Source organism: Dermacentor silvarum, chromosome 6 (genome assembly GCF_013339745.2).
Source record: "Dermacentor silvarum isolate Dsil-2018 chromosome 6, BIME_Dsil_1.4, whole genome shotgun sequence".
In the NCBI taxonomy this organism is placed as follows: domain Eukaryota; kingdom Metazoa; phylum Arthropoda; class Arachnida; order Ixodida; family Ixodidae; genus Dermacentor; species Dermacentor silvarum.
This window is the reverse complement of record NC_051159.1, coordinates 182,563,170-182,677,975: the sequence shown is the minus strand read 5'-3', so window position 1 is coordinate 182,677,975 and position 114,806 is coordinate 182,563,170. Positions and strand designations below refer to the sequence as shown.

The 114,806-nt window shown below is 47.0% G+C and overlaps 1 protein-coding gene across 1 annotated transcript; it reads left to right on the top strand.

Annotated features, from left to right (window-relative positions):
- The first annotated feature begins 20,006 nt into the window (after nt 1-20,006).
- On the top strand, nt 20,007-83,722 carry LOC119456506 (uncharacterized). The gene is made up of 2 exons (XM_037718335.2): nt 20,007-20,819; nt 82,327-83,722. The coding sequence occupies exons 1-2, from the start codon at nt 20,391-20,393 to the stop codon at nt 82,660-82,662; spliced, it is 765 nt and encodes a 254-aa protein (XP_037574263.1). The 5' UTR covers nt 20,007-20,390; the 3' UTR covers nt 82,663-83,722.
- Nucleotides 83,723-114,806: the final 31,084 nt, after the last annotated feature.

The following is a 114,806-nucleotide window of genomic DNA, read 5'->3' as shown; positions in this document are numbered from 1 at the left end:
TTTTTTGTCTATAAATATTGGATCAACGAGCCTCGAACAGTGCAACTAATTGAGTGGAGCCTTGGATTACGCAATTGGTACGTAACATCAGCACCGACACGCGAACAGTGCAGATAAAAACTCGTAGGTCAGATTCGGTTCTGTGATTAATTTCTACGAGTTTGTTGACACGCTACGTTGCTAATCTGGCGACGCTGTTTTTTAGGTTGGCTTCGGGTGCTGATAGTACGTACTTTTGCGTGATTTTCCGTTATTCACACGCGCTGCGAGTGTGTAAATACTACGAGGTGTCCCTCACGGGAAGGCATGGCCTTCGGATGTCGTCCCAATTTTCTGGTTCTGGAAACAACTCGCGATATACGAAAACGCCACAGTTTTATCGCCGTATGCATTTACGGACGGACCAATTTAAAGAATATGCAACTACGGACAAATGCTGTGGTCAATAGGTCACGCTATACGCGCGACGATTTAGTTGCGGTCGGTTGGTTAGGGCTTTCATGCGCATTTTCCCCAATGAATTATCTCATTTAAAGGTTCTGTTACTTCCGCTGCGAGACGCAAAGCGAACGTGCAAACTGGATATCGTAATGAATGTTCTACAATAGCATATTTCACGCTTTGACTGGGAATAAGCAGTATTGACAATTTATTTTCGAAGCAATATTTAAACAGTTTTTTTTTCTCATTTTTCTGATGCATCATTTTTCTCCTGAATAAAAAAATACCAATAAACCTGCAGTGTGTTGCAGACTTTGTATCCTTACTGCATCTGTATTAACCCTCACATTAAAAGGTAATTGCACATTTCGCTTACTTCAGTGCATCGAATTACTTTTGTTTATGCTGGTTGTAACATATTGCAGTACTCTAAGAAACTACATAGCCATAAACATCCTTGCCTTTTCTTGCTTCTCTGTCTCTACTTCCTGTAAAACACATGCAATAATGCGAAAAGCAGGCGAACACCTTGTTTTTATAAGCAGTAGATAACTCATTAAACAAAAGCAGATCAAAATTGTGCAGTGAAGTCAGCCGGTTGCATTCCTTCGTATGAAGATAGTATCTTTTCAAGTGTGGGTGGGTCTTGCATGTCCACAGCTCATAAAGTGTGCAGACTCATCACGAGGCGTAGGTATAGCCCATCAAGATGGAGGCAATGTTGCTAATGAGTCTGCACTTACATGTATTACTGCATAAACTCGTATAACCATATCCCATCATTACTCAATCGAGCTTGCTCAGTCATATTCACCAAAATTCTACTTATCCGAGCTTGCTCTGACTCATATTCACCGAAATTGTACTTGGCCGAGCTTGATCTGACTAATATTCACAAAGATTCTACTCAGGCAAGCTTGCACCGAGTCATATTCACCAAATATCTACTTAGCCAAGCTTGCTCCGACTTATTTTCATCAAAATTCTACTCATGTGAGCTTGCACTGAGTCATATTCACCAAAAATCTACTTGCCGAGCTTGCTTTGACTCATATTCACTAAAATTATACTTGGATCAGCTTTGCCCGACTACCACATGACAATATTCACTAAAAGTTTACTCAACTGAGCTTGCTCTTACTCGTATTCACGAAAATTCTACTCAGTCAGGCTGAAACGAACTCAGACTCACGGTTAGTTCGAAGTCTTAGTGAGCCGACGTTTGAGTGAGTTCACCGTGCTATGTATACATTACATTATGTGACCTGTGCGGTGAATAAGCAAACATTGTCTATGAGTGCGTGTTGCATCGGGTGAAATAAGGACAACTGTAAACACTGCAGTTAGTTTTCTAGAGTTCAACTGACCGTTGCGTGAAAGCTTCGCCTCATGTCGATTCAAGCAAGTGCATTGGATCTGCATCATATTTTTTGCCAATCCTGCTGTCTGTCCTAACCATTACTGGGTGGCCACATTTTGTACATTTCAACACAAAGTTTAATAAATGACTGTAGTGCAATATATTAAAAAAAAGATGCTTGCATCACTCCACGTATAACAATCAGAACATGACACAAACACATGCACATAAGATGCACACAAATGATAAATACATACACAGATGGAATCAGCTAGCCACCACCTATTGAAAAAAAAAGAAAAAGCCCAGGGGGGGGGGGGGGGGGGGGACTACGTATAACCATTCCCCTTGCCAGGTACATGGGCTATAGGAGAAACACGCGTGCAACCTAGCAGTTACCTCGAGGTAGCAGCTATGGATGCTTTTGCATTTGCAGCTGGCCACTCAACCACTCAAGTGTGTTCAGTGTGCACTTGTACTTATTGTCTGTATCACCTTTTTATTGTCTGTATCTCAAAAATTTAATGTGGCTCCTCAAAATTTTGAGAATGTTTGGATTCTGAGGCTTGCAAAGGTAAATATTTTTATTCCATTTTCGTTCAAGGTGAAGGCTCATACAAAAGATTAGAGATATTGCCAGTGCCCCTCACTTTCTCTCAGAACATAAGTGGTCTGTTATTGAGATTCTAGCAGCTTTTCAACAGCAAGAAAGAGAATCAGCTTCCCCTGTTTTCAGCATTGGGTTAATGCAGGCAATTCAGGGAGGCATAAAGTTTTGCTAATACAATAGGTTCGGGAATACCAGATTAGACTGTACCTTGAAACTTTCCTTGCACTTTCTTATTTTGGTGAAATAACCAAGTTTTAAATGGCTCCAGTTAGCATACTCTAACATTGGTCTAATATAGGTTAAGTACATGACTAGCTTAACAGACTGGGATGCTGGCTTTCATTTCCAGGAGAGGAATCATAGCACCTGCTCCAGTTGCATATGTTTTTGGTTATCAGGGGTATTCAGCCTCACTTTAAGGATAACGTGCTGAAGCAGGTAGAAGCACACGCATGCCATTAGCGGATAGTTTCGATAGCTTCTTACCTTACACTTGTCACCATGAATACAAAATTTAAGCGTTCGATTTTGTTATTAAACAAACAAACGTACTCCTAACAAGGTATTTTAATGTTAGCCGTGTGGCTACGCGGCTGCGCTACGTACTGCAGCATATTAACTTAAGCTTCTTGATACAGATTCACAGCACACTAACAGCGCAAGAAACAGGACGAGAAAATAGACGACGCCCATGTCTGCTAGAATGATACGATACTACGTACACAAGTGACTGCAGCTCCTAAAAAAAATGTGGTGTCGGCTTTTACGCCTTTCGAAATATTCAGAGAGCACTTGTATGAATAATTACAGCACAGGCGCCGAGACGGACGAGCCGGGCTGGCGCTAAGATAAACGTTCACAACACAAATTCCATTGCACGTTCAGTAATTACACACAGATCATTTGCGGCTTTGTTCAGGGGCAGACGTGAGCTTTTGGGTTGGTGCTTGCTGCTAAGTTTGGTGCAAGAATATTGCTAGGAGCAGGAACCACTAATGCGCAATCACGAGCAATACACACACATCCATTTTTCAGAAGCTGACGTTAATCACGGGTAGCGCGAGGGTCTCTGCGTTGACATGACGACTCCGCCGAATACCGAATACTGCATATGCGATGACAACAGCTATAAGGGCTTGTTGATAGGTCCTCTTGTAATTTGTTTAACCGCAGGTAGAACGACACAGGCATAAAACACACACAGAGACAGCACACAACGCTGAACGACCATCTGCGAACAGCTGTTCACGTCCGCCATTTCTCCTCGTATTGAACTTCACAAACCGCTGTTGCGCACTCCAAAACAAACTAAACTTTGAAGCGCTTTTAAATTACAAAACGCACGTATTATTTGGTCCTAATAAAGAGAGGTAAATTATATTATAACGCGCACGTCTTTTTCATTACATTAAACGAATTTATGCGGCGTGTGCGACAAAATCTGGCAGCAAGAAACCCTGGGCCTCGCATAATCGCATTGTTGACATCGCACACCATGTGAAATGGCCGTTGCGAATTTCGCATCTGCGAAAATCGCAGCTGCGAAAATCGCAGTGCAAAATCGCACCATGTGAAACAGCCTTTACACGTTTGAGAATGTATGCATAAGGGTGAGTGGCTGTTATAACAAGCCCAGAAAATAAACTTAAAGCGTCGGCGTTCACGCTCAAAGTGCGCCCTATACGCCGAAGTATCTCGGACATTCACTTCTCTTTCTACGTATTCCTGGCACGCTATGTAGCCATACTCATATAGGAAACGCGTTCTAATGAGCAAGGAGAGTAAACGACCTCTTCAACTAGTGGATACACTGGGCGCGTTAAGTTAAGGCGCTCGAGCGCGCTCTAGCCAGCAGAGCGCGCTCTTTTAAACTTAACGGCTAAAAAGCGACTTCCGGTGCGTGATTACGGAGCGCGCTCTACGCGCTCCACCCTGGAGACGGTGCGCGAGAGCGCGCGCCTGTTACGACTTCCGGGAAAATGACGTATTTCCGACTCTTTCCACTTATGCAAGTCCGTGCTCCTTGCCCACTCGTTCCTGCCGCCGCTGCGCAGCCGGGCGTCTGCTCTGGCATGATCGGGAACTTCGCGTGTTGGCAAGGTTTGAGCTTATCACGAACCAAAAATGACGGCCCGATCATTACTTGCCAGACGCTCAGGTACGTAACCGAACAGTCGCAGTTTGGCGCCTTCTCGTCACTACGTTCATGTGTATGACTTCCTCAGGTCCTCATGGTATCATGGAAGATGTTGTGGCACTGCTCTTTGAATTGTGTGTCCGTGTATCTGGGCGCAAGGTTGATCACATAATCCTGGATGCCTCGGATCATAAGGCTTTCTGTCCTCTTGCGATCGGCAATGAGTCATCAGTCAGCATACCGCGGAGCAGAAATAAATCCTCGGATAGGGTACCTCTGAGAACAGCACGAACAGCTTGCATCGCATACATAAGCCGCTGCTGCTGCGTCCCTCGATCGCCGCGCGTCAAGTTCTCCTAGCTCCTCATCGTCTATCAAAAACTGCAGGAGGGTGTTTATCGGCTGCGCCATCTTCAAATAGCGCGCGCAATGCGATAGCGGTCGCGGAAGCAACATAACATTCGCCAGACGGCGCGTTCGTGCGCCCGAAATCAAGCAGTCGGCGAAAATCGCCGTTAAGTTAAGCTCCAAAGGCGTCGCACTCGAGCGCACTTCGAGCGTGCTCCTTTGGAGTTCGGAGCGCGCTAACTTAACGCTCCCACTGACTGTGCTATTGCCGATTGCAGAGCTGCACTACGTGACAGCCGAGGCCAGGAAGGGCGATGCGAACGCGACCACCTGTCCTGCGAACCACAGCGACGGCGACAAACCGCTGCAGCCGAACCCTGTGGCGAAGACTGTGCGCGTCGAAGGGAACGCTCTGACGACAGCGACCCCGAGAAGGCGCAACCCGGGAGACGAGCGCCTCCCGGATCCTCGCTTCTGAGGATCGCCGGACCACATCGGAAACGCGGTCTCGTCACAGACTTCCGCTGCCGCACCTTGCGATATCTGAACGCGCTAAGGTTTTTTCAATTTCACCATTTAAATTTGAGATGCTTGAGCGAACAAAAAAAGAAAGGGGAGGAGGTGGGCAAGAAACAAAGGCGACCCCAGAATAGAAGATGACACGAGATTCCGTAGATACCTGGAACACATGGTTTAGAGCTCATAAATCTTACGTGAATGTTTACGGTGCCGCGATCGTGTCTTTAACGATACACTTACAAGCCAAGCAAGAAAGAAGAGGAAGCGTCGGCAGCAGTCGCTCCACATACGATGTGTGTGTGTGTTTATTTATGTAGTTTTATTTTTATAAATTTAGGTATTCGAATGTGCCGCATCATCTACGCGCAAATGGTCTTGCTGAGCATAGTAGCACTCCACGTGCGTTACAAATCCGCACGTTTACCATACACGTTGTCGGCCCATGCGTTCGAGGCGCATGCGCGTACTATGACGTCATATGTGCAGTGATAATGTTGAACAACATAAACGTGTGGGTGATATCTGAAGTTTGACGGCTTGGTATGTCTGCTCAGATAAACGACCGTTTTGATGTTCGGCCGATTGATTTTCATTTGCGGAATAAAGCAAATGAATGCTTTGACGAAGTGGTCTCGGCCGCAAGACGACAAATAACCTGCACCGTAATATTCTCAGTAGAAAAGCATGAAAGCCCGGGGAATTGTTTAAAATATCTAATGTGCTAGCTTGTCATGCTACATGCATACAGTTGTGAAATGAATTCGACATTGGTATTATTTTGGCTAGACAGTAATGGTGTTCAACATTCGGAAGACGACAAAATTACTTTCAAGGGAACTAAAATCTTGCATATATCCTCCGAAAAGAAAGTATGGTACATCCCATCAGAGCCCCCGGAAAGCATCAGTCTTGGAAGGCTATTTCATTAACCTGGGAAAGGGGGGGGGGGGCGACATTGACGCAGCAAAAGAGCTATCGTTGTCTACCTTTGTCCCGTTGTTCCCGCTGTCTTTTTTGGCGAACGGCACTTGCAATAAATTGGCCGATCGATCGTGCTTGTCTGTTACGTTTTGCTTCAGGCATGGCGCAGTGCGAGATATTTCTGACTATAGGTATAATCGGCAACGAGCTAATGAGCAGAAAGTTTCAAGCTGAACATTTTATCCACGGTTTCACGGTCGATTTACGCTAGCGAACAAATATGTACTCCTTCAGTATTAAATGTTCCTACCATATATCGAAGTGTCGAGACAGCGAAATTAAGAGTATCGTGAAATCCGTTTTCAGAATGCCCGTCTGGAGCAAAGAGCATGTGGGATGTACGCCTAATGATCCTGTTTGGCTATAGCGAACGTTTACATCGAATATAACGTAAGTTCCCGACAAATCGAGTGCTGCGTCGTCCGCGGTTTTCGAGTTCTTTCACGTGGAGTTTTCCCATAGCAGGAGGACCGGAACGCTCTTGTCCAGATTACCTGGAAATCACAAAGCGTGTGCAGGAGTCCGGGGTTTTCAACAGCAGCTCGCGCAGTTGAGTTAATCACTGGGATGATGATGATTTCCATATTCTATCGCACGTGCCCACAACGGGAGAACGACCAAAAAGCGGGCGGTGCATTTCGAATAACACAAGAACAAATGAATCAATAAAAGACAACAAAAGAGTTAAATAAAGGAAGCAAAAGAAAAATCGCGAAGGATTACTTGAAGGTGAATGAAACAAAAGTGGGAATTTGCATGAGAATTTCCCAAACAGAAGAATACCAAATTAGCGTAGAAATCTTGTTTTGTTGCAAATGAAATTGCACGTTGCGAGGCAAACGTCTCTGTGGCTGTGCTTCTTTTTCTTCGTCTGAACGAACTCCCTCGACCGAGCACGTTAAGCTGGCACTGCCTGCAACAAATCACTAACCTCTAAAAGAAGTCGAAATTTGGTTCATAAATGGTGTTGTAAACAAAATCCCTGCTATGGGTTGCGACATAGTTAATTTCAACAGCATTTTTGGCTACCTCCCATCACTGTTCGTGACGAGTAAGGGGAAGCCTAAAATTCCTTCCCCTTCTTCCCTTCACACTGCCTTTAATGATCCCATAGCTAGTCACGGTCAATTTCAATTCGTTGATGTCCCTACGCGTTGATACGATTGAGCATCTTCTACTCTGGACCTTTTCTTTTCTAGTTAATCTTCTTTGCGCAGTCCATTAGTCATTGCCAGTTATATGAGGATGTGCTTGCTTGCATTACGCGTCCCAGTCCATAGCATACCACAATTAAGTCACGAAAGGTTGATTTTTTCGAAAGTGGTGCTTATGCTGAAAGCAAGCAGAAACTAAAGAAATGTTTTGAAACATTTTTACGCACAAGCACTTCACGTTCCGTCAGTGAAGTATGTCTTCTATTTAAACGTAAACTTTTGTTCGTTCATTTAGTGATTTGCGCATACTGCCTAAAATAATTTCACGTAAGACAAGAAATAAATTAACCAATCATGCTAAAAAAAACGCATTCCCTATAAATCCTATATCCAATAACATCATATGGAATGTGGGAAAAATGGTTTTTTGTATGCGACCCTATATGTTTCATATCGGATTACTTATATGGGAGTTATGAAGCATATGGATTTCTCAATAGGGATATATGGTTTACAAAAGAAAATACTCTTATAAATGAGAAAAAGCGTGTTATTATTGCTGTATATTACAGCGAAACTTTGTTTGCGAGCTCTCCCGGACTTTCCTGACCGCGACAGCTTTCCTGCTGCTGTCTTGCCGAATAGCTCGTGTTAAAAAAAAAGAAAAAAAAATCCACTTACATTTCGCCCTGAGAAAGTGAACATTCAGCGAAGCTGGTGCGGACGTTATACAAGCACCACAACCCCAACTGATGTTAGACGACGTTGCACCACCGCCACAAGTGATGTACAAACGTCATGCGCGCACGCACGTGTGCGGAACTCTTGCCACGACACATAAAAAATAGTAGTAGATTTTTTTCGCGAAAAACTAGTACAAATCAGTATGTTTGTATTTCAATTTTTGCACTCCTGATCAAGCACCAGCTCGTACAGGCCAGCCCAGCGCACACGAGAGCGCTCTTGGGTTTGGACGTGGAGAAAGCCTTTGACCGCATATATCATAAGGTCATACTTGACGTTCTCTCTGAGATGGGGCTAGGCAAGAATATTTTTTAACATGGTTAATTACTTTCTCGGAAATAGGTCTGCACACCTCATGTTGGGGGAGCTTAAGTCAGAGGCAAAGAACTTGGGGAATAGGGGAACCCCGCAAGGGGCAGTACTCTCGCCCATGCTATTCAATTTAGCAATGTCTAGGGTTGCAAGAAATTTGGAGAAAATTGAGGATATACACCAGAGTTAGTTCGAGTAGTAAAAACATAAATACCCCAGAAAGTGGATGGGAAAACGGCGCCACGGTAGCTCAATGGTAAGAGCATCAGACGCGTAATGCGAAGACGTGGGATCGTTCCCCACCTGCGGCAAGTTGTTTTTAACAGCGAAGCTGTTGTAGCTAACCGTAAAAAGTGACGCCTGCTGTCGCAAAACCTCGCCGTACTATCAGGCCCCGGAAACTCCGCTGGTTTTTTGTCCACGCGAATTGCAGCGCCATCCATGAGATGGATGCGGAACCAAAATCGCTTTTCCTTTTTTTTTCTTGTCAACCCTCTCTCAACTTTGTCATTCTTCTCTCGCCTTCAACTATCGGCGGCGCGGCCCGCGCTCGTCGTCGGCCGTGCTGATTTTTTTCATGCATTATACGGTCAGTTTTTCGCCTTCCGTGCTAGCAGTGTGGTCCGTGTGGTAACCTACCGTTGTACGTTTGTCGGCTTTTTTTCCGCCATGTCTCGCAGCTGTCGCTGTTCGTGTGTGGTTCCGTGGTGTACGAACACATCAAGACGAAGTGAGCCATGCGACGTGAAATTCTACCGTATCCCTAAAGAAAACAGGTGAGCACCGTGCTGTTTACTTCCCGGTTTTTATTTGTGATAGTAATTGTGCGCAGTCGTACATGGCTGTCCGATGGTGAGGCAGCAGTTGGCTGATTTAAATTAAATTATGGGGTTTTACGTGCCAAAACCACGATCTGATTATGAGGCACGCCGTAGTGGGGGACTCCGGAAATTTGGACCACCTGGGGTTCTTTAACGTGCACCTAAATCTAAGTACACGGGCGTTTTCGCATTTCGCCCCCATCGAAATGCGGCCGCCGTGGCCGGGATTCGAGCCCGCGACCTCGTGCTCAGCAGCCCAACACCATAAGTTGACTGATTTGAAAACACCACAACGATGCAGTAAATCTTCATGCCAACAAGCAGCGAACATAAAGCTCCTGATAAATATAGTACCACCTGTGCGTATCGCAAGGAACACGTGTGTAGGTGTGCGCTTTGCACTTATTTCTATCTAATTGCTCGCGATCGTTTAAAAATGCGTTTCTGGGAATTAAGGTTGACATATCACAACTAGTACTCTGCCGTGATGGGAAATGAGTTCTGTTTTGTATGTTCCAACTGCGATGTTATAATTTATGATCTTCACTGTTCTTCAGGATGGAAGCGTTTTTAACCTACGCAGGAAGGATGGACCTAATGGGTTTGCCCAGAGACAAGGTCAACAACCGCAGAATATGCTCGGGGCACTTCACGGAGGTGGATTTTATGGACCGAGCGAAAAGCAGCCCGTGAGAAGCTATTCTGCGCATTGGCCATTAGATCAATTACAATAAATGTTTTTTACATGTGCGTACATGGAACACCATCCGCGTTTTGTTGCATTCTATAGTGTGTTGCACTGTCCTTTCCAATTCTGGTTTTCGCAAACGAACACAATAAAGTGAGTCCAAATAACTGTTGTGTTGTAAGTGCAATTATTTTTGAAATATAATTTGGGCGCATGCTTGCTTCATACGAATAATGAACGGCACTGCGTGCATGAAAAAATGTCACAGTTTCGCCCTAAGGGCGAAGCAATGAATGCGATAGCAACACAGCAATGTCGTACGAAGTAAGGTGAGCGGCTTTGGTAGCAATATGAATTGTAGTAAACATGAGCTGATTAAGTAAGCAGGTGTGCTGCGGCGTAAGTAGACCGACGTGAAGAGAGACTCGATGACCACGAGAAGGCGCCTGTGAAACGGTGGTGTTGATGAGAAGCGCTTCCCGTGGGCAGCGCGTGCGAAGGGACACACCTGTAGCGCTGCACTGCCGATCCGGGCAGCATTGCATGTGTAGCGTGCGTTGGAAAATGTGGCGCGACTATTACTAACTGATTGAACAAGCGTGGTGTGAGCGCGCACAAACAAACATGAATAGATCACACTGAATGACTGCAGACAACGACTGTCAAAACGCTGGCAGCAAGCGCATATATACGCCGCAGCAGCGGGCGAAGGTACGTGCGGTCTATCGCTTCAACGGAAACTGAGCGGCGAATGCACGGCGCATAAAGGTCAGAGCCGTGTGGAGATAAGAGACGGTGCGGTCGAACGAACGACGAGCGCGGTTGGTGGCAGCGTAGAAGTGCGCCACTCCCCCCCCCCCCCCCTCCACTCCTTCCGGCGCTGGCTTCCCGCTTCCTTGCTTGCGCGTGGGAGAGATAAGAGACTGTGCGGACGAGCGACGAGCGCGGTTGTTGGCAGAGAAATGCCCCCCCCCCCCCCCCCCCCCTGCTCCCTCCGGCGCTGGCTTTCCGCTTCCTTGCTTGCGCGTGGGAGATTGAGTGCGTTCGCTCTCCGTGATAGCGCGCGTCCCCGCACGCTGCCTCTGGGGCATACGGCGCGCGGCGAAGATTTTATCTATACGGAACCTCACGGCGACGGCGACGCCGACGGCAGAAATCCGGTTGAAGTGTCCATATAATTGCTATCGCAATAAAAAAGAGCATTGCGCGTTGCATGAGGGGAGGGTGAGGCGAGGCTTGCGAGGAGGAATATGAAAGTCAAGAGGGAAAGGAGAAAAGAGTGGAACAACGTTATCATAAAAAAGGAAGAAAAAAAAGTGCTATAGCGGAAGGGGGAGGGTAAAAAAATCGGGCCGCTTTTCTTTATTTTTTTATTTTTTCGCCACCGTAGTACCGTCATCCATCCGCTAGGGCCTAACTGAAGTGTGCCTTGGCGCTAGCGTCGACTGAGCGTCTGCTATAAATGAACCAATGGGAGGTATAGGAAGATTCACCCCCCTGGTACTATGACGTGACTGCGTTGCCTAGCAACCACCTCGTGGAACGGCGTGTGCCTCGCCTCCTCTCCGTGCCGTGCCGTGCACATGTTGCCTTGACATGGGACGTTAAGGAGAGGGAAGGAGAGCGAGATAGAGAGAGAAAGAAATTGTAGCAGCACCAACGAGGCCACGCGCAGAGCTGCTGCCGACGCCGCCCGCGTTGCCTAGCCGCGCATGCGCCGAAGCAGTAGCAATGACGTCACCTCGCGTGGCCTAGTAACCGCCGGTGCAGGCAGTGCAAGCGCGCTCGCTTCGCCCGACACATCCTGCCTGCCTGCGTTTGTGGCATGCCAGGAACGCTGTCGCTCGTAGGCGCCGACGCGTCCAGCGCTAGTCACGCGAAATGTCGCGAAAGGGAAGGTACCTCCGAAAATGTTCTTTCGAGAATACCTTCCCTACATGCGTAGTCAAGTTAAACCAACTTAAGACCTAGCAGCAACTAAGTTAATACCTACCAGTAGCAGCCAGTAAGACTTGACGATTCACACTTTCGCTGTGCCTAAGCTTTGCATGACCGATTGCAAACGTGCCTTTTTTCATCCACTTTAATTTCCATTAGTTCATCATTTCATTCAATTAGTGAGTACAAGTAATTCCCCCTATGTTGTCCTTGGTGTCTATGTTTGTTGGCTTCCTATGATATGATGACTAAAATCGAGCCCCTCAGATCCCTTTCTCCTCGTTCATATATATATAGTTCAAAAAATAGATCAAAAGATAGTTCAATAAATAGAAGCACGTAGGAAAAAACATAAGACTTTACTGTGACGTTTCGGCCGGGGTCCGGCCTTCATCAAGAGTCATATAATATATATAGTCATCAAGAGTCATATAATATATATATATATATATATATATATATATATATATTAAATGACACGTGAAATTGTTTATGATTCTCGGGTGACCGCTTTTCACTGGCTCACAAATGATAAACGTTATCACTCGGCGCAGAACGTGCTTGCTTGTATCGGAAGTTTCGCGAATGTTATCGATGGCTCTGTCCGTGGTCTGTTGTCACCGAACCTCGTGTAATCTGACTGTATGCGCGACGCGAACTGTGTAGTAATTTTCTGGAAGGCACGCGGGCACCAGCGTTTACGTTGGAGGCTTCGTCGAGTCATGCATAAAAGCCGACGCGCACATCAGGTTCCGACCATGACCGACTGTGCTCGCCGCTATCGTTGTGCTTTGATTGTAGCCTGTTTTTCTGGGCACAGGTTCGCCCGATTAAGAGTTAAATTTGCAACTCACTGTTCTGACACTGTATCGTTCTTCACCGTCTATAACGTGACAATATATATATATATATATATATATATATATATATATATATATCCATTACACATCAACACACTCTTCTAAGCTCCCAGATACCCTGTCTACCTATAACACGTGACCGGCTTCCCACACTTCACGCACATGCACCTTTTTCCACTGTGACACTTCTAATGCTAGGTAAGTAAAAAAAAAATTGAACAGCGTGCCCGATGGTAGGATCAAACCTGAGTCCCCGTATATAGCAGTCTCTGACCATTAAGTTGCAATCAAAGGTGTACGAGGAACTTGCGAAGGTCAACTATAGCTCTGAGATGATCGCGCGTGTGTCGCATTACCTGGCAAAGGTGCGCGAAAGCACATGCGTGTGCGCCAGTTTACGCAAAAAATAAATTGGCCGCATATCTGCTTGCTTCGCAGCAAATGACGTCGAAAGACGATAGTATTCTGCCGCCCCTGATGCGTAACAGCCTCTCTTCTCCCCCTCCCACCCCTCACGCTCTTCCCCTCCCCTCTCACTCCTCGTTCGCCCTGCTATCGTGCCATCTGTTGGGACCTTTTATGACTGTTGGCTTAAAGCCGGCTACAGAGCCGCGGCTTCAGTCGGCTTGTATTTAACGCGTAGCGTCTCTTCGATACCATTTCTAACGCGTTGATTTTTTTTTCATTTGCAGCGTTGCATTTCATTTCATGAAACGCTGCAAATCAGCGCTACATTTCAGCGTTTCATGCAGTGAGGATCGGCGGCGAATAAATATCTCAGCAACCTTCGGTTTCCAGATGACATTGTCATATTCAGCAACAATGGAGACGAATTACAACAAATGATTGAGGACTTTAATCGAGAAAGTGTAAGAATTGGTTTGAAGATGAATATGCAGAAGACAAAAATAATGTTAAATAGCAAGGGAACAAGAATTTAGGATCGCCAGTGAGCCTCTAGAGTCTGTAAAGGAGTACCTTTATCTATGTCAATTACTCACCGGGGATCCTGATCACGAGAAATAAATTTACAGAAGAATAAAATTGGGTTGGAGTGCATACGGCAGGCATTGCCAAATCCTGACTGGGAGCTTACCACTGTCGTTGAAAAGAAAAATGTACAATCATTGCATTCTACCGGTGCTAACATATTGGGGCAGAAACTTGGAGGTTAACAAAGAAGCTCGAGAACAAGTTAAGGACCGCACAAAGAGCGATGGAACGAAAAATCTTAGGAGTAACGTTAAGAGACAGGAAGAGAGCGGTGTGGATCAGAGAACAACCGGGGATAGACGATACTCTACTTGACATTAAGTGGAACAAATGGAGCTGGGCAGGCCATGTAATGCGTAAGATGGATAACCGGTGGATCATTAGAGTTACAGAATGGATACCAAGAGAAGGGAAGCGCAGTCGAGGACGGCAGAAAACCAGGTGGGATGATGAAGTTAGGAAATTCGCAGGCGCAAGTTGGAATACGCTAGCGCAAGACAGGGGTAATTGGAGATCGCAGGGAGAGGCCTTCGTCCTGCAGTGGACATAAATATAGGCTGATGATGATGACGATGATGATGATGATTTTTCATTTCTTTATGTCTCTCTCTTTCTCTATCTGTGTTTCTATTTCTTTCGCTCTCTCTTTCTTTAAATGTCTCTCTCTCTCGCTCTCATTTTCTCTTTTTCTCGCCCGTAGCAAGTTCTGTTACAATCGTTGGTACAACGCAATCATATGGTTCCCATAAATGCATATTCTACAAGCGTGGGTGTATAGCCTCGTAAAACAAGGGGGAAAAAAGTGGGTGTATAGCCTAGTTGTTATGACGCTCGCCTTCAGATTGTGGGTACCCGGGCTCGAATCCCGCCTCGCCAAGAAAGTTTATTTTATTTATTCATTCCATCGCTCTCTGTCTGTCTATCTATATTTCTCTCTCTGCACCTCCTCTCCTCATGCTTGGTTTTGGCTGCGCGGTTGAATCGAGTGACAGACAAAATTTTTCGCTTTTAGGTAGCCCAAGATAGACGGTCGTCTTTAAAAAAATGTCACATTTCCGCCCTAAGGGCGAAGCAATGAATGCGATAGCAACACAGCAATGTCATACGAAGTAAGGTGAGCGGCTTTGGTGGCAATATGAATTGTAGTAAACATGATCTGATTAAGTAAGCAGGTGTGCTGCGGCGTAAGTAGACCGACATGAAGAGAGACTCGATGACCACGAGAAGGCGCGTGTGAAACGGTGGTGTTGATGAGAAGCGCTTCCCGTGGGCAGCGCGTGCGAAGGGATACACCTGTAGCGCTGCACTGCCGACCCGGGCAGCATTGCATGTGTAGCGTGCGTTGGAAAATGTGGCCCGACTATTACTAACTGATTGAACGAGCGTGGTGTGAGCGCGCACAAACAAACATGAATAGATCACACTGAATGACTGCAGACAACGACTGTCCAAACGCTGGCAGCAAGCGCATACGCTGCAGCAGCGGGCGAAGGTACAGTCAACCACAAAAGTTTGCGGACCACGAGAGCGCGTGGCCAAGAGCCTCTTCGCGACACTTCCGCTACGTCACCAGCGATCGACAGCAGCGCTACGTTGAAGACGCATCCCTCCTTAAATCTATGGCCTGTCTATTTTCGCACTGTGCGCAAATATTTTCTACCTATCTCTTTCAACGTGACGCGCTCTTTGTTAGCCAGGGCTACTTGCTTATATTTTGAGAGCAGAATATCAGTACAAGTAATCAGACAGCGTATTCTTCGGCTGTTATCAGTTCTATTTTCGCGTAGCCACGCTGTTTTTTTTGTTTTTTTTTTCGTGAGTGCGTGAGTGAGCGGTGAGGCAGCCATGGGACACAGATGCTTAGTCAGTAGGCAGAATTTTTCCGTTCCTCCCCCATCGCTAAGTGACAGTAGCGGCCGGGATTTGATCGCCTGCGCCCAGGTTTTGCTGCGCAAAGCCCGAACCACCGCGCTGCTATAGTGGTTACATTTAGAAAAATAAGAAATAATCGGGTGCGATGACTCTTTTTATAACCCTTTGCGACACGGCGTCCTCGTTTGGGGACTCGAACTTCGGAGGCGCGTCCCACGCCACGTGTTTCTTCAAATGACCTAAAACTCAGTGTGCACATTCGTGTCCGCTTCCTGATGGGACAACTAGCGGTCAGTTAACTTCATTGTCCTGCGTATTGCTGCAGATGATCACTTTGCTGGAGACACTACCATGTTAGACAATCGTTCGACGTGCCGCGTTCCAAGACCAACGTCAAGAGTATTTTTTTTTCTCCGGTCGACACGAATACAACCGAAAAAGCAAGTGTGCATGCGTTTCGGGCCTAATAGTTGATTCTTTTTATGCAAGCATTGAAGCTGACGGATTTCAGAATTAGATAATGAGTTATACGCTAATTAATTTTTTTTACTGAAACTCGCACAAAACAGCACATTGCTTCGTCTTCTTTCTTGGAATGTAATAGTGAGCGTCTTGAAATGATGCCATGCGCCTTTGACGCATTTGCAGACAGTGCATCATAATTCGTGTCTGAAGGGGATGAATTTATTCACAAGACATTTACAGAAGTGTCATGAAACATAGGTCTCTCAATGATCTAGTAGGAAGTGAAATGTCCGCCGTTTTCTAGCACCTTATTGATGCGTGTGGGCATCGACTCGTACCAAGATTCAGTAATCTCCGGTCGACCGCGCAGGCTTTCCCATTCTTGTGCGATCGCTTGCCACAGCGTATCGGCCGTGCGGCCGCGGTTGGCTCGTGTGGACAGCCGTTTCTTCAACATGCCCCAGACATTTTCTATGGGATTCAAGTCGGCGCCACATGGAGGCCACTCAAGCTGGCAAACAGCATGTTCTTCTAGCAATGACTGGACGATACGTGCTTTATGGATCGGGCTGCGGTCGTGTTGAAAAAAATAGCAGCCGCCGCTGAAGGGACCGTCCAGCGCATACGGAACGAGGTGTCTAGTGATGACGTCGCAGTACCGTGACGCAGTGAAGGGCCCTTCCAGACGCACAAGGGGACCAAGGCCATCTTTGATGATTGCTCCCCACACGCTCACGGAACACCGTCCACTGGATAGAACACTCTGTGTGTAATTAGGCAGATATCTGCAAGAAATAGCATACAATTGGGTTCCAGCGGCGCGTCTAAAAATGTTGGGATTCCTCTTGCGTATGAACTTTATAATGCTGTTATAGAGTTGCAATAGAAAACGTGCAAACATCATTAGATAGTACTGAAAGACCCACTGGCAGCTTTTAATTAGCTTCAGAGTAAGTAGTACTATGAAACAATCGTTAATGTTTTCAACATAATACCACTACAGAAAAATCTCGTAATGTCCAAAAGCTCATTTTACGTGAAACATGTTGTGATGCAGAATTAGCTTCGTGAATTAACTGCCAATACACTGTAAACACACCTGCAGTTTAGTGGACGCCAAACCCGCTTCCGTTGGTCCCAGCGCGTGGAAAAAGTTGACTCGTCGCTAAAGATGACATCGCCCCATTTCTCTGTTGTCCAATCTTTCATTGCTGTAGCGAACATGAGTCGTTCTTGTAGCTGGCTGTCTGAGAGGCAGGGCTTCTGTGCTGCTACGAAAGACTGCAGGCCAAGCTCACTCAGCCTTCTTCTTACAGTCTCAGACGATACCGTGAGCGAGAGCGCTTCTCGGATATCCTCTGCACTTTGAAAAGGATCAGCCACGATGGCGGCCGTAATCAGGCGGTCCTCTTCCTCAGTCGTGGCCCTTGGACGCCCACTGCGCTCCATATCTGTGAATCTGTCATCGTCGCGGAAAGCTTGAATAATCCTATTCACGGCAGTCCGGCTCCTGTTGGTTCGGCGGCAGATTTCGCGCTGAGGTATTCCCTCTATAAATAAACGCACAATGTGCCTTCTTTCGTCAAGTGGAACACGCAGCGGCATCTTTCCAAATAGGCAATCACCACGTGGCCTGAAGCAAGTCTACTACGTTTTCAGCGACTGATGCGAAGATGCGCCTATGTGTGAAAGAAAATTTTCTATGCATCCGCTTTTTCTTTATTTTTGATGACAGTGAAACACCTCCCTACCCTTTCTCTCAAGACGCAGAAGCAGCAACACTCATTGGACCAAGATGCTGCCAACCAAAGTGCGCCAGTAAACGTCGCGTAAAAAAATCGTCGCAGCGCTTCGTGAAACTTATCTACCCACTGGCACACCAGTCGACAAAGGTTGCAGTGATTGCTCCGATACTGCTATCAAGCCAGATATGTGGCGGTCTTTTCGCAGACAGCGCTCTGCGTCAACACAACGAACTAACAATGTCATGCACGGGAATAAAAAATTAACAGGCAGGCGAGTACCAAGAGGGCTCATATCCGGGAGAGCGCCCCTGTCGCCGCTAGGTGGCGTACCACTAGGTGGCGCGGATAGGCAGTCTGGCACGCGCTCGTGTGGTCCGCAAACTTTTGTGGTTGACTGTACGTGCGGTCTATCGCTTCAGCGGAAACTGAGCGGCGAATGCACGGCGCATAAAGGTCAGAGCCGTGTGGAGATAAGCGACGGTGCGAGCGAGCGACGAGCGCGGTTGTTGGCAGAGTAGAAGTGCGCCCACCCCCCCTCCCTCCCGCTTCCTCCGGCGCTGGCTTCCCGCTTCCTTGCTTGCGCGTGGGAGATTGAGTGCGTTCGCTCTCCATGATAGCGCGCGTCCCCGCACGCTTCCGCTCGGGCATACGGCGCGCGGCGAAGATTTTATCTATAGGGAACCTCACGGCGACGGCGACGCCGACGGCAGAAATCCGGTTGAAGTGTCCATATAATTGCTATCGCAATAAAAGCAGGGATGAAATGGGCAAATGTATAGCTTTGATTAATAGCTTCACGACAGGTTCGCTTCACGTAGATTCCAAGATGGTTGTTGGATGTGCGTAATTCTGGTGCTTACTTAGTGCTCATATTACTACTGGTACTCAATTACATGCAAACAGCCAGGTAATATTGCCAGGAAAATGTAGCTCATTTCCTTTTGAACAATATAGTAAACAAAATTTCTAAAGAGCCTTCAATGGTAGCTACCGCACCAGACTGAAGAACCTGACACATTCAAAAGCTCCAATCATCATTTGCATATAAATGTACCTCAATTTGCGTTTCGATAATCTTTCTACACATTATAAGGTATGATGACGAAAACATCTTTATTAATTAACAGGGAAGCGGCAAAGGGGGAGGGACCCCTAGTCCAGGGCACCTATGGCATTTTGTGTTTCGCGGGCTTTATTTCAGGCTTGGAATATACTTTCATGTAGCATGCATAGAGCAACAGAAAACTGGATCGGGGATCTTTCAGGATAGTCCACAATTTTCTCATTGAGGCTTTTGTTCTGTATATAATGTTTGAGAAGTTTATTAATTAATTTCTAATTATGTAAGCAGGTGACACACAAAAATTGCCTGAATGGCTCCGAGCGATGGCAAACAACGCTACCTTGGTTCTGTCCAGCTACGTGACACTTGCATATTTTAAGTGTTCGCAGAAGTTACGTGGTATGGTATGCTTTCACTTACTGCACGCAGGCAGTCTTTTGGCGTGTCGAAGGCTCCTTCGACCACCTGGCCCTGCCACCACATTGCGTTCGGCAAGTACTTTATCTACAGAATGGACTCGGTAGACATTACGTCTAATATGGACGGGTTTAAGCTTGCTAAATGAAATTTCACTTCTGCGTCTAGAGAGTGAAGAGTTGATGCGAAAACGGGGCCATTACACAAAGAGAAATGTTACATAGAAGTGGAGTGCCACCCTTTCCAGGAGCATGCAGCCGGCGCACTTGAAAGGACGACGAGCCTCCATTAGCTGGTCTTCAAGAGAGCGCATATAGGAGCCCCGTGACACGGCGGGGGGCGAACGCTAAGCGGTCCACTTTTCACGAGCGCTGGCGAACGACCGATGCAACCTTGAACAATGCCGGTTCCGCGTCGTCAGCTCCGCAGCAGCTATACTGACCGGCGGCCTACACCGACGGCGCTGCCGCTGCTCTCGACGCCGTCACGCGTCGGCGCAGCGACCGCTGGCTGCGTCACGCCCGAGGGCGAGAGGGTACCACCCCCCGACAGCGAGGAGCAAGCGCGTCGACGCGAGCACCACACGGACCGACGGGCTTCTCAGCTGGCTAGCGAGCGGGAAGCGAGCGGGTCCGCTAGGAGCGTCGCCGTCTTTCCTCGGGGCATTCGGTTGAAGGCGAGCACCAAACGGGAGCACACACTGCGAGCAAGTTGGCCGACGCGGCTCCCTCGAGCAGCACGCCGCCGCGAGAAGCTGGCCAACTTTCTCTGACGCGAAGCGGGGCCACTGCGCGTTTGTGGTTCCGAGGGCTGCCGGTTCGCTGGGCCCAGGATGGGAAGACAGCGTGGATTTCGCTCGCGAGACATATCTGCTAACTGAAGCGCTGCGCAACACATCGAGCGTGCAGTGCACATCGGCGACATGTCTTCGTTGCCGTCCTCGTGTCAACACCACCAGCGGAGCCGTCAATTGCGTACTGAAAGGCCGCTGGGCATCGCCGGTCCGCGGCGCGCGCCCAAGCGTCCAGACGAGCCCGGATGGCGACGCGTGGCTCGACGTCGCGAGCACTCGGAGCCCGTGATGACTTCGCGCCTTCAAGGGAACACTACGCTGGTGAGACGCTGCCGTGACTTCTATGCGCAGCGGCTTCGACAGTCCGAGCTGCTGAGGAATAAGTGGGCAGCTGGTGCAGCGGTTGTGCCGCAGTCTCCTCCCGGAAGCGCATCCCAAGCGGCAGCAGCGGCGCCTTCCGCGGACGACGACGCGACGGCTTCGTCGGACGGTGAAGCCACGTCCACTTGGCGTCGGTCCAGGTTCGACCTGGCTATGGATTCGCTGCGCAAGGAAATCGTGAGTTGGCAATTAAAGCGGAATTTCCGCGTCTTTAGTGCATCCCGCGTTGTGTTCCCGGGTCCTTTTTCGGGTTGCGTAGTTTTTCACGTGAACCAATGGATTGTCGTTCTCAAAAGGAGCGAAACCACTCAGGATCGTGTGTGTTGTTTAGTACTGGCTGTGTCATGTTGCGCTCGTGAAATTTCTGGCGCCAGAAAGGCCTCGATGACGAGGACTATATAGCTCGTCTCCCTCCCCAGTGCCTTCGAACAGTGCAGATGCACTGCAGGCTGCCAGGCATCTCAGGTGATCAGCCCGGCGGCTTTTTTTTTTTTTTTCCCAGAATAATGCCTGCGCATTCGTCATGACACCCATTACCGCTAAGGCCGTTCCTCTATTCCCGCTTTCTCTTAACTGTAAGTTGAAATAGTAGTGCCTATGTACATAGTTTTATTTTCAATACCTTTACTACGCATACAAAGTCAAGGATAAATAGCGTCACCGTATTTTTTTTATTTATTTATATTAACCTCAGGGACAGAGGCATTATAGAGGGGAGTGGTACAAAAGCAAATGTGGTACATCGGAAGTAAACAAAATGCAATGATTAATATGAAAAAAAAAACACAATTCTAGAATACAAGAGGTTTCTTTCATTACAGTGTTAGCTGCTGTGTCGCAACAAATAAATTCCTGGTTATACTATGTTAGCTAAAGTTTCACGAAAAAGTGATATTTACAATTTCAGCGGGAAGGTGTTTCCAATCTATACATGTTCGAGGGAAAAAAGACTGGGAAAATGCTTTGTGTTACGTAGATAGGTCCCGACTTTATGACAATGACCAACACGGTGTGATACAGAATTGCGTGTGCAGCGTACGATGATGATAAAGCCTATGAAAGAGTGCTAGATGTGCCATTCGACGTCGAACAGACAAGGGAAGACTAAGATTAGGTTTCATGGAAGAAATGCTCGCAGTTCTATTATAATTACAAAAGATAAATCGAACTGAGTTATTTTGGACAAGTTCTAAGCGCGTTTTCAGGTTATCCTGGCAGGGATCCCATACAGAAGTAGCATATGCTAATTTAGGACGTATTAGAGTTTTACAGAGTAGATGTTTTAGGTTAGATGGTGAGCTAGAGAAGTTACGGCGCAAGTAGCCTAACATGCGGTTAGCGTTGTTAATAATGTATTCGGTGTGAATTGCCCATGACAGATTTGTAGTTATATGGACACCTAAGTATTTGTAAGAGTTGACTGTTTCTAAAGGAACGTTGTTTAATTGGTAAGTGGCTTGTTGGTGAGAAACACGAGAAACACGTAGCACTTTACATTTGTTAGTATTTAGTTCCATTAACCACGAGTCACACCATTTGGATATTGCATTAAGATCGAGTTGCAACTTGTTAACGTTTGTTTCATTGGTTATTTCGTGAACAATAACACAATCGTCAGCGAACAAGTGTACTTTAGAGGATAGCGTAGCAGGAAGGTCGTTAATATAAATAAGAAAAAGGAGAGGGCCCAGAACTGAACTTTGGGGCACCCCAGAATGTACATCACTGAAAGAAGAATTAAAACCATGAGCTGTAACAAACTGAGTGTGATTTGTTAGAAAAAAATTTATCCACTTGAGAAGGTTAGGATGTAGATTTAGTTCATTTAATTTGTACAAGAGAAGTATGTGGCATACCTTGTCAGACGCTTTAGAGAAATCTAAGAAAATACAATTGTCAAAAGAAGAACGATCCAAAATTTGATGTAGCTCGTGACTGAATGAGACCAGTTGTGTTTCACATGAAAATGTTTTGCGAAAACCGTGTTGAGCTGGGGTGAAGAATGAATTATACTCGAGGAAATTAACAAGGTTAGGAAAAAATGGTATGTTCAAGTAGTTTACAACACGTACTAGTCAACGAAATGGGACGGTAATTATTTGGTGAATGTTTGTTACCTGACTTATGTAGAGGAACCACTTTCCCGACCGTCCATTCTTTAGGTAGTGTTGACGTATCTAGGGACTGCTGAAAAAGCTTTGTAAGGATAAGGGAAGTAACAACATTAGCACTTTTAAGAATTTTGTCTTAATTGAATCATAGCCGGGAAAAGAATTAATAACGAGAGAATTTATCAGTTTTAGGACACCAGACGCTTCAACAATAATTGGAGGCATTTGTATATAGTCATATTCACATGTGGCCGGCAGAACACTTTTACACTCGGTGGAAAAGTTTTTGACAAAGGTTTCGTTTAAGAGACCAGCACACACACTGGTCACATGGAAGACGGGAACCTGAAGAGTCATCCAAGGCGATGTGGTCACTAGATGGTGGATTGATAGTTCTCCAAAATTTTTTAACGTTATTTGTTAGCATTGATGGAAGAGTGGTAGACAAAAAATTATGCTTAGCAACCTTCAATGCAGTTACGTAAGCATCAAATGCTAATTTATAAATAGCCCACCTCGATTCGGTGGGTGAGCGTTTAGCCAAGCGAAAAAAACGTTTCTTACGATTGGCAAGCCGCCGGATATGCGGACCATACCAGGGGGCTTGTGGATTTACAACAATTTTGCCTGTCGGTATGTGTTTGTTGGCTAATTCGTTTACTTTAGACACGAAAAAGTCCCAGTTAGTTTGAACTGAACGGTTTTCAAAATAAGGGAGCAAGTCGTCTAGAAATGAGGTTAATTCTCTGTTAATTGCGTCAAAGTCGGCGTTTTTATAATCGTGTATAATCTTCCGTTGTTTAGTGGTTTTGGGAATTGATGAGTTGAAGGTGAAATGAATAAGATAATGATCGCTTATGCCAGGTAAATGTGTGATTGAAGATATATGGTCGGGAGGGACGGATGGATCGCGTATGATCGGTAACGAGTTGCGAAAGCGAGAAAACAGCGCATGCGTCTAAAAATTCCTTAGCTTATTGGGAAAAAGGCGATAGAGAGGGTTGGTCAGTGTTCCACATGATGTTTTGAAAGTTGAAGTCGCCGAGGACTAATATGGGCGATGAAGGAAATTGATTGCGTACATGGCAAATAGTGTCATGGAATTCATTTCCAAATAAAGATGATGTAGAAGGTGGGCGGTAGAACACACATATTATTATGGTTTGATGACCAAGGGTAATGGAAGCCCAGACGGTTTCCAAGACCCCAATGACGCTGATGGCAGATGAAGGTATGTCGTTTGATATTGCCAGGAGAACACCGCCTCCTCTGTGGGCAACGCGATCGCGACGATATACAGTGTAGTTCTGCGCACAGTGAAAAAGTTCAACGTCACTGACATGAGGTGGCAACAATTTTCGGTTAAGGCAACGATTTGGGCGTCGCACGAGTCTATTGCGGATTAAAAGGGGGCGTATTTATTCAGAATGCTGCAAACGTTGGTAAACAGGACTGAGGACGTGATGATGGTAGACAGCCACTACCCCCCGTGTTTTCCTACGATGATACACGTGTCGAATGGGGTGAATGATTGCCATTGTTGAGTGTTTTGTCGCGCTGTGCCACAAATTCGTGAACGGAGGCAAGTAGCGTTTAAGAAATAGCACTTTTCGTTTAGATGCAGCTTATTATGACAAAGCTTGAAAGGTTCAGAAGAAGCCTGGCTTTTACCAAAATCAAAAGCCTCTTTTCAGCGATGCATGTGGCAGGCGAAGTCTTCGCTTATAGTGATGCCTTTTTGTTTAAACACGTTGCGCATCGAAAGAAGCCTTTCTTTGGTTTTAAAGCAGCTGAACTTTATAATTATCGGCCGACATTTATTCGATGGAACGCGACCAATTCGATGTGCTCGCTCGATTAGGTCGGAAGAAAAGCTTTCAAGAACCGAGGTAAAAGTTGCTACTATTTTCTGTTCACTTTGTTGCCAAGTTTGGTGTCCGGTAGACCATAAATGATTAAATTGTCACGACGTGACCGATCTTCTTGTTCATTCAGTCGAGATTATAACAGTTCATTTCTAGTGGTGAGTTCTTCAAGTGATTTTTGCATTGTTACGAGTTGTTCCTCGTACCGGTCTAGTGTTTTTGTTCTTTGTTCAAGCACTTCTATAGTCTTTTGTTCATTCCACTAATCTTAGTATCCAAGATTTTCTGTCCGTTCTTAACCGCTTTAATATCTGCAGCAAATTCAGCTTGGAACCTGCTACATTGAAGTCAGCGATTATGCACATGTTTAATAAAGTCACAGAGAACCTTCATTTGTTCAGCGGGTTCATTAGGGAGGGAATCGATTTCTAGAAGGGATTCAGAACGAGTCCGAGTGCCAGGGTTAGTCTCAATGTCACCGGAACATAATAGTAGAAAAGTAATAGAGAAGCATTCACATAACGTCTCGCGCAACACCCGTGGGCACGGGAACGGTAGCAGACAAAGCGAATTAGATCGCTTAGCGTATAACGATAGTTGTGCACTAACTTGCATCACCAAGGGGAAATGATTAAGAGTCATGCCGGTAGCACTGTTCTCGTGCCCACTGAAGTTGACCGACGCAAGTGGCGTATTTATGTGACCGGCTTGTACTGCAGACGTTGACAATTGGCTGAACTCGGGTGAACGAGCCCGCCAGGTGAGGTTGCCTCCACGATAGGAACGCTCTTGACGATGTCGGGTATCAGCATGTGCACAGATGACGGTTGTGAAGAAGATAGTGGCGTAGCATGGTAATCAGTTGGCAGCCAGATGAAAAGCACGGCGATGAAGGCCTGCATCACCAAGGGGAAGCGATTAAGAGCCATGCCGGTATGTCAATTCCGCTGTCCTTTTACATGACTCTCCAGATTTGGCCAAGCTGTGCTGTCGCTCCGCAAGTATATTTATTGTAAGTACTATAGGTCGTTAAGATGGCATTCTGTACACCTTGCCCTTTTTGTATTATATAACTTCACGATCCTGTATTCAGCAGTTCTTCGCACGAACCTATCGCCATCGTGATGTACGGGCTTATAGTGAAGACGCCTTTGGCGTTTCAGGTGCATGTCGATTGCCAGTATATTCTTTCATATTGCATTCGGTGTTGGCGGTCCTATGTAAACGTACCAGTAAGGTTGGCCTTTCAGTTGTGTCCTTGTAAGTTCTATGACAGAAAAAAAAAAGATTATATAAGGACTGAACAATGATCATGTAATCTTGCTTTTTCAGTAACTGCGTCTGTGCGAACTAATCTCCCATTCTGTATTCCATAGCTGTAGCAGGACAATAAGATTATGTTGCATGCATGCAGTCGTGAACGTGAAACTGTCAAAGTGTCACGAGAGCTGTTTTTGCGGCGCAACAGTGTGTGTGTGTGTGATTTTCGTGTTTTATATCCGCATCGATGCCTATACCTAATGTACATTGGAGTCTGATGTTTTGTTTCGTGAACCATGTACATACAATATTCGAATGCTGTGCCACAAACGCTCACCGGCTTCGCGATTATAGCCGTAATCGACAGGCCGGTTGCTATTCCACCTCATTCAGCTCTCATTATACGGCGCTCCTCGGTTAACTAAAACATAGTGCGCCGACGTGGCGCCGGACTCCCGCCGCCGTGCCGAGACGAAAATATATCTGCATTTTATCAGTCACGCAGGAAACACCAACACGGAGGGCACTGTCATTGATGACATCATAAGCAAGGCGTGCCGATGTGTTCAACTAGTCTGGCGGCTGAGCAAAGCAACCTCGGGCGCCCAAACAGGGAGCGCCTCGTGGACACGTCACAGCTGATTTTACTAATTATATAGCCGGCATGCCACCTTATGTCCCAGAACTATACACAGGCACTACAACAGACACTGTAGGAGGCAGAACTTGCACCAACGTTTGTCTTGTTATATTTAGATATCGTTGCCCCGATCACAATGGATTACTTTTAACTTGCCCGCTTCACCATCCGTCCATCTTGCCCTTTTTTTTTTTATTGGACACGTATTAACTAATTTTGAAACCCAAATATAGCAAGAATTATTTTAAGACGTATGAGATCAGTTTTAAACATCGTTATTTCCATGAAGGATTTTGATTTTTAGGCTTCACCTTGGCGTGCACAATTTCTTGCACACGCGGGGCCCGAAGGGAGTGGTCACACCCACATCGCGACACGACGACATAACGGGCGCGAATAACGGTGCGCAACAAAGCGACCGTTTGGCATTGAAAGACCGAACGAATTGCCAGAGAAATGTCGAATCGACAGGGTTTTAGATTACGTATGCATTTTAGAGCACGTATACATGCACTGCGGAGTGAACTTTCATCAGGTCGTACTTTAAAAGTCACAATTCACATATAAATCCGAGCGGAGGTGTCCTGGTGATGTTGCGTGTCAGTAAGTGCGCGCTGTTCTGGTTAAGTCCCTGCAACGTCGCCGTTCGGAGAAACAGGTCTACGTTTGCGGTCTTGGTACACACGCAGCGAAAGCTTCCGTTCGGCGTTCTTGCTGATAACGTGTTTTGTCGGTACCGTTTCTTGAGCGCACGTTTTCCCAACTGTGCGCAAATCTACCCCGGAGCACAAATTCCTGGTTTATTATAAACAGCAGAAAACTTCACTAATGACTCACAACAATACGCATTCCTGATTCGACCGACTGGCACGGACTGAGCGTATGTTACGCTTTGTTTCTTTTGTCTGTTTGTTGGTTGCTTTCTTATTGTTATTTCTATACTTATGTTTCTTGTCACGTTCCGTGTCCCTAAGCGATCGCGGAGTGTTGGCTGCGACGCTCGTCACGGGGTCATTCTGGAAAGGCTGCGTGGGCGGCCAGGCAAGGCCGCTTAGGGCGATTGACGCCTTGGTGCGTTGGCGTAACGTACCTTGCCTCTTTTTTAGCTTTCTCTCCCTCTATCTATGTTTTTTTTTTTTTTCGGAACTGAGCTCTTCCTAGTGTAGTTGCCCCTCGCGAACTTCCCATAGTGGAGTTTTGTAGTGGTAGTGGAGTATGGGTATGTGATGCAATATTGGTTATGGAATTATTTTAGGGTGAATTTGGTAAATGAATGAATTGACCTAATGGCTGAAAGTAAGGCTCCGACAGCGGCGAGTCTCGTCTATATATACATACGGTTAAGCAAATTCACAAAATTAACATCGACAAAGAATAAACTTAATGTAACAGACGAAATGAACTTATGAACGATGTAGTGAAATTTGCCATTGTGGGCATTTGTAGACCTGGTTCACGAAGAAATGATAATGCTACCTTAAACCAAATCTCACGTCGTCTGCTTGAAAGATATTGATAAAAATATTATGCAGCGTGCCGTTAAAGGCACAGCTAGCGTCGCAGAAGCTTTGCTCCAGGGTACAGTTTAAAAAATATATATATAATGTTTAGGAGATGTTGGCGCCCTTAATTGACGCCGGCCACGACGGCTCGTTGCGCCTGTTGCGCTTGTGAATGTTTGTAGCTTTATTTTCTTTTTATTCAAGATCCTCGCATGCGCCGAGGTGGAGTATTGCGTGAGGAGGTCTAATAAATGCTAAACATTGAAAAAGAGAGCGAGCCAGCTCGTTACATAAAATTTGGCAGCATGAAATCAAGTGTTACACAATAGTTAGCCGTAGAAGTCACAATTGCTGCTTATACATCGTTAGACTGAAGAATAACAACTGTGGAAATGCACATGCAATTCTTACAATTACGTGTCACGCACGAAAAAAATATAAATGAAGACATACTCCTTTGTATGCAGATATCAGTCAAACAATACATGGACATTCGTGAAAGTGACTGGTTACTTAATTCCTAAAAGTCCCTGGATCAACACTCTATTGTAGATAGCAAAAGTAATCAATAACAAAATGATTATTGACCTAATTACTCAAATATGTAGGTAATATGAGTAATGCAAACCAACAGCACGCTTAGTTTTAATTAGACAATCAATCAAGGGATGCATTAATTAAAGCATGTATATTTCAATGCAACGTTGCCTAACCTTATCAATAACAACCCTAATCGCTTTTGGAACTTTTTTCGCGCACGCCCCGCAGCGGCACCAGATCGCCCACGCGAGGAAAAATTGGCACTTGCTGATAAATTTAACCAACGCTTTCACTCAGTCTTTGCTAAAGATAACGGCACACTCCCATATTGCACACTTACCACTATTGACTTATTAACAATAAACGACTGCGGAATATTTAAGCAGTTGCTTAAACTAGACGTGAAGAAAGCAAACGGTCCCGATAACATTCCCAATGAGTTCTTGAAAAGATATTCTCAATGTAACAGTAAATATCTTGGCCTTATTTACCGCAAGTCACTTTCGACGTCAGACCTACCTGAAGATCGAAAAATTGCTAAAATTGTACCGATTCATAAGTAAGACGATACTAGCCTACCATATAACTACAGACCAATTCCACTTACCAGCACATCATGTAAAATTTTGGAAAAATTATTCTCAAACACTTAACCGCATATTTAGAAGAACGTTTTCTAGTGGATGTTCAACACGGTTTTAGAAGAGGTTTATCGACAGTCACTCAGCTAACAGAGCTGGTACACGATCTTGCTTTAAGTATTAATAATCATAATCAAACTTACCTATCTTTACAGTAAAGCGTTTGATTGTGTGTGCCGTAGTAAACTAACTGCCAAAATTACACCTGTGATTGCCAATGTACCCATTACTGCATGGATAAAAAACTTCTTATCTCACCGATCACAATTTGTCGTCATCGAAAACATCCCATCTGCTCCGAGCCCTGTGGGACCCTGAAAACATCAGGGGTTCAAAAGGGCTAAGTAATAGGTCCGCTTTTACTTTTGATTTTTATCAATGGCACTACAAATAACATTGATTGTAAAATTAAATTCTTTGCAGACGACTGCATAATATACAGAGAAATACGTAATCACGAGGATCAAGTTGTACTCAATAACACACTAGCAAAAATAACCGAATGGTGTGATAACTGGCAAATGACCATTAATACAAACAAAACAGTTTGTATGACAGTAACGAGAAAAAAGCACCCATCGCTTCCCCCCTACACACTTAACGGCAGCCTTGTAACTAGAGTTCAACAGCATAAGTATCTTGGTTTAACGATAATGTCCGACCTTACCTGGACATCGTATATTAACAACATTACTTCTTGGGCATTACGAAAACTCTTTTTTCTCGAAAGGTGCCTGCGGCTGGCACCATTTCACGTCAAACGTCAAACTTTTAACTTACAGTACATTTGTGAGACCTGTCCTTGAGAGTATGCTAATGTCGTATATGGGGTTCCCGTACGCTAAAACATATATCTAAACTGGAAAGCATCCAGACAAAGACAATTAGGCTTGTCCACAGAAAATACCGGCGCAGTGATTCACCTACTCTTCACATAACACATTCAGGACTTGCAACTTAGGCTGTTCGAGCAAAACGACCTCGTCTAAAATTTCTGCATCAAATACTACACAACCGACTAAAAATAGATGCTTCTGCATACGTTACGTTTTCTAAATCCCGCATACTTCATCATAATCATCCGTATACACTAAACGAGTTCCTTTGTAATAACGATAATTTTCAGTTTTCCTTTTTCCCCCGTATTGTTCGCGAGCGGAATAACCTAGATGCATCTATAACTAACACAGTAGCGCAGTCTGATTTTGTTAAGTTATTGGAAGATGACATGAGTAGTTATGAAAAAATAGTTCTTAATAACACATAATCGTCAAAACTCCCATTTTTCTGAACTATAGCTAAACATTTACTTCCTTTGTTTCTTTCTTCCTTTTTGTGACATTATAATGATCTATGTAACCTGAAGTGTACTATTTATGTGGCTTGCTCTTTTTATTAATAGTATTATTGTTGTGAAATTGCGCATTGAACCTCTTTGATGTATTGCCATTTACATGTTTGGATGTCTTTACCCTTCGTTATATAAAACATGCGTTGTATGTGTAATCATATGCCCACCTGCTATGGTCTCGATGTGAGACTGCCAGTATTGTATATAAATAAATAAATAAATAAATAAATAAATAAATAAATAAATAAATAAATAAATAAATAAATAAATAAATAAATAAATAAATAAATAAATAAATAAATAAATAAATAAATAAATAAATAAATAAATAAATAAATAAATAAATAAATAAATAAATAAATTACGCTAGTGACCATGTCTTATCATGCTCGTTACCCACAAGCCCAATTGTCTGCCTTGGCAAAGTTCGACGCACACGCTAGCGGCGCACAACCAGCACAACTGGCAACAGCTGGAATGAGCGACGGGAAACCTTATGGGACGGATGTTGGCGGCGGCGCTGCTGTCGCATGGGCTGGCATCCAAGTGCCTTTCCGCCTCACGGCAATGCATGGTGCGTGCCGCCCCTGAACATCTAGTACACTGTATAGCAAGGGAGATCAGCCAGTGATCAGCAAGATCTTGCAGATATCGTCGCTTTGCGCCGTTAGAAGGCGCTGACGAGCCGTCCAGTCTAGAGCACTGCACGGGCCGATTTTTGCGGCCCGGGCCCGGCCCGGGCCCGTTTTTACATTGGGCGGCCCGCCCGAGCCCGATCAAAACTTTTATGGCGAGACCCGGGCCCGGCCCGGGCCCGGAAATAATCTACGTTACCCGCCCGGCCCGGCCCGCCACCACTTTACCTTAAGCCCGAGCCCGGCCCGAGCCCGACTCGAAACCGGCCCGAACCCGGCCCAAGACCGAAAAATACATGTTTTTCAGAGTTGAGAAGCCCGAGAATAACTCGCAGAAAGCCCGAGCCCGGCCCGGGCCCGGGTCAAAAAGCACACGCCGTGCCCGAGCCCGGCCCGAGCCCGTGAAAAAACGTCTCTACCCGGCCCGGCCCGGCCCACGGGCCGGGCCCGGGCTTTCGGGTAAGCCCGAGCCCGTGCAGTGCTCTAGTCCAGTCCACGCGGTGCTGTTAAGGAATCGGTCGACTGTACGTTTTCCCGTTAACCACCCAACTGCTAACCTCCTACCTTCCCGAACTTTGGTGCTTTGTGTTGCATTCATGCCATCAACTTAGACCAACTCGCCCATATCGCTATCCTAATTCAGGGATCGAAAACTTCGTAAAAGCTTCAAGCATTGCGTATTGAAGTGCGCGGGATGCGCGGGAAGAAAAAGGCCGTGCAAAATTTATGTAGTTGATATAGTAACAAAAGTGGGCTGCGTACGTTGCGTAATTTTCAGTATTTATTTGAAAAACGCTTATGTCCGTTGTACAAGTGCAAACACACAATGAAAGCTCGCGCCGACATCATATTAATTTATTTATGCACACTTCAGGCGTCTGCCCTGCCCAAGAGAGAGAGAGCTGCATGACAGTATTTTCAAAGACATCGACAGAGCTGCACTCAACCGTAGCACTGGTTTAACAATTACTATCATCAGCAGATGCCGCCGAGAAAAGAAATTTGGAAACAGCTGTGTTCTTGCAAAAAACATATTACTGTGGAGTGATTAATTCTAGATGGCCTGTTAGGTGGTCCGACAGCATGTTGACTGTGCTGTGTAAACCAGTTCTGCCGCACCAACCTGTGCTCAGAAAAGTATAGCGACCACTATGGCCTAACTACAGGCAAGTTGTTCTTGACACACTCTGGTTAATGCGATTGCGGCGCTGTTCTGGCGAACTTTGTCGAATTCCGCCATGCATGCTTCTGTCTTTCGTACTTTTTTTTTTTCATTAATCGAGAAAGGCCGCGATAGTATGTACCAGTGTTCAAGCTGACTAAAAATAAATAAAATTTAATTGAAGTGAAATGTAATAAAATGTTATTTAATAATAAATAAAATAAAATCCAGGCGCGTTACGTTCTCGGACACCAGCGTACTTGAGAGGAAATTTCTGCGAGAAATATGGAGACCGGTGCGAAGGTAGCACATTGGCTGCTTTGACTAATGGCACTCTCGGCGGAGGATGACGTCATGTAAGGACGTGAACAGGATTTTAGGACTCTGCTGCGCTGCTATGGAGTTCCTAGGGTTATTCGTCTCCTCTTATTTTGTAGCTTATCGGCGGGATTCGGAATAGCCAGTGACATTCGCTGCACGTCGCAACAGAGCGGGCGGCCGTCATCTCTTTCCAAGAAAATCGAGGTCGACTTCCGCGAATGGACTGTTTCGGTGGGAGAGGTACAATCTGCTGTTCTGCGAAACGTGCGCTGCCTGGCGATGACTCGGCAGTATTTCCACAAATGCATTGCAAAAAATTTCAGGCCGCTTTTTCTTTTCACTGAAGTTTTAGGAACTAGGTAAGCCCTTAAAAAAATCGATAACTGGTAGGCGTGTAACTGGTAGGCTGATCCCGTGACATGCATGCCCTTCGTTGTCCCTGCGCTCTCTCTGCACTGCATACAGCCCTATGAAAGCATGTGCAGCTAAAGTACAACGCTCGCGCTGCGTCACTCAAGAAGTCTTTTACGCGAGGAAAATGCTTAGAGCAGATTACAAACAGATGAAAGACAATAACAAAACCTAAACAGATGCGCAAGTCTTGCTTCACGGATGTGCGCTCACACGAAGTTTTTGAGAGTAGAATTGTGGCATAAATAAGGGGGTTAGTGTGAGGAGTGCAGTGCAGAGGAAATCGATTTAGTGGCATGCGTTACGTTATTCGCATTGACATGAAAACAACGGCCGGATCCGCGTAGCAGTGTACACAGAAGCGGTTGGTATTAACAAGGCGCAAGGAGTATAATTTATTTGGACACGGCCGCACGCTCGTTTAGTGTTCACAGCCTTCGTGTACACCTCTTTCACAGAGACTCATTTAATTATGGGGTGTTACGCGCCAAAACCACGATCTGATTATGAGGCGCGTCACAGTTGCGTACTCCGGGTCAATTTTGAACACCTGTGGTTCTTTAACTCTGTGGTTCTTTAACGTGCGCCTAAATCAAAGTACACGAGCGCTTTCGCATTTCGTCCCCATTCATAGAGACTCATTCGCTTCAGTAAAAACAATGTGCCCCGAACCCAGCGCCCGCGATCTGTACGCTACCCACGCTGGCATTACTGAATGATACGAGGCACCTAGTGTTCCATACTAGCATTTACTTCGAGTTCACCTGTGCATTGTGCGCTCCGGCAGAGAGGGCAGTCCCTTCCGGCAAGGTCGCCCAAGGTGGACCGCTACGGCCACGCACAATGGTGGTGAGGAATGCGGCCGCCGCTAGAGACGAGTCCTCCCACTTCGCCACACGACGCGACAGCCGCGCCGCACCGCAGGCCGGCTGGACCAGTGACGCTTGAATCTCTCTGGCTTCTCCTTCGTTCCGCCAATGCCATTTTTGTTTTTTGTTTTTTGATGGCCTGTTCGGGGCCGTAATTGTCATAACAATCAAGTTGACAGAAGAAACTCCAGGTGCAGTTGCGGCACTGGTAATACGTTAATTTGCCAGAGTGGCACGCTTCATTTTTCTTTTTGTTTATCTTGGCAATGACAATATTGTGACGCTGAGCTTGACACAAGGAAGGACGTGCGGAAAGTGGCTCGCAACTTCTAAATATACTTAACAAAGCCCTATACTTAGCCTGGAGAACACTTCTTTTTCTTCGTATATGAAAATGCAACACGATGAATTTTGAAATTACAACCGAACGGTTAAAAAGTGTTAGTTGACTTCTGGCAGTTCTGGCACATGCTACACACGTGCTCAGTATATACTCTGCGGTGGATGACAGCTCGTTGAGCAAGGAGAGTTTACAAATGTCATTCAGGTGGCAGTATGGCCCTTAGATACGCTGATACGTTTCCTGGGCGCGCGGCACTAAGCGAGCGGCAGTGCCGCCGTAAGATGTTCTTGCCTTCTCGTGTACTCAGAATGAAGCAGCGTCAATGACACTTCTGCTACTCACGATCTAACTTGATCCAACGAGACGTTGATTGCTAAGCAGGATGGTGCGTGCGTGCGTCTGCGTCTTCGCGCACTTCACTTTCCTCCTCGAAGAGAGAGAGAGTAAACATCTTTATCGAGAGATTATTTTAGGAGTTGTCCTCGAAAAGGCAGGACATGTGTCGAGTGAGCTCCTGGATAACATTTTGCAATGTGTGGAAAGCGGTTTAAATTGTGGATCCGGGACATCAAGGAGATGCGACGTAATGCTGCCGAATTTTTCTCGCATTTATCGCTAAATTGCCACTGAATGGTTTATGTTGTTTAGAAAAAAAAAAAAAAAAGAGGATGCAGCTCATGTGTTCGTGACGACGTGATGTGCGCAAGCTTCCAAACGCGGCTCGCCTAACGTGTACCACTTGCTCACGGCAGATGCATATCGCTCTTATATGCTGGGCAAGAATAATTGCTGACGCAGCCAGATCGACCTCGACGTGGAGAGCAGCGAGTCACGCGATGCAATGCGTCTAGATAAGCCGGCGGTTGGGGACAGCTGCTGGACGTGGGACGGGAACTGAAGAAGGCTGTGCGGGGGCGCAGCAACCGTCCTTCCATGCGGCGCTGACCGCCCGCCTGTGCTAATATCGAGAAACAAAAAAGAACAAAAATGCTGCATTGATTTCCACAGACACGTATGAGACGGAAGAGCACCATGCATTTTTATATTAACGTTGCCTTCGTATAGTTCCCTGCCAGTAACCAGAACCAACGACCAAAAACACAGCTCAAGGATAAGGGGTTCAAAGGTCTGCACCGGACATGAAAATCTTTACAAAAGAAATAAGTGGTCGATCATTGTACTAGTGGGTATAGAGAGAGGGTGTTAGAATACACATGCACACGGATTTACTCATTTTTCCTGCTTAGGCTTCGGAACTTAATATTCGCAATTTGAATTTCGATTGAGCGCGTCTTGCAAAAACGGAAGTTTGTCGAACGACGCCAGGAATATGAGGCGTGGCCAACAACGACGAGCGCCTGGCAACTCCTCAGGCATCGAACTTAGCTGCGCTGAATAACGCGGCTTTATTCACAATGTCGCATGGAGGACTACATGTCTCATAATTTTTTTCCCACATTGCACAGACATATCTTGCAGTACAGTTTTTTTTTTTTCTCTCTCGTCGACGTTAAACTCGTTTTTCCTCCACCAATGTCAGTCAGGCGCCAATGTTCGATTGCTATTGCCTGTATTCTTTACAGATTTATTTTCCTTCGATGTCACCCCGTCCCGTTGCTTCGGCCGTGCCGCCATGCGACCAGTTTCGCGAGAAGAATGAGGAAACAAAAATGAATGTGAAAGGAGAAAGTCTCACTGCGCGCAGCATTCATTCGCGGCGATGCCAACTGAGAAAAGCGCAGCTCGATTGCAGAGCAACGCGAGCTCCTGCCTGGCCTGTTGCGCAACTGGGACGAGTCTGGGCGCGCGAGCTTCGTTGTCTTCTTCTTTTCATTTTCTTTCGCCAAACGAGCTGTTGGAGGCCGCAAGACGACGACATGCTCGGCCGTGCGATCCGGTTATTGGCGGCGCTTGCGTCTCCTCCTTGTTCAGCCGGTGCCGTCAGGGCCGCTGCGAACAGGAGCATTGTGGGCGCATAACTGCAGCTATAGCCACTGGGATTCACACGCATGCACGTTACGCCTCACTTATAATTATTTTACTTCTGTCGCGCAGGAAGTGAACTGAGCACATTAGACACTCGACACATTAGATGCTGGGGTTACCTTTATGACTTAGCCGTTGCCGGTTATTTCGATGCTTTCATAGCCGAAATCGCTAAGCCTCTTTTGACAAGCCTTGAGTGCACGGAATCCTTTCTCACTACTGCTTTCTCGCCTTTTGTTTGATACATCCAACACGCGTGTTCAAATTCATGCAGATCTCAATATCTAAAAATTTTACATACGACTCACAAGGCAGTTCATAGGTCAAGTCTAACCCGGTGAACACATCCTTGAACTAGTGCAAAACTGCTGTCACATTAACACACTTCGCTTTTCCATAAGGTGAACAAATAAAAAAAACTGTCGACGTAAGTAGAGCAAGCATGCACATCATTCAACAGTCCCAGTAATACTCGGTCGCCCTTCGCCATGACAATGTTACCTTGTTAGGGCTAAGCAAGAACCAATGCATATTGTGTCTCGTTGGGCGTACGCTTAATTTCCATATTCGACAAACTGATCAATATAATAATGAAGTATATCCGAAAAACCATGCAGACTATAGTAACACATTGTCTCTCGAACTTTCTTTGACCAAATATCTCAATGCACTCTTCTACAGCTTGGATAGCATCTTTTGGTGGGGTACTGTAGAACATATCCTTAACAAGAGGCGAGAAAGCAATCATGAGGTACGATTCGCGCACTCAAAGTTTGTTAAAAGAGGCCTGTCGATTTCGTGCCTAACGCAAGATATTGCTATGCGAACGAAGGATCAAGCACTGGAGAGTATTTTCAACGTATATTTACAAAGCACAACTGCAGCGCTGGCCAGTTCAGCCGACAGCCCGAGAGCAAAAAACAGTTCGTCTTCTTCTTCGGGGCGCCCGCGCGCATCGTCCACAAGAAACACGCAATATGCATGTATCAATATAAAGAAATCTTGTTTCCATGAGGCTGTGCGAAGTCTAAACGTTCAGGGGGAAATACTGAAGAATAGCCAGTTCCTCGGTAGTCTGACAGCGTCAATAGCGGAGAAACTGTTAAGGACAATGAATGGCAAGAGAAATGCAGACGATAATGATTGAAGTAATGACAGAGCAAGACCTATAGCGCTGCCGTACATTCATCAAGTTTCGCACAAGATAAAACTTACATAGTCAACAAGCAAAAAAAAAAAAAAAAAAAAAAAAAAAAAAAAAAAAAGTCGATGTAGTGTTCTTTGCCCCAGATGTGTAGAATATTAAATGGCTGCAACGGACATAATCGTAAAAATAAGAATTTCAGTATGTAAACCACGTCCGTGGATTGTTAAAAATAATTAGCTTACAATATCACGTATACAATTCAAATCATGAATCCTCAAAGAGGTGCGACGTAATACTAACGCATTTCTCTCGCGCATTCACCACTAAATCGCCACTGATTTTCTTTCGTTCTTTCTTTCTTTTTTTGTTATCACAAGCCCGTTTCCTTCGGTACTTCGTCTTAAGATGCTCCCGCCTTGAGGTTTACACCGAACAGTGTTCGAAGCACACCTGTACTCCCCGTGTTTACCTACCTTATCGCGACCGCGCTACTTTCAAGCTTTCTAAATCTCTTGTTATAATTTTTTACATGTTCACAAATCAAGCGCAAATATAAGTTGACGGTATTCGCGCAAAATGAGCGAAATTTCATGACACCAGAAACTTGTTTTGTTGTAACAAATTTATGTACGGCAGTCGTCCTGTCTTCATATCTCTGTTAACCCGGCGCCAATGTAAAGTGAAAGGCAAGGTCTGTCGTATAAATGTAATATTTTGGTGTGGCGATAGGGTGTCAGCCTTAAGTAAATATTTTCTCGCATTTTGGGACATATTCATCGTCATTACACCCTTGTACGCGTGCATTCTTATGTTGCTCTGTCGAGAGAGCGCGGAACAGGGCTGCCTCCGAAAATATGCCTTTGAAACTTAAGGAGTGAGCGAACTTTCACCGCGTCGCGATGTTGCGGTATACCTTTAATTCGGACTAAAACTCGATAAACTAGCCATACATGTAGCATAACGATCACAAATCACGCCAACGAAAGGTAGAAATGTATACCAGTCACAGGTTAAGGACGCCGTCATTGTGCCCGGTGGTTTTTCGCATAACTTCCCGAGTGAAGAAGCGCCCTATGCAAAACGTTGGCAGGCGCATCGCATTAACCCACAATTTCCACACGCAGCACATACACACGGGGCGCTGCAACTACACAGCCTGCCGTAGAGGGCGGCAAACGTGCAATGGCGCGCGAATCTGCTTTTGCGTTCTGGGCACGCGCACTCGCGTGACCCACAATTTGCTCGCTTGCCTGCAAGAATGCTGTTGTCCGTGCGCGCTTTACATCGCCGTACGCGTTGTCTGGTTGCTGCTTTTCCTTGCTCCCAGAGGATCCTCGCGTTCTCCCTCTTTCTTGTCTTTTCGCTTTTTCTTTTCTTTCTTGGACTTCTTACTGCCTGCCTCGGTGCGAAGGCACCCATCGGGGCCGCTTCTTCCTCTGTCACCTTCTCCACGCGAGTTCGCCAAACCGCAAGCGTCCGGTCGGAAGTTACGGCCCTGCCGAACGCGATGGGGTCTGTTCGCAGCTCACATTGCAAAGGTTGAAGCCCTCGCAACATTTCTTTAGACAACTTTTTGCTCGCCGAAAGACGTCTGTGAGGGCTGCGCGGACGCGAGTGCCTCACTTCTTTCGCACAGCGCCGCACCCCTTAAATTCAACCCGATTCGAAGCGCGGCACTCTACTGTGTTACAGCCAGCAAGAAAAGCTAGGCCGCGAAAACACGCGCCGCCTGTCAACACGTGCTACAGAAATGCTGTGCGCAGACACTCGTGGCAAATGCCGCTTGAGCGCGCTGACTGGCGCCTCTGCTGGTGGAAGCATCGGCGAACGCTTTGTGCTCGCTTTATTTGTGCCATGCATTCGTAAAAAGTCACAGGCCTGCGTGGCACACGCAGCACAGTCACAGCGTAAGCTGGTTGAGCGGCGCAAAAGTAGCTCCAATTTCGGCACTACGCACAACAAGGTGTTCGCAGCAAAGTGTCTTCGCCTCGAGTTTGACGAGAACGATCTGAACTGTCCGCCCGCTGACGGCGAGCTGCGGTTGTAATGCTCTCTGCACAGCAGTCTGCTGAGCCCGATGATTCCTGGTTGTAGCCGCGCACGTAGCTCTAAGATTCGCTTCTTCAGTAGCGGTTCGTACCTTGCGAGGAGACGCCATAACGTGTACCGAAGAGGTACCCAGAATACGTGGCGCACATCTAACATCGGGATAGCGTTGATTGCGCGCCTCGTCTGAATCGCATCGCGTCTGAATCGCATCTCGTCGCACGCGGCGGTTGCAGGCATGCACGTTAACTAGATGGCGTCGCCATACTGGCGGAGGCTTTGGTCGTCTGCGCCTACGCGCCTGCCTAGGCGCGCCGGCGCAGAGGCACAGGGCGCGTATAAAGGGAATGTTTCTTCTGCTAGATAGCAAGCGCTTGCGTGCCTCAGTGGTAAAGTATCCGACTCTCACCCAGCGGGCCTGGGTTCGATCCCGGTGGAGATCGGGTACTTTTTTTCGCATTTCCCGCGATAGCGGCTACGGAGCGGCGGCAGCGGCATCATCGCGACCAGAAACGGCTATTGGAATGAGCCCATAACAGCTTACGCTGTAAAACTCGGTGCTTGTTTGTGCGCTCGGTTTGTATTTGCAACTTTGAGATCTGCGTTTGAGTAAACAGTGTGCACAACGACGCATCGTTGCGTTAACGTGACTTGTGTCGGTATTCAATGGAGCATGGCACATAAGAAAGGACATGAAAAGTAAAGAAGAATCGCAGCACGCGGGAATGCTTTGAGGTATATACTGTATGTTCTACACCCGTGCTTCCGTGTGCTAAAGCCAGTGCTGTTTGCACGTAATGCTGCTCACAATCTCTCACCCTAGTTTAGAGTGCGCGCGCGCGAGAGAGAGAGGTAAACCTTAATGAAAGGTGGAGAGGTCAGCCTGAGTAGTGTGGCTCAGAGTAGTAGCCTGCTACTACACGTGTAGGAAGGGGTTTGCGGGAACGACAGGGTAGGAAGATGAAGGTGGTGTAAATAAGGGGATGATGAGAGCTGCTGCACAGTCTGCTGCTCCTGTGCAACACGCACAAAGTGAATCCAACCCCGTACTATCAGTGACAAACTGAGCTACCATGCTGTATACCTATTTTACAAGCGAACAGAATCAGTCTTGTAGCCGGTTGAAGTTCGTGACTTGGTCATCACATTTTGGGAAGTACAACAAACAAAAATTCCGCTGAAAGTTGATTAACCTTCGATACATGAGTGTAGCCGCAAGCCTGTGGCGTGTCGTGTTGGCATCTCTACAAACTGACCTTCCTTAATGATCACCAATGGGGTTCCGCCGTGAAGTGTTTGTCGCAGTTCCGTCCCCATTTAAAAAGACAGAGGGTCGTATAGCTTTTGGTTGCGTTAAGGTCGAATATATACTATGCTACCAGACACGATACCAATGGCGTCGCTTCGTTAGCACAGGCACGGACAATCTTACACGCTACCTCGCTCAGTTCGACTGGATGATTTGGGACTCCCTCAACCGTCAAGGCGTCGTTACAAGCTGGTGGTGGTGACATGGTGTGTAGGAACATTAGCGAGCATTCTGTTCCTCGCATTTTTCCCCCACAGCATTGCTCAGTGTAGCAGACCTTCTTCTGGAATTTCGCAGTGACCACTTGCCCGAGTGCGCGAAACGAAACCGCACGAAACACGGCCTGCAAAAGACCGAACGAGTCGGCCGCTGTCGCGTGCGGCACGCGCTCCTCGCACGCGGTGACACGCGGGTCGAGGTCGTCGACAAAGCGGACGAAGGGTGCAAAGGGGCCGTCCGAATGCACTTTCTCGCACAAAACGCGTGCACTCTTGTGAAAGGTGGCAGAGTGCGCTGAGTTGGCTGTAGGCGCGCGCAAGAAAATAGTGCCGTTTTTCTGCGGCGCCTCGGCTGCCGGCTATGGTTGCACGAAGGCTTGTTGGTACGTCACACCGAAGTGCGTCATACTAAAAGCCTTACGCGTATAGCGCAACCGACACAGGACAAAAGAGCGACACAGACGCACACAGCCTCTGTTGCTGTAACTTTCGTAACCGAGAGGCCGCGGCGAAAAGAAAAGCGCGAGTGGCGACAGTTGGTCCGCTGGCGGCCTATAGGCTCAGCTTCACAGATAATCTGCAGCGCTCCCGCTACCTGTAATTTTTAATTTTTTTTTTGCTGTGTCATCTCATTAGCTTTACGTCAGACGACGCTGCAAGGGAGAACAGTATCTTTAAATACTTGCTTGTCCGTGAATGTGTCTCAATATTTGGCCAACTAGCACGAGGACCATGTATAGGAACCGACGCATAAAAAAAAGAAAATTGAGGGTTTTAAGTGCCAAAACCACGATCTGATTATGAGGCACGCCATAGTGCGGGACTCAGCAATAATTTGGGCCTGCAACAGAAAAAAAACTGTCATAGGCCCACATATACCCCTGACACCGCTTGCTTACAACACGCTACTCCATTTGCGGTTTGCATGGCTGTTCAGAGATCTCATGATTGCAGATAAAGCACCACGTACGGTATGGAAACTAGCAGCCTTTGTATCATGCTGCTGTACACACACGCACACGCACACACGCACACACACACGCACGCACACGCGCACACACACGCGCGCACGCACACACACACACACACACGCACACACACGCACGCACGCGCGGAAACAAAAGACTGGCACCGTAGGTTCGAAGAGCGCTCGGTATGTTGCGGTTGCAGCGAATGAATAAAAAAAAAATGTCACAGTTTCGCCCTAAGGGTGAAGCAATGAATGCGATAGCAACACAGCAATGTGACACGAAGTAAGGTGAGCGGCTTTGGTAGCAATATGAATTGTAGTAAACATGAGCTGATTAAGTAAGCAGGTGTGCTGCGGCGTAAGTAGACCGACATGAAGAGAAACTCGATGACCACGAGAAGGCGCGTGTGAAACGGTGGTGTTGATGAGAAGCGCTTCCCGTGGGCAGCGCGTGCGAAGGGACACACCTGTAGCGCTGCACTGCCGATCCGGGCAGCATTGCATGTGTAGCGTGCGTTGGAAAATGTGGCCCGACTATTACTAACTGAATGAACAAGCGTGGTGTGAGCGCGCACAAACAAACATAAATAGATCACACTGAATGACCGCAGACAACGACTATCAAAACGCTGGCAGCAAGCGCATATACGTCGCAGCGGGCGAAGGTACGTGCGGTCTATCGCTTCAACGGAAACTGAGCGGCGAATGCACAGCGCATAGAAAAGGTCAGAGCCGTGTGGAGATAAGAGACAGTGCGGCCGGCGAGCGACGAGCGCGGTTGTTGGCAGAGTAGAAGTGCGCCCCCCCCCCCCCCCCCCCCGCTCCCTCCGGCGCTGCCGTCCCGCTTCCTTGCTTGCGCGTGGGAGATTGAGTGGGAAGTTCCCCTTGCGCCCGGTTGCAAGATAGGCCTTTGGTGCCGGAGCGCAGCGTCGCCCCGCCTCCCTCCCTCCTTCCCTCCCTCCTATACCCCCACGCGCGACGGTCGCGTTTGCTTTCCGCCGTGCGTTCGCTCTCCGTGATAGCGCGCGTCCCCCGCACGCTACCGCTCGGGCATACGGCGCGCGGCGATGATGTTATCTATACGGAACCTCACGGCGACGGCGACGGCGACGCCGACGGCAGAAATCCAGTTTAAGTGTCCATATAATTGCTATCGCAATAAAAGTGAGTGCACAAACGCGTGGAGGATGCCAGAACATGCACTCGTCCCGGGGATTCTCGCTGCAAGCTCAGTCTTCGGATTGCTTGACTCCGGCTTCCATAAGATGGCGGGGCACGTCGCGCGGATTGTCCTCCCACCGTGGGACGCTGGTACGCGCGTCGCGACGCGCAGCGAGTCGAATCGGTCCCGTCATTGTCGCCCGGCCGGAAGCGAGTGCGTGCGGTCACGGCTTCGCGGTTGCGGCAACAACACGCGGAAGTTGTGCCACGCTGCAGGGGCGAAACCCGTCGTCGCAGGAAGGAGGAGGTTGACAACCGTTCTTTGGCGTTCACCGGTTGCTCTCGGATCACCTGACCCTGTACACCGTATGGGGGCCGGCTCGAGAATCACGCTGCACTCCGTTATTATTCCGCACCGTGGCGAATGACGTCGCTATTGTGGGGTTGTGCATAAGAGGCTTCGGCAGAACGCAAAAAAAGAGTGCGCAAGCATGAATGCGAGGCGAATGTCACAGGCGCCCGCATTTGCGATTGATACGCATGTTGAAACGCGTCCACGTTAATGTTCCTTCTTCTACGTTGACAACTCTCGAAATAACGAGTGGCAATTATTAGGACTTGAACACGTAATAACTACAGTCTGCAAATGTGGACGTCCATGAAAAGCGGCTATCTGTGACTGGTGTTAAACGACACCAGCCGGCCAACATGTGTTTAAAGCAGACGGCACTTCTCCATGCTATATGTATTGTAATGTGCGCGGTGCGCGCACATTACAATACCATCACAGGCTACCTAGAGCCTGTGAACCTACTCTTGTTTTCTTGTGTCGTTTACTTGCTCAATACTCGTACATTCCATTATACAAGAACATTACTATAGCAATGCGCTAGAATGAAGGTTATTATTATTATTATTATTATTATTATTATTATTATTATTATTATTATTATTATTATTATTATTATTATTATTATTATTATTATTATTATTATTAACTGATTCTAATTCACCAGAGAAGGTGTATAGTATCTTCTGCGACCAAATAAAAAAGTTCCAAAATATTTCTAAACACGTCGTAATAAAGAAACGTAGAAATGATTATAAGTGGTTGACCGCAGACATAATGCATGCCATTTCTTACAGAGACATGCTTTGGAAATGGTGTAAACATGCCTCAAAAAATAAAAACCTACGCCTCGAGTACAAAGCCGCAAGAAATAGGGTAGTTGCTTTGATAAGATACACGAAGCGTCAGTACTTTTTCGAAAAATTTCACCAGTCATCAAAGAATGCCAGAAAAACATGGTCACTGGTAAATTATCTTCGTGGCAAGAACGCCGCTAACATCAGCCCAATTTCTTCCTTTCCAGGCAAATCGGTCGAGGTCGCAGATAAATTCAAGTATTTGTTCGCACTGGCTTCCGAGAACGCATCTTCAGGTCAGGCCATCCAATACACTCTTTCAGCTTCCGCATTTCTACCTAGAATTTCAGAAAGTGAACTCCATGAAATAATTTTCAGCTTTAAGCGCAGTAAGCCTCCTGGTATCGACGGTTTATCAGCGAATCTGCTACAAAGGAACTTTACAGCCTTATCCAACATTCTGCTCTTCATGTTAAACAATTTTCTTGACACCGCGCTTATCCCGCAAGAGCTTAAGACCGCAATTGTTAAACCGCTTTTTAAAGGAGGGCAAAGGGATTACATGAAAAACTATCGACCTATTTCTATACTACCTATACTTTCTCATATCATTGAAAAATTTCTCTTGAAATCCATGTCATCTTTTGTTGAAAAATTTTCCATTTTGTCGACTCGACAGTTTGGTTTTGTTACCGGTCGTGGTACGGTAGCCCTCTTAGAGGAATTTTCTGATGAACTGTATTCGGCTTTCGATCAAAATTTGTTTAGCGTTGCTTTATTTTTGGACATATCTAAAGCTTTCGATACAGTTCATCACGGGATTCTATTACAAAAACTATATTCCAGCGGTTTTAGGGGTCCATTTTACGACGTCCTCAAAAACTATCTTGCAGAACGGTCACAAGTAGTCGTCGTAGACGAAATGATAAATGCAAGTGGTAAGCTTCCACTTAAGGCCGGAGTTCCTCAAGATTCTATCCTATCACCTTTACTTTTCAATATATTCATCAATGATTTATCTCAGGTTGTTTCAAACTGTTTGGTGTTTCAATACGCTGACGACACTACGTTGCTCTCAAAACATTTTTCATACGACATGGCTATCTCAAATCTTCAGAACAATGTGGTCAAGACAATGACTTGGTTCGCTGATAACTGTTTAAAGGTTAGCGCCTCAAAAACCCAACTCGTTTGCTTTAGGTCCCCTTTAAAATTAACTGTAATAGACGCACCAATTTTCCTGCATAGTCACAACTGTCAACCCTGTCGATGCGTGCCAGTCAACTACGTGAACTCTGTAAAATACCTCGGAGTATTTTTCGACAGTGATATGGCGTGGCATAGTCAACTATCACATATTTGCGATAAGCTTAGAAGCGCTGCGTGGTTATTTTTTCACATTAAATCTATTGTCCCGTTTCAAGTAAAAAAAAAAAAAAAAACTATTGCGCATGCCTTGGTCTACAGCACTCTTCGATATGGGATTACCGTTTTTGCGTTTTGTCCCACCCGATGGCAAAATCGTGTTGATTCTTTGTTAAAAAATATACAAAAAAACATAGCCTACAACACTCCGTCAATCGCAAATCCTAACACCTTCTCAGCGCTTGGCCTGCCATGCTTCTGGACTCTGTTTGTGCAAACTGTGGTGCTACGGCATTTTTGGTTCAGTGATTTTAAAGTATGTTACACAGCCCCCCGAAGCCTTCGTAGTAGTGTTCGCTTCGTAGTTCCTCGTTCCTCAACGAGATATGGTGAAGCTAGACGTTGTGTTTACGTGCCGAAAATTCTGAACGATTTGCCGAATGAGGCTTTCTCCATAACATCAAAAAAGGCATTGAAAAACATGATTTGTTCACTGTAACACGGTTGCTGTAGCATTTGTAATTTATACTGTTCATCATTTCTAAAAAATGTACCTTTTGTCATCTTGGTGTCGATTGTTGATTCTTGATTTGCTCCTTGTTCGTGTTAAGCTTCCTATGTTAGTCCTCCTGCATTATCTTGTGAATATTGCACGCTCGTCCGCTGATGTTGCCGGGCCAAGTCCCTCAAGCCACTGGTGGCTTTGACAGGCCCGTTTCTTGTACTCTGTATTCCTTTGTGCAATAAAAATTATTATTATTATTATTATTATTATTATTATTATTATTATTATTATTATTATTATTATTATTATTATTATTATTATTATTATTATTATTATTATTATTATTATTATTATTATTGGTGATTTTAATACACCAGCTATTGATTGGAACACACTTCGATATTCTCATTACAATCATTACACAGAGAAGAAATGCAGCCTGTTGTTGGACTTACTGTCCTTCTGTTCCCTTCAGCAGCATAACTTGATCGCCAATTCCTATGGCAACGTCTTAGATCTTTGCATCTCGAATGCTCAAGTTTTATATGTCTCTCGTTCCGAAATTGTCCTTGTGCGTACCGATAAGTTTCATCCGCCACTAAAGATAACTGCCTCCGTGTCAGCAGTGAGGCAGAGCTCCTCCAGTGGCGTGAATGAATCCCCACGCTTTGCTTTCAAGTGTGGTGATTATCTTTGCTTATATAATTCCTTGTCCACCACCGACTGGTCACTGGTTACAGGCAAAAGCAATGTTAATGACCAAGTAGATCAGTTTACGGAGCTTGTTCCGAGCAGTATGCGCAAATACATTCCCCAGTACAGGCCTTAAACGCTCTAGGTATCGCCACTGGTTTTCGTCTGAACTCATAATTGCCCTAAAGCATAAAGATCGCGCACACCGAAAATCTAGAATTCCGTTGCCTAATGAGTGCAGAGAAGAATTCCGCTTTTTTCGGGTTCTCTGTAAACGTCTCTATAAGCGGGATCAAGACTCATATATGGCATTCTTGGAAAAGAGCGCCTCCGACCGGCCGGCGGAATTTTGGAAGTATATCCGTAAGGGCGCTCCAATAAACGTGGAGAGGGTTTTCGCTTACTTGACTCTAGAGGGGCAGAAGTCCAAGCAGTCGCGGATTGTTTTGCAGTCCATTTCTCTTCCTTATATAAAGGTGCAGGTTTGAACGCTGGTGTCAGTCAGCAGCACACGACGGTTCCTACATCTAGTGCGGTGTTGTTTGATGAAAAGCTTGTCCACGAATGCCTTAAGCGCTTGAAGCCTTCCCTATCCTGTGGCCCTGATGGCATCCACTCCGCAATTCTAAAAGCTTACGGCAGTATATTTGCTCCAGTATTGACATCTATATTTAATAACTCTTTGACTACTACCACTTTCCCTCACATGTGGAAAACTATGTTTTTCCTGTATTTAAGTCTGGATGTAAATCAGATGTGTCGAATTATCGCCCAATTTCTCTTCTCTGTGCTACGTCCAATATTTTTGAGCTTGCTCTTCACAACATATTGTCTTTTACTGTGAAGAACTCGCTCATTCCGAATCAGCATGGGTTTCTCACCGGCCGCTCCACTATCACAAATCTTGCAAGTTTCATGACACAGATCTCCACGCCGGTACTTCAAAGGGGGCAAGTTGACACCATTTACTGTGATCTCAGCAAGGCTTTTGATGTAGTCAGCCACTCGCTGCTTCTGATCAAGCTTGCGCACTTTGATGTGGACTTGTCAGTTGTGAATCTCTTGCGCAGTTATCTTCTTGATAGAACGTGTTATGTTAACGTCAATGGCCGAACGTCTTCTTCTTACATGGCAACTAGCGGCGTCCCTCAAGGGTCAGTATTAGGACCACTCCTTTCTTAATTTTTCTTAATGAAGTTCTTTCTATTATTCGGAACTCTTCTTTCCTTCTATATGCCGATGACATCAAGATTTTAAAGAAAATTCACACTGTTGATGACTGCCGCGCCCTGCAGTCTGACCTGCTTTCCTTTTCTAAATGGTGCAAGGATAATAACCTCACCTTGAATGCTGCTAAGACCAAAGTCATGACTTTCACACGCAAAGCAGCAAGTATTTCTTTTTCTTATTCTGTATATTCTGTGCCGTTGTGTAAGGTCTGCGAGATCAATAATCTTGGTGTACTTCTTGATGCAACCTTACACTTTTCGGCTCACACTAAACGTGTTGCAATGCGGGGTATGCGCTCTCTTGGTTCTGTATGCAGACTATCGAGGGAATTCAAGTCTCCTACACCGTTCCGCAAATTGTACACAACCTTCTGTCTTCCTCAACTCGAATATGCGTCGGTCGTCTGGAATGGCTCTTCTAGGTACAACAGTAACATTATAGGCCGTGTCCAGAAAACGTTTCTAAGCATATATAATCACCGCTTTGCGAACCTGGACATTGCACCCTGTACTAGCACTGTTGGATTGTTGTCATTGCCCTCACTTCGCGACCGACGTAATCGCGCTGACCTTCTGTTTCTCTTCAAACTCCTTCACGGTAACCTCACGTGTCCCGAACTACTCAGCTGTGTCATGTTTCGTATCCCACGCAAGATCACCAGAGAACATAGACCTTTCCATGTTCCTGCCTGTCATCACGAACAACTGTCCACAGGATACAGAGTCTTTATAACGCTTACTTTCGTGATCTTGACATCTTTCATAACTCCTTGTCATCGTTCTTTTCGAGCTTTGCCTTGTGTTATAATTTCATGCATTGTTCAAGTGCCTTTCTCCTCCTTTTTCTTTTGTATTACTTTGCGTTTTGTTGTCCGTACTCTCTTCTTTCGCAATTTTTATTTTTATTCATTCATTTTTTAATGATTCTCCCCTACAGTGTTTTGTTTTTTGGTTTGTAATGTATGCGTGTGCCAGCACTCAGACCTTAGTGTTGTTCCTGGGCACGTTAAATAAACATGATTGATTGATTGCTTATTATTATTATTATTATTATTATTATTATTATTATTATTATTATTATTATTATTATTATTATTATTATTATTATTATTATTATTATTATTATTATTATTATTATTATTATTAGTTTCATTGTCATTGCCCTTACTTCGCTGCCCGCGTAATCGCGCTGCCCTTCTGTTTGTTTTAAAACTCATTCACGTTATCCTCACCTGCCCCGAACTCCTCAGTTGTATCATGTTTCCCATTCCGCGCAAGATCACCATAGAACACATACCTTTCCATGTTCCTGCCTTTCATGACCAACAGGCAACCGTCCACAGAATACAGTCTTTATCACGGTTATCTTCACCATAACGATATTTTTCATAACTCGCTGTCATTGTTCTTTTCCGAGATTTGCGTTGTTTCATAGTTTCATACATTGTTCAACTGCCTTTTTCCTCCTTTTTCTTTTGTATTTACCTCGAGTTTTGTTGTATGTAGAACACTCTTCTTGTAATAATTATCTTTATTCATTGTTTGTTTTATCGTGTTATGTCTTGTTCTCACTTAACGTGTATGTTTTTTTCTCTTTCTCGTTGTTTTTAACTTATATTCTCCTGGGGATTTTTTTGCCCTTTTTGGTTTTGTGTGCGTGCCCTCATGACTCCTACAATCTACCCATGACCCTCAGTCCCCAGCGGCTGCGGAGCACCTGACCAAGGCAGCGGTCAGACCTGCGACGCGGCAGAGGGTGCTAAGGAATCTCTAGGTCCGGACAGGCCGCCACTGGAAACTGAACCTGGCAACGTTCAACACTCGCACCCTATCGAGCGAGGCTAGTTTAGCAGGGCTATTTGAGGAATTATCAGGTAGTGTCTGGGATATTATTGACCTTAGTGAGGTTAGAACTGGCGAGGCTTTTGCAGTACTGACTAACGGCCACGTCCTCTGCTGCAGAGGTCTTCCAGATAAGAGATAATTCGGGGTAGGATTTCTAGTCCATAAGGACACAGCGGGAAACATTGATGAATTCTACAGCATTATTGAGAGGGTAGCAGTCGTCGTAATAAAGCTTAATAGGAGGTATAGAATGAAGGTAGTACAAGCCTACGCCCCAACCTCCAGTCACGATCATGAAAAAAATACAACAGTTTTATTAAGATGTTGAATTAGCAATGAGAAAGGTGCAAACTCAGTATACTGTAGTCATGGGCGACTTCAATGCAAAATTGTGAAAAAAGCAGGCTGGTGAGCAAGCAATTGGCAACTACGGCATCGATTCTAGGAACACTATAGAGAAGAGGTGTTGGTAGAATTCGCGGAAAGGAATAGGCTCCGAATAATGAATACCTTCTTCAGGAAGCGCAGCAACAGGAAGTGGACCTGGAAAAGCCCTAATGGAGAGACAAGAAATGAAATAGCTTTCATACTCTCGACCGATCCCAGCATAGTGCAGGATGTAGAAGTGTTAGGTAAGGCAAAGTGCAGTGACCATAGGTTAGTGAGGTCTAGGATTTCTCTCAATTTGAAGAGAGAGAGAATAAAATTAGTCAAGAAGAAACAGGCCAACCTAGACGCAGTAAGGGTAAATGTAGACCAATTCAGGCTGGTGCTCGCAAACAAATATGCAGCTCTAGAAAAGGAAGATAACGACAACATAGAGGTAATGAATGAAACCGTAACTAGGCTGATCGCAGAAGCAGCAATTGAAGTGGGAGGTAAGGCACCAAGCAACCAGTAGGTAAGCTCTCCCAAGAAACAAAGGACCTAATAAAGAAACGGCAAAAAATGAAAGTGTCAAACTCGAGAGATCAGATAGAATTCGCTGAACTGTCGAAACTGATCAACAAGAAGAAAGTCAGAGATATCCGAAATTATAACGTGGGAAAAATTGGGGAAGCCGTAAAATATGGACGCAGCATGAAATCAGTGAGAAGAAAACTTGGCATAGGACTAGGCAAAATGCATGCACTGAAAGATAAGCAGGGTAATATCATCAGCAATATCGATGACATAGTAAAAGTAGCGGAAGAATTTTATACTGACCTGTACAGTGCCCAGGGCAGCCAAGCTACTTTCGAAGTAGTGATGAACAGGATACAGAGGCTCCTATAACTACCGATGAAGTTAGAAGGGCTTCGAAAGACATGACCATGGGAAAAGCTGCCGGAGAAGATGCAATAACAGTCGATTTAATCAAAGATGGAGGAGATATCATGCTTGAAAAGCTTGCGGCCCTTCATACGCAATGCCTCACGACTTCAAATGTACCAGAGAGCTGGAAGAACGCCAACATTATACTCGTCCATAAGAAGGGAGACGTTAAAGAATTCAAGAATTATAGACCCATTAGCTTGCTTTCAGTATTGTATAAAATATTCACCATGATAATTTCCAATAGAATCAGGGCAACACTTGACTTCAGCCAACCAAGAGAACAGGCTGGCTTCAGGAAGGGATATTCTACGATGGATCATATCCATGTCATCAATCAGGTAATAGAGAAATCTGCAGAGTACAATCAACCTCTCTATATGGCTTTCATAGACTATGAAAAAGCATTTTATTCAGTAGAGATACCAGCAGTCATAGAGGCACTGCGAAATCAAGGAGTACAGGAGGCATACGTGAATATCTTGGCAAATATCTACAAGGATTGCACAGCAACCTTGGTTCTCCACAAGAAAAGTTGAAAGATACCTATCAAGAAAGCGGTCAGGCAAGGACACACAATCTCTGCAATGCTATTCACTGCATGCTTAGAAGAAGTATTGAAGCTCTTAGACTGGGAAGGCTTAGGAGTGAGGATCAACGGCGAATATCTCAACAACCTTCGGTTTGCGGATGACATTGTCCTATTCAGCAACAATGGGGACGAATTACAGCTAATGATTGAGGACCTTCACCGAGAAAGTGCAAGAGTGGGGTTGAAGATTAACATGTAGAAGACAGATAATGTTAAATAGCCTGGCAAGAGAACAAGAATTAAGGATCGCCAGTCAGCCTCTAGAGTCTGTAAAGGAGTACGTTTATCTAGATCAATTACTCACAGGCGACCCTGATCACGAGAAAGAAATTTACAGAAGAATAAAATTAGGTTAGAGTGCATACGGCAGGCATTGCCAAATCCTGACTGGGAGCTTACCACTGTTGTTGAAAAGAAAAGTGTACAATCATTGCATTCTACCGGTACTAACATATGGGGCAGAAACTTGGAGGTTAACAAAGAAGCTCGATAACAACTGAAAGACCGCACAAAGAGCGATGGAACGAAAAATGCTAGGCCTAACGTTAAGAGACGGGAAGAGAGCGGTGTGGATCAGAGAACAAACGGGGATAACCGATATTCTAGTTGACATTAAACGGAAAAAATTGAGCTGGGCAGGCCATGTAATGCGTAGGATGGATAACCGGTGGACCATGAGTTACAGAATGGATACCAAGAGAAGGGAAGCGCAGTCGAGGACGGCAGAAAACTAGGTGGGGTGATGAAGTTGGGAAATTCGCAGGCGCAAGCTGGAATCAGCTAGCGCAAGACAGGGGTAATTGGAGGTCGCAGGGAGAGGCCTTCGTCCTGCAGTGGACATAAAAATAGGCTGCCGCTGCTGCCGCTGCCGCCGCCGCCGCCGACGATGACGGCGACGATGACGACGATGACGATGATGATGATATCCGCATTTGAAAACGCAACCAGCTTGCTATATTTAACGTGCGGGCGAAGGGGACGTCCGGGTAAAGTATTGTAATCAGCCACGCCCAACGATTGGCGTGCCTTACGGCTTGAAACCGGCGGCAACTATTTTATCTCCGTCCAGAGAAAGCCTACATAGCGTTGCAGTCTCAGTATATTATCACCATCAAAAATCTAATCAAACTTCGTACAGGTATAACTGTCGAATTTCATTGTGTAGTCACAACTTATCGTAGATATATTCTCCTCCTAATGGGAGAATGTCGTGATTCCTCAACTTTATGGATGAGTTCTTCTCTTGGATTACAGTTAATAAATATAATCTCATCCTGGGTGGCGATCTCAACGCATATTTCTTGTCCTCTTCTTCCAGCTAAAGCAACTTCAACAAATACTAGATTGTTATGGTTTTATAGAAACGTCGTTTCGGAGCCAACAAGACTACAAAAAACATCAAAATTAATTGACGTGTTCGTGACCAATGTTACATCGGAATCATTGCACCTGGTGTACTTTCCGTCCAGTTAAGCGATCACCTCCCGATCTTCGTTCTGGTAAATTGTTTAGCCGTTCGAAAGCGCCAAGCGCCTCTTTTGAAACATATCAATGTATTAACAGCGCAACACTTGAACATTTTCGATGCAAGCTTATCAAACTGGACTGGACTCACATTCTCGAAATTACGGATCCAGAACAAGCGTATGACTATTTTCCTTCCCGTACAAGGTTCTTCGAAGGCCTCGCAGAGCACGTAAGCCGCGGATCGACGGAGGATGTTTAAAAATGATAGACAAAAAGAATAATCTATATAATCGTTTTGTCCTCACTAAATATTTAGATACACTTTTAGCTTTCAATAACTATAAAAATAAGGTAACTGCTTTTTTGCGGCAGAAAAATAAAGATTATATGCACAAACTATTTAACAACACCAGTGTGAAGCGCAGCGACCTAGTTTGGAAAAACATTGATGATGTTCTAAACTGTAAACCTCGAAATGGCCAATGAGCAAACGGAAATCATTGTAAATAATAAGAGATTTACAGGGGAAGAACTCGCAAATTGTTTTGACGACTGCTTTGTTTCATTGGTTTAAAGTGTTCATGACCCTACGTCTACAAAGAATGTGCGGTCACGAACGCACAACAGCGCATTTTTGCTCCCAACTGATGCTCATGAAATCCGCACTTGTTTTTTGGCGCTAAAGAATTCTAAATCAAATGACTTGCACGGACTTCAAACTCGGCCACTTAAGCATGCTATTAATGAAATTAGTCCTATACTGCAGCATATTTTCAACTTATGTTTTACAAAGAGCTTTTCCCCCAAAGGTATACTTATTCCCAGTGTTACAGTTAGTCATAAAGGTTACAGTTAGTCATCGGCCAATTTCCATTCTTCCGTTTTTTTTTTTTTCAAATGCTTCGGAAAACTCATTTATAAAAGAGTTTCAAGTTTTTGCGACAAGTACAGTCTGATTAGCAAAAGTCAACATGGCCTTAGGAAACACTTTTCAACAGAGACAGCTCTCCTAACTCAAAAAGAAATAATATTAGATGCCTTTGAGCGGAAGGACCTTGCCCTCGGTATTTTTGCCGATTTTTCAAAAGCATTTGACCGCGTAAATCATCAGACATTGCTCGCGAAACTTGATATAGTTATGGCTTCCGTGGGACGTTTCTATCAATAATTAGATCAAAACCTTCAATATCGTTTTCAGAAAGTCGTAATAAATAACAATGCATCAGATATTATGCCAATACTCGCAGGTGTACCACAGTGTAGCATTTTGGGACCATTATTGTTTACTCTCTATATAAATGATATTTGTATTGATAGCAATCCCGCCTTTATAATGTATGCAGATGACGTCACTTTATTATTTTGTGCTCCAACGGTTTTCCAACTTGTAACGCAGGCTACGAACTACTTGGGATTGCTTTATGAATGGTCTGTAAGAAATTCCTTATTGATAAACTTTGAGAAAATAAAAACTGTTCTTTTCAGATCGTGTAACAAACTTCCCTGTGATCACAGTCTCGATCTCAGAGCTGGTAGTTTTGTTGTTCACGCAGTGCCATATCTGAAAAATATTGGGGTTATATTTGAAGAAACATTATCCTGGAATCTTCAAGTAGAGCTGGTTACACAAAAACTCTAAAAAATTGCTGGTGTACTCTCGAGGCTGCGATATATATGCTACTATATATTAAAAAATATTTTGTGTGATGCTTTGTTCACATCCTTGTTAAGTTACTGTTTTTTGATGTGGGGAACCACAACGGGTTCCAACATTAAACAACTCCATGTAATTCAGAAGCCTGCTGTGCGTAACATTATAAATATGTCATTCGGAACGCACACTGCGGAGGCTTTTGGAGCACTTGGCATAACTCCACTGCCGAATCTATATGAACACTGATTATTTATTTATTTATTTATTTATTTATTTATTTATTTATTTATTTATTTATTTATTTATTTAGTTAGTTAGTTAGTTAGTTAGTTAGTTAGTTAGTTAGTTAGTTAGTTAGTTAGTTAGTTAGTTAGTTAGTTAGTTAAAATAATTTACAGGCCCATTTAAGGGCATGGGGTAAGGGGGGACACAGTAAGTGTTTCAACAGGAGTAAACAATATAAATATTAATACAGGCAGTACAGGCAGGAGGCACAGATCGTATGCCAAAGCAGGCAATGCATTTCTTCCAACTTTGGCAAGTCTACGGCAGCAACAATACACTCATGACACACGGACTGCCACAAACTGGTATTTACCGAAACGTGGCACAGAATATGGCCGACAGAAACTATTAGCCATCCTGCGCAAAAGACAGGAGGACGCAGACACATACTTTACTGACGCGGGCTTATACCCCCGAGGTGAGACAAGCGACTCCTACCTATGTGGCTGTCGCGACAAACTGGGGGAGACCGATCGTAGCAGCGTCCGTACGCACGACTTCAAGCGCCACGGCGGAATCCGCGGCCATAGCCGTAGCCATCCGAGACGCTGAGGCCAAGAGCCAGTCGGCTTATATACTCAGACTCGCACGACGCCTGCCGGCTCTTCCTTTGGGGAGTTCTACCGGCCGGGGTCCTTCGCATACTAGGACCAAGCCTCCAAATGGACCACGGGATAACCTGGTGTCCCGCGCACACTGGAGTGGAAGGCAACGATCGGGCGGATCGTCTGGCTCGAGGTATAACAGGCCGAGCCGCGATACATACCGCTCAAACGGACGCCTCTCCGACACCCGGCAGCACACCGAGAGACATACTTGAGGCACAACGACTAGGAAGACGAACCAAAGCTCCAACTCACCCCAAGCTCAACAGCTGACAGGCGAGGGACTGGCGCCGAATACAGACAAACACCTACCCACACATAAATAGACTCCACAAAATGTTTCCCGACAAAACATCTTGCGCGAATACACGCTAAGTGCCTCGAGCGGCCAGTCGTGCGACAATTCTGCGTGTATTCGCGGGCTCCTTTCTCACTCGGAAAAGCACATTTATGTAGCACGTATTGAGCAACAGAAAGCTGTATCGGGAATTTTTCATGTTGCTCTACAACTTTCTCATTGACACTTTGATAATTAGGACAGTACTTCTCGAGTTATTTAATTACAATTAATTAATTAAATCTCAGTAACGGAAAAATTACTGGCGGCTACTCCAATGTACTGGAAACAATACGCTCTAGGTTTTCTTCGCGTAACGCCGTTCCTCTTTTTTTAAATAGTGCTGCGTGATAGCTGGGACGCCCTATATCGTTCTGCGAAGAGTATTCTCTATTTATTTTTTTCCAACGTTTCTTACTAGGGATATTTTTACGACCACAACTACTCGGTGTGATAAAAGCAGTGCTATCGTTGTAGCACACTCATTTCCGTCTGTTTGCGGACGTCTTCTTTTGAATTGACTCGAAGTTTCACGACAGCATTAAGTATTTAGAAAGGTATGATTTGGCAGGAGTCATTCAGTTACTAATGGTCCAGCTATGGAGGGAATCGGGCGACATTTGGTGGTTGGACACACCTGAAATTTCTTGACGAACGGCTGTCTAGCAGTGCTTTGAGAGACGAGAAATTCGTTAATAGAAACCTTGACAATTTCTTTTTGTAATCAATCATTTTCTGCCAAGTAACTAAAAACAGCTGTGAAGCAATATCTACTAGTCTTAAACTGCAATGAATGTTATAGCTATTATTGTTTCTCTAGCTTACTTGCTTTATTGATTGATTGATTGATTGATTGACTGATTGATTGATTGATTGATTGACAGACTGACTTCTGCTAATATATTGTTTCTCTTTAGTGTTCATTTAATGCTTGCTTAGATAAAGGCGAAGAATGAGATCCGTTTGCTGACAATGTAGTAGAAATGATATCCTTATCTACAATTCCAGGGAGGCGATGGATAACCATATTTAATTATTTTTAGGGTTGCGAGGGAAACCGCTGGAGCGCGGGAGACTAGTAGTGGACATGCACGTATACTAGCCCCTTGAACGTGTGATTTACGCTTAACCTGTATGTGCATTCGTTTCTTTCTTTCTTTCTTTCTTTCTTTCTTTCTTTCTTTCTTTCTTTCTTTCTTTCTTTCTTTCTTTCTTTCTTTCTTTCTTTTACATAGAAAATAAATGAAAGAGGTAGAGGGAAAAGTCGCACAGACGCGGCTTGAGTGACGCAACGCTCAAGCCTACGCATAAACCTTGCTCTTCGGCCGTCGACTTGGCCTTGAGTCGGAGGTGGCCCTAACGTAGTGCTAGCGAATAACATTTGTGAGGAGCAGTTGACAAGCGTGTTTGATGCGGCACTGTTTGCAGAGGCGCATGTTTCCATGCATCGTACCAGCGCCGGTAGTCAGAGATGGTGAGAGGTCATACCTGGTGCTTTGCCCGGGATAAAATCAGGGTGACTATGAGGTGCGTGAAGACGCTTCGAAAGCAGCGCGAAAAAGTCGCAAGGGTGTGGCATTTCGCGGCTTGCACATGGGCTGTTGCTTTTTCTCAGCGCTCTGAATGGCGTGCCGCTCGGTGCCGCGTCTTCCAGCTATACCCAGACGTATACCCAGACGTCAACTGAACGTAACAATACATGCCCAGCGCGCGTCCGCCGGCTGCTTTCTCGCCGCGCCGTTCTATTTACTTTTCTCACGCTTGGCCTTGAGAAAGATGTCAGATCAGTGGCCGAGAAACGACTCCTGCCGCAGTCTCACACTGCTAATGACGCATTACTAATGCAGCGCGCACTGCAAACGCCCGGAAGGGCGGGAATGAGGGTCGCGAGCTGACCCCAAACGCTGTGCCGATTGTGGGTATATGTGAGCGGGCTTCTCTTTCGAGGCCGCGGCGGACCCTAATGCGTGCACTTCGCGTCCGGGCTCATCTAGCTCTTTGTTGTTCTGCAGACACCTGGTAGCTGGCGGGCGCATTGGCGAAAGAACGGTGGCGGCGAGCGGAGTCGCAGAATGTGGAGTCGACGCGAGACCTTGGCAAATCGCGGGATCGCAAGCAGTGTAGCTTCGAGGTCCTCAGGTCGCCCTGATTCGTTCGCACGCGCCGTTAACGTTTGTGCCGGTGAGAAATGCCGGGTAGAATGTCATCAGTGCCGTCATCGACGACATCATTGCCCTCGCGTTAGTCACGCAAAGGAAGCAGTGCGTGTCTGTGAGGTCTCGGAAAAGCGTCAGCGAAAGGCCTGACGGAGGTTGGTAACAGAAGTGATCATGGTTTAGTGAGGGCAGGGAAAAACGGCTTTCATAGCACTGTACATGATCTTTAAACATCGTTGTTACAGATAATTATTATTTGTGTAGTATTCATTATTGTTTAAAGTGAACAAGATAAATGAATTAATATTGCGATAGCAATTATATGACACTCCAAGCGGATTTCTGCCGTCGGCGTCGACGGCGTCGCCGTCGCCGTGAGGTTCCGTATTGAGTCCAACGGTGATGAAATCGTCGCCGCGCGCCGTATCCTGTGTGTGTGCGGGTGAAAGCGCGCGAGGGACGTGCGCTTTCACGGGAAGCGAACGCACGGCGGAGATCAAACTAGACTTCTTCCGTCGCGCGAAAGGCTGTGGGGGGACGGGAATGAGGGAGGGAGGGAGGGAGGGGAGGCAACATTTAGCTGCTGCACCAAATGTGTATTATTGCGATAGCAATTATATGGACACTTCAACCGGATTTCTGCCGTCGCCGTCGCCGTCGCCGTGAGGTTCCGTATAGATAAAATCTTCGCCGCGCGCCGTATGCCCCAGCGGAAGCGTGCGGGGACGCGCGCTATCACGGAGAGCGAACGCACTCAATCTCCCACGCGCAAGCAAGGAAGCGGTAAGCCAGCGCCGGAGGGAGCGGGGGGGGGGGGGGGGGGGGGGCGCACTTCTACGCTGCCAACAACCGCGATCGTCGCTCGCTCGCACCGTCTCTTATCTCCACACGGCTCTGACCTTTATGCGCTCAGTTTCCGTTGAAGCGATAGACCGCACGTACGTTCGCCGCTGCGGCGTATCCGCTTGCTGCCAGAGTTTTGACGGTCGTTGTCTGCAGTCATTCAGTGTGAGCTATTCATGTTTGTTTGTGCGCGCTCACACCACGCTTGTTCATTCAGTTAGTAATAGTCGGGCCACATTTTCCAACGCACGCTACACATGCAATGCTGCCCGGATCGGCAGTGCAGCGCTACAGATGTGTCCCTTCGCACGCGCTGCCCACGGGAAGCGCTTCTCATCAACACCACCGTTTCACACGCGCCTTCTCGTGGTCATCGAGTCTCTCGTCATGTCGGTCTACTTACGCCGCAGCACACCTCCTTACTTAATCAGCTCATGTTTACTACAATTCATATTGCTACCAAAGCTATGCTACCAAAGCCGCTCACCTTACTTCGTATGACATTGCTGTGTTGCTATCGCATTCATTGCTTCGCCCTTAGGGCGAAACTGTGAGATTTTTTATATAATAACGTTGCGAGGCGAGAAGGTGTTAAGGACTTCCGACGCTGCTCGACGAGTGTCCCGTTCTGATCGCGTCGAAAACCTCCGAGCCGCCCCCATAGGCACCGGCAACAGTCACCAACGCAGAGCGCGTTCGGTGCGAACACGGGCAAAACGCCGACGGCGTCGACAACAGTTCTGCGCGTTGTTGGTGCTGATGCATGTCCAAGTTTATACAGCTGATAAAACTACTATCCTTACTCCGTATAGCTCTCTACTAATTTGCTATCGCAATTGATGCTTCGCCTTTCGGGTGAAACTGCGACATTTTTGTTATTAATTGTTATTCATTTATAGAATAGCTCTGTGGCGCTTGATGGCGGCGAAAGGCGCATGTACTTGGAACGTACATGCGCCTCATCAAGCGAAATTGAGAAGCTTACTGTAATAGAATGGTGATGTTATTGCGATTCTTCCGAATGAACAGGCTGAACGAAACACACGCATTTTGATTGGACATATGCTCCGGCATTGCAATCTACAAGCTTAGGGGGTGGGTGAATATTTTTTGCTGTGATAATTTTCTTTTGCGGAGCCTTGCGGCCTGGGCGGGCGCGCGTGGCCGCCCGGGCCGCCCGGAATAGAACCCCACCCCCCGTTCCGTACCCCCCCTCCGGAGCGTTGCGTGCGACGGAAGAGCTTCCTTCCCGCTTCCCTCCCTTGCGTGCGTGATATTGAGCCGCGATCGCCGGCTCACCCTCGCACGCTTACACTCGCACATAGAGCACAGGACGGGCAGCGATGATTTTATTGCCCTCGGACTTTATACGGAACCTGCGACGGCGACGACGACGCCGATGGCAGAAATGCTCGTGGAGTGTTCATATAATTGTTATCGCAGTAAAACTAAACGACATCCAGCAAAAGATGAACGCGTGATGGAATGCGTTAACACCATGGCATAGACCCGCCCTGTTGGCGTATTTGCTAAGGCGTTGCACTGCTAAGCCTGAGGGGGGCACGGGACTGAATACCGGCCACGGCGACCACATTTCTATGGGGGATAAATGCAAAAAACGACCGTGTACCGTGCATTTGGTGCATGTTAAAGAACACCCCGGGGTTCTTTAACATTGTCAGTTAAAATGGAACAGTCAAGTCCGGTATTGTGAGGACCGGGTCTGATGATATTGCTAATACCAAATCTCTGTGCGCCTTCTCACATTCTTCAGTCCAAATTAAATCTGTGTTTTTACGGAGTAGGTTGTTCAACAGTTCAGCTCGTGCTGCAAAATCCTTTATGTAATTTCTAAAATCTCCTGCGTGGCCAAGAAAAACTCTGACCTCGTGTACATACATTGTCTGGCTTCTTCATCTGTCGTACACATTCCACGGACACCTCTTTCGTGCTCTTTGTGAATCCGTCCAAAATGCGACCGAGAAATGTTGTGCAAGGAGATGGTAAAGCGCCACATCTTTGATGGAGAGAGTATTCAGCGTGTGATGTTTCATCCTTTGAGTAGACTATGATGTCGTTTACATACACATTACAGAATAATCCGATAAATGGCCTATTTATCATCTTTTGGACGCAAGTATTGTAGTTCCTTCGTTGAAAGTGACGCGACACATCTGTCTTCTAGTCTGCTAACGTGAAAAACTTGTTTTTCTTCTTCTTTCTGGGGTTTTACGTACCGAAACCAGTTCTTATTATGAGGCACGCCGTAGTGGAGGACTATGGAATAATTTAGACCACCTGGGGTTCTTTAACGTGCACTACAATGCAAGCACACGGGCGTTTTTGCATTTCGCCTCTATCGAAATGCGGCCGCCGCGGCCGGGATTCAATCCCGTGACCTCGTGCTCAGCAGCTCAACGCCCTAGCTGACTGAGCTGAGCCACCGCGGCGGGTGAAAAATTGTTACTTGTCTTGTTTGGGCTTTATTCGGCTTTACGTGCCAAAACCACGATCTTATTATGAGGCACGCCATAGTGGGGGACTCCGGAATAATTCGGACCACCTGGGGTTCTTTAACGTGCACATAAATCTAAGTACACGGGTGTTTTCGCATTTCGCCCCCATCGAAATGCGGCCGCCGTGGGCCGCTTCTACGTGCTGCACTTCAAGCTGTAAATCGTTGCACAGTGCTACATTTGTAGATCTCTTTAGACTCCCAACGTTCAAAATTTGCAAGCGCCTGGATAAAACATTCAGCCGCAGAAAACAGCACTGATTCCTTTGTGATCTGCGTACAGGTCAGCCCAGTCTATTTTTTGCGACTAAGTTCTGTTTTTTTGGATGTATGAAGTTGTAAACAGATGCCAAGTTTCCCGCTCGCAGACGGTGGCGGCACCGGATGTGCATGTAAAGTATTTCCGCTCACTTCGAAAGGCAATACCGGTGATATCGAAAGTCTATGTGAGCTTCACCGAAATTTCTATCGTGTCAAAACTCGCCAACGCTTTGGTCATGTGCACCAGGCGGCGTGACTGAGAATTGAGCAGTCCCCCCTCCCCCCAAATATTCTATAATATTTTTTTTTCGTTCGCACTCGTGATCTGTACCTTAAGATGGGAAATTTATGTAGAACCCTGTTAGCTTAAATCACCGAGGGTAAAAGGACAGTCCTGGGTGTACCTAACGTTCAGTCCCTGCTATACAGACTTAACGACACTAGCACGCTTAGGTAGCTAATATGGGGATTACTGTTCACTGCAAGCAATAATTCAAGAAAGATGCGTCCCCGTGCAAAACGAGGAAGATCAGCTGAACAAAAAAAAGGACCCCTGCCCGCAAAATATATATATATATATATATATATATAAGAAACAAAAGAACACTACAATGGTGTCTGTAAATCACACTAGCAAATCGTAGAATGCCGTAGAAAATAATTTTGAATGTTCCTTAATTAGCTATCAGTTGATCTGATGTGTCGTTGCATCGGTCAGATATTAATTAAGCACGAACCATCATTGACCAGGCGAAACGCCGTCTAAACTTGCGATGCACGTTGGGGATTGCAAATTTTGATTGATTATAGATTGTGAAAATAACTAAATAAACAGGAGAACCATGCTAGTGGCATCGTAACTGTAGCACTCTAACTGTTATTAGCCGACGGCTGGCACCTGAACAATTCCAGCAGGTGAGGGGAGTGGACATTGAGAGAGGGAAATAAAGACAAAAAAAAAAATAAAAAAGAAACAATATAGCGAAGAGTGGGGATTTTCAACATTTGGGGCATTCACAAGTTTTAAGCGCCGACCGGCGTAATGTGCGACCGCGGCCACGCGCAGCGCATGGTTACACGCTGCGCCGTCGAAAAGTGGACGCTGTTACGATTGACGTGTGACACCCCGTGCAAAAAGGATTATCGGAAGACCATGCCTAATCGAAACGGAGGATGTATCCATAATTTGCTATGGTTGTTTCGAGAGGTCCTTGATCTGGCGGGCGCCCCGCAGTGATTACTGGCCCCTTTGTGTGCGTGCGCCCAAGAGGCGAGGAAGTCCGGCTTCCACGAACTGTGCAACTCAGGAGCCTCGAGTCGCCGCTAGCGGAGGCAAGCACGTGCAACTTCACCAAGGAGAGAAGGAGCAGCCGCCAAACCCCCGACTGGATTCAGTAGTAGAATCAGTACATGTCACGTGACGTTGACGTGAGCGAAATACTGCGTATGATTTTAGCGGGCCTATTTAAGCGGCCCCGCCATGTATTTTCTCATTATTCTCTTCTTTTTTATCCTTCATCAACCATGAAATAAACAGTGCAAGTTTCGCACTAGAAATCGTCTTGCCCCTGCTTGGTCGCCATGGTCAACCGGACGCCTGCAGCCCGCCGGCAACGCCACGCTACCCAGTAGTAACGCCGGTCGAGGTTGAAGTAACCGGCATCGCAACATTGGTTGGCAGATAATGGGATCGACCATGCTTCATCCTGGAAAGAAGGTCTCTGGATCGCAACTTCGGAACGATCGTCGCAGGATTCATGATTGCAGCTGGTGAGTGCACGGCCTTTCTTCACTGAGATATCAACAGGCTTTTCGTAATTTTGGGGGAAGTATACAAAAGCAGTGATAGTAGTAACCGTTGACGAGTATTCTTAGAGTACGTCACGGTCATGTAGAAGTGAAGAAATAGAAGCACTAAGGACAGCCATGAACCTGAAGGCGTTAAAGAACCCGGAATTGCTAGAGTTGGCCAGTGAGCTGAACATAGAAATTTCAGAGCGACAGAGAAAACCAGAGATAATTGAGGCGATTGAGGCAGTCGGGGTAGACGACGAGCAACTAGAAGAATGCTTAATTAGCATTAAGAAAAAAGAAGAAGACCGAATAGCACGTGAGGCCAGAGAGGAACGCGAAAGACGTGATGCGCTCGAGATGAAGCGCATTGAGCTTGAGATTTTGAGGGCTCAGAATACCGGAGAAGCGACTCCCATCTCGAGAGAACGCGAGAAAAAATGAAGGGCTTGATGCAGTCATACCCAATCGGGGAGGATGTGGGCCTCTTCTTGGTGAACTTTGAGCGTACATGTGAGAAGGCTGGATTTCTGAAAGACTCGTGGCCGCACCGTCTGCTGACGTTGCTGCCGTGTGTGGTTGCAGTCGTGATAGCTCGCATGGAAAAATAAGAATCAGAAGACTATGCCAAAGTAAAGTCTAGTCTTCTGAAAAAGTACAGGTTATCGGCGGAAGCATTCCGAACAAAGTTCAAGGAGACCGAAAAGGCCAGAAACGATTCCTATGTCGATTTCGCGTGCGCGTTGATGGCCAACGTGAAGGAGTGGCTAAAAGGATCCGGAGCTTTTGGGGACCACGACAAAGTGGTAGAGTGTTTTGGGCTGGAACAATTCTTCCGCCGACTGCCTGAAAACATAAGGTATTGGGTGCAGGATAGGCCAGGCGTAGAGACAGTCGCAAGGGCGGCAGAGCTTGCTGAGGAATACGTAACGCGCCGGGGCCCCGAAAGCAAAGAGACGCTCAGGAAGGAGAATAGATCTAAATCCGACAATCAGGAGCGTTGGTCAAGGTGGAGACCGTATAAAGAAAAGAACAGAGAGGGAAAGGAGGAGCCACGAGAACTCAAGGCTGCGCAACAAAAGAAAGCTTTCGAATCTAGAAAGCCAGTTGTGTGCTTTAACTGCCAAAAGACAGGACGTACATATTTCCCTCGGTTGCAGAAATCCAAAAGTTGTCTTTTTGTCAGTGAGCAATACCGATGACAATATGAGATTGCTAGAACCGTACATTCGGGACCTCGCAGTGAATGACAAGCCTTGTCGCGTACTCCGGGACTCAGCCGCCACGATGGATGTCGTTCATCCCTCATACGTAGAACAAAGTCAGTTTACAGGAGAATGCGCTTGGATACAGCAAGCAGCAGAGGCTAACGGTCTTTGTCTACCAGTAGCCAGAGTCCGCGTTGAGGGTCCTTTCGGAATACTTGACACAGAAGCCGCCGTGTCAGCGCACCTTCCACCGCAATATCCATATTTGTTTTCAAACAAATCCGACGAGTTGTTGCAGAGCAAGGGAGTAGTTTTCGGAGAAGAAATAGTGCAAGCTCTAACCAGATAAAATGCACGACAACTCGCGGTAAAGGTAGCATGCGCAAGCCCAGCACAGGAGGACACAGCCTTACACAAGGAACCCTCAGAGAGCGCTAATGAGGTTACCAGTGAAAGCGAGGTCGTTGAAGGCGCGTCGGCTAAAGAACAGGCCACCGCACTGAGTCAGGAAGAGGCGGCAGTTTTGAGAGTGAAAGGGGAACCTGTAGTATCTCGGGAAACGGAATGCAGGCGAAAGTTGCTAAACGTAACAACTTTCACTTTGGTTACCGAGCAAGAAAGGGACCCCACTCTTCGGAACCTTAAGCACAACGGTGAGGCGGGGACCGCTAAGAAAAACATAATGTTCCAAAAGAGGGCAGGTGTTCTCTATCGAAGGTATCGCGATAGAAAAGGAGTCCAGTTTGATCAACTAGTAGTGCCACAGCGTTACCGCCAGGATCTGCTGCACTTGGTGCACCTTTGGTCCGGACACCTTGGCATTCGAAAAACCAAGGACCGCTTGTTGCAGGAATTCTACTGGCCCGGGTGCTTTCGGGAAATAGAAGAATTCGTAAAAAGCTGCGACACGTGCCAACGCATTGGAAAGCCCGGGGACAAGGCCCCCATGAAACTTGTTCCGATAATTACGGAGCCGTTTCGCAGACTTGTAATAGATACAGTAGGACCTTTGCCCGCAACTCAGTCCGGCTACCGCCACATTCTTACGGTACTGTGCCCCGCAACCAAGTTCCCTGAAGCAGTGCCCTTAAACGAGCTAAGCTCGGTCGAGATCGTGAACGCGCTTTTGTCTAGACATCTTTGTGCGGGTCGGTTTCCCAGCGGAAATTCAGTCGGACCAAGGAACCGTTTTCACGAGCGCCCTAACCTCGACATTTCTGAAAAAATGCGGTATCAAACTTATCCATACTTCTGTGCACCATCCTCAGTCCAACGCCGTAGAAAAGGTTCACTCGGTCACGAAGCGTCTGTTGGGCGCCATGTGCTATGAGCGCAAAACAGATTGGGAACTCTGCTTACCAGCAGCTATGTTCGCCCTTCGAACCGCCCCGCATGAGTCAACAGGGTTTTCACCGGCGGAGCTAGTCTATGGTCGTTCCCTGCGATTACCACTCCGGATCATTCGGGAAGCCTGGGAGGGCCGGGCTGACGATCCGTCTGTCGTTGAATACGTGCTAGATTTGTTAGATCAGCTGCACATGACGCAAGAGTTGGCAGGACGAGAAATGCGCAGAGTCCAAGGTAATGCCAAGCTTTACTACGACAGAACGGCTCGGGCGCGACGCTTCGAGGTAGGAGATCAGGTAATGATAACACGTCCCTCACTGAAAAACAAGCTGCAAGTACAGTGGGAAGGACCGGCTGACATTGTTTCGAAATTATCTGACACGAACTACATAGTAACAGTTCCGAGTAAGAGAATAACTCATCAGGTATACCACTGCAATTTACTGAAGCCCTATCGGCAGAGGGAGGCCGTCGTAAACATGTCCCTTAACATGCCAGAGGAAATGCCGCTTGACTTTCCTGGCGCCAGCAACGGAAGCAGGCGTAGGCGAAACCATAGATAACCTCGTACAGCAAGCCGAGCTCGACCTCCATCAGAAGACGGAGCTACGGGAACTCATGTACGAGTACAGAGATAGGTTTTCGGACAAGCCGGGACTGACGACCGCAGTTGTCCATGATATTGAATTAACCTCATCAGAGCCTGTGCGTTCGAAGGCGTATCGCGTTTCACCACGCCAGCGTGAGGTCATGGCTGCGGAAATAACAAAGATGTTGGAGCTAGGCGTAATTAGAACCTGGAGAGAGTGATTATACTTCACCTCTTATCTTAGTTGAGGTACCCGGAAAGGAACCGCGCCCTTGTATTGATTACCGGAGGCTTAACCTGATCACGAAGGATCAAACCTATCCTATATCTCAGTGACATCGAAGAAAGGCTTGAGAAAGTGAGCAGCGCCAATTTTATCTCTACACTAGATTTAGTCAGGGGTTATTGGCAGGTACCGTTGACAGACCAGGCGAGTAGGTATGCCGCATTTATTTCTCCATTGGGAACGTTTCGACCAAAGGTCCTGACCTTTGGATTGAAAAACGCTCCCTATTGTTTCTCTAGCCTTATGGTCGCAATGGTGTTGCGTTGTATGGAGAATTTTGCGCTGCCGTATCTCGATGATATCGCGATCTTTTCGGCGTCATGGACATAACATCTGACGCATCTGCGAGCCGTACTGGCCCGGCTGCGCGAAGCTAACTTAACTGCCAAAGCGACAAAATGCCAATTGGGGCGTGCCGAAGTAGCCTACCTGGGTCATGTGATTGGTCAAGGCCGCCGCTGGCCTTCCGAGGTCAAACTAGCTGCGATCGAAAGTTTTCCACAACCTCGCACTAAACGGGATATTCGGTCATTTCTTGGAGTAGCAGGATATTGCCAAAGATATATTCCGCGTTACTCCGATGTTGCAAGCGCTCTGACAGATGCGCTGAGAAAAAACAGAACCACAAACCATACAGTGGGACGAAGCCAAGGAAAGGGCTTTCTGTACACTGAAGAGGGCTCTGACGAGTCAACCAGTGTTAAGCGCGCCGGATTATTCTAAGCCGTTCATTGTTCAGTGGGACGCGAGTGATCGTGGAATGGGTGTGGTGCTTTGTCAAAAGGGAGAGAATGATGAGGAGCACTCTGTACTCTTTGCCAGTAGGAAGCTCACTGCTCGTGAGGAAGCATACAGTGCTTCTGAAAAAGAATGTGCCTGCGTTGTGTGGGCGGTGCAGAAGCTAGCCTGTGACATCGCAGGTTCGAGGTTCACCATCGAGACGGACCACTGTCCTCTTACGTGCATGGCTGCAATCAATGTCCCCCCAAAACGGCCGTCTCTTGCGCTGGAGCTTAGCACTTCAGCAGTACAATTTTGACATTTGCTACAAGAAAGGTAAACTCAATGGAAATGCAGGTGGTCTGAGTCGTTGCCCCTAGTGTATCGCTAGCCTCATGTCCACTCTGGTTTCCGTGTCATTTTTACATTGGTAATTTTTTTTCTCATACGTTTTCTTTATTATCGCGTAGTTGTAGTTGATTGTTAGCGGATTTTGGTAATCACGTATTGAAGCTTTCAGGAAAATGGTTGTTTTTAGTGTTTAGGGGGGAGGACGCGCGAAAGGGATGAGAAAGCAGTAGCAGTTTTTCGTTTTCTTTTTTTTTTTGTAAAGCCTGGTGTGTCTTGAGGGAGAGTGGCCTTGTGCTCGCTTGTTTGTGGTTGTGGGTCCGGCACTGTTCTGGAGTGATTGCGTGCCCAAACAGGAGACGAAAAGTTGCGAGGCCTGTTTGCAAGTCCTGTTTCACCGGACCGGACCAGGGAGACAAGGCATACAAGAGCGCCACGAGAACTGATGAACGACTCCAGAGAATCTACAAGCTACGAACCAAGGGTTCGTCACCACGGAGGGAAATTCTGCTGCTGAAACGCCGATCCCTCGCCCAGTGGCTGCTGGCCCCTACGCGTCGGGATCTTCCTCCCCGACAGAGATGCTGTTACGATTGACGTGTGACACCCCGTGCAAAAAAAGGATTATCGGAAGAACATGCCTAATCGAAACGGAGGATGTATCCCTAATTTGCTATGGTTGTCTCGGGTGGTCCTCGATCTGGCGGGCGCCCCGCAGTGATTACTGGCCCCTTTGTGTGCGTGCGCCCAGGAGGCGAGGAAGTCCGCCTTCCGCGAACTGTGCAACTCAGGAGCCTCGAGTCGCCGCTAGCGGAGGCAAGCACGCGCAACGTCACCTAGGAGAGAGGGAGCAGCCGCCAAACCCCCGACTGGATTCAGTACATGTCACGTGACGTTGACGTGAGCGAAATCCCGCCTACGATTTTAGCGGTCCTATTTAAGCGGCCCCGCCACGTATTTTCTCATTATTCTCTTCTTTTTTATCCTTCATCAACCATGGAATAAACAGTGCAAGTTTCGCACTAGCAATCGTCTTGCCCCTGCCTGGTCGCCATGGTCTACCGGTCGCCTGCAGCCCGCCGGCAACGCCACGCTGCCCAGTAGTAACGCCGGTCGAGGTTGAAGTAACCGGCGTCGCAACAACGCTCTACAATTTAGCGTGACGGCACGGACGGCGTGCGCTGAAGCATCTCGCGCTGAAGCTTCCCACATGAATAAAACCGCCAGAGCACAACCTTGTAGGCGGTGTAAGCAAAGTGGGTGGACTTTCGCTTGTCACGAGGCAACAAGTGTCCGAGATCTGAAAATGTCCAATCGCGCATGCTCCGTTTGAATCGGCAAAGCTCGCTATACGTAACACTGAGACAAATGATGGAGGGTGGGTTAATGTATTTTTGGTTTCCTCGCACCACTAGCGGCTGTGTCGACGGCACTACGATGATAAATGAGAAAGTCGCGTCCTCTGATTTCTCTGGAACTTTCTGGTTCCGGGCAGATACATCAGTCTCCATACTAATGCAACTGTTTCTCCCTATTCGCGCGATGAATAAACGGATTCTGCAAATTGACATTTGCGAAATAAAGGTAAGCCTATAGCCCAGTAAAATGTCGGCGCAACCATGTCCCCTGACTTCTCTGGAAAGCTATGGTTCGGGGCATCTACATCAGTCTCCATGCTAATGCAAGTGTTGCCTCGTATTCACACGATGAATAAACGGATTGCACAAATTGACATTTGGGATAAAAAGTTAGCCCAGTAATTGATATCGGCGCAGCCATGTCCAATGACTTCCCTGGTTTGGGGCACCTACGTCAGTCTCCATAATAATGCAAGTGTTTCCGCCTATTAGCGCGTTGAATTAATGAATATGTGTAGACTTGCTTTCGCGGGAAAAAAAGCAAGCCTATAGACGAGAGAAATGTCGGCGTGCGCCCTCTATCCGGTGCGAGGTGCCTCCAGTCCGCGTTTGTATTGTTCTTGTCGTTCCTCTTGTGACGTACGTCTAGCTTGTCACACGATATGAATCCATACCAACGTGCTGAACTTTCTGTCGTTCTGAGAAACCGTGTGTCACAGCGGTGGGGTACCAGCAAGCGCGAGTTGCGAGTCTGCTGACATGCGGCGCATTTGTCTTTAAACGAAGTGCCCGGGGCTGTTATTGTCAATAGCGACCTTAGCTAGCTGCTTCCGTAAATGTTTCAGCAGTGTAATCTTCTTGAAGCAGGCATTTTGTTTATTTGTCATCGAAAGTTGTGAAATGCGGGAGCGTTTGTAATTTCTTGCAGTCAAACACACCGTCTGATAATGTCGCTACAGCGCCCACGTTCCCGGCTTGTTCCTCTTCAAACGTTACCGCTCACGTCATGTCGAAATGCTCTCTGACCCAACAAATAAATTATTGCTTCCACTTCGCTTTTTTTTCCCCGTTGTTTGAAATTATTTCGGAGTTTTTCTGTGAAGGGCGCGATCGGAGATATTGGTTCTTTTCGCATTCTGTTCAGTTGCTGCGACGTCACAGAGTGGCAGTATGCAAAATATTTTGACAACGGGAGGGAGAGAGCAGCCAATCGGCAAGCGGTAAACCATTCCGTAGCCACAGCCGCCGTTCGGATCCAATCCAATCCACGAGACGTGCCATGTGAAGCTGGTGTCGTAGCGAGCGGATGATCGCTCGATCTTCACGTCTCTCGTCGCGTTCTGCTCCTAGCAGACAACGTGCTCGTAATCAAAATGATTGACAGGAGCGTGTCGGTATTTTGACGTCACCAAAACGCCGCTCTCCCCGGGCGTTTGTCGTCCAGGGTTTTCGCCGCTTGCCGATTGGCTGCTCTCTCCCTCCCATTGTCACAAATTTTGCATACTGACACTTTGTGACGTAGCATCAACTGAACAGAATGTGAAACGAATAAAGATCTCCGATTGCGCCCTTGATCGGTCTGAGGGCCATGGCAGGAGACGCAGGGAAGACGACGACCCCTTGCAAGGCACAATAAAAAAAAGCCTTCGGAGTTACCCTTTGAGAGCCAAGCGTTTGAAGATGGCGATTCCCAACATCCTTACTATACGTTACTATACGGCCGGTTTATAGTAACGGCTATACGGCCGTTACTATAAAGCGGTCAATAAATGACCGCCGACACGCGAGCATCTCAGCGGCGCCCCTCGCATACGCTCGCAGCATTACTAGCAGAGCCAAGATCGTGCGGCGCGACTCGGGAGAGCGGCCGCACCTCCGTGGCGTGTCTCCACTTTCACCCTGACCCTCCCCGGCCTACTTTCGCCGGCGCAGCAGCGTCCAGCGCGCGCCCTGCCTTCCTCTCGACCACCTTTGTTTTCCTCGACCGTGACGCGGCCGCGAGCACGCATTCGCACCGCAGACGCGCAAGTGGCTCTCACGGGAGGCACACGCCGAGTACGGGAGGAAAAGTCCAGCCACTTCGCAAGCCCCGGTGACCAAGTTTTGTTTTGACACTGCTGCTGCCTCCAGGGCAGTGGGAAACGCGTTCAAAGTCCCCTCCCCTCTAGCGGGCCGCTTTTTTCGGGCTGCGCGAATCGCGAAAACGCTCTGCTTTGCCCGGAGGTCCGGTTTAAGGAAGCCGACCGAACTGCGATGATTCCTCCCACGACTCTTGCCCCCCTTTTCGTCATGGTTGCGATGGACTGAACTTATCCTGGCGCACGTCATTGTTGGTCTCACATATATAGACATGGATGATCATTTTTCTTTCAAGGCTAGGTTTGGCATTTATTGAAACGTTTAGCCCTGCAAAAGCATTCGAGTGAGAGTGGCACGTTACTATGACAATAAACGTACCGCTTGGTACAGCTCGCACACTTGACTGCGTCGAGGCCAGTACGCTTAAACACGCTTTAAGAATAGCTTGTTGCGCTACAGAGGCAACATCGCCGATTGTGTAAAGGTATAGCGTAGCTCGGCCTTGCCATTCAGGGCCATCGGGGCGCTCAGAAATGGGCCAGCATTTAGCGGGCGCCGCTCCTCTAAGCCCTTGACTATAACACGAGCGAGGAACGAAATGCGGACCACTTTTGCCGCCGTGAGTAGCCGTCCGTATATACGATGTTGGCTAATGAAGCATTGGTCACGTTCGTACGAGGAAGTGAATTTCCTTGAGCTGGCTCTGGCTATAGTATGATCGTCGCGGGTTCGCACAATAATGGCACAAGCTTCGCTGCTTCTGAGGAAGCGTCTAGCATCCAGTAAATTTCAGCTCAACGATTCTACACTTGAACTTTTCCGTATCTATAGCTTCCGTTCAAAGGAAAGGACAGCAAAGCCTCCCGTGTGTTGCATCATGACGGCTGCTTCTTCAATGGAGGACTCGTGCTCAGAATCAAGCTTTCTCGAAGAATGATGCTCGGTTCAACTGCGTAAGTTCATTGCACACACAGTGACTCTTACAAGCGCACATTCTTGCGGAAGAAATTCCTACGTAATTGGTGCACATGCTGAAGCGGGATGTCTACACACCTGTATATAGACGTCAACAGCCGGACTTAATATGAGTCTATATTGCCGCCAGGGGGGAGGGGGGGGGGGTTCAACCCCCCCCCCCCCCCACTTACTCACCCTTTGTTCTCGTCGCTGCGCGCTGACATAATTCATGAAACCGGTGCTACTGTCACAATTTCATTCCTGGGCGCTTCCGTTTGGGTTGGTAATTTACAGCGAATCATGTCTGCATATGGAAAAAACTGTCACGGTGTTTGTCAAGGCTTTGACACACTGTGAAGTTTCGGGCGAGAATGTGGCGGCCGCATTCTGAAGCAACAAATGCGGCAGCCGCATTTTAGATGATGGCGAAAACGCTCGAGGCCCGTTTACTTAGATTTAGGTGCACGTTAAAGACCCCAGGTGGTCGAAATATCCGGTATACATTTCCGCCGCTTCCCTTCAGGTGCCGGTTAGGCCGCGCTCGCGTCGTGCGGACTGAACTCTTGAACTCCTGAATTCCCCTGAACGATACTCGCTGTAATGCGTCTGCATTTCCGGAAGAAGTTCCTTCTTCGAGATTTGCCCCGGCCCCCGAGCCACGCCGAGATCGTCTTAGGCTACGTTCACACTTGGTCTCGAAGCTGTCGGAAGCGGCAAAATCTTGCAAAAATCCGCCCGCCTAGGCGGCAAAACAGACAGAAAAACTGGCTGCGAGCCAAATCGGTCTCGGGCCGATTTTTTCGCCATGGCGAAGCGGAAACGCGGCGGAAAGTCGTTCTGCTTCACTGGAAGCTACACTAGCATGTAAAAAACCGGTCGTAAAATTGAACATGGCACCAAAAGTGTAGGCTGTAATGCTGATCGACGCGATCAAGAACCAGCCCTTGCTCTACGACAAGAGTGGCACTAAAACGTACTGTCAGCAATATTCAACGTCGCGCGACCGGAGGTGCGGCAACGAAGCCTTGGCGTGACCCAACTTCTCGCGCTTTTGCAAAGCCAGGCGGACCCACCACCGCCGTTTCCGAGGTGTCCGCGTCTTCCGTTTATTCATTGTCCATTTCTAGAAAACAAGTAGGTAGAAGTATAAAAGCCATTTCTTCTTCCACTTCCACGGCAGACAATAGTTACGCAGGTTCCTCGTTGGCGCTCCATAATTCTCCTCGCACGTGTACGGTATGTTGCAGAAGTCGCGGGGTACTTTTCTCGTCGCGACGATAGATTGGGAGCGTAGGTCTCACGTAGGACGCGCAGGCTTTGGCAAGCCCCAACACAAGAGCTAGCCCGGGTTTTAGTTGTGGTGTTCCCGTTGCCCCTTTGGTGTCCTGGAGGCGCCGACAATACGAAATGATGAAATGTTATTACAACTTGTAAATAAAAGCTATTAAAGAAATATTATCACGCCTAGGCACCGACCTGTGACTGAGCGCTACCGCGCCCGTGTGATGAGAATTACGGAACGCCAACGAGGAATTTACCGAAGGTCGCAGATGACACGCGAAGTTGCGTAAAATGATCACTTTTGATGACGGTACGTGGGTCAAAGAATGAACATACCGCTCGAAATAATGCGATAATGAACGCCATCACGCCGACAAACGTACACAGACGAGATGGATCTGGACGAAAACGGCAGCGGCGGCCGCGGCGGTAGCAAAACAAATGTGAACAACTTGGACAGGCGCGGAAAAAATTTTCCGGCCGCTTTGGCCTTTGCGCCCGCTTTGGCCTTTCCGCCCGCTTTGGCCTTTCCGCCCGCTTGCCGCTTCCCAAGTGTGAACGTAGGCTTAGTCTGCGCGAGAAACTTCTCTTGTTTGCGATTGCGCCCCTACGTAAGGCTGGTAATTACTGTTGTGTTGTTGAATCCCAAACCAGCAATTACGGAAGGCTGGTAGTTGCTGTTTTGTTGTGGAATCCCAAACCAGCAATGTACACACGAAGGGGTTGATGACAGCAGTGAAATTCCACCGACTCGCAACAGAATGCACGAAACAGACAGCCGACAAGCATGAATTACTGCTGTGCGCAGTACAGCGTAAGTAAACTCTTGTTGCAGGCGCTGACAGTTCTCGTCGGAGTTCACGCGTCCTGAGAAATTGATTATGTGCACTATGCACTGAACAAGACCGGAGTTCATTCCTGCATCACTAGTACACCAATCAGTCTAGATTCTGTGAGGTACAAGGCCGCTTCCTGTTTGCACCGGCGTAAGTGAAGCAGAAATGAGTTGCACGCACTACGTAAAATGCGTACACATGCCATATCTGTGCTATGCGGTGAAATATTCTTAACTATTCTGAATCTGTTGACGTAAAGACAAATGACGGCTGCACGCTCGCACACAGCGGAAGACACAATGGCCTATGCCCTTGCCGCAGGAAATGCAACACCCTCCTTTCAGGGAGCAGGGCGACGAAAGCTTCGAAAAAAAAAAAGCATTACGCGTTTACGCGCGTATTTAAGTTTGCTAGCGCAAAGACGCAGCGAACAAGCTATTGCTATGGGAGTAGGTATAGCCTAGTCACACGTGCATTTTCACGCGTGTAGCCGTCCTTGACTTCGCCCCGACGAGGACGACGCCATCTACGCTTAACGGAAATTAACAATTAATGATGTCTTCTCCGATCGCACGAGTATTCTCAATGATGCGTTTTCGAAGACTGGTCCATTCAGTGGCGCGATGAGAGACCGTTGCTCCAAACGCCGACTGTACCTGTCGTACTTACTGTATTTACTGAGCTTACTTTACTTTTTACCTAATTTCTGCACAAGCACACGCACACGCGAGGGGGGGGGTTCCATGTCTGTGATATGTAAGGAATAGGGTCTGCTTAAACTACCGGACATATATTAGCGATCACGTGACGTAAAGGAAAGCAGAAGCTTGCCCCCCCCCCCCCCCCCCCCCGAAAAAATGTTCTGGCTACGCCCCTGATTGCCGCAATTCTGGAAGGACATTTCTTATGGCCTTTTGAGGCCGCTGGCAACTCGTCCGTCCTCGAGGTAACGCCTGATGAACGTTGCCTTCTTAAATAACAGGGATCAAAAACACACAGCATAATTTTGGATAGCATTCGATAAGGTACCTTCGAGAAAAGTCTCGCCCGAAGGTCGAAGCATTGAAAGCGATAGGAAGGCTAGGAGCGTTGCGCTGATACTCCACAGACAGTGTTCTAGGAGTGAGCAGGGCGACATGTTGGCGCTACACAGCAGGCAATTTCTGGAACGCAGCAGAGCCGGCGCCCTGGCGTTTCGCAACACTAGCGTGAGCAGGAGCGCCGGCATTGCATGTGTCGCATCTTACTGGAGAGAAGGAAAGCCTGTTGAAGAGCGTCTCTCTCCGACCACTCATTGTGCGGTATGCACACAGCTGCAGTGCAGGAATGCTCATACCAGTTGCGGAAGGCAGATCACGTGCCCCGGGTCCGCTGCCGAGCCGACTGAGGGGAGTCCTTCGTGCAGGCGAACGCACTGCGCGTCTCTCGCGTCTCTATACTTTCCCTCCACGCGCGAGCCGCGCTTTCATCGTCGATAGCGGGACATCACGGCGGCGGCGCCGATGGCGCGAAAGCGCCTCGAGTATCCATATAATTGCTATTGCAATAAATATGCCAGTTATGCACTAAGGCCGTCTTGGGCGCCTTATAGTAATGTTGTTCGTTCGGCTGAAACTTTTCTTGACAATCACAGTTTGTCAGCCCTGAAGTGAGCCGGCCTGAAATACCTTAGGTGGAGTCCAAAGTTGGCACAGTCATAAATTTGTCCTCAGTCCTTTAGTGTTCCCTATTTGAACTAGTGGCGTAATTGTAAATTCACCTGCTAAGGCGGAAGTGCAGATTTACTCAAGCTGATTTATGGCATTGTCGAACGTGTAAACACATCAGCGATGAATTAAGACAAATAACGCTACCACTGTAGAAGGCTGTATTTGTGAACGTGCATAAAATTGACGCGCTTGTTGTGCGACAAATAACAGAATTATGGTTTGGGAGCCAACGTTACAACTAATTTAACAAGTACAGCACGCGTCTAAAGCATAACCTGTAAACCTAATGCAACGTTATACCGAATTAAGCGGGTGTTTCATGCAGTACGCCTAATTTTCGCAGCAATAACCCACAAAATATGAATGCCGCGCACACGACAATATATTTGCGTGACAGGCGACCCGCACAACGAATGCACCTATAATAGAATTGTATCAAAGCATCAGCACTGTGTTTTAGGTTTTGTTTGCTGTTGTTATCGATAGACTAATGCCCTATCTTACAGTCCTACTCGTGCTTGAGTTGCGGGAACAACTTTCTTTTTCTTAGGATACGCATCTTTAATTGTTATTCTATGATTGGTAAAACGCGAAACATAAACGAGACTTCGGGCCGTTGTTAGTAACAAAGCCCACTTGATTTTCCATTCTATTTTCTCGACCCGTGACGCTAAGTGGACGATCTCAGTGGCAGAGGCGCCTAGACTACACCGCACAAGAAATCTCGGTTTACTCTTTCAGGCATTCTTTCTCTGAGGCATGCATTTCTGCCAGGAGGCATACTATGGTGTGAAAGCAGTATTGTGTAAAGGGTTCTTCATTATACTCAGTGAGTGAGTGAGGGAAATAACTTTATTTAGGTCCAGAGAAGACGCAGGGGAGACCCTGATCACCCGGCTAGTCCCACGTAGGGACCGCCAAGCCGAGCTTGACGGCCCAATCGCGGGCACTCTGGACCGCCAGGGTTTGGTCGTTGAGTTCGGGGCTGCCCAAAAGTGCAGCCCACCTATTCTCGCTGAAGGCGGAGCCGATGGCTTCACACTCCCACAACTCAGTACTCCATTATTCCACTAATAGCGCCGAACACTACTACGAAAGTCCATCTTTTAAAAGCTGGCCGGTTGTTACGCCGTATGTCCTTGTTCGTTATCCACCAGAGATGTTTAGATTGTTCTTGCTGCTTCTATTTTGAAGGAGTAACGTCGATATTTCTGAATTACTTAACCAAGAGCTTGAGCTAGCGTAAAATAATTAGGTCTGAAAATGACCAAGCAGTCCGCCCATTTCAGCGCCTTGCGAATGGCCGTAGCATGCGAGATACTCAAACATGTCATTCACACGATAGCCTGGAGATTGTACAATGGCTAGTCACTATTGGGAGCTTACAGCTTTGTCCTTAGCTTGTCATTTTAAACGAGCTGTAGAAGATAGCCGAAAGGCCTCTTGGATTTTATATTTTTTTATTAAGCATCACATGACTTTGACAGATAGCTGCCAGGTTATTTCCAGTGTCTTAAGAAACAAAGCTGCCGTCAGAGATTCCAACGACGATTTCGTCCAAATGATAGCACGAAGCTCCGGAGAGAAGAGAATGTTCGGTTGTGGTAATACACCCCCGTCATACACTATAGGCGTTATGTCGCCGGTGTTTTTCGTCCTTGCCCATTCCCACGGCTGGGCGCGGTGCCCGGAGTGATTGTTGGCGTGGATAAACGATAATTGGGAAGCGGCAGGGCCGCGGAGGAAGGCTGCTGTTCGGAAGAGGAGGCGGCGGCGAGGCCTGTGCGCCGTTTCCGCGTGCGTGGGTTGTTGCCCATTTGAGACGAGTCGTCTCGGCGGCGGGCTTTGAGAATTGCAAACGACCGAGACGTGAAAGCGAGCTTGGCAACGGACGCCGCAGGCAAAAGAATGCAAGTGGAAGGAAATCATTATCCAGTGGAGCTAAACAAACCGCGCTGGTAGCAGTGCCTGCCTTCTATACCGTCCAGGGCGCCTGGGAATAACATGCGACTAGAATAATAATCGAAACATCGACTGGAGTGATTAAAAAAATGTTCCGCTCTTTCTTTCTCTCTCTCTCTCTCAGGTACGCACGCGCACACCTGTGTCCTGAGGGGTGTGGGAGGACGGGTGTCACCGCTTTTTTGTACTCAAATATGAAACCTTATATCGTCTCAGTTTACTCCCATTCTGACTAACCTCCGTTCCACTTTTCTGGCCAAGCTACACGACATCTCGGCGTATCACGCACATACACGGTCACGCACGCGGTTGTTTCTATTGGTCTGGCATGTCCAGTTCAGTGCGTCGTTACGTGGCCTCGTGCGACATTTGTCAGCGCCCGTAAAACTGTGACACTACCGCCTGCTGGTTATCTTGAGCTTCTCGAAATTCCATACGAACAGTTTTACCGCGTCAGCCACGACTTACTTGAACCATTTCTCTGTCCACCTCTGGAAACTAGCGGATCGCCGTTGCCATATATGCGACGCGATTTGCCATTACTCATGAGCTTCCCTCTAGCTGTGGCACCGATGTTCTTGCTGCGTAACATTGTATAGTATACTCCAACACGGGGCTCCTCGGAAGCTCCTAACCGGCCGGGGCAGACAGCTAATTTTGAACGTGTTTAACGACACTTGAAATGTTTTGCTCGATACAACACAATTTGACTAACAGCCTGCCATCCACAGCTTGACGGAACGAACACCTGGACCAACGCTTACCGATATGCTGGCAAAGTATGTGTCCTCCGAACACCAGCTAGGATTGGGACGCTGTATTGCCTTTTGTGACATTTGTGTACAACACTTCCAGGCATGATTCTATTGAATATTCTTTTTTTGTCTTATACGCTCGGAATTCTACATTGCTCATGTAGACACCCTGCATGGTTTCCTTCCTCCGGGTTCCCACCCATTGATTATGCTCGATCGACTACTTCCCATGCCGACCATGCACGTCAAGTTGCCCGCACTCGATTTTCCAAGTACCAGATCTACCAACAGTATTACTACAATATACCACGACAGGACCACCCACTTTCTCAGTGGATTGCTGGCCCTGCTGTGGTCCCTAACACGACGTCTCGCATTTCCGAGAAGCTGCTCATCCCGTACGCCGGCGGATATCGTGTGTGCCACCAAGTGACCGATGAGACTTATGAAATCGCTCCACTGGTGCCTTGCCATCTGCTCACCCTCGCCTTTCATGACCGATCCAGTCTACACGAACCGAGACCACCATGACAGCGGTAAACAATTAAATTAAATTATGGGGTTTTATGCGTCAATCACAGCTTTAAAACTATATAGGGCAACACAGCATACCTTCAAGCGCGAACAAGTCGAAAACGACTAGCGAACGTTGTTGCGCTACCAGGTTCGCCTGCATTTGTAATTTTGGCCTAACTTCAGCTTCAAAATGTACTTCTCGCACAACACCGTGCTGGTAAAATGGCCAACGAGGGGTTGTACATTAGGATTCGATGTAATTACGCGTCACGGGTATAATGATTCGTTTATTCTTTTTCGTGTTTCAATTGGTGCTGATGGTACACCGCAGGAGGGCGATCGGAATAGGCATAAATAACTTCTACAAAGTCAGCTCAGTTTATAAACGTTTAGTTTATGTGCATGAAAATATTGTCATTTACTTCAATGTGCCCTTAGTGACAGGCCATGCCTCCCTACCGCTGAATTAGTGCTAGCCCCATATCAAACGTCAGCAATATGGACACCACCGGCTCAGCACGGAAGCGTCACTCCCGCTTGGGGCGTTTGCAGCCGAGTTCAGGGTACGAAAAGCTGGAATCGCATTAGGACACAATGAGTGACCTCTTTCGCGGTACCCGGACATTAAGGCCGGCGATTTCGGGACAGCCTCGGGACAGCGAACGCACGCACACCTGCGTATATACCGGCAGCTGAACGTCACGAAGTTCTAAATGCAAAGCAGGGCTCATTGTTCTGGGCGCACGAGAGCGCTTCCTGATGATCGGTGTAATGGTGCCGGGGTCCATAAAATAGGCGTTGGCACCGCCCAGTGCGGCGGGGGTGTGCGGCAACTCTTCGAACGTTTCCTTCAAGTGGCGAGGCGGAGTCTCCTCGCGCTGTCTTCCGCCTGTGAGGTCAAGATCACGCTGTCGACGTGACCCGTATCGTACACTCCAGCCGATAGTCGCGGATGGCCGCGAAATTCAAGTGTGACAGCTATATATGATGCGCGCTGTTTTGTTGCCAGTATAGCCTCTCGTCCCTCGAGTGAAACGGCACTCAGGTGCGACACCGGTGGCTGCATCTAGAAGCACGTTCGTCACCATAAGTACAAACCCTCGCGTAATATTGCGAGAAAATTGTGTTCTGATGTTAGGAATCGCAGAGAAACGACCTTTATATTATCGTTATTGTTGCTGGCCTCAACAGTTTTACGCTGCATACGGCCAATCTTGGTGCGTTGTAGCGCATTCACTTGTATAGTCCTTGGGTATAATTCACAAAGTTCGTTCGTAAGTGCTCTTTGCCGTTTGTCGGCCGCCTTTGCTGATGATAGATGTCCAACATAAGCATTGGCTTAATTTTTTTTTCTTGCGAGCAATTCTTGCGGAACAACTTTTTATAAAACGGGCCTTCGTTTCTTTAGCTGAGTACGCATTTGAAAGGAATTTTTGTAGCTTCGACTTTTGTTATTATGAGAGTGACCATTACTAAGCTAAATGACTCTCGGGTCTTGTAAGTGGAAAAGTATTTCAGTGGTGACTGCACAGAAGTTTCAGGCACCACTCAGTTTTATCTTGGCTATACATGCTGTCATTCAATCTAGATTCATTACTTTATTCTTCTGAGGAACAGCGCATGGACGGGACGAACGAAGCGCTTTTTGTTCCCACCCGACGCGGTGGCTTAGCCGCTATGGTGTTGCGCTGCTAAGCATGAGGTCGCTGGATCAAATCGCATTTCGATGGGGCCGAAATGAAACAGGCCTGCGTGGTACACGCAGCACAATCACAGCATAAGCTGGTGGAGCGGCTCAAGAATAGCTCCAATTTAGGCACCACGCACAACATGGTCCTCGCGGCAAAGTGTATTCGCCTCGTTTTGACGAGAACAATCGGCTTGTAATGCTCTCTGCACAGCAGTCTGCTCAGCCCGATCAAGCCTAGTTGTAGCCGCGCACGTAGCTCTACGATTCGCTTCTTCAGCAGTGATTCGTACCTTGCGAGGAGACGCCATAATGTGTACCGAAGAGGTATCCAGAATACGTGGCACACTTCTCACATCCCTTGACCCGTGGCACGATACATTGTTGTTGATGATAATGATCATGATTGTTTATTGGAATCTCCGCCTTTTTCCTTTCGCGCCCAAGTAACCCCGCCGTTAAGTGACGTTAGTCGCGCAGCGCTAGCGCCATCTCTCGTAATACGCCGCAACCACACCGACCGCCACCGCCGTAAAGCGACGCGGCGAAGCCGGATTACAGAAGAAGGGAGCTATGCGGGGAAAAGAACATCATGGGATGTGTGTGAGTCGCGCATGCCCACAAAATATATCTACAAATATTTTTTCCCGCAACTTGGCCATAAACTCAGTTGTGTTGGTTTTGTGCAAAACAGCGCGTTCCTGCGAAACAATGCATAGCCAACTGGCCCTAATTACATAAAATGAGAAAGCTATGCACTGAAGTGCAGTGTTTAGCCAGCCTATATTCGCCTACACACGAACGCGTCCTCAGGGCGCCGGAACGCAATCTCTCTTCCTCGAGCTTGTTCGGTGTCCGTCGTTTAGTGTACAACAATTGCGACGTGAATCCCAAGTGATTCACACCTAAGACTCGTTCACACTGGAAGAGCTGTGTTCTTTTCTGTTCGGCGCAGAGCTGCCTGATGGAGCGGGACAACGCCCTGTTCGGCCAGCTGCTGGGCCTGCACCAGAGCATCGCCGAGCTCAGGCTGGCACGCGAGGCGAGGCCAGCGACGCCGGTGGCGCCGACGAGCAACGGCGAGTGCTCCGCTGTGAAGCCACCCAGCAGGCCGGCCTCGCTCGAGTCGCTCGCCTCGTCGTCGTCTTCGTCCGAGCCGGGTGGCTGTCGACGGTGCACTGCCGCCGGTCAGCTAAGGCGACGACGGGCCCTGTCGCAGGCCTACGACTCGGGAGTGCAGTTGCACTACGGCTCGAGCCATTCCGAGTCCGACCACGAGGTCTTCGTGTGACGGCGAGGCGATCGACGAGGTGCCTGTGTGTCCGCTTTTAAGCCGGCGCGGTTCGTCGGAGGTGGAAAGCGAGCTGCGGTGCATATCTAACGAATGACAATATTATGCGGCTGCAGCTTCTTGGGAACCATGGCTTGAATTTGCCCGCCAGAAGTGCATATTTAGAGTGAACAGTGAAGTGAACATTGCGTTAGCCTGGCTTGTTTGCTTTGCGGCGTGAGCTTCGAGAAGAATAGACCAATTGTGATTTTTTTTCGTGTTTCCCTCGTGTGCCTTTTATTTCTTTTCGTGCGAAAACAATTGCGTTGTTAAGACAAGACTTTGGCGGCAATTTTCCCAAAGTTGTGGATCTCTAATGTTGTTCGAGCCAGAACGACAGAACTGAGCGTGGCTAGAACAGATTGTTAAAGTTTACTTTGTGATGTATTTTCAACGCTTCCCTAAACTACCACGTACGCGTCATCAACAGTGGTCTAACAAGGGGTGTCTCATAGGTTGGAGCGAACGTTTCGACAAGTCGGGACTACAAAACTAAGGCTACAATCACTCTGGGTGTGACCACGAGGTGGTTGTTGAACCTGGCGACGAAACAGTGTTCCGAGCTGAGTAAAGTGGACGCCGGAATTGCAAAAGAACGCTAATTCCTTAATTACACTGAACCTTTGCTGTGGACGAGATATGAACAGCTGCGTGCTTAGGTGGGCGGTTCCGCTTCTTATAGCCAGAGAAAAAGGAAAACTGCTTTATAGTTTGGTTCACTGTCTCCATGTTTGCTGCTCTTTCTTTAAAAGGAAACTATTCCATGTGGTAAATTTATCCAATGCAGGCGTTGAAGCCCTGGATCCTTTTTAGAGCTAAAGGGTCCTGTCATTTGACTGGACGTAGGTTTTGCCTTGTGACATATGTTCGCCGTCGTTATGGTATTGTCTGCGGAGAAGTGACTGAAATTGTTAGCTGGTATACTTTTACAGAGGAACGCGGTTCAGTGCAATGCATCACTGATATCGATTGCCTTTTTTCAAAGTTAATACTACACAATAAAATAGTGTTTTGTTTGAAACGTTTTATGAGTGCTGTGTTTATTTCTTGAGGACAAAGATAATTTCCAGACAACAAACGATGTTGTTAGCAAAAGTAATTTGCACCAAACCACACCGCAATGGCCTTGTTATTTACAAGAAAACCAAGTAAGCAAGGTGGTGTGCCATCGCCTTGTACCCCCCCCCCCCTTTTTTTTTTTTATGCAACACAGCAAGAAGAAACACTCGTATTTAAACCACTATGTGTTGAGTCTACGACAAAGACGAAACATTCAAAGAAAGCCCCCTCTATCCTTGAGGAGCTGCCGCGGTGCGCCTATACATTTCGCTGTTTTATTACCAATATCACCAGCGTTCCTGTTGAAAATAATTTTTTTGTGCGCTCAGTCTGTAAATCTGCAAAATTTTAGTGAGCTTAAGGCCAAACTCAATTCTGTAGTGCCTGCTACAATATACAATCGGACCTATGTTTCGCTACGCTCTTTGAATGTGATATCGTGAAAAAAAGTAAGGTGCAATCAATGAGTGTATTAACTGTAAATTGTAAATTCTGCTGTTGCGTTGCCGCGCACGATTAGCACGAAGTAGCCAAGTTGACACGCGGCGTATACTCCCGCGTAATGTATGTGATCAATCTGGTCAGACTTAGTATTCGGCATTACGAGAACCATGACCAGTGTAGTACCTGTAAGCACGCGTACTAATCTTCTGTGGACATGAACATTTGAAACCTGCGCTGATAGGAAGCTAGCTTGTGTACATTTGTATAGTGTGGGCGTTGTTGTTGGGAGATTGTTGTTGTCGCCTTTAACATATGCCACGTATACCCACGGCGGAGGATTGATTAGCCAAGGTTCGTAATGGAAAAATAATAGAATTCCTTGCTTTCCGTTAACTTAGTTGTCTGTTTAACTTATATTTAATTAATAATGCTTATAAATACAAAGAAAATATTTGAAAAGTGATCATGCCAATTTTGTTGAAGCCGCTAAATTATTAAACAATACGACATAGTGTTAATAACACGGTAAAAGTGGCAGCCTCCCGGTAGCAATGACGCGCTCCATCACACTTCCTTTCGGGCACGACTAAGAGTGGTCGAACCAAACGTATTAAGTACTGAGAGAGAAACACACGGTAGGGGTTGCTCTTTCTTTTGGGATTATATTGTTACGTAAAACGGCACAAGGCGGGACTATTTACACTGTATTTACAGTATGAGAGAGACACAGTAGCCAAGATGGTGGACAGCCACCAGCACCAGAGAGAACCGTCTTCTTCGTCGTCTGCCCCAGGATGAATGTCTCTCGCGTATCATTACCCCCGGCGGTGCAAGCGCCGTCCCGGCGCACTTCACACATTGTCGTTAGGAGGAAGGCGGTAGGCTTTCAGTCTGCTAACGTGAACTATGTCACTGGGAGCGATCGCCGGCGGTAAAGTCGGAGAGACGGGAACAATCTCGTAGGTGACGTCCGTGACCTGGCGGACGATTCGGTAAGGACCCGTGTATCGAGATAGCAACTTTTCGGATAAGCCAACACGGCGGAATGGACACCACAGGAGAACTAAGGCACCGGGTGAGAAGCGAACGTCGCGATGCCGGTTGTCATAGAGGCGCTTCTGGGTCGCTTACGAGGCCAACAGCCTAGAGCGGGCGATCTGACGAGCGTGATCGGCACGAGCGATGGCATCACGTGCATATTCGCTAGGCGGCGCGGCAGCAGCCGGTAGTAGGGTGTCCATCGGTAACGTTGGTTCACGGCCAAAGAGCATATAAAAGGGTGAATAACCGGCGGTATCGTGACGCGAGGAATTGTACGCGAAAGTCACGTAAGGTAACGCCAAGTCCCAGTCACGGTGGTCAGATGAAACATACATTGAGAGCATGTCCGTGAGGGTGCGATTTAGTCTCTCGGTGAGGCCATTTGTTTGGGGATGGTAGGCAGTGGTCAACTTGTGCTGCGTTGAGGAGGAGCGCAAGAGATCGTCGATTACTCGTGATAAAAATGCGCGGCCTCGATCTGTGAGCAATTGGCTAGGGGCGCCATGGTGCAGAATAACATCGTGGAGCAAGAAATTGGCAACATCAGTAGCAGTGCTGGTGGGGAGCGCTCGAGTGATTGCATACCTGGTCGCATAATCGGTAGCAACGGCGACCCACTTGTTGCCGGATCGTGACTCAGGAAAAGGACCGAGAAGGTCCAAACCAACCCGGAAGAATGGTTCGGTCGGGATGGAGAGCGGCTGAAGCAGTCCAGCCGAGGGTGCGGCAGGACGTTTCCGACGTTGGCATTTGTCGCAGGAGGTCACGTAACGTCGAACAGACCGGGCGAGACCGCGCCAAAAGAAGCGGCGCCGGACACGGTCGTACGTGCGGGACACACCAAGGTGACCAGCAGTTGGTTCGTCGTGAAGCTCACGCAGTATCGTTGAACGCAGCTGTTTAGGCACAACGAGAAGCAGCTCAGGGCCATCTGACTGGACGTTACGACGGTAAAGTGTGCCATTCACGAGGGCGAACATGCGCAGTGAGGCGTCGTTAGGTGCGGATTCCAGCCGATCAATGAGCGATCGCAAAGCATCATCACGGCGTTGTTCGTCACCAATCTGGAGAAACTGAGACATAGACATAACGCAGGGGTTAGGTTCGATGTCCGGTCCCTCTGGTTGGTCAACAGGGTAGCGGGACAAGCAGTCCGCGTCCAAATGGAGGCGGCCAGACTTGTAGGTAACTGAGTAAGAGTACTCCTGAAGGCGCAGCGCCCAACGACCAAGTCGTCCAGTAGGGTCCTTCAGTGAAGAAAGCCAACAGAGAGCGTGATGATCGGTGACAACACGGAAAGGGCGGCCATACAAGTAAGGACGGAATTTCGAAACCGCCCAGACAAGGGCAAGACATTCCCGTTCCGTAATAGAGTAATTGCGTTCAGATTTCGATAGGAGACGACTTGCGTACGCAATAACACGGTCAACGCCTTGTTGGTTTTGGACTAAAACTGCACCGATGCCGTGACCACTAGCATCTGTGCGCACTTCCGTGGGAGCAGCTGGGTCAAAATGGGCAAGAATAGGTGGCGTCGTTAGGGCGGCGATGAGCTCAGAGAAGGCGTCAGCTTGTAGAGGACCCCAACAAAACGGGACGTCTTGTTTGAGAAGGTCAGTGAGTGGACGTGCGAGCGCCGCAAAGTTTTTCACAAAACGGCGAAAGTAGGAACAAAGCCCCACGAAGCTACGAACGTCATGGACAGACCGTGGAACGGGGAAGTTCGTGACAGCGCGTATCTTTGCTGGGTCCGGTCGGACACCGGAAGCGTCAACGAGGTGGCCCAGGACAGTAATTTGACGAAGGGCGAAGTGGCACTTCGAGGAATTTAGCTGGAGGCCAGCTCGTCGGAAGATTGCTAGAATGGTCGAAAGCCGCTCAAGGTGTGTTGCGAAAGTGGGGGAGAAAATTATCACGTCGTCCAGGTAACATAAACACGTCGACCATTTAAATCCTTGAAGCAGTGTGTCCATCATTCTCTCAAACGTGGCTGGTGCGTTGCAGAGACCGAAAGGCATGACCTTGAATTGGTAAAGGCCGTCAGGGGTCACGAAGGCGGTCTTCTCGCGATCCAGGTCGTCTACAGCGATTTGCCAGTAGCCAGATCGAAGGTCCAGGGATGAAAAGAAGGTGGCACCATGGAGGCAGTCGAGGGCGTCGTCAATACGTGGAAGAGGGTACACGTCCTTCTTGGTGATTTTGTTGAGGTGCCGATAATCAATGCAGAAACGCCAGGAACCGTCTTTCTTCTTTACTAATACGACGGGAGAGGCCCAAGGACTAGAAGATGGTTCGATGATGTCCTTCGCAAGCATTTTAGCCACTTCTTTTTGAATCACTTCGCGCTCTGATGCGGACACACGGTAAGGTCGACGGCGAATGGGCAAAGAGTCGCCAGTGTTGATACGGTGGGCGACAATCTTAGTCTGGCTCAGAGGTCGATCACGAATGTCGAAAATGTCGTTGTATGAGGCCAAAACCCGGCAAAGAGCGTCGGCCTGGTCAGGCGAAAGGTCTGATCCAATCATGTTGCGAAAAATGCTGTCGTCGGAACTTGGTGACGGGGAAACTGCAGCTTCCGCAGGTGCAGTTATGGCGACAACCTCGACGTCATAGTCTGTTATCGCGGTGAGGTGAGGTGGGCTGGTGGGCAAGCGACATCTTGTGGGGCAACACTTGGGGGGTCAGACCAAAGTTTAGTAGCGGGAGAAACACACAGTTATCAACTAATGTGGCGATGGTATGTGGCACAGTAACATTGCGCGTCAGGCGGACGTCTGTAATCGGAGAGACGATATAGTCGCCGTCAGGAACGGGAGGGGTCGATGACAAACACACGTACGTGACGGCTCGCGGTGATAGGCGAACAAAATCGGTGGGGCTTAAGCGGCTGACGGGCGTATCGCAGGCATCTGATACAAGAGGAAGATCGAGGCAGAGCGTTTCAGAAGAACAATCAATTAAGGCCGAGTGTGCCGAAAGGAAGTCAAGGCCAAGGATAAGGTCATGGGGGCAGTGAGCAAGGACGGCAAAAAGGACAACAGTGTGACGACCGGCAATGCTGACACGGGCGGTGCACATTCCGATCACTTGAACAGCACCACCATCGGCAACACGTATTGTCTGTGTCGTAGACGGCGTCATAATCTTCTGCAGGCGGCGGCGTAAAGAGGCGCTCATAATAGACAAGTGTGCGCCAGTGTCGATGAGGGCGGTCACAGGAACATTGTCGACTTTGACTTCAAGAAGGCTATGGTGAGTGGGGAGCGTCAGTAGAGGATTTGCAGGGGACGATGGCATTGCAGCTTCACCTCCATAAGCTGCACTATCTAGTTTTCCTGCGGCGATCGTCCAGAGAAGGACGGCGAGGAAAAGCGGCGAGGCTGCGGCGAGCGGGATTGGCGGCGTTGCGGCGACGGGGAGCGGGAGAAGCGGCGAACAGGAGCAGTGGCGTCAGATGGAAGAGGCTCGTGGGAGGACGACGAGTAGTAAGTAGGGGAACCAGCGGCTGGACGTCTGAAAGGAGTAGGGTACATGGAGGTCTGGCGAGATACGTAGGTCCAACGGCGACGGCAATAACGAGCAATGTGCCCGGCCTGATGGCAGGAGAAGCAGATGGGCTGATCGTCGGGCGTTCTCCATTCCGCAGGATTGCGGAAGGAGCCGGGAGAGGTGTAGGAGCGTCGAGTGGGTCCAGAGGAATAAGGCCGAGCGTCAGGACGAGTCAGTGGGCACGCTGATGGAAGGCCAAGATTAGCAAACTCTTGCCTGACGACAGCTTGGATGAGGGACACCGATGGCTGCGATGGGTCACTGGCGTGGGTTGTAAACACGGGGGGTTGAATCGGTGCAGGACAGGCGGCTTCAATCTCGCGACGAACAATGCGAGTAACGTGGTCACAGGTGGGCGGCTGGCGAACGGCATCACACGATGAAGTTGCAGCCGTATTGGGCAGCCGGGTGAATTTCTGGGTAATACGGCGGCTCTTCGCGTGTTCAAACCGCCGGCACTCTTTGATGATTGTGTCGACGGTATCAACGTTGGTATAAACGAGCAGGTTAAAAGCATCGTCGGCGATACCTTTGAGCACATGAGAAACCCTCTCGGACTCAGACATGTGCTCGTCAACCTGGCGGCAAAGAGCAATAACGTCCTGAATGTACGAGACGTATGACTCGGAGGATGTTTGTGCACGAGTTGCAAGTTCATTCCGCGCAGCAAGCTGCCGACCAGTGCTGTCACCGAAAAGGTCACGGATCTTCTCTTTGAAAGAGTCCCAGCTGGTAATTTCCGCCTCGTGCGTCTCGAACCACACCCGCGGTGGGCCATCGAGGTAAAAAAGCACGTTGGCGAGCATAAGGGTCGGGTCCCACCTGTAGCCGGCGCTGATCCGTTCGTAAAGGTTGAGCCATTTGTCGACGTCAACCCCATCCTGGCCGGAAAATACGCCAGGATCACGAGCAGGAGGCAGAACGATGTAGGTCGGAGCGACGGGAGGGGCAGGGGGTGAAGACGATGTGCCTGCACCGACTGACATGGTCGCAAGCGTGATGAGGCGGCCGTTGCGAAGCTCCGTGATCGAAACAGGGAACTACCCCGCACCTCCACCAAAAAGATGTTACGTAAAACGGCACAAGACGGGACTATTTACACTGTATTTACAGTATGAGAGAGACACAGTAGCCAAGATGGTGGACAGCCACCAGCACCAGAGAGAACCGTCTTCTTCGTCGTCTGCCCCAGGATGAATGTCTCTCGCGTAGCAATATTTTCAGCAAGAGAGATGGAAACGGTCTACTACCTAATATTTAACTTCGCGGTATTCTCTATACCCTTAAGCGAAAAGGAGCAGCCTTCGCTATTATACTCTGACTAGCTCTCCTTTTAAACTGTCATTTCAATATTATAAAAAGAGAGGGAAGAAAACGACCGTTGGTCACACGAAATTACAAATAATTTTTATTTCTGAGCCTATAATATTTTTTTTCCGTCTTCCTGGCCTCGGTTCCAGACTCCTCAGGTCGTCTTCGTACAGGCGCTTGTCGGTCCCTTAGATGTACGATTATGTGAGATCCCTTCTATTGGCAGTGAGAGAGAGAATGTCCAGATTATAATTGACGTTATATATCCAAACAATGTGAAACACCCTTCTTAAAATATACTAAATGAGCTATTACAAAATCACTTATTGGAGCTAAAAATAAACGCCGTCATAGCGACAGATGAACGCAAAAAGAACAAAAATCAGGAATTGAAATTTTCTCTTCTGCTTTTGAATGGTCCTTCTCTTTAAGAGTTATTAACTACATACCAATATCTTTAGCCGAGTTTCTGGCGGTTACATTGGATCTACGAGAAGTGAACTCATCAATCTGGAAGTTGTAATAGTAACGGATTGTTTATCTTTATGTTCAGCTCTCACTGCAAATAGTGGCTCACATATTTCACATACATTTCATTGTCTCATACCCTTTAACCCGAATTAGACTGGAACGGGTGCCTGGTCACAAAAGATTAGTTATGAATGAATTAGCAGACAGCTTGGCGAGACCTTCATGTCCTTAGTGGGCCAATTCTCCTGATCCTTCCTGTATCAGCTTTCATAACTGCTGCGAGGTTCAGGAGACGTGCAGTCATGCAAGACTTTTGGAACCTATATCATTAACAAATTTAACTGATTACCGACACCTTCTATTTCCTTGGAGCAGAAACCTCTGACGTAATAGAAAAATTGAAGTCCTGTTTACCGAATTTCAATGCCGAATACCTACATTAAACGATTATCTACATCGATCTGGTCTGGCGCCCTCCTCTGTGTGCTCCTACTGAGGTGATGATGAGACAACAGAACACTTCTTCCTGCCATGCCGCCCTTTTTGCATAATTTAGCTCTTTTGTTAACCAGAGAAAATGTTTTTTTTTTTAGGTTTAAGAGGAAAAAAATTTTCTCACTACAAATAATATTACAGCACACATTGCAGCATAGCAAATTGTACTTGTATTCTATTGTAGCAAACTGTAGGTGTTATTAGGTAACACATAAAAATTCTAGAAAGCGCTATTTTGGTGGCCAGTTGATAAAAACAACAATAAGAAAACATGATATCAACAAAAGCATTGATATCGCAGAAAATTCAAAATATACATTTCAAAGACGAATCACCCAGAAATAGTGTCTGAAAAAATAAATGCTCAGTACACCGCCGTTCTTCGGATACAAAAGAGAAACTAAGACCAGGAACTGCTTCATCGCTCGTGCCATGCGCTGATGCAGTTCCTGGTTTTTGTGAAGCGTACTACGCATTTTTTGCACAAAACGCTTGTGTTTTATTTTCAACTTTGCGGCCCTCGTAACACATTTTGCAGTTTCGTCTTTTCAGCATTTTCTGAGTATGGTCCAATGAGAAGCCCAATAAACTTGTCCAGTGCATCTGGAGCCGCCTCTTTCCAGGACCCATATCTCCCTCACCGTAGCTGGGCAACTCCAGAATATGCCTCCAAGTATATTTGTTAGCATTTTTCCGTATTGTATTTATCACCTCCGCAGTGAAGAAGAGCACAAAGAAATCCCGCGCCGTTGTAAACTATCTTGCGCTGCTCCGTAGTGCTGGGTCAATTCGTGTTCAGGGCGGCCTTCTTGGCGTGAACTGAATTTTTTTTTTCACATTCTGACCAAGCAAAGTCCGTACCCTGCAGGTAATAATCCCTGCAGCTCTCAGGGCGTGCACAAAGAGATAGGCAGATAAGCGCGCACGAGGAAGGGGACCACTCAAGGCTGCAAACGAAACTAGCCGGTGAACAGCTGCGGATGTCCGGGGCTGACTCAAAACATCGTCGCCGGGAGAGCTTGAATCTGGTTTGCTGTCATCTTTGAACTCGTATTTCGAGTCCTCATCATAAAAATGTCACAGTTTCGCCCTAAGGGCGAAGCAATGAATGCGATAGCAACACAGCAATGTCATACACGAAGTAAGGTGAGCGGCTTTGGTAGCAATATGAATTGTAGTAAACATGAGCTGATTAAGTAAGCAGGTGTACTGCGGCGTAAGTAGACCGACATGAAGAGAGACTCGATGACCACGAGAAGGCGCGTGTGAAACGGTGGTGTTGATGAGAAGCGCTTCCCGTGGGCAGCGCGAGCGAAGGGACACACCTGTAGCGCTGCACTGCCGATCCGGGCAGCATTGCATGTGTAGCGTGCGTTGGAAAAGGTGGCCCGACCATTACTAACTGAATGAACAAGCGTGGTGTGAGCGCGCACAAACAAACAAGAATAGATCACACTGAATGACTGCAGACGACTGTCAAAACGCTGGTAGCAAGCGCATACGCCGCAGCGGGCGAAGGTACGTGCGGTCTATCGCTTCAACGGAAACTGAGCAGCGAATGCACAGCGCATACAAATGTCAGAGCCGTGTGGAGATAAGAGACGGTGCGGGCGAGCGACGAGCGCGGTTGTTGGCAGAGTAGAAGTGCGCCCCCCCCCCCCCCCGCTCCCCCCCGCTCCGCTCTCTCCGGCGCTCGCTTCCCGCTTCCTTGCTTGCGCGTGGGAGATTGAGTGCGTTCGCTCTCCGTGATAGCGTGCGTCCCCGCACGCTTGCGCTCGGGCATACGGCGCGCGGCGAAGATTTTATCTATACGGAACCTCACGGCGACGGCGACGGCAGAAATCGAGTTGAAGTGTCCATATAATTGCTATCGCAATAAAATTCAAGCGCGGGTACCGCTTTTTTCTCGCGGTTCAGTCGCGTAGAACGCAACCGCCATCGCAGCTACTTTCGATAATGCGTAGTTGAGTGACTGTAAATGCTCCAAACGCTCCCCAAGGGGAGCAGTAACTCGAATGCGTATAGTAACACCGGCAGCGCCCCGCGCCGGGATTTTACCAGTAAAGCGAAACCGAAACTCTTGGAAATTGGCTCAATATGCTAGATGCACATGTTGGACATGCGGCGGACCTTCAGAAAGGCGTTTTGGTGGCATAAAACTACTTGGACTCCAAACCAAAGCTCACTATTGAACAGCTGGCATCATTTTAGGGTACTTATCACCATTCAGCACTGTCAGATGGCAAAGCCAATAGCACAATTTGATTCTTGAGTTGCTGGGAGTCTTTTCATCACAAAAATTTGATGTTAGTGAGGCGTAATCGCGAGCGGAGCGCTTTTTTCTCGAGGATGACAATCACGCCCCTTTTCACTACGACACACGCGCATTCACAACATCGCCAGAGCTGTGAAATTTAAACCGATTCTAAAAATGGAATGCCTGGACTAACCATGGATAGCATTAAGTGCATAGGAAATTAACATGTGGAAATCGGCGATTTAGAACATCAGTCACCGGTGATCTATCTGAACAGGCGTGGTAATGGAAGAGTTAGAAGGATAATTTCATGGCGCTGGATTAAATATACCGATTCCCGAAGTCCTATCTTTAGGAGCCTTTTTTCTGGGACATTATACAAATATAAAACAAAGAAAAAGTCACTGTCTCATACATACTACATTGCTAATGAAACTATTCAGTCAGAAACGTTTGTCAAATATCTAGGACTAACATCACAAGCAACTTAAAATGGGACAAGCATTTGAAGAACGTTTGTACAACAGCGTTCAATAAACTTTGCCTTTTGCGCAGGAAATTAAAAGACTCACCGTCAAGTGTTAAACTCGAGGCATACCGCACTTTGGTTCGACCAGTCCTTGAGTACGCTTCCGCAGTATGGGACCCATACTACGTTAAAGATAATGCACAAGTAGAACGAATTCAGCGCTCTGCGGCTAGATTAATTGTATGGTATGGTATGGTATGCCTTATCTGATGGCGCATACCCACTGCGGGGGATTGGCCAAGATTTGGGTGGGATTAGGCAATCTTTTTTAATACTAAAATCGGTCAAGCTAAATGGAGAAAATGAACAAAAATAAAATATTTAAGAATTCAAGAAAATCTATTTGAAGCATTTATAAATTCCTCCACGGCTGAGCAAATATCCCTGTGGCACTTTCCAAGAGAGGAGGCTCCTAAAGAAAGGATGTTTAGAATAGAAAAGCTTAAACCAAGCTGTGCAAATTTTGATTCTAGAATATTTTTCCTTAAAGAAGAAAAACGTCGGCAGAATATGAAAAAATGATGTATTGTTTCATCTTCTCCACAGAATGGGCACAGAGGGGAGGGCACCAGACCAGCCCTGTGACGATAGAAGTTTAATATTGGTACCCGACAACGTAATCGGGTAAAGATGACTTCAGTTTTTCTGGTGTGAAAGGAATTTTTGGGCCAAGGGAATAGGAGGTGTCGATATTCTGAGAAATTAGCTACAGCCGGGTTCAAGAAGTCTTGAATAATAGAATATCTCCTGAATCTAGTAGTCGTTAGGTAAGCTATTGTAGGAAGTAATCGTAATACAGGGCCACTGAGGGCCGCTCTCGCGAGACTGTCAGCCATTTCGTTCATGACTAATCCTTTATGTCCAGGCACCCAAAGCAATCTAATTAAATTTATGTGGGCAGGCACTAGAAAATGAAATGTACGTAAAAGGTTAGTGACACTATTTGCTGTGAGCGAGGAACATAAAGATAAAGAATCTGTTATTATTACTACCGCTGATCAATTAATTGTATCTGACTATCGGTCTTCTTCATCTGCTACTGACATGTTGCAGCGACTGAATCTGGAACCCCTCCGTGTCCGCCGAAGGATTGCGAGACTAAAAATGCTTTATTTGATCAATCAGAACAGAATCGGTCTGCCGCGCGAAACTTATCTTTCCCGCGCACAACAAATGTCTTCTAGAATTAATCACTTGAATGTTATCCGCCCGTACTTTGCGATAACGAAGATGTTTCGGAAGTCTTTTTTTCCGCTCACAATTGAAGAGTGGAATTGTCTTTCAGCGTCTGTTGTTGATTGTACAAATGTAAATTCCTTTGTGAAATCTTTGTCATTGCACTTGATGTAAACCTCTCCTGCTTGGGCAGCATTGCTGCCTGCAGTATTTTGAAATAAATAAATCATCATAGGGATGTTGGTGCAGCTGTTGGTGTTGTGAGGTATATAACTGAATCAGGACGATTGATTTCCTTGTTAAATTCTTAAATTTTATCTGACTTTATTCTTTTTAGCTATTCAAAATTTCGCAATAGTGCTTCTTGTTAGAGTCGTATAATAGTTTTCTTAATTAACCCGATTTTTGGCCCATCCCCCATAGTGGGTATGGGCCACTCTCGGCGGCAACCAAACAAATCAACAAACAAGCAAACCCGGACAAGACGCGCTCACTGTCTACATTGACTTGGCAACTAACTGGCATTCGTTCATCCATTGGTAGGGCACTCACTCAGTTGGTGATAAGAATGGTAATGAAAATTAGTCAAATCAAATCTTCTCTGTGTTATCTTCGTGCGAGGTGGCCCATCAAATGTGCAATGATGATGACGTAATAAAAATTATAATGCACACTGCGGGAAAAGGAAAACAGAAGGAATGAGGACCGCTCCGCGATGTTGTTAGCCAAGCTGTTTTTAAGGCATGCTTAACTGGCGCGTTGACATGTATGTAGGCCATGGAAAGCGCTGTGAAATGGACGTTTTCATCAAGGTTGAGGGGAGGTGACGGAGGAAGAAGAGGAAGGGACGTGCCCTTGTGGCTGAATCTTGTAAAATTATTATGGGTACTAGGACACTGCGGATTACATTTCAATGAAATGGCCGATTCATAGCGCAAGCATCCCTGAATGGACCGATAATATCGGTCCTTCTTGTGGCGGCACAAATAACAGCGATCAGATATCAGAAATTTTCAATTCGTAGAGATATCATTGAAACAATAACATCATGGACTGAATTTCAGCACCTAATATTTCCGTGGAAAATACAATTTTGTCCATCAATACAATCGGAAGTAATAATCACAAAATTACGCTGCCGTATCCCACCATTAAACCTATATTTACACAGGGCTGGTCTGGCGATATCGCCGCTAGTGTCAATTCTGTATAGAAGTGGAAACCGTAGAACACTATATTTAACATGTTGTCGGTATAAATTACAAAGAAAAAGACTTCTTGAAATTCCGCTTGCTAAATTAGGGGTAAATTTAATATCAGAAACAGTACTCACTTTCGGTGCCTCGGTAAAAGCCACAGGGACGTATTCAATGCCGTTTGTGGTTTCATTCAGTCAACAAAACGAATAAAATTTTAAGTCCCTACTTTTACAATTCTCTGAGAGATATTTCAGTTGTGAGGGGGTTTAATTGCAAAACAGTTTTTAATGCATGGCAATAGATTGTGCAGTTTAGGAAGATTAATCTGTCTGTTCTGATTACTAAATTGCACAGTAACTGTAGTTTCAGAAACCGTATTCAGGCGCCCAATTCTTGGCCAATCTCCCGGAGTGGGTACGAGTCATGTGTTAAGGACATCATCATCATCATCATACTTGCGGCTGGGCATCGCGCATCTGCCTTCAAATAACCGTTCCTGAAAGATGGGTGAGCATCTGCGCTACAAGCACACTTTGCAGTCTTGCACGATCTTGTGCGCCGGACAGCCCGAGGTGGAAATGATGATCTACGCGGCATTCTGTCGTGCGTGAAAAACGGTAACACGTTGTCGTATCACCAGCACAATTTCGTCCAAGAACACGTCTCCACTACTGCATAAGCTTTCTGATTAATAAATAACCGTCCGGTCCTTTAACTGTGAATGCTTGGATGGGGAGTCCGGGAAACAGGAAGCCGGGTCTTTCCGCTCGCAACCGGTTCAACTGTACCTTGCTGTGACACCGAAGGCCGATACCGTCGGGTAAAGCGTCAGGGAAATTGAACCGGCGTCACTCAATTTATGATACCGCTGACAACGCAGCCGACAAATTTGGATCATTGAATTGTTCAGTATGCTAGAATAATGTCGTTTCTTATGGAAGGAGTTATGAATGGTTACTGAACACACAAGATAGCGGCTATCGATCAACTTAGATGCGCTGTGTAGGTGTCCTCTTCCCGTGCGTACTGGTGGCGCATGCAAGCTGCAATGCGATATTCACAACACGGCCAAGTTCGGACTGCGCTGTGCCTAACTTAACCCAACACGTAACTGGAGCCTTTAGAGAGCTTTAGATTAGGTGGCCCCTACGCTTGCGTTCCTAATCTAAAACTCGCTTTTAACGAGCATAAACGTGCGGCCTGTGTATGCAGTGGATTAACTTGACATTTTTCACAGTTGCTAATCACAACCATCAGTCGTGATGTTGTTTTGTGACAGGTACTTTAAAAATAATAATAAAATATTAAGGCCCATACCTGTTGAGCCAGCATTCCTAAAAGCACGCGGATTTAATGTGATGACTAATCAACACGCATATTGAAAGTGACACAAGAGGCGTTCTGTGTTCAATCGTATGCTTCTTTCATCACACTTATTAAAATTGTGTTTGCAGTGAGCCAGACGTAAGTACGCAACTTTCATTCATGATATCGACTGTCGTATCGATAGTGGCGGCGTTGCTGTGTCTTCGTTACGGAGGAGTGCTACAGCAAACAGACACAAAGCATCTGGTTCAGATTTATGTCAACAAGCGTGGTACACACAGTTGGCACAAACCGTATCAACGGTATACAGGAAGTGGACAAAGCGTATTGTTCGGTTAGTTGGCTTATCACGGCTTGTCAAGGGGCTGTTCAAAGGAGGAAAGGGGATAGAATGCGTGAAGTATTTGAAATAGTTCTCATGTGAAACGAAGGGTCGTTTTCATTTAAACAGTGAGACGCCCGCAGTCTGTCGCTTCACTTGACTGATTTCATCTTCTCAGTAAATTTGTTAGTCATTGCTATCGTGCTTTTCCTAATCGTTCTAATAATCTCCATGGGTGCATGTAAGTTCTAAGTTCCCAGATGCTCGACTTTTGGTGAAAAAGGTGAAGGCAGCTACGTCAGCGTGATGTCACCGCAATGACGGCATCATTAATGCTTCGATCACTGCTTACAGCACAAAAAATGGCACGGCGTGCCTATTCTTCGGCCTCACTGGCGCAGTGATCACCCTCGTCTCTTTCGCCTTTCTGGACGTCATAAAGACCGGTGAGTGCGCTCGCGGCAGTTCCGCTCCGTGCTGGAACTTTCAGGACTCGTTAATTAAAGCTATCCGACAACGCTGCATCACGAACTTTTTAACAGGGGAGATGTTTAATCCGGCAGTAATGTGTGCCGCCTGCCACTACGTTGCCTAGCAACCACCTCGCGTAGCGTCGCGCGCTATGCTCGGGAGAGAGAAAGAGAAAATGAGTGCGAGAGAGAGAGTGCGCGCGTCGCGCGCTTTATTCTTGGGAAAGAGAAACAGAAACTGAGAGCGAGAGAGAGAGAAACAAATTGTAGCAGCACCAACGAGGCAACGCGCAGAGGTGCTGCCGACGCCATCAGCGCTTCTCCGTTTCCCCGCATTAGCGCCGAACGCTCGCGGTGTCCGTGACTGCTTTTTAACACGAAAGTGTTTTATGCCGGGGTCCACCAAGACTTCACTGACGTATTTCCGTCACGGAAATACGTCAGCTTACAATGTACACGAACATAATACAAAGAAAGAAACCAGAAGAAAAAGTTCCACAAACATGCAAAATTTGGAAATCGAACCCACGACCTCTCGGTCCGCGACGATAGATCGCCGACCGTTTAACCCATTGCGCCACAAACGCATTTGCAGAGAGCTACACAGACGCGCCTTATATATCTAACACTCCTCCGTGTACCCGCGCTCTTGCTCGGGGCGGTGCCGCCGCCTACGAGCAGAAAAGAGAAGTACTGCATTATGACACTAACGCGCACCGACAGTGACCGCTTCGGTGGTCTCAGCACTACGACGCCTCGATGCCAGCATTCGAAGGGACGCTGGCATCAAGAAGCACTACCAACGCCACCTAGGTGGCGTTCACCGTACTCAGCACAGCGGAGCGTGGCCTCCGCAATTAGCTCTGAAAATGTTTCTGAAGTTGATCGCGGAGGCTGCAATTACGACGCGCTGTACGCGCTGATTTGACTCGGTGACGATTCAGTTACGTGCTTTGTCTTGCGCGTTGTATTAGTGTGTCAGTTACGTGCTTCGTCTTTCGCGTTGTGCTAGCGTGTGCAGCGTAGTGCAGCTTCCATATGCACGACGGTTGCTCATGGTCATCGACGTTGGTAGTCGTGATGGAGGAGACGTGCCACCAGGCGTCAGCGTGGGTGCATCAACGCCTAAGGGCGCATTAGCCACAAAACACCAATAGACATTATATATCAATGTGCAATAAACATTACACTACTTCTGTGAAGACACGTTTCACTTTCGTGTTCTATACCGATTCCTATATAAGAGGGATCAACCACATTTTTTGTGTCCCCAAACACTAAAAAAAATTAAACATAAAATGGGGAAGCCCGCACCACCAGAGGTGGCGGTTCGGCCAAGCTCCCACCAGTTGAGCGCTACTGCGCATGCGCCGTGACGTCATCCCGGCGTGTCGTCTGCTGCGCGCCGCCCGTACACTGTGCATAGCCACTTCCCCTACGTGTGCTCGGACTGCAAGTGCTTCGCGAGGTGCTCTCTCCGATGCCACGGATAACGAGGAAATGCTTATGGCGAGTCATCCAGATGGCTGCGACGTGACGTGTACAATCACGCACGCACTAGGCACACCTTTAATAAACGACAGCAGTGGAGGAGCCGCCATGGAGCCGCCATGGAGCCGCCATGGAGCCGCCATGGCGTCGGCAATAAATTTTAAAAAAAGCCGCCATGGCGTCGGGGAAGCATGCTCGTCTCGCAATGCCGAGGCCCAGGTTCGATTCCCACCTAGACCGAAATTTTCTATTCAAAGCCATTAACTTACTTTGTTTATAGGAACCTCCCTGAGAAATTTGACGTCAATCCGAGCAATTTTTACGGTTTTTTTTTTTTACGCTTTGCGCCGTCGGCCATTTTTGGAACCATCTTTCAGTCACACCAACGCCGACGAAGTTTCGCATTAAAATATTGCAGTCTAGTAAACAACGCTGTTTATCATAATATATGGCGGGGTCATACAAGGATTTCGGCAAGCAAAAGGCAATCTAAGTTGCCATGCAGAGTACAGCGAGAGTAGAATAGCGAAGCAAGAAACCTAGTACAAGAAGCAACATAATAAAAAGACACCGTAGTTATGAACCTTGAATATCGAATACGGCTATGATTCGAGAATGACATCTTTTCTGTTCAAGCAGTGACGGCTGCGCATATGGCATATAAAATTCTTTTCGGAGTTTTACATACTACACCTCTGCTTCAAAATAGCGCTGAATCGTTTACATTTGTCCGGCGGAAAGAGAAACGCGGGCAAAGACGTCCACGGCTCTTTCGTGGCTCCTGCGTCCACATATGTGAACAAACCATAGAGAAAATAAGGAGTAAACGAGGACTTCATTGTGCACTGGGCCTTGGGGGGCTGTGAGCGTTTATTAGCGTGACCTTTTAAGGATGCTACGCATGATCTCGGGGATGTTTTTTTCCCAGCGACAAAAAAGGCAGGGTTATTAAAACCAGCTCACGTCAACACATGTATACTTTGCAATATGTGCTGTCGCACAGTTATGTTTTTGTTGACCGCGGTGTCTGTTTCTTTTCCCAGGTAGAGGTTCCGGTGCAATAGGTGGTAAGCTGAAGTTTCCGATAGGCAAGAACCCAGGTAAATATTTGACGTATCCTCTGTAAGTGGACACCAGCCGTAAATGCGGTCCTAATGAGCTTTGTATATTTCACCAAATTTACACTGCCGAGCGATCCGTAAAGCATGTTGAGGTGAACAGATCTGTAAGTGCACCGGCTTCTTCTTCTTTCTTCTTTTCTGGGGTTTTACGTGCCAAAACCAGTTCTGATTATTAGGCACGCCGTAGTGGAGGGCTCCGGATTAATTTTGACCACCTCGGATTCTTTAACGTGCACTACAACGCAAGCACACGGGCGTTTTTGCATGTCGCATCCATCGAAATGCGGCCGCCGCGGCCGAAGTGTACCGGCACAGAGACAAAACCGGCACTTCGACAAAAGGTTACAGGAAAGCAGTGCAGGACAGCGCTTCACTCACAACTGAATTTTTTTTATTGCACATAATCTATATCTTGCGATAAAGTATATGTAACACAGTCCGGAAGATGCGTCAACGATCGCCTCAGAGAACATCACGCTTTGTTAAAACTATGGGTGTGAGATTATTCGAAACCTGTCGCGGTGGCTCAGTCAGCTAAGGCGTTGTGCTGCTGAGCACGAGATCGCGGGATCGAATCCCGGCCGCGGAGGCCGCATTTCGATGGAGGCGAAATGCAAAAACGCCCGTGTTGCTTGCGTTGTAGTGCACGTTAAAGAACCCCAGGTGGTCAAAATTAATCCGGAGCCCTCCACTACGGTGTGCCTCATAATCATAACTGGTTTTGGCACGTAAAACCCCAGAAAGAAGAAGAAGCCACTATTCGAAACATTCGAATAATTAATCGAATAGTCACTATTCGTAAATGTGAATATTTTGCGAATACTTTGCGAATATTTCAAAACGTCAACGGCGTCCAAATAAACATAAAATTGGAGCAAAATTATGATAAATTTTCACCCCTGCAAGCATAGTATAGACATAAAACATGGACACTTGCGTAGTGGAGCAGGCTACGTCGCTTAGGTAGCCATACTGTAAAGGATATATACAGCGATTATTCGCACTCTCTAAAGAGCTCGGTGCATGTGAAGAAACTACTCGTTTGCTCTTAATGCTCCATTTGTGTTTCTAATAAACAACGCTTTATAACGTACTATGTAATGAAATAAACTTGCTAACTTTAAGAATTATACTGGTATGTAAACATCGTTTTATATTAATTGTGATAACGGCTGTTCAATATTCGAAAACTATTCGAAAAGTATACGATATTCGATTCAGTTCGCTTCTGGCACTATTCGATGCTTATTCAGTTTGGTCTCGGAAATCACCATTCGCACACCCCTATACTCTGTTTCAGTAGTTCCGTGCAGCGAAGCCAAGGCTACGTGACCATCGAGCGCAGATTCCTGCGAAGCGAGATGTATTGCCAGTGTTCAGAACCCGTTGCTTGTCTTGATGGCCTTAACAAGTGGTCTAGTCGGAATATGTTTATTTGAAGGCTTCTCTGCGCGTTAGAGCTGTGATCGTTTAGGTGATTTTGCTTCGTTTTAGAGCGAAAGCTCTACTACGCCGTGTCTCGCAAGGTCATTCATCGCGCCGCAATGACGCTGAGCCGTCGGAGCGCGAGCAGCGAGACGCCGAGCGCATGTGTGGCAGGCACGTGGTGGCAGGTATGCGCACTACGATTCTGCACGCAAAGCGAGAACGCTGCATCCGTAACATAAAATTATTCAGGGCTAATAATTTCACTTGGACGCGAATGAGTCGCCAAATATGACTAACTTAGCGTTGCACCGCGTCGAGAGAGATTGGTAAGGGGAACAGTCTTCGGAGATGCTCCCGCCGCTTCCGCGCTGCAGCGCTCGCCGCTAGCAGACGACAGGGCGCAGGATTACACATTTAAGATCTATCCTGATTGGTCGAAAAGCTCTGTACCTTCCATAGTGCTGCACGGAACTACTGAAACAGAGTATAGTTAAAACTTTCATGATCTTCACATCTTGCCGACCATTGTAAACGCTGTGGTTGATATGCGGTTTCCAAAGAAACATTATTTTCCGGCATAGAGATAAACAAACTCGTGAGCGCATATAACCATATACCAAAGGAGGAAAGCGTGAGTGAGTCAAGCCACACTCATTTTGCGCGATGAGGAATTCGCCTACGTTAATAATTGGCATTTCACTGCATTTTTGTTTGTATTGTAGGTCACATTCTGTTACGGATGGTTCTGTTGATTTAACCTGTATCTCTGCTCTGCTGCGCGTGCGCATGAAATCTTGTAACTAACTATATAGTATTTGTGTTAAATAAATGTGTTCAATGTGTTCAATAAATGTTCAATGCGTTCAATGACTGAAGCGCTGTCCCGTCTGTTTTTCTGTAACATTTTGTCTGTGTGCATGCAGGTGCGCTTCGAGATCTGTTCAACTTGAACTCTAAGTTAAACTAGCCCCACTAGCCACCGAGGTGCATATCATAATGTAATTACGCAAGCGCGGTATGACAACAGCTCGCAAATGTCACGGTTGTACACTGACCATCGGCGCTACACCGTAAAACTATACCAATCTGTTTCTGTTTCATTTCTGCCACTAGCCCTCCGCGATTGGTTAAAATATTTCGGGCCACTCCCACTTCGCTTGTCTGTCACGCCGCGTCAGGAAAACTGTAAAAACTGACGTGGGGTTTTTTTAAATCTGATCTGATGTGGGCTGTACGCACTGATTGTGCGTTATTAGGCCGAACAAATGAAAAATATTTTTAACAGCGGAGCTGTTTAAGGCAGCTGTAAGTTGTTCCGCGATCCGCAAAATCTCGCCGAGCTATGACGTCACTGCGTTGCCTAGCAACCCCATACCAGCTGTGCGATAGCTTTGCAAGGCTCCGTGCCTATATAGACACTGCTTAACAGCGGAGCTGTTTAAGCCGGCTGTAATTTGTGCCGCGAGCCGCAAAACCTCGCCGAGCTATGACGTCACTGCGTTGCCTAGCAACCTCATACCAGCTGTGCGATAGCGTCGCAAGACTCCGCGCCTAGACACTGCGCGCAGTGCGTCTGCTCCGCTTGCCATAAGCGTTCCGTGTAGCAGGTGTGAAGGCGGGGTTGCTAGTGTGCGGGGTTGCTAGCAGCCATGGGGAGACCGAGGAAGAACCACACTCCCGAGGAAGAGGCCGCTTTGCAGGAATCACGCCGCTTGGCGAAACGAGAATATAATAGCCGGCGTCTAGCTGATCCTGCACAGAGAGCCGATGAAGCCTTAGCCAAGTGACGGCGCAGAGTCGAAGATTCCGGATACGCCGATCGACAAAAGGTAACGAAGAGGGATTTATTTATTGATCGTATTCGGAACATGCGCGAAAACCCAGACTACAGAGAAGGCGAGGCATCACGACGCCGAGGTCGTAAGCCTATGCGAGAAGCGTACGGCCGTTTCGAGCGGGAATTCCTCCACATTTCGACATTCGTGCCGCGTCTGTGACCGGCTTTGGTTTTACGTGAACCTCTCGACATTGAACTCTGTGCGTGACTTGGAGAAGCACAGGCTTGAAACGCGCGAAGCGTTTCCCGAAGCTACCGACCACGAGGAAATGCGTGTGTGTAGGACTTGCCGCGAGACTCTGCTCACAGTTCAGCACGACGAACGGGTTCGTGTACCCCAACATGCCTGCATCACTTCCTCGACTGAACGACTCGACTGCCGCCGCGACGGTGGCAGTACTCTCCTTGACTCGGTGGTGAATACATGTAGCCTTGACATGGGACGACCAAAGAAGATCCGGACACCCGAAGCAGAAGCCGCTTATCTTGAAGCGCGTCGCGCGGCCGAGCGAGAATCTCCGCGTCAGCGGCGCGCTGATTCGGAATACCCGTGCCTAGCAGCACTTATCATTTCCAGCAAAACAGCCAAACCTAGTAAAACCTGAAAGAAGCTAGGTGGTACGACAGTGGTAAGCTCCCAGTCATGATTTGGCAATGCCTGCCGTATGCACTCGAACCCAATTTTATTCTTCTGTAAACTTCCTTCTCATGATCAGGGTCCCCTGTGGGTAATTGACCTAGATAAACGTACTCCTTTACAGCCTCTAGAGGCTGACTGGCGATCCTGAATTCTTGTTTTCTTGCCGGACTATTGAACATTATCCTTGTCTTCTGCATATTCATTTTCAACCCCACTCTCACATTTTCTCGGTTAAGGTCCTCAATCATTTGTTGCAATTCGTCTCCATTGTTGCTGAATAAGACAATGTCATCTGCAAAGCGAAGGTTGCTGAGATATTCGCCGTTGATCCTCACTCCTAAGCCTTCCCAGTCTAAGAGTTTGAACACTTCTTCTAAGCATGCAGTGAATAGCATTGGAAAGACAATATGGACAGGACGTTTCACGTCCAAAACACTCTTTTTCTGTACCGTAGATATGTATTAAAGCGTAGGTGAAGGGGTCAATGAACTATGGTGAATAAAAAGAAAATTCAAATTGACCGACATCAAACTAATGAAGTTTTCCTTTGTCAGTTCGGGCAGACACCACTATTCAACTTGTGACAGCAGCCCGGATAAAGCCGACCAAGATGTCAGTTCTCGCGCTGACGACCGCCAAACGCGCCAACCAGAAGCCCCGCAAACGTCACGAGAAGCGCGGCAATCATACAACCCCTAACGTGCGCCGTGGAAAAGCCAGCACCACCAAGAAAGGACGCGGTGCTCGTTCGGCCTCGAAATTGCCGCACGTCCTCACGCCAAGGACAAGAAAGGCTGCCACTGCGAAATTAGGTGGAGGCCGAGGTGAGAAGGATGTGGTCATAAGATATTCCTAGAAAATGTACTAGGGTGACGTCTGGCGTGTGTCTACGGAAGCTGGAAGAATGACAGTTCGGTACATGGACTTGCCGAAACTTCGTCATTCTGGCTTCTCAAACGTTCTTGTGATTGCAAACTGATCACTTTCAGCAAAATATTGCTTTATACGTGCAATGATTGACAATGATTACCCTTGTGCACAGAGACTATAGAGGGTGTCCCAGCTGACTTTAGCCCAGCTGTCCAACTTTTAAAAAGTTAAGAGAAAAAAAAAAAAAAACACGGTGCAAGATACAATTATAAGACCTGCGGTGTTCAGTCATCGGACCTCTGAAGACTGAGCACCATAGGTCTTAATATCGTGTCTCGCACCGTGTTGTTTCAATATCTTTTTGGTGGAATTAAGAGCTTCGCTAAAGTTAACTGAGACACCCCCTTGCAACGTTTAGAAAATTTGAGTGCTCGGAAATTGAAAAAAAAAAAAAAACTTAAAGCGTCACAAGAACGTTTGAAGCCCCAAGCCCGAAGATTAGACAAATCTACGTAGTAACCATTATTCCCACGGTCGTTCAAAAAAAAAAAAGCAAATAAAAAAAGCGGTAGAGTCTACTAAGAGAAATAAAGTTTATACTACTATTTATGGTAATTTTTGTAGGACACTCTTGCTATGTGGTTGCTATACTTCTGCACACGGACCAATGTCTAAGATGGACCCGATATAACGCGGCTGTCTGTACTCGCCCCGATCTCGATTCGGACTCTCCTCTGACCTCGGATACTGAATCCTCTATTTGAGGAGGATCGCCCTCGCATGTCACAAATGTCGACCGGTCTATTCAGTCCTGCTCCATTCCACCCTGTTGCGTCCCATGAGCGTCTCTCTCCACCTGTCACGCATTGCACGCATTCCATGAATCACAGGTGCGTGAAAGGCCGGCAGGCAGATGCATATATGCATAGTTGCATCAATTTAACGTTAGCGATAATTGCTTATTACAGCGAAGATGCTAATGCCACTAGCAGCGCTAAAAAACGTTATGAGGTTTCTGTAAAAACTAATTGACTCACCAACTTTCTATTTGCGGTAAATTTGGGGATTGTTAGGGGCAATGTACACGCAAATTTCAAAGTGTGCGAGTCAATTAGGGGTTAGATAAAATTGCTAAATCCTTGTTCCCGGTTCGTTTAGAGGCGTTGCACGAAACGCTTACAAAGTTTCCCCGCACTCCTGGGAAGACTAGAAGCGGCAGAAATGTCATATTTACAGGAAATAAGCGCCATTTTATTAGAGATGTGTACCGAAAGATTCAAGTGTGTGCTTTAAGTATGTGCTCTGAAAATAATTACGGAATACTCGTCTTTTCCCAATTTTTATGTTATACCAGTCGTGCCGTTTCTTTTTCCCGGTCTACTCGGTGAACGATGTGAAACACGTTATTTATATTTCGCTGGAGTAACATATATCTTGTGATTGACTAACCATAAATGTTTAGTTTGTGTAGGTTTATTACAGCCGTTACAGAGAGTTACTTATTCGAACATTCCAGTGTGTCTTCTGCCGTTATCCGCTATGTTTCTCACGCTCCCGAAATAGCGGTACAATACACCAACTTCGAATTTCGTGAAAATAGGCTGGGTGTTATGTGTAATTTGTGGTGAAACTTTCACGTTGCTGGCTTAACTAGAAGCGCTGCAAATAATTACCGAACCCTCGCGTTCTTTCTCTATTTCCATGCGTTACATGAGGTCCTTGGTAGTTGGTTTCTCCGTGGGGCTGGGTGAACAAAACAAGACACATTGTTTATGTATGGCGAAATTAAGAGGGACGTTATAGCTAATGGGTAGGCAAAGTTCGAAGCGTGTGGGCTAATTGTGCTCTTTGCAATAAATTACGTGTGCAAGTGTTCCGGTGCTTAATAGCTGCGTTTTACGAGCGGCGTAAAAGTTATCCCGCTGCCGTGGCATAACTACAAATGCCACCGAAATGAAATCTAGCGAACTTGGGGAAAGGCTATAGCAAAGATGTGTGCTAACTGAAATTTACGGGGACGGAAATGCAGCCGTTGTAAAACATTCCTTTATAAAGTGCTTCAAAGCGTTATATATAGCTCTCTTACGTTGTGTTTTCCAGTGTTCGGAGGAAACCCTTCGTTACACAAGGTTTATATTTTGCGGAAATAATGGGGAACGTTGCAGGAGGCAAAATTCAACGTGTGCGGCTTAGCTGTCGATATTTTGGGGGCTAAGAAAGGAAAGAAGAAACGAACAGAAAGATCGGGAACTCGCAATAACGTTATTTCGTGGGAACGCGCGCATTTCTTTCTTTAGCTCTGCCCCACAAACATCGACAGTTATGAGACGGTTTTTCGAGCGGCGCAACATTTAGTAGACTGCCCTAGCATAACTGCAAATACCACCGAGGTCACATTTAGCAAACATAGCGGAAGGCTGTAGCAAACTTGTGTGCGAACGTAAATGCATTTGGATAAAATGCAGCCCTTGTAAAACATTTCTTTCTGAAGATATTGAAAGCTTTATTTGGACATTTTACGCCATTTTCTAGAGTCCCGAAAGAGCTGTACATTACACAAAGTTAATATTTCGCGAATATATGCGGCAGTTTATGGGTGTTGTATATATATATGCTGAACTCAATGTGTTTAATGCTTGTGCAATAAAAGATGTATTTAAGGGCTCCACAGCGTTAAATGATTAGATTATACGAGCGGCGCAAAATATAGCACACAGCTCTGGCATAACTGCAAATGACATCAACATCAAACTTAGCAGAATATTCACCGACGATTACGATACTACCTAATGCAAAATTTGAGTGCAGCTGTATGCGAGCTTTCATTTCGCGGTATATTGGCTGGCACGGACAATCTGTCCCGTACGGCACTTTGACAACGGAGCGAAGTGTGGCGCTTCTGCCTCGCTAATCAATAGGGATCGCGAGAGACGTGGGTGACGCGTGGGCGCGATTCAGAGCAGCCGCCGCAGACAGACCTCCCGCACGTTACTCTGGCACCATTTCATAGCCATATATCGCCGCACTACGCTTTGCTTCTCATGCTTTCGCCATATATGCCCTTCCTCCTCCGCCTCATGGTTCCGCTGCACCTCTTCGCTTTTATTGTGATAGCAATTATATGGACACTTCAACCGGATTTCTGCCGTCGGCGTCGCCGTCGCCGTCGCCGTGAGGTTCCGTATAGATAAAATCTTCGCCGCGCGCCTTATGCCCCAGCGGAAGCGTGCGGGGACGCGAGCTATCACGGAGAGCGAACGCACTCAATCTCCCACGCGCAAGCAAGGAAGCGGAAAGCCAGCGCCGGAGGGAGCAGGGGGTGGGGGGGCACTTCTCTGCCAACAACCGCGCTCGTCGCTCGTCCGCACAGTCTCTTATCTCTCCCACGCGCAAGCAAGGAAGCAGGAAGCCAGCGCCGGAGAGAGCAAGGGGGGGGGGGGGGGGGGGGGCGCACTTCTCTGCCAACAACCGCGCTCGTCGCTCGCTCGCACCGTCTCTTATCTCCACACGGCTCTGACCTTTAAGTGCATTCGCCGCTCAGCTTCCGTTGAAGCGATAGACCGCACGTACCTTCGCCCGCTGCGGCGTATGCTTGCTGCCAGCGTTTTGACAGTCGTTGTCTGCTGTCATTCAGTGTGATCTCTTCGTGTTTGTGCGCGCTCACACCACGCTTGTTCATTCAGTTCGTAATAGTCGGGCCACATTTTCCAACGCACGCTACACACGCAATGCTGCCCGGATCGGCAGTGCAGCGCTACAGGTGTGTCCCTTCGCACGCGCTGCCCACGGGAAGCGCTTCTCATCAACACCACCGTTTCACACGCGCCTTCCCGTGGTCATCGAGTCTCTCTTCATGTCGGTCTACTTACGCCGCAGCACACCTGCTTATTAATCAGCTCATGTTTACTACAATTCATATTGCTACCAAAGCCGCTCACCTTACTTCGTATGACATTGCTGTGTTGCTATCGCATTCATTGCTTCGCCCTTAGGGCGAAACTGTGACATTTTTAATCAGCTCATGTTTACTACAATTCATATTGCTACCAAGGCCGCTCACCTTACTTCGTATGACATTGCTGTGTTGCTATCGCATTCATTGCTTCGCCCTTAGGGCGAAACTGTGACATTTTTTCATCCTTCGCTCGTTGACGCTGACGCTCGCCGCATGCAGGAACGGGCGCAGCTGCGCTCGAAGACTTGTGTGTGCCAAGTTTAATGTATGTGGATAAAGTACAGCTTTTTCAATACATTTCTATAGCAAGTGCCTGAAAGTGTCAAGCGGCAGTTATCAGCTACGTTTCCCAATGTCCCGCGAAAACTCTGCGTTACGGAAAATTTATGTTTAGTTGAAATCAATCTGACGCGCAATTCTAGCTTTCCTTTCTTATCGAACTTTCGTCTTTTTTCTTCTGTATTTTCATGCGTTAAACTGTCACTGTTTTTTGTTTCTTATTAATTGTTATCAGGCGTACATTATTTGTGCTTAGGAACTGCGGTGCCTGTCATGTCGTTCTATATTGTATCTAGTTCCCAATTTTTGTTCACATTCTGCGTAGTTAGATATGTACTACGCTGCTAAGATCTTCTACATAAGATTGGTGTATTTATAAATAAAAAATATAAACGAGATGCGCCTAGTGTCCTCGGTGAACTTGTTTACGTTTGTTGAACGTAAGGGCCAGGTAATTGGTGATATGTAAGCAGATTCCAATGCGGGTCGGTTAATTGTGCCGTTGCTATCAATTACATGTGTTAGCGCTGCGGAGCGTCTGTGTGTGTGTGTGTGTGTGTGTGTGTGTGTGTGTAGTGTGGTGTGTGTGTGTGTGTGGTGTGTGTGTGTGTGTGTGTGTGTGTGTGTGTGTGGTGTGTGTGTGTGTGGTGTGTGTGTGTGTGTGTGTGTGTGTGTGTGTGTGTGTGGTGTGTGTGTGTGTGTGTGTGTTTGTGTGTGGTGTGTGTGTGTGTGTGTGTGTGTGTGTGTGTGTGTGTGTGTGTGTGTGTGTGTGTGTGTGTGTGTGTGTGTGTGTGTGTGTGTGTGTGTGTGTGTGTGTGTGTGTGTGTGTGTGTGTGTGTGTGTGTGTGTGTGTGTGTGTGTGTGTGTGTGTGTGGTGTGTGTGTTGTGTGTGTGTGTGTGTGTGTGTGTGTGTGTGTGTGTGTGTGTGTGTGTGTGTGTGTGTGTGTGTGTGTGTGTTGTGTGTGTGTGTGTGTGTGTGTGTGTGTGTGTGTGTGTGTGTGTGTGTGTGTGTGTGTGTGTGTGTGTGTGTTGTGTGTGTGTGTGTGTGTGTGTGTGTGTGTGTGTGTGTGTGTGTGTGTGGTGTGTGTGTGTGTGTGTGTGCTGTGCGTGTGCGCGTGTGTGTGTGTGTGTGCGCGCGCGCGCGTGCGTGTGTGCTGTGTGCGTGCGTGCGTGCGTGCGTGCGTGCGTGCGTGCGTGCGTGCGTGCGTGCGTGCGTGCGTGCGTGCGTGCGTGCGTGCGTGCGTGCCCGCGGTTAAGGAAATGGTGTCTTTTGCGGAAATAAACAATTACTCCATCCCTCTAGGTGTCCCTGCAGGCCGATAGACACTGCCCGCACCGGAACCACAACGGATTCAATGTTAGGGTTGAACCAAAACTTCGCATTTGTAGTTTGTCCTGGTCCGGGGATCGAACAGGGGAGCAACGCCGGACACTGATTCGACACTTATTTACCATATTCAGTGTCACTTTGCTTCAAGTAATGTTTTCGATCCGATCGAGCCTCGCCCTGCATGCAATCTGCTAGCCTCTTGGTTAGCTAAGATAGTAGAGCAGCCACCCCGGAAAGACGTTGGTTCCGTTTACCGATCCTGAAACCAAGACGAATTTTTTTAACTGCGAAGCTTTGTTTGTGAGAAAACCGCACAGAGATTTCCATTGTGGCTCCGTGCTACAGCAGGGTCGATGACGATTTATTCTTTAGTGAACCTTCCTCTGCCTTGTCCGCAGGTCGAATTTGTTCTACAAAGGCCACCGAAATGTTTTTTAACTACCTAGGTGAAATGTCAGCATTTTTGGCAGCGCACTGGTTTGCACAGCTCCATCAAGAAATAATCACTTGCTAGCTTAAAAAAAAAGAGAGTGCATAAAACATCTGTTTGTATAATGCAAATCCAATGAATGTTTCTTTTTACATCAGTCTGTTGGTTTAATTCTTTTTAACGTTTTGTCTCTGTGAATATTTGGGTGGACCAAGAATACCAGCTTTTTGGTGGTGTGAAAAAATTGGTGTAAGACGAACTGATGATAAGACACAAGCTTTCACTGTCCCTTGGCGTTCGTCTAAACTGGAGTTACTGTATATTGCTTAGCCTCTTTCAGGGATATTGCGGGATTGGGCACAAAAATGACTATTTGCAGTAGAAAAAAAAAAAAAAAGACTGAGTCAGTGTTATATCAATGCAATATAGAAAACGTGTTACCGAGCAATGATTTCAAGATGAATACACGGTAGGCCAATATGAAAGACGCTGGAATACCTGTTTTTTGCTTAAACTACAGCAACCAATTTCTTTTTGTAGACGAAATAACAAAACGTTTCTTGAAGGGGAATTCACCAACACGAGAAATATATAGCAAATAGCGGTCAACAATGTTTTGACAGGAAGTGAGCGGTGTGGATCAGAGAACAAACGGGGATAGCCGATATTCTAGTTGACATTAAGCGGAAGAAATGGAGCTGGGCAGGCCACGTAATGCGTAGGATGGATAACGGGTGGACCATTAGGGTTACAGAATGGATACCAAGAGAAGGGAAGCGCAGTCGAGGACGGCATAAAACTAGGTGGGGTGATGAAGTTAGGAAATTTGCAGGCGCTAGTTGGAATCGTCTAGCGCAAGACAGGGGTAATTGGAGATCGCAGGGAGAGGCCTTCGTCCTGCAGTGGACATAAAATATAGCCTGATGATGATGATGAATGTTTTGACTAATGCTTTTGCAGAATGTGCTGTTTGAACAAACACACATATCGGTGCAGTGTGCCTACATTCCAGCTAACGTTACACTGCAAACAATTCGCAGTCACTCGGCACCCTTTAAGACCTGCTAATGAGCTTTAAAATTTTGACGATGGCAGCTCACAAATAAAAGTGGATATCGCATTCCACCGTTAGATATCACGTGGAAAGGAACAGCGTTGCAAAATCTTTGTGCATGCTTGTGAAAATATTTGGTTTAAGGCTGTGATGAATCTCTGTGGAACACGCGTTTGGGAACATTGTGCGTCTCACTAAAAATGCGGTAGTGGGAACGCTTGGGCAAACAGAAGGGTATATGCCTCGTTGAATCAACTGAATCTTAAGGAAAATTACATTAATTGTTAGTTAATAATAAGTCGCTGAAACAGTCGCCGTGCATGTATGTTTCTATGTATGTATTCGATGTCGCTATGGCCAAGGAGCAAGGCATTCGCCTCATATGCGGGAGGTGGTGATTTGAAATAACGGTATTTTCATCCGAAGTAGCAAGTTAACATGTCACTGTTTATTTGATGTTTTGTCGAGAGCTTCACTGATACGGAGTTTTGTCTTGCTGCTTTTTTACGTAACGAGGCTCAGCGAGATCCAAGGGCGGTGCAGGAGCCAGTACGCGCAGCAGTTTGCCACGCTCCGGGACGACGAAGGGGCAGAGCACGGAAAGGACGGTCGGTCAAGCCAAGTTGGCCGATTTGAAACCAGCAGATGAAGCTCGGTCACTTCGCCGGGTTCATACGTCACGTTCAGGAAAAAACACAGCTAAAAGCCACGCCGCTTCGGCTGCTTCTAAGTTGCCGTCTGAAGCTTCAACCAAGGTGGGGTGATGCAGAAGAGTGCTTCTCACAATGTTGCGCCGCGTGCAGTGTCATTCCTGAAACCATCTCGCCATACTTCGCTACGAGGTCCGAAAGTTCCTCGACGACATATTCAACCCATGGGAATGTAGACGCGCACCGTAGACACGCATCGTCAATTGAAAGAGCTAACGGGAAGACGTAAAGTGACCATCTGTGCGATGCAAAGTTCTTAACGTTGATTCAGAGCAGGGGTGGCCAAACTGCGGCTGCTCATGGGTCCAAGTGTGGTTCGCGACTCTAGCTTTGGCATCTCTTCCCCCATATTCCAGCCTCTAAACACCAGCTTCCTTTGTGGTCTAGAAGAGGCGCACTCACAGGCAGTCGAACTACAATATGCTTGCATCACGAATGCAGAAGCACAATGCAGAAACACAATGAACAATCGCTGCATGACTAGCATTCACTGCGACCACTAGATTTGTTTGACAAAATAAAAAAAAAGTTGGCCCGCCCACCTGTTTACTGCGGAGCTTGACTAAAAAAGTTATCTGTGTTTTTTTTTTTTTTTTTTTATGGCTCTACATGTGCCTGTCTGGTCACCCCTAATTTATTGCATCAAAAACATAAATCAGGATTTATATTTCAACGGTCTGGCGAGCTTGAATGCTTTTCTGTGAGCTTGACTTTAGCACTCCCGTTTCCAGCACATAACCTTTCTAATTGATGGTATTAGATTTGTGACAAATACTACATCATCCATGGCCCTAGCAGCTTAACATGTATCATGTGTTTGGTTGTCATGGCCTGAGCTTGGAGTTTTCTTTCTATACCTGCGCGCTGCAATATCGTGAACGAGTGAACGACCTGCAATCCCGTTGCGGCGTTCGTGAAAACTGAAGTTCTCAGCACTTTTTTCAGAAGCGTGTGCACTGACAAAAGTGTACCCATTTTTTGTGAAATCCTCTGTGACGAAAAAAGAAAAAACAGATGTCTGCCAGGAGTGCTACTATCCTAATTTTTTTTATGTACCATTTGTCTACCATCAATCCAAGTTCTGGAAGTCTTTTTCACACTTCATAGCAGCGTCGCGCTTTACGGTGTCAACTTATGGCGCCAGAAAAGTTCCAGAACAAAGCACTAACATGTTCAGAAGCACCAGAGTGATTAGAATTGTTAAAAATGATTTCCTTTCATTGGAAAACTGCTCCAACGCCGCGTCCTGAAACTTTGACGTCGAGAGTAGACAGCAGCCATGTCATAAAAAAAAACATAACAAGGACA

What these genes read in the sequence shown, in the direction of transcription:
- LOC119456506 (XM_037718335.2), top strand. Translation starts at nt 20,391, where the DNA reads ATGTCTTCGTTGCCGTCCTCGTGTCAACACCACCAGCGGAGCCGTCAA. An exon ending in ATTCGCTGCGCAAGGAAATC is followed by an intron (nt 20,820 to 82,326) that starts GTGAGTTGGCAA and finishes TGTTCGGCGCAG; the next exon opens with AGCTGCCTGATGGAGCGGGA.